Here is a 128,284-nt window from a genome sequence, read left to right on the forward strand (position 1 = left end):
ATACCAACAACCAGAGAAATCATTCGTGTGCTTGCATATTAGTGTACGACAGCGCTTCTTTAAATCAGGTGTGTCCAGCCTAGCCTCCTTGGCTTCCATAAGACAGGGTGGGCTTAATCTAGAACTGGACCCACCCAAGGGCTGAAGGAGGAATGGGAGGGGCAGAGGGGGGCAGGCAAACCTAGCTGAGACCAGGAGGGAAGCCAGAGAGCTGTTGAGCCTAGTGGTCCCCAGTCCTGATGGGACATCAGATTGGGAACCTGCATGTGCACAGATGTATAGAATCCAAACCACCAGGCACTTCACTTCAACCCAGCCAGGTTAGCCTTTGGCACTGGAGAGGTCTAGCCCAAGATTGTCCCATGTTCTGAGAGGCGGGCAGGACCCAAGGACAGGGAATCCAGAACCCAGCACTAGGGACGTCTGTCACAGGGTTGTGGGAGAGAATGAGTGTGCAGAGGAGAGCAAAGCAGGGAGCCTGGTAGATGATGCCTTGGAGGTTACCCCTTGGGCACAGAAGAGCAGAGCACGGATGCCAACCTTGGAAATGGGCAGTTGGCACAAGTTGAAGCTGAGAGCCAAGGGCAAATCTACTTAAATCCCTCCTGGCTTCTGCAAGCCAGGCCAGGACTGAGGCTTTCCAAAGGAGCGAGGCAGGGATGGACCAGATCCACACTCAGACCCAGGTCCCCCTGACTTCTGGTTCAATGGTTCCATTAACTGAAGCCCCCAGGACAAAATACCAGAAAACTCTAGTTCTAATCTGCTAGTCATGTCAGCCTGCCTCAGGTGACCAGAAGGCGTTTGACACCTGGGTCCTTTCTGGGGGCTGCAGAAGCAGGAGAAATGGGCTAGATGTTTGTAGAACATTTACTGGGTATGAGTCTGGTAACAGAGTACAAAACACTCAACTGCGGTGAACTAAATAAACAGATCACTTATAGAAAAGTCAAAAAGCATCTTTTCCCAGTTGGACACATCCAACCACATGAATGCAAATTTCAAAATCTCTAGGTTCTAATGGAATTCTGTTGTAGCAAATATTGACTGAAATTTGTGGACCTCTGTCAGGGTCTTGTCAATGTTTTGGTTCTCTGGAAACTCTGCTGGGCTATAGTGGGAAGATCCAATTGTGGGGAGTCAGGAGGCCTGGTTGGGTTCTGTCCCTGTCTCTGTTACCAACCAGAAGGTGTCCTTCGATGACCCTTTTCAATTCACTGTTGTAGGATGAGAGTGTTGACCTTGAAGATCTCCGGGATTCTTTCTAGTTCTAAAAATGCATGATTTTATAACATAAATGGGGGCAACTGTGGCAAAAACCATCTGATATTAATTTGGGCTTCAATTCATTCTGATGAATGTTTTCAGGCTTGGGAGGTGGCCTGCAGTGCACTTGCCAGAACCAAATTGACCTCTTCCAAACCCCAAGTCTACATGAGGTTCGTGGCCTTGGGGAGCTATTTGGAGTCTCCAGGCTGGGCAGATGGTGCAGAATTTGGTGCCACTGACAATAAAGTTTGGTCTGTATCTGCCTGGACCCTGCCGTAAAGAACACATCAAGTATTTTCTTTCCCTTTTTAACTGGATGGGGCTCAGTGCAAACACAGAGCTGGAAACTCCAAATGAGGACGCAATATTTTAATAGATAGTCTGTCAAGAACATTAAAACGCCTCCAAGGGATACTGCAGACCTGGAACTACACTGGCATCGGCCTGAGTCCAGGCTGTCAGAACAGTCTCTGAAACCTTGCTTTGGAGACACTGGGGAGAAACAGGACAGCTCCCACGTGGGAACTGTCTTGTGGAAAAACTGGTCTCTAACAGCATCTGACCCCACATCAAACATCTGCTGCTCTCCTTTAAAAAAAAAAAAGGGGGGGAATAAAGTGAAAAAATGTTTTAAAAAAAATTTTTATTAGAGTATAGTTGACTTACAATGTCATGTTAGTTTCAGGTGTACAGCAAAGTGAATTAGTTACACGTATACATATACCCACTCTTTTAGATTCTTTTCCTATATAGGTCATTACAGAGTATTGAGTAGAGTTCCCTGTGCTATACAGTAGGTCCTTATTAGTTATCTATTTTATATATAGTAGTGTGTATATGTCAATCCCAAATCTCCCCATTTATCCCTCCCCCAACTTACGCCCTGGTAACCATAAGTTTGTTTTCTACATCTGTAACTATATTTTGTAGATAAGGTCGTTTGTACCCTTATTTTAGATTCCACATATAAGCAATATCATATGATACTTGTCTTTCTCTACGTCACTTAGTATGACAATCTCTAGGTCCATCCATGTTGCTGCAAATGGCATTATTTCATTCTTTTTAATGGCTGAGTAATATTCCATTGTATGTAAGTACCACATCTTCTTCATCCATTCATCTGTTGATGGACATTTAGGCTGATTCCATGTCTTGGCTGTTGCAAATAGTGCTGCTATGAACATTGGGGTGCAAGTATATTTTCTAATTAGAGTTTTCTCCAGATATGTGCCCAGGAGTGGGATTGCCGGATCATATGGCAGTTCTATTTTTAGTTTTTTAAGTAACCTACATACTGTTCTCCATAATGGTTTTACCCACCAACCATTTACATTCCCACCAACAGTGTAGGAGGGTTCCCTTTTCTCCACACCCTCTCCAGCATTTGTTGTTTGTAGATTTTTTTGATGACAGCCATTCTGACTGGTGTGAGGTGATATCTCGTTGTAGTTTTGATTTGCATTTCTCTAATAATTAGCTATGTTTAGCATCTTTTCATGTGCCTCTTGGCCATCTGTATGTCTTCTTTGGAGAAATGTCTATTTAGATCTTCTGCCCGTTTTTTGATTGGGTTGTTTGGGGGTTTTTTTTGACACAGAGCTGTAAAATGTTTTTCCTTGTAAGGGAAGAGCAAAGCAGGCATGACCATGGGTGGCCACCCTTTTGCATGAGCTTTAGACAAACCATCTAGTGTGACTGTAGAGGGAACTTTGCTCAAAGAAAACGCTGTTCACAAAAATTTTAATTCACATAGTAAAGAGTGAAGCGTAAAGGGATTTTTCACTTCTCTAAAGGATTTACTGTAAGTTCATTTGAGTAGGATGGGGTTTCCCAACAGGCTGCTTACAGGTAGAAAGGAAGCCCATCTCCCAGGGTGTGGCAAGCAGAGGTTGTCTGGGATCTGGATGCACAGAGGGGGATTCGGCAGCATCAGATGCTGGGCCAGGCACCAGCCCAGCCTTGGCTGATGGTAACAGGTGACCAGCTCTCTCCAATACTCCCTATGTGAGGCCATCCCCTTACCGTGTCTGCCACGTGTGTATGCATTTCTGACATGGGAGAAGACTTTTTTCCAGTTATAAAAAGGTTATACAGTGCAGAGAATGTCCCAGGACTAAAAGTGGGCTCACTGAAACTCTGGGACACCTCATTAAACATACCTCTTACTTATATGGTAGTAAAGAGTGACCTGGATATTTCAAAACCACAGATAGTCCAAAAATAATTTATATCAGGCACACATGTGATTGTCTTGTATTGTTTCTTGAGTCCTGTTATGAAATCACATATTTTTAGGATGGGAAGATCAGTTAGTTCCTTTACTTAAAAAAAAATGTGGTTAATAAACACATGGCATAAATTTACCTTCTAACAATTTTAAAGTGTACATTACAGTATTGTTAACTATATGCATCTTGTTGTATAACAGATCTCTAGAACTTTTTCATCTTGCAAAATTGAAACTCTGTACCCATTGAATAGTTCCACCTTTCCCGCTTCTCCCTAGCCCCTGGCAACCACCATTCTAATTCCTGTGTCTAAGAGGTTGACGACTTTACATACCTCATATAAATGGAAGCACGCAGTGTTTGTCTTTTGTGACTGGTTTATTTCATTTAGCATAATATCCTCAATGCTCATCCATGTTGTAACATGAGACAGGATTTCCTTCTTTTTTAAGGCTGAATAATAGTCCATTGTATGTATATACCACATTTTGTTTATCCATTTATCTGTTGATGGACATTTAAGTTGCTTCTACCTCCTGGCTATTGTAAGCAGTGTGGCAGTGAACATGGATGTGCAAATATCTCTTCAAAATCCTGTTTTCAATTATTTTGGATAAATACCCAGAAATGGAATTGTTGGATCATATTGTAATTCTATTTTTAATATTTTGAGGAAACGCCATAGTGCTTTCCATAGCACCAATTTACATTCTCACCAGCAGTACACAGGGTTCCCTTTTCTCCACATTCTCACTGACATTTTTTATTTCTTGTATTTTTGATAACAGCCATTCTATCAGATGTGAGGTGATATCTCATTGTGGGTTTGATTTGCATTTCCCTGATGATTAGTGATGTTGGGCATCTTTTCATGTTCCTGTTGGCCATCTGTATGTTTTCTTTGGAAAAATGTTTATTTAGATCCTCTGTCCATTTAAAAAATCAGATTCTTTATTTTTTTGCTACTGAGTTGCACTAGTTCTTTATATATTTGGGGTATTAAACTCTTGTTAGATACATGATTTGCAAATATTTTCTCCCATTCTGTAGGTTGCCTTTTCATTCTATTGATGGTTTTCTTTGTGCAGAAGCTTTTTAGTTTGATGTAGTCCCACTTGTTTACTTTTGCTTTTGTTACCTTTGCTTTTGGTGTCAAATCCAAAAAAAATCCTCGCCAAGACCAATGCTAAAGAGTTTACCACCTATGTTTTCTTCTAGGTGTTTTATGGTTTCAGGTCTTATATTAAAGTCTTTAATCCATTTCAAGTTAATTTTTGTGTATGGTGTAAGATAGTGGTCCAATTTCATCCTTTTACATGTGGCTGTCCAGTTTTCCTAACATTTTTTATTGAAGAGACTGTTCTTTCCCCATTGTGTATTCTTGGGGTTTTTTGTCATAAATATATATATTATATACACACACACACACACACACACACACACACACACACACACATATATATATACACACACACACATATATATTATATTTACTTCTCTCTATTCTGTTCCATTGGTCTATGTGTCTTTTTATGCCAATACCGTGCTGTTTTGATTATTATAGCTTTGTAATATAGTTTGAAATCAGGAAGCATGATATCTCTACCTTCTTTTTTTCTCAAGATTGCTTTGGTTATTTGGGGTCTTTTGTGGTTCCATACAAATTTTGAGGTTGTTTGTTCTATTTCTGTGAAAAATGCCATGGAAATTTTGGTAGGCATTGCATTGAATCTGTAGTATGGATATTTTAACAATATTCTTATCTATGAGCATGGAATATCTTTGTTTATCTGTGTCTTCTTCAGTTTTGTTCATTAATGTCTTATAGCTTCACCTCCTTAGTTAAATTTATTCTTGGGAATTTTATTCTTTTGATGCAGTTGTAAATGGGATTGTTTTCTTAATTTCTCTTTCTGATAGTCCATTATTAGTGTATAGAAATGCAACTGATTTTTTTATATTGATTATAGTTTTGTAAAATCGATTTTTTATCCTGTAACTTTACCAAAATCGATTTTTCATCCTGTAACTTTACTGAATTTGTTTATTCTAACAGTTTTTTGGTGGAGTCTTTAGGGTTTTCTGTATATAACATCAGGTCATCTGAAAATAGAGACAGTTTTACTTCTTCCTTTTCAATTTGGATGCCTTTTATTTCTTTTTCGTGCCTAATTGCTCTGGCTAGGACTTCAATACTATGTTGAATAAAAGGAAAGAATGGGCATCCTTGTCTTGTTCCTGATCTTAGAAGAAAAGCTTTCAGCTTTTTATTGTTTTTTTAAAATATATCTTTATTGGAGTATAATTGCTTCACAGTGCTGTGTTAGTTTCTGTTGTACAACAAAGTGAATCAGCCATATGCATATATATATCTCCATATCCCCTCCCTCTTTATCCTCCCTCCCACCCTCCCTATCCCACCCCTCTAGGTCGTCACAAAGCACCAAGCTGATCTCCCTGTGCTATGCTGCTGCTTCCCACTAGCTATCTATTTTACATTTGGTAGTGTACATATGTCTATGCTACTCTCACTTCACCGCAGCTTCCCCCTACCCCCGGCATATCCTCAAGTCCATTCTGTATGTCTACGTCTTTATTCCTGCCCTGCCACTAGATTCATCAGTACCATTTTTTTTTTTTTTTTTTTAGATTACATATATGTGTGTTAGCATATGGTCAGCTTTTTATTGTTGAGTATGATGTTAGCTGTGGGCTTGTCATATCTGGTCTTTATTATGTTGAGGTATGTTCCCTCTATACCCACTTTTTAAAAGAGTTTTTATTGTAATTTTTTAAAATTAATGTGCAAAGATGGGTCTTTAGTTGGGGAGGGATTCAGAGCAAATTTCTTGATATCATAAAGTTAGATGAATTGTGGTTTTCCCTTGGTGGGTAAGGAAACTGGAGTTTGGGGACCATCAAACATGGAGATAACGGTCCTGGTGGAGAGAAGCCCATGGAGAAAAGGAGCAGGGAGAGATCCCCAGTGATGGGAATTAATATATCAGGGAAGTGATACCTGATGTTGAATTATTACTGATTCCTGTGCTGTTCTCCCACCCATTTGCTCCAAACCCTTGGTAAAGATATATTGCTGTGTCCATGGTTCTGTGGGGGAACAAAGGAGGAGCAGTGGGAGCTGATGTGGGACAGAAAGAGGACAGCGGCAGCAGGGGGAGGCCAGGAGTCAGAACAGGAGTAGGGAAGATGGTGAGAACATGAGCCCCTTGGAGACCCAGGAAGTCTGGAGATGGTGCTGGGTCTCACACTGGGAAGGGAGTTGCATTTTGCTCAGTTATTTAAGAAAAGGGGGGCTCAGGAAGGCTAAAGGGGGACACCAGCCCTGCTCCTAAAACTGGCAACAACCCAAGTTAGGAGGAGAAGGTGCACACACATGCGCACACACAGGAAATATTCCTGATAACTAAGGGAGCAAAAGCTAAGTACCCATTTATTGAATAGAAAAGACAGGAAGTGCTATACGAGTTTAGAATTCAGAGAGATTACTTTGGTTGGGGTCAGTTGTCGTGCTGGTAAATGTTTAACAACTGGCTCTCTGGGAGGAAAAGAAAAGTTTTCTTGTGTTACATTTGCCAGTTTCCATGGTGTAAATACCATACTTCCACCATGGTCAACTTCAAGTCACCAAGATGACTTCATGGAATGTGGAGTTGGGAAGAGACACACAAGGGCATACCATGATAAAGTAGTTCTACCACAAAGGCACAATGAATGTAAATAAATGCGAGCACAGATTACAGTCAAATGTATTATAATAATTCAGAAGTGATGAGTTCTGAACATTTACTACCTTCTTAAGAAATATAATTTATTTCATTGTAAGTTTACGTATATTTAATTTTTAATTATGCCTGTGTTCAATAATCAGCTTGCAAAATTCCTGAAAAAATTACCAACTGGCTCTTTTGAGCTGGTATGAACCAAATTCAGCATAAACTGGCTACAGTGTCAGTGCAGGCATTCTGGAGAAGGTGAGACTTAAGCTGGGCTTTGGAGGATGGATAGGAGTTTGATGGTCATGGCAAAGAGTATTCAAGGCAAGGTAAAAGATGTGGCAAAGGGTGGTCAGTAAAGTAGATGACATGAGAAACAATAATGAGGGTTTCTCCTACTTCTGTATTTTAAGGTTAAGAAAGTACTTTTTTAAAAAAAATTTATTTATTTGGTTGTAGCGGGTCTTAGTTGTGGCAAGCAGACTCCTTAATTGTGGCATGCAAACTCTTAGTTGTGGCATGCATTTGGGATCTAGTTCCCCGACAAGGGATCGAACCCAGGCCCCCTGCACTATGAGTGTGGAGTCTCATCCACTGTGCCACCAGGGAAGTCCCAGAAAGTACTTTTTTAACCAGAAAAAACCCCAGAAGGGATGGAAAGACCAAGTAGGATTAAGTATTCATAATACACATAAAGCATACATGGCACCAAATATTCATGATACACTAAACATACATAAGTACATACATATGAGACAATATTCATGAGGTCTTAAAATGGCCACACATTCTGGTCCCATATGTCCTCTGCCAGATAAAATTCATAGCTGCTCAACAGGCTAACTGAGAAAGTACAGCTGTGGCCCTGAGTGCTTGCCCCTGCATCTCCCCGTGGAGCAAGTGTGCATTATTGGCCCAGGTACCTTCTGTCTATGGGTCCCTTTGCTCAAAACCTCAACTTTGGTCCTCATAATCAGAACATCAGTGAGGAAGCCTGATATGGCTGACAGAGGCTGGATATGTGAATACTGCATAATCCAAGGCTCAGGTAATGTGGTCTTTCATTCCACTCGGACCTACCCCATCCTCCTTCCTCTTGTTTCTTAATTTTTAAATTGCTTTAATAAACTGTATTAATGGCTCAGTCCATTCTGGCTGCTGTAACATAATATGATAGGCTGGGTGGCTTATAGACAACAGAAATTTCTCATAGCTCTGGAGACTGGGAATTCCAAGATAAGAGTGTTGGCAGATTCAGTGTCTGGTGAAGGCCTGATTCATAGATGACTATCTTCTTGGTGTGTCCTCATGTGGTGGAAAGGATGAGGGAGCAACCTGGGGTCTCTTTTATAAGGGCACTAATCCCATTCTTGAGGGCTCCACCCTCATGACCTCATCACCTCCGAAAGGCTCCACTTCCCAATTCCATCACACTTGGGATTAGGGTTCAACATATGAATTTTGGGAGAGACAGAAACATTCAGTCCATAGCAGTTCATTATCTATGGTTGTGTAACAAATTACCCCCAAATTAGTGACTTTAAAGAAATATGTAAGATTTCATAATTTCTGTGAGTTAGGATACAGTCCTCTGCTCAGGGTCTCTCACAGGCTGTAATCAGGTGTTGGCAGGGACTGCAGTCCTTCCAAGGCTAACTGGGGAGGATTTACTTCTAAGCCCGCATAAGTGGTATTGGCAGGATCCTCCAGTTTCTCACAGGCTGGAGAGAGACCCTCCTCACTTTCTTGCCATGTGGGCCTCTCCATAGGGCTGCTTACAACATGAACCTGACTTCCATCACAGGGAGGGAGTGAGAAAGCAAGAGTCTCTTCATAACCTAATCTCAGGATTCACATCCCATCACTTTTGCCAGATTCATTAGAAGTAAGTCATGAGATCCAGTCAGTACTCAAGGGGAGGGGATTACACAAGGATGTGAATACCAGGAGGTGGGAATTCCTGGGGGTCGTCTTAGAAGCTGCCTGCCACCTAACGTTCTGTGACTTCTGGCTTAGCCAGCCTGGTGGTAGATTTGGAGGCTGCTGTTGCGTCGAGGTCATTCCCACACCACAGACCCTACAGTCGTTCCCACTCTAGTCTCACAACAGCCTTGAGTGTAGGTATTATTATTACTGTTATTATTTCCATTTTATAGCAAAAGCATTGAGAGTTAAATGACTTGTTTAACTCCTCAAAATTAGTAAGTGGGGTCAAGCCAGACCTTGAACCCAGGTCTTCTGACTTTTAGGCTATGGCCTTTGCAATTTACTGTATTGTACTCGGTTGAATATGTCCCCCCCAATTCATGTCTACCCAGAACCTCCGATATGACCTTATTTGGAACTAGGGTCTTTGCAGATGTATTTAAGGTGAAGTCATACTGGATTAGAGTGGGCCCTAAATCTAATGACTAGTGTCCTTATAAGAGGACCCTGTGAAGACACACACAGAGGGAAGATAGCCATGTGAAAGTGGAGACAGAAATTGGAGTGATGCTGCTACAATCCAAGGAATGCCAGCAGTGCCAGCAGCTAGGAAGAGGCAAGGTAGGACTCTTTCTTAGAGCCCCCAGAGGGAACACGGCCCTGCCATCACCTTGATTTCAGACTTCTAGCCACCAGAATCATGAGACAATAGATCTGTGTTGTTTTAAGCTCCCCAGTTTGTGGTTATTTGTTACGGCAGCCCTAGAAACAGGACATGTATTATCTCCCTGGAAAGATTCCAGCCAAACTTCCCCCGTGTCTACAGTGTGTTGAAGGGGCTTCTGATAGTGAGTCAAGATGCACACCTATCCTGGTTTAGGCCCCATCTACCAGCCCCCCGGAGGCTCCATCTAGAATTCAGTCTCCAGTTCCCCTCCTGGGGAGGGACATCCTATCTTCTCTAATCCCAGGCCAGAGCTCTAACCCAAGGCTGGAGGAAGAGAAGGGACACAGCGAGTAGATTCATTGCCTGTGATCTCAGATGGTAAACATCACAGGACAGAAGCATGGGTACGTGAGATTTTCTGTCTTCTTCCATGTGACAGACCAAAGATTAGAATCCCTCCTCCCTTCTCCCCCTCACGTTCTTGAACTTGAATGCACTCGGGGCAGTTTGTTCACAGCAGCTCTGTGTATGTGTGTGTAAAGTTTTTGGTCATCTCAGCTTCCTCGTAATTGTGCTGGTTTATAATAAGAAACAGAGGTCAGGGTTCAGAGGGAATAGAGGTCGGTGTGGGGAGTGGCTGTGGGACACATCGTTCTGTGCATTCAAGTTGGCAGGTTCACACAGAGGAGTCAGCAGCGTTGTGCAACAGAGAGGGAGGCTAGAAGGATGTCCTCTAGATTCAGTGCCACGGCAAGGGGCTTGTGTTCCTATTTGCAGAGTCTTTGAACTGCAAGAATTTCAGAGGAGGACAAATAGCTCATCATGTGAATTATGATTAAGATTTAAGGATTATCTTTAAAATAGTGCTTAAAAATGACTGCTACTCTCCAGCTCATCTCCTGGTGAAAGTAGTTGGGCCACTTGTGTCCACCAGCTCCCAGTGACTAGTAATTCACAATCCATGGCCCAAAAGGCTCTCGGGCTGCAAGGGACCTTAGAGTGATCTGCCTACTCATTTGGCAGACAGAGTAGCAAAGGCACAGAAACCCGCTCCTGTCTACTCAGAACCTTCCCTGTCCTACCCCCGAGTCAGATGGGCCAAGGGCTCTGCTCTGTTTCTCTCCCTACTTGCCTCTCTGCTGTCTTCTTCTTAAATTCAATCTCCATTCCTACAGCACCTATAGTTTAAGTTGTGGGCTCCAGTGGGGTGTAACCATCCATCAAGCATCCATTCATCCACCCATCACATAGTTATTGAGCAAACTGCTATGAGTCTTCCACTATGAACCATGGATATGGAGATTATTAGGAAAAGATCCTTGCTCAACGAGCTTATAGTCTAATCAGAGAGAGGAAACTTGTCTGCAAGTAGCTGGACCTCCAACAAGACTCCTTCAGTGGAGTACAGACTAGCTCCCCACCTATCAAACCATTTGAAGAAGTGGAGAAGAAATTGTAACTAGAGGACATGGTCCTCTATTGACCTATATCATTTGAAAAATTTGTGGAATATATATTTGAATTTTTCAAAATAGCTCTGATTTTAAATATTCTTTTCAGTTTATGCGTCCTGACTATTGGTCAGGAAAAGCTGGATGTCAGGCAGTCAAGGGTTTTCTCTACCCAGTCTATCTTCTCTTTCGCGTTCCTTCTCTGACTCGGACAGATTCATTCTTTGGACTTCAATCTTGTTACAGTGTATCTGTCCTTGGAAGGGTAATGCCCTAAGCCATATATCAGGTCCATCGTCATCCATCACCTGAAGCCCTGCTCTGGATGGGCTTTGGATGGGGTACAGCACAGGTGATACAAAGGTGCTTAAGTATGTCCAGGAGCCCTGGGCTACTGGGCTGAATAGGGGATGGAATCTTATAAATATCATGAAAGAGGCACCAACTGAATGCTTAGGGAATACTATCACTGGGACTTGGAACAAGTATTGGGGATGACTGGGAAGAAACTGAGAGAAGATCATGGAAGTGGGAGAGAATCAGAGAGATTCTTTTGGCCATTTCCTCACTTTGCCCAGCGTCAGCTCTGTTGGACAGGAGCTTACCAGATGGGGGCCTGGAGACAAACCATTACAAGGCAGCGTCTTTCAAGTCTCTGTGTTTCAGTTTTATAGATAAAGGGAGCCCTGCTCTCTCTTTCCCCAACAGCTTAGAGAGAAAACAAGTCAACATTGCTTTTTAGGTTAGTGCAAATACCTTTTCTCTATGTGTAGGGACAAATGGTTCCCTGAGAGACAAATATTCACACAATCATGGAAAAATTTAACCAGAAATCAGGGAGCATGCCAGGGACTGGCCACAAGGCATCAGAACTTTATCCAGCCTGGTAGCCCTGACACATGTCCCTGTGCTGTCACAGAGGTCCTCATCCCGCCACAGACTTTGCCTTACTGATGTTTCAACTCCAATTGTCAAGGTAATTTAAAAATAAATATGTTCTATAATGTGCATATCTAAGTGGATGTACAAGTTTAGCATAGATTTCTTATAAACAGACATTTTCCCTCAAGAAAACATACTCTGGACTTCCCTGGTGGCGCAGTGGTTAAGAATCTGCCTGCCAAAGCAGGGGGCACGGATTCGATCCCAGGTCCGGGAAGATCCCACATGCCGCGGAGCAGCTGAGCCCACGTGCCACAACTACTGAGCCCGCGTGCCACAACTATGAAGCCTGCACACCCTAGAACCCGTGCTCCTCAACAAGAGAAGCCACCACAATGAGAAGCCCGCGCACCATAACGAAGAGTAGCCCCTGCTCGCCACAACTAGAGAAAGCCCGCGCACAGCAACGAAGACCCAATGCAGCCAAAAATAAATAAATTAATTTTTAAAAGAAACATATTCTGTTCATCTAAACATATTTGGAGCACCAACTGTTTACCAAACACTAATGGGGCTGAAAAGCCAAGAGTCACTGACGTGAGGCATGGTGTCACAGTCTTCTGGGAAAGAAGCAGGGGTTGTGATTCATGCCTGCTGGGGGTGTTTCCTCTTTAGACCTAAAACTGCTCTATAAGCTACACCATCAACTCAAGGCTCCTGATGGGCTCTCTTAAATGCCACAACAAGGAATCTAAAGTGTTGTACCAATGTTCCTCTCCATTGATATTGTCTGAAACAAAGTTCAGAAAACCTCTCTTTGATCAATGTTTCGACTTCAGTCAAATGACCTGTTGCTTTCTGCAGTGGTGCCTCAAGCACTCGGTGGGCTGTGTTCTCCCATTCAGCAATCTTGTCAGGAAAGACCTCGGAGCAAGGTCCAGAGAAGGTCAGTGACCTCTTCCAGGTTGGATAGCGAGTGAGGATGCCGGGCATGGCCTCCCACATACGCCAAATTTACCAGACGATACGTTTATCTCACCTCTGGCTGGGAAGAACCTTAGAGGTCTATTGTGTATCAAAGCCCTCACTTTCCAGATAAGAAAACTGAGACAACTGAGACCAGAGTGGGCTACTGACTGTCCAAAGCCATGGAAGTATATGTTTTTAGAGAAGGAAATCACCTTTGGTCTTTTATGATCTAGTTTCATCTCTAACCCAAAGGAGAATCACTTTTCACATGCTCTTCACCAGGTGATCACCCAGCCCCTGCCTGAACACCTCTGGTGGGGACGACATGGTTTTTCCTGCCCATTCCATTCACAGATGTGTCTAATTGTTGTCTTGCCCTTCTCTATAATAAGAGGGCATCTGCTTTCCTGCTGCATCCACGGACAGCTGCTTCCAAAGCTACCAGAACAAAACCTGGAGACTTCTGTGTCCCAGGGGAGTTACTCCCCCCATGGATCCCTTTACTTGCTTGATTGCTAAGCTTGCCTTGCCTTAGTTTCCAGTGAGGGTTAGGTCCAGATGGACTTTATTTAGTGTAGCTTAGTATGTTTGTTTATTTTGCTTTTATTTATTTATTTTTATTTTTTTAAACATCTTTATTGGAGTATAATTGCTTTACAATGGTGTGTTAGTTTCTGCTTTGTAACAAAGTGAATCAGCTATACATATACATATATCCCCATATCTCCTCCCTGTTGCATATCCCTACCACCCTCCCTATCCCACCCCTCTAGGTGGTCACGAAGCACCAAGCTGATCTCCCTGTGCTATGTGGCTGCTTCCCACTAGCTATCTATTTTACATTTGGTAGTGTATATATGTCCATACCGCTCTCTCACTTCGTCCCAGCTTCCCCTTCCCCCTCCCTGTGTCCTCAAGTACATTCTCTACATCTGTGTCTTTATTCCTGTCCTGCCCCTAGGTTCTTCAGAACCTTTTTTTTTTTTTAGATTCCATATAGATGTGTTAGCATATGGTATTTGTTTTTCTCGTTCTAACTTACTTCACTCTGTATGACAGACTCTAGGTCCATCCACCTCACTACAAATAACTCAGTTCTTTTTATGGCTGAGTAATATTCCATTGTATATATGTGCCACATCTTCTATATCCATTCATCTATCGATGGACACTTAGGTCGCTTCCATGTCCTGGCTATTGTAAATAGAGCTGCAGTGAATATTGTGGTACATGACTCTTTTTGAAATATGGTTTTCTCAGGATATATGCCCAGTAGTGGGATTGCTGGGTCATATGGTAGTTCTACATGACTCTTTTTGAATTATTGTTTTCTCAGGGTATATGCCCAGTAGTGGGATTGCTGGGTCCTATGGTAGTTCTATTTTTAGTTTTTTAAGGAACCTCCATACTGTTCTCCATAGTGGCTGTGTCAATTTACATTCCCACCAACAGTGCAAGAGGGTTCCCTTTTCTCCACACCCTCTCTAGCATTTATTGTTTCTAAATTTTTTGATGATGGCCATTCTGACCGGTGTGAGGTGATACCACATTGCAGTTTTGATTTGCATTTCTCTAATGATTAGTGATGTTGAGCATTCTTTCATATATTTGTTGGCAATCTGTATATCTTCTTTGGAAAAATGTCTCTTTAGGTCTTCTGCCTATTTTTTGGTTGTTTGTTTTTTTGATATTGAGTTGCATGAGCTGCTTGTAAATTTTGGAAGTTAATCCTTTGTCAGTTTCTTCATTTGCAAATATTTTCTCTCATTCTGAGGGTCATCTTTTCATCTTGTTTATGGTTTCCTTTGCTGTGCAAAAGCTTTTAAGTTTCATTAGGTCCCATTTGTTTATTTTTGTTTTTATTCCCATTTCTCTAGGAGGTGGGTCAAAAACGATCTTGCTGTGATTTATGTTATAGAGTGTTCTGCCTATGTTTTCCTCTAACAGTTTTATAGTGTCTGGCCTTACATTTAGGTCTTTAATCCATTTGGAGTTTATTTTTGTGTATGGTGTTAGGGAGTGTTCTAATTTCATTCTTTTACATGTAGCTATCCAGTTTTCCCAGCATGACTTATTGAAGAGGCTGTCTTTTCTCCATTGTATATTCTTGCCTCCTTTGTCAAAGATAAGGTGACCATATGTGTGTGGGTTTATCTCTGGGCTTTCTAGCCTGTTCCATTGATCTATATTTCTGTTTTTATGCCAGTACCATACTGTCTTGATTACTGCAGTATAGTCTGAAATCCAGGAGCCTGATTCCTTCAGCTCCGTTTTTCTTTCTCAAGATTGCTTTGGCTATTCGGGGTCTTTTGTGTTTCCATACAAATTGTGAAATTTTTTGTTCTAGTTCTGTGAAAAATGCCATTGGTAGTTTGATAGGGATTGCATTGAATCTGTAGATGGCTTTGGGTAGTATCGTCATTTTCACAATGTTGATTCTTCCAATCCAAGAACATGGCATATCTCTCCATCTGTTGGTATCATCTTTAATTTCTTTCATCAGTGTCTTATAGTTTTCTGCATACAGGTCTTTTGTCTCCTTAGGTAGGTTTATTCCTAAGTATTTTATTCTTTTTGTTGCAATGTTAAATGGGAGTGTTTCCTTAATTTCTCTTTCAGATTTTTCATCATTAGTGTATAGGAATGCAAGGGATTTCTGTGCTTTAATTTTGTATCCTGCTACTTTACCAAATTCGTTGATTAGCTCTAGTAGTTTTCTGGTGGCATCTTTAGGATTCTCTATGTGTAGTATCATGTCATCTGCAAACAGTGACAGCATTACTTCTTCTTTTCCGATTAGGATTCTTTTCTTTTTCTTCTCTGATTGCTGTGGCTAACACTTCCAAAACTATGTTGAATAGTAGTGGTGAGAGTGGACAACCTTGTCTTGCTCCTGATCATAGAGGAAATGGTTTCAGTTTTTCACCATTGAGAGCAATGTTGGCTGTGGGTTTGTCATATATGGCCTTTATTATGTTGAAGTAAGTTCCCTCTATGCCTACTTTCTGTAGGGTTTTTATCATAAATGGATGTTGAATTTTGTTGAAAGCTTTTTCTGCATCTATTGAGATGATCATATGGTTTTTCTCCTTCAATTTGTTAATATGGTTTATCACATTGATTTGCGTATATTGAAGAATCCTTGCATTCCTGGAATAAACCCCACTTGACCATGTTGTATGATCCTTTTAATGTGCTGTTGGATTCTGTTTGTCAATATTTTGTTGAGGATTTTTGCATCTATGTTCATCAGTGATATTGGCCTGTAGTTTTCTTTCTTTGTGACATCTTTTTCTGGTTTTGGTATCAGGGTGATGGTGGCCTCGTAGAATGAGTTTGGGAGTGTTCCTCCCTCTGCTATATGTTGGAAGAGTTTGAGAAGGATCGGTGTTAGCTCTTCTCTAAATGTTTGATAGAATTCTCCTGTGAAGCCATCTGGTCCTGGGCTTCTGTTTGTTGGAAGATTTTTAATCACAGTCTCAATTTCAGTGCTTGTGATTGGTCTGTTTATATTTTCTATTTCTTCCTGGTTCAGTCTCAGAAGGTTGTGCTTTTCTAAGAATCTGTCCATTTCTTCCAGGTTGTCCATTTTATTGGCATATAGTTCCTTGTAGTAATCTCTCATGATCCTTTGTATTTTTGCAGTGTCAGTTGTTATTTCTTTTTCATTTCTAATTCTGTTGATTTGAGTCTTCTCCCTTTTTTTCTTGATGAGTCTGGCTAATGGTTTATCAATTTTGTTTTTCTTCTCAAAGAACCAGCTTTTACTTTTATTGATCTTTGCTATCGTTTCCTTCATTTCTTTTTCATTTATTTCTGATCTGATCTTTATGACTTCTTTCCTTCTGCTAACTTTGGGGTTTTTTTGTTCTTCTTTCTCTAATTGCTTTAGGTGTAAGGTTAGGTTGTTTATTTGAGATGTTTCTTGAGGTAGGATTGTATTGCTATAAACTTCCCTCTTAGAACTGTTTTTGCTGCATCCCATAGGTTTGGGGTCATCGTGTTTTCATTGTCATTTGTTTCTAGGTATTTTTTGATTTCCTCTTTGATTTCTTCAGTGATCTCTTGGTTATTAAGTACTGTATTGTTTAGCCTCCATGTGTTTGTATTTTTTACAGATTTTTTTTCTGTAATTGATATCTAGTCTCATAGCATTGTGGTCTGAAAAGATACTTGATATGATTTCAATTTTCTTAAATTTACCAAGGCTTGATTTGTGACCCAAGATATGATCTATCCTGGAGAATGTTCCATGGGCAGTTGAGAAGAAAGTATATTCTGTTGTTTTTGGATGGAATATCCCATAAATATCAATTAAGTCCATCTTGTTTAATGTATCATTTAAAGCTTGTGTTTCCTTATTTGTTTTCATTTTGGATGATCTGTCCATTGGTGAAAGTGGGGTGTTAAAGTCCCCTACTATGATTGTGTTACTGTCAATTTCCCCTTTTTTGGCTGTTAGCATGTACCTTATGTATTGAGGTGCTTCTATGTTGGGTACATAAATATTTACAATTGTTATATCTTCTTCTTGGATTGATCCCTTGATCATTATGTAGTGTCCTTCTTTGTCTCTTGTAATAGTGTTTATTTTAAAGTCTATTTTGTCTGATGTGAGAATTGCTACTCCAACTTTCTTTTGATTTCCATTTGCATGGAATATCTTTTTCCATTCCCTCACTTTCGGTCTGTATGTGTCCCTAGGTCTGAAATGGGTCTCTTGTAGACAGCATGTATACGGGTCTTGTTTTTGTATCCATCCAGTCAGTCTATGTCTTTTGGTTGGAGCATTTAATCCATTTACATTTAAGGTGATTATCAATATGTATGTTCTTATTACCCTTTTCTTGATTGTTTTGGGTTTGTTATTGTAGGTCTTTTCCTTCTCTTGTGTTTCCTACCTAGAGAAGTTCCTTTAGCATTTGTTGTAGAGCTGGTTTGGTGGTGCTGAATTCTCTTAGCTTTTGCTTGTCTGTAAAGGTTTTAATTTCTCCATCAAATCTGAATGAGATCCTTGCTGGGTAGAGTAATCTTGGTTGTAGGTTTTTCCCTTTCATCACTTTAAATATGTCCTGCCACTCCCTTCTGGCTTGCAGTTTCTGCTGAAAGATCAGCTGTTAACCTTGTGGGGATCCCCTTGTATGTTATTTGTTGTTCTTCCCTTGCTGCTTTTAATATTTTTTCTTTGTATTTAATTTTTGATAGTTTGATTAATATGTGTTTTGGTGTGTTTCTCCTTGGATTTATCCTGTATGGGACTCTCTGTGCTTCCTGGACTTGACTATTTCCTTTCCCATATTAGGGAAGTTTTCAACTATATTCTATTTAAATATTTTCTCAGTCCCTTTCTTTTTCTCTTCTTCTTCTGGGACCCCTATAATTTGAATGTTGGTGCATCTAATTTTGTCCCAGAGGTCTCTGAGACTGTCCTCAATTCTTTTCATTCTTTTTCCTTTATTCTGCTCTGCAGTCGTTATTACCACTATTTTATCTTCCAGGTCACTTATCCGTTCTTCTGCTTCAGTTATTCTGCTATTGGTTGCTTCTAGAGAATTTTTAATTTCATTTATTTTGTTGTTCATCATTGTTTGTTTGCTCTTTAGCTCTTCTAGGTCCTTCTTAAACGTTTCTTGTATTTTCTCCATTTTATTTACAAGATTTTGGATCATCTTTCCTATCATTACTCTGAATTCTTTTTCAGGTAGACTGCCTATTTCCTCTTCGTTTGTTTGGTCTGGTGGGTTTTTACCTTGCTCCTTCATCTGCTGTTTCTCTTCTCATTTTGCTTAACTTACTGTGTTTGGGGTCTCCTTTTCACAGGTTGCAGGTGCGTAGTTCCCATTGTTTTTGGTGTCTGCCTCCAGTGGCTAAGGTTGGTTTCAGTGGGTTGTGTAGGCTTCCTGGTAGAGGGGACTAGTGCCTGTGTTCTGGTGGATGAGGCTGGATCTTGTCTTTCTAGTAGGCAGGACCGCATCCGGTGGTGTGTTTTGGGCTGTCTGTGAGCTTATTATGATTTTAGGCAGCCTCTCTGCTAATGGGTGGGGTTGTGTTCCTATCTTGCTAGTTGTTCGGCATAGGGTGTCCAGCACTGTAGCTTGCAAGTCGTTGAGTGGAGCTGGGTTTTAGTGTTGATACAGAGATCTTTGAGAGAGCTTTCGCCGTTTGGTATTACATGGAGCTGGGAGGTCTCTGGTGGACCAATGTCCTGAACTCGGCTCTCCCACCTCAGAGGCACAGGCCTGACACCCGGCCGGAGCACCAAGACCCTGTCTGCCACTTGGCTCTTTTGGGAAGTCTGAGGTCTTCCGCCAGCGTTCAGTAGGTGTTCTGTAGGAGTTGTTCCACATGTAGTTGTATTTCTGATGTATTTGTGGGGAGAAAGGTGATCTCCACATCTTACTCCTCTGCCGTCTTGAAGGTCTCCCCCCTATTTTGCTTTTATATATTAATGATAACCATCACCTTCAGAAAGTCCCACCCACTTTCTCTAATGAGAAAGGCTCTCATTAGAGCCTCAGTTAGTTCACTGCACTGTTTAAAATCAGGCAACAACAACAAAAAGCTTGCGTGTGCCTCCCCTGACACGCCTGCTTAAATATAATTATAGATCTGTCACAAAATGTGCGGGCTTATGACGGGTTGTCGAAGTCTTTCCCAAAGTGGGAGAGGTTGGGGGAAAATTTTTTTTTAAGTTAACTGAAATGGAACAAAGAGGAACAAATCAAGGACCAAATGATTTTATGACAGTTTTGCATAACTACAACGTGGCAAGCTTTGCCTGGATCCATGATAATGCAGAGGATTCCTGGAAGGGAGAAAAATGAAGTTCTGTGCTGTACACTTAATTGGTCTTGACATCTCTCTTCTCTGAAGTTTTTATTCTTTTAACCCAGTGAGGAAGCAGGTGAGGTGAAAGAACCAAAAATGTTCATTTTCATTCATCCAGATGCAAACTGTGAGTAGACCAGAGAGCAGCCACTGAATACACACTCGGGTTTCTTTAAATGATGCCCTGCTCAAATGATTCCTGTTATTAGTTGCATTTCACATCATGATGCCGGAGGGTGATGGGCTCTTAAGGATTTCTTGAAAAAGATTTTAAAATTTCTCTTTAAAGCCATTTGGATTTGCATCACAACAGGAAGGAGAAGAATTCAGATCCTTGTGGGTTCCGTAAGTGGGATCAGCGGAGGGTGTTCTAATTTTCTTCATTTCTTGGGGCCGCCTCTTTGATGTCCTATGGGCAGCAGCCCAGGCCTCCAAATCCTGAATGGATTCCTCTCTGGCCTATGCATCCGGTTGCTTCAAGGGCCAGTGTAGACACAGCCCCACCTTGCACAGCATTTGCAGAAGCAATTTCATGTGGGATGTGTGATTGACCTGGTGCAGTGGCGCCTCTGCGTCTGTTGGGCTTTTCCATGGGCTTCCCTGCACCCTTCCCTCCTTGTTGTCCAAAGCTGAATCTCCCTAGCGCTCTAGTGATTTGGCAATGACTCAACAGAAATAAGATTTCAGAACTCTGCCTGGTTTAGAATGTGCTTTCCACTTTCTCACCACCTCACTTCTCTGACCACGCCTTGCCCTGAATGAGTACATCAGCAGGAAGACTCACTGGTCCTTAAATTGCCCCAGTGGCATATTTCTATTTAGTTCTCCAGTGAACTTCCCCATCCTTCTTCACGCAGCCAGGCTAAAGAAGGCATTTCATTCAGACGTGGCTAGAATGCCCTGCCCCAAAAACAGCATCATGAAAATCAGCTTACTGTTTCCTCCAAATGAGAAAGCAATCCCACCCTTTTAAACTCCCAGGAGCAATTGTAATGAGGATTATGAACAAGCACCACAGATATCAATTTTCAAATGTAAGAACCCTTTCAAGTGCCCTAACCCTAATTGTAGACTACAGCAGTATGATGGCTTTAAAAGCCAGGTTGATGATGCCTCAAATTAAGTTATATTATACCTGCACATGCAAAGGAAAGGGACATCAAAGAAAAAATGGATTTGGATGGCAAACAGAAATAAATGCCGGGCACAGACATTGAAGACATCTGGCTTTTCTGAAGCCTGATGTTTGTTTCTTAGGCGAGGACAGTTAGGGACTTTCGCGAGAGCTGGGTGTGGCTTTGTTACGCCCTCTTACTTTCCTGGGAAGTCTCTGAAGGCTTCTTATTTCCAGGCACCAAGGATGTATCAATTGTCTTAATTGTTACCCTTTAAAGCCTATTCTTGTATTTTAACAAAGGAAAGTAATCTTTCAGGTGAGAAGTCAAGGTTGAGCCAATGAATGCATACAAAGTCAGGATTAGGTTATTATAAAGGAAATGCAGCTTCCTTACTCTCAACCTAGGGGACTAGAAAATTGCTTGGGAGAGGGAGGTCTTTGGGGGAATTGCTCAAGTGGAAGAGTAACAACTGTTTGTAATTAATATGTCATTTGTCTTTTTTATGGGCTTTGAGTTTTTGAATTCTTGTATGTAATTTTAACGCTGCCTCTTAAGATCTTTTTACCCTTTGATTTATCTAAATGTATCAGGTTCTAAAGTGACAACATCTTAACAGAAAGAGTTTGCCCACTATGAAGCAGTATTGGTGGCTGTAGAGTCGCAGGGACCTGGGTTTGAGTCCTGGCAGCACTCTCTGGGTGACATTGGGGGCGTGACTCCTAAGCGCCGTCTCCTCGCTGATAAATGGGGGATAGTAACGCCCTCACTTCCTGTGGTGCTGTGAAGGGTAGGATGACATAATGCACACAGCCACTTATACCAGGGCTGGGCACATGATGCAGAGAACATTAGCTCGTACCCAGGGATTTCCGAGCAAAATGGCACTGAGAGTTTCCGATTCATCAGGCAAACGCCTGCATCTGTAAAGGTCTCTGCTCTCTATCACGCTTCCTAGGACCAAACCAGACAGCAAGAACACCCCGGCTGTGCCCAGGTTTAAGCCCTAAGTAAATAACAGATATAATCTCATGGGGAGCAAGTGCATTTTGTTATGGGTACGGAAATATTTTATCAGTCTTCAGACAAAGTAAACAGTAGATGAAAGGACGTTGTTTTTTTCCAATTTTTCTGACGTGTACAGCGAGAAAATAGCAGTGTGAGCATCTCAGCAGCTTTAGGGGCACCTGGGGTACAGTAAATAAGACCATGATGGTGTTGAGCGCAAAATAAAAGTCCTGGATGGGCCTTTCTAGACGCCTGGGTTCTAAGCCCAGTTCTGCCACTAACAGTGGGGCTGGGATAAGTCACAAGCTCCATGGGTCTGATTCCCCCTGAGAATATGATGGCTCGCCTCGTCGGTCCCCATGGTCCAGTGAACCTCTGAGTCCTCAAATCGGCTGTCACCGGCTGTCATTTCCCACTCGGGGGGTTAATAACAGCGTTTATGACAGCAGCAGACTCATCTAATAAAAGCTACCTTAGAAAAAGGCTCGAGGCAAGATGTGTTTTTCTTCCCAGACATCTGTGTCTAGGGAAAAAGACTCCACTGGCTATGCTCTGGGGTGACACAAGGCAGCCCAGCCACCACCCCTCATCGGGATCCACCTGGGGGATATGAGGTTGATGGGACCTATGGTCAAATGGAGTCTTCTCCATTGGGAGGAGAAACACCTTTAACTGAAGCCTGCGGTGATTATCCAGATGGCCAAAAAAACCTCCCCAGTCTCCATCAGCGTGATGGAAGGTCTTCACAGGGAGTTTTAGAAACTTCCATATTTAGTTCCAAACTGCACATACGAGTCACTCTTTTGCAAACCAGCCAGCTGTCTCTCAGTGGGAGTGCGTGCTACTGTTTCATCCTGACGTGGGTTTACTTGACACTGTCGTGCCTTTGCTCCGTCTGAAAGCAGGGTCCACTCGCCCTAACCGGAGGAACTGGAGAATCAGATGCAGATCTCTGTGGCTCTTATATGAGGAAGCAGCCTTTTGCAGGAAAACGGGCCACCATTGTGGTCGTGTATCTGGTTTAATTGCTCATGATTTGTCAAGGTAGAGCTATCCTTTTAAAGTGTTACATAAGCAGAATGGAAGCAGAATTAACCCAAAGAATGCCTCATTTCCCATAGTTCACTCCCCGAGTAAGCTGTTTACCTTCCATCCGCTCGCCAGCTACTGTGACATCTGTAGTAAGGATGTCACGAGAAGTCCCTCGGTTTTGCTGCCGTGATGGGCTTGCTTCCCACAAAGTGAGTGACACTCTTGCTGTTCTCTTAATTATTTTTATTTTGATTCTTGACAGAAATGACTCCAGTTTAAAGACGGAAGGCCTTATTTAATCGATAGTTTTTTAAAAGCAAAGGCTGGTATTGAGACTCGGGGTTGAATATGTGGTTATGAGGGGCACACCTATATACTGGTGAAGCTAAGTGCAGGATGGTGCTAAAAACAAAAACAAAAACAAACCCCAGAAGCAATGAACTTGTGAGACTATGACAAACTGTCCACGAATCAGTGAATGAATGCCTTCCACCCAGGCCTGGTGCCTGTATATAGAGCACACAGCCTGGGCTTCAGACTCACCAGCCTTTTCAAGGAGAGCAGCTTTATAAAATAGGTTGATACAAGATGGCAACACATTGGCTGGGCTAAGACGAGAGAGGCTCCAAGGCCTGCTTTCCTTTTTTTCCCCTCTCTCCTTTCCTCCTTCTTTTTTCTTTAAACCAGAACTTCCTACTTGTCTTAGTTTCCTGTTGCTGCTGTAACAAATGACCACAAACTTAGTGGCTTAAAACAGCACAGATTTACTCTCTAACAGTTCTGGAGGTGGGAAATCCAAAATGTCTCACTGGGCTGAAATCAAGGTATCAGGACTGCGTTCCTTCTGGACGCTCTGGGAGAGAATCTGTTTCCTTGCCTTTGCCAGCCTCTGGAAGCTGCCCACCTTCCTGGGTGACATATTCAGAGGTTCCAAGGGCCGGGATGTGGTCATCGTCAGGGAGCCCTTATTCTGCCTTCCACGCATGCAGAACCACTGAGTGCTCTGAGCGAGGGTGTGGGGATGGGGTAGGGCAGTGATTCCACACGCCAATGATTCTCAGCACGCTGCTCTAGCTCTTGGAGTCAGCTAGGAGTCCAGAGCTTCTGGAATGGATTCGGACCAAACCTATCATTCTGGATTCTTTCTTGCAAAACCATGCGGCCCGCTGTGCATTTTACCAAAACATGAACTCAGGGCCCGTGACAGAGACAAGTGTATAAAAATATATAAAGAATTATCCAGCATATTTTACAAATCTGAAGGCACCCGGAGACAAAAGGAAAAGATTTTCTGTTGAATTTAGCCCTTATTCTTCACAGGTAGACGAGTCTCTCAGGTAAGAGTTTAGGAAGGGGAACCTTGTCTGCAGCATAAGATACGAAAAATCCCAGAGTGCTTTTGAAGCAAGGATAAAGGGAGTTTTCACCAAGCGAGTGCATTTATTTTGACCCAACCCATACTTACCATTGTCTGCACCTGTTCCTTACCCTACGGTAAATAAAATTAGGATGTTTTTCTTAAGCAAAGACCGTTGCTGAGTTTCCCCTTAGAAAGCAAAGGGCTGCCACTACCACCAAAAGCAAAAGCAACAGATATATTCTAATGCCTTTGGGACAATACACATTTTTAAGGAAAATATTTTCTTTTGGGGACCTAAAATTGTTTTTAAAAGATTCTTTCCCTTCCCGCCCCTCCTCCCCCGACAGAATCACAATCTCCAAAAAAAAAAAAAAAACATTTTAAAAGAGGAGGAGGTAGGTTGGATAAATGTCCATGAAACTTCTGGGCTATTCTCACTTCTTTTTGAGGGCCAGCAGCCTGCTGTGGGTGAGAAGATTATGTTCATTTGTAATAAATTTTGAGGCTAGGAAGAGGCAAGCTAATAGTCCTTTGACAAAGACCAATTTCACGCCCTTGTTTTAATCTTTAATCTGGTCACCATATGTTGTTTCTGAAGGATTAGTTAATTATAAGACCTTATTTTGAGGACGAGCTGGACTAACATTGGCAATATGCCAGAAAAATGAGAAACTAATTGCAGAAATGTCTGCAAACATGCTTAATAATTTATTAATAAAAATTTTAAAACTTAAGCTGGACTGGAAAGAGAATATAGATTTTACTCCAAATTCATGAGCTTTTAACCCACAAGAAACAAATGCCCACAATTCTTTTAGAGAACACAAGGTCCACAGATAATAGTAATGACAGTACCTATGGGGTAGAGACACCTCTAAATCAACTGTATTTCTGAGGTAAAATTTAAACCAGTAAGCAAGCACTACCCAGTTAGAATTCAATATTGCCTGCTTGTTATTTTTTTATACAGTAGTAAATATTTGCATAGAGTTAATTTACATAGTTGCTGTATTGTTTTCCTAAGGCTGCTGTAGCAAAGAATCACAAACTTGGTGGCTTAAAACAATAGAAAATTTTCTCTCCCAGTTCTGGAGGCTGTAAAGTCCAAACTCAGGATGTTGACAGGGCCATGCTTCCTCTGAGTCCAGAGAAGGATCTGTTTCATTCCTCTTTCCCTAGCTTCTGAGGGCTTCTGGCAACCCTTGTCGCTCTTTAGATTGTAGATGCACCATTCCAGCCTCTGCTTCTGCCTCTGTCTTTATGGAGCCTTATCTCTGTGTGTCTCTGGATCTCTGTGTCTTCATATGGTCTTCTCTCTCATGTGTCTGTGTCCAAATTTCCCTCTTTTTATGAGGACACCGGTCACTGGATTAGGACCACCCTAATACATTATGACCTCATCTTAACTGACCACATCAGCAAATATTTCCAAATAAGGTCACATTCTGACCGTTACCATTTCACTGGCTCTGCGTTTCCATCCATATAATGGGAATCACATTTCTTGTTCCTGTCTGGTTTTAGTGTAATGGATGTATTATTAATTGTTCTCCAATAAGATCTATTCTTTGAGTCTTACTCCTGAGATCTAGTAAGATGGGAAGCCAAACTTCCTGTGGAATTATTTTCATGTAACATGAAAATTATTAAGCACGGAATCTTTTTTCATATAAGCTTTTCATACTTGCATTTCCTAGAACATACCTTGGGGAAGATCAGTTTAAGAATTTGCCCTATGTATCCAGTAAAAATAATAAAAGTAGAGACGTTAGGTATGTGGTCTGAATGCTTGTGTCCTTCTCACCACCCCCCACCAGTTCATATGTTGAAATCCTAACCCCCAAGGCAATGGCATTAGGAGGTGGGGCCTTTGAGAGGTGCTTAGGTCATGATGGTGGAGCCCTGGTGAATGGGACTAAGCTCTTATAAAAAAGGCCCCAGAGAGCTAGCTCCTCCCTTCCACCATGTGAGGACACATGAGAGATCGACAGTCTGCAACCCAGGAGAGGGCTTTCACTGGAACCCAACCGTGTTGGCACCCTGATCTTGGACTTCCAGCGTCCAGAACTCTGGGAAATTTATATTGTTTACAAGCTACCCAGTATATGATATTTTGTTATAAACAGACTGAACAGACTAAGAGAGTAAGTAATATTCTTATCTTCAAGTCCTAATCCTTTACACACACACACACACACACACACACACACACACACAAACACTTTGAACCACTGAACGCCACATGAGTTTTTGGCTTCGGGAGACTGTTTGGAGTTTCTACAGGTGCTGCTTAACATTTTCATTAGCTCTTGGATAAAGGCCTTCTTTCTTTGACAACTTTAAAAGATTTATGATGACTTTGGAGATGGCTACAGTTGCCAGTCATAAAAGAAAAAACAATCTCATGAGCACAACACACGGAATGATGGTCCTTGCCTGGAGTACAACCCAAGAGGATGGGGGAGAGGAGATCGCCTTGTGGAATGACAGTGTGCAGAGCTTGGCTGACTCACTTCCCGGTGAAACTGGTTAAAATTATAAGAAAGGAACCATTAAAACCTCTGGAAATGGTTCTAAGGACAAACAATAAATGAAGAAACGTCTATTGAAGAAAAATCTACAAGAATGTGGTGAAGAGTTGAGTCTGTGGTATTTGAAACAAGACTGCATCCTCCCTCATCTCTCCAGCTCAGTGAGGTGAGGACTCCGCTCCAGACTGCTGTAGCCAAGAACACAAGGCTGCCTGACACTCCAGCTCCAAAATGGGGGGGGGGGGGGGGCTTCCTGCTTCCTGTGAAAAGCAGGACTTGAGTGTTTCCAACTCCCAACTTCCTGCTGCTGAGGCTTTAGTCCCAGGCAAGCGTTGTCAGGAGGTGGGTGCTCCCTGCTTCTATCCAGCCCTCGCTCCTGGAATGAAGGCTCTACCTTGGGTAAAGTGCACCAGGAGCACTGGGGCCTCTATTGCCCTTGCCCGGCTCATGAGGTATCGGTAGAGGCAAGCCAAGAGGACCTCAGGCTGCGGCCACCCCAACGTGCACTGAGCACTCAACCCCAAAACAGGAATGTCACTCAGGAAGAAGCTGTTGTGTCATTCCCAGTTCCAGAGCCCTGGCTCAGAGATTTTGCCCCGGGGGAGAGGGAGAGCAGGCTGTAAAACAGTTAGCTCCTAATCTCTTTCCAAAGGAACTGATTTTATTTATAACAGGGTGAAAAAACGCAAGTATAAAGGCACTCTGAAGAACAGCGGAGGTTGTGGTTAAAGGCAATACAGAGGTGATTCATGGATTTAAAGGACAGCCTAGATTGAAAAGATTTGGCTTAGACCGTGGGGTGGCCAGTTTGGAGGAGAGAACTGAGAAATAAGACAGCTGAGGAGGAGCCCTCCTGAGGTCAGAACAAATAACAAATGCTGACTTCAGAAACTGTTCCTTTAAAGGAGCCACAATTTGATTGGACTCATTTGTAGAGCAATTGAGTACACTGTTGAAAACAATAGAGCAATCTGCTGGAAATTAGTGGAGTTTAACAGCTGGGTGTGGTCAGTGACAGAGGGGGAGAAACCCCTCTCGATACCACAGTCACTCCAGGGTTACTGCAGGCACACCCAGAGCTGCAGCTTCCTAAGGAGCAAAATCAGAGGCTTATCAATGTGTGTATGTATTGGGTTGGGGAAGGAGTGGAGAGACTATAGTAAAATAATCCAGCCAGTTACTAAAATTAAACAAGCAAAACAACAATAAGAAGTGGATGTCAGTACCCAGAGTTGCTACAATATGTCATTTAATATGTTCAGTTTCCAACAAAAAAAATTATGAGGTATGCAATGAAACAGGAAAGTATGACCCATACACCAGGAAAAAACAAAACAAAACAGCCAACAGTAACTGCCTGTGACAGCACCAGATGTTGGATTTAACAGAAAAAGATTTCAAAATAGCCACAATGAATATGGTCACAGAACTAAAGGAAAGCATGATTAAAGAAGTAAAGGAAGGTATGTTGCGTTAAATAGAGAATGGAAATGAAGAGATAAAAATTATAAAATAAGAGAAGCAAATGGAAGTTCTTGAGTTAAAAAATATAAATAATTGGAATTAAAAAATCACTAGATCAAGAGAATGAGAAGACAAGTGACATATTGGGAGAAAATATTTGTAAAAGACTTATCTGATAAAGGACTAAAAAGTCAATAATAAGAAAAAGAGCAAACTGATTTAAAAAGGGCAAAAGACCTGAATAGACACGTCTCCAAAGAAAATATACAGATGGCAAATAAGATGCTCATCGTTACATGTAAAAATCAGGGAAAGGTGAATTAAAACAACAATGAAGTATTACTACACACCTATTAGAATGGCCAAAATCTAGAACACCAACAAGACCAAAATCTGATAAAGATGTGGAGCAACAGGAACTCTCATTCATTACTGGTGGGAATACAAAAACGGTACAGCCACGTTGGAGGACAGTTTGGCAGTTTTCTTACAAAACTAAACATACTGTTACCATACAATCCAGCAATTGCACGCCTTGGTATTTACCCAAATGAGTTGAAACCTTATGTCTACACAAAGACTTGCACACAGATGTTTAGAGCAACTTTATTCAGAATTGCCAAAACTTGGAAGCAACCAAGATGTCCTTCAGTTGGTGAATGAGTAAATAAGTTGTGATACATCCAAACAATGGAATATTATTTGGCTCTAAAATAAATGAGGTATCAAGCCATGAAAATGCATGGAGGAATCTTAAATGCATACTATTAAATGAAATAAACCAATCTGAAAAGGCTACATATTGCATGATTCCAACCATGTGACATTCTGGAAAAGGGAAAACCATAGTGAGAGTGAAAAGGTCACCAGTTGCCCAGGGTTAGGTGGGAGGGAAGGATTAACTGTAAGAGCACAGAAGATTTTTAGGACAGGAAACTATTTGGTATGATACTGTGATGGTGGATACATATCATTATACATTTGCCAACCATAGAATGTACAACACCAAGAGTGAACCTTGGTGTATGTTATGGACTTCGGGTGATAATGACGTGTCATTTAGGTTTATCAGTAGGTTTATCAGTTGTAACAAATGTACCCCTCTGGTGCAGGATGTTGATAGTGGGGAGGCTGTTCCTGTGTTGGGTCAGGGCACATATGGGAACTCTGTATTTCCTGCTCAATTTTGCTGTGAACCTAAAACTGCTCTAAAAAATAAAGTCTATTAAAAGTTCACTAAAGAAGCTCAAATGTAGATTTGAACTAGCAGAAAAAAAATTAGTGAACCTGAAGATAAATAAGTAGAAAATATGCCAGCTGAAGAATAGAGAGCAAAAAGAATGAAGAAAAATGAATGCAGCCTCAGAGAAATAGAGGAAACCATCAAGCACGTCTGTATACACACAATAGAAGTATTGGAAGGAGAGGAGAGAGAGAAAGGAGCAGAAAAAAAAAAAAAACAAACTTTCCAAATTTATTGAAAAACAATAACCTACACATCCAGGAAATTCAATGAACTCCAAGTAGGATAAATACATAGAGATTCACAAATAAACATATCATGGTAAAAAATGGTGACAGTCAAAGACAAGAGAAAAATCTTGAAAGCAAGAAAAAAAAACTCTGTCACAAGGGCATCTCCATAAGATTAAGCACTGACTTCTCAGCAGAAACAATGGAGGCCAGAGGTTGGGGAATAACATTTAAAGTCCTCAAAGATAAAAACTGTCAACCAGATGGAGTTACTATAGACCCCACTAGTTGAAGGACATGGTCTACAACAAGACTGATCTTATGTCAGATCAACTGACTACAATCCTGATGGGATTCAATATCAAGCCACAGAACTCAGGACAACACTATAGTTACATGCAAATGAAGACACATGTAGTGTGAGGTCTGGGAGGACCCCAAACACAGAGCTTCAATGCCTTTTCCCAAGGGAATCAGCGTATGTCACCCTTCTGGATCAATGATGTGTTCACCAACCAGGAGCTCTACCATTCATGCCCAGAATTTTTATTAGGTTGTCATTACATAGGCATAATATAGTGAACATTGGACATGTGATTGAACTCTGTCTCCAGCTCTTTCCTTCCCTCTCCTCCCTGGAAGTCAGGAGGTCAGGCTGATATCATGTGACTCAAAGTTCCATCCCTCTAATCACATGGTTGATCTTTCCAGCATGACCAGCCCCCATCCTGAAGCTATTGATACCTAGGGGATCACTGTGAGTCAACTCATTGGCATAAATTTAGTTGTAATCCAAGGGGCTCATAAATAACAAAGATACTTCATCACTCAAGAAATTATAAACGTTTTAGAAGCTCCATGCCAGGAACCGTGGGCAAAGACCAGATAAATATAATATTTATTATACAACAGTCTTGGTGTGTCATTCTTTTTATATGTTGCTAGATTGAGTTTGTTGGTATTTTTTATTGAGGATTTTTACTTCTATATTCATAAGAGATATTGGTTTATAGTTTTCTTGTGATGTCTTTGTCTTGTTTTTGGTATCAGCCTGATATTCCCTGATGAATTGGGAAGTATTCTGCTATTTTTTGGAAGAGTTTTGTGAAGAATTGGTGTCAATTCCTCTTTGAACATTTGGTAGAATTTACCAGTGAAGCCATCTATTGTTGGGATTTTTTTGTGGGAAGTTTTGCAATTAATAATTCAATCTATTTATTTTTATAAGTCTTTTAAGGCTTTCGATTTCTTCTTGAGTCAGTTTCAGTCATTTTTGTCTTTACAGAAATGTGTCCATTTTATCTGTTAAAATATTCATTTTATTCATGCATAATCGTTTTTATTTCTGTAAGTTCAGTAGTAATGTCCCCTCTTTCATTTCTGCTTCTTTGTATCACTGTTCTGGCAATGGTAGTGGGGGTAGTGCCCTACGTTTTTGGAGCGACACTCATGCTTTGTGAGCATGGCACTGAGTGGGGGTGGTAGGCTCTTATCTTCTTGGCTTGCGTCTTGTGCTGTGGAACCTCTGTCGAATGAGTGAGGTGGGGTGAGGTGTTCAGGGCCCCAGTGTTCTTGGCTTGCTGTGCCTGGGATAGAGCCTCTACTGTATGAGTGAGGCTGGGTGAAGGAAGGCAGCCCATGACTCTTGGCTGCACTCACCTGGAATTTAGCAGAGAGGGAGGGATAAGAGGGAGGTGGGCGGGGGGGGGGGGGGAGGGGGATAAGAATGCAGGCAGCCTGCCCTCCTGGGGAACTACTGCAGCCCTTACCTGGGAACTGGAGAGAGGCCACACCCACCCAGAGTGGGGCTTCTGTTATACTGATCTGGGGCAAAGGGAGCAAGGGAATGGGTCATGGCTCTAGTGTCATGGATTCTTGAGGTTTTAGTAGATTTTCTTTTCTTTTTTTTTTTTTTAACATCTTCATTGGAGTATAATTGCTTTACAATGGTGTGTTAGTTTCTGCTTTATAACAAAGTGAATCAGTTATACATATATTCCCATATCTCTTCCCTCTTGCATCTCCCTCCCTCCCCCCCTCCCTATCCCACCCCTCTAGGTGGTCACAAAGCACCGAGCTGATCTCCCTGTGCTATGCGGTTGCTTCCCAGTAGCTATCTATTTTACGTTTGGTAGTGTATATGTGTCCATGCCACTCTCTCACTTTGTCACAGCTTACCCTTCCCCCTCCCCATATCCTCATGGATTCTTGAGGTTTTAGTAGATTTTCTTGAATAAATGTTTCTTCCTTTGCTGTATGCAATTGGGACAATTTACAGAGATAGTTATTTATAGATAATTTTCACCAGTTATGATTCACTGGAGAGAGGGTCCTCAGAACTCCTCATGTGACATTCCAGAAGTATGCCTAATCTCCAGCATTAGTTTGCCTTTCCACAGAATGCGCTTTAAATTTTGGCTTTATAACTTTAGGTGGCTGTGGACAGTTCAGGGAGGTGAAAAACAGGAGACTAAGAAAGACAACATAGGAGGCATATATGTGGGGAATGAATATTGAATTGAAGAAAATGTTAAAATATGATATGATTAACTTTGAAAAGAGAAGGTTAAGGTTATGAAGAGCTTAGTACAAAGTGGAATGCTTATAATGCAGAGCAAGACACATAAGTTAGACACACGTAATCTCTTTGCAAGGTTGTTATATAATAGAACATATTGCCCATAAAGGTTGCAGAATAGCATTTTAAAACAGACTGGATCCTTAACTTTAGATGGTTGATCTCCTGAGTGACTAAAATGCAGCTTCCCCATCACCACATTCATTATGGTAGAATTTGACAGAGGTACTTTATTAACATAAATGATTAAAATAACATCAGTGTTGTACCTTTTACCTACAACACTGAGCCAGAGTGAAACACCCACGAATATTTTAAAGTTTTTAATAGCAAAGTGCAATTAAACCAAATGAGGTTCTGGGCCACGCGGGTGATTATTTTGTTCTTCCTCCAGAAAGCTAAACAAATAAAAGCAGCTGTCTTTCCTACTTGACTTTCCGCAAAAGGCTGAGTTGGGCTTGTTGCTCCCCAGACTGGGGCACAGGGTAAACAGCCTCGTTAGATCCCTGGCAATGCTTGGATTCTTAGGGCATGTCAGCTTCCTGAACATGGGTAAGCTATTGTTTTTCCCTTTCCAGGATGAGGAGATAAACCCTATTTCAAATATTTATCCTCCTTATCTTGCTTACTCTAGCAAGGGACTTGGTTGTGGTGTCATTTCAAATGAAATGCCAAATATAGAACAATTTCAATTTAAAAAGATAGATATTATTTAATGAGATGCCTCTTTTAAAATTAAAATCTCAAAAATATCAGGGGAAATGCATGCTCTCATATGTTGGTAAGATTATAGAACTTGGCCTTTCTTTGGAATCCTCCCACTCTTCCAATGGCAGTTCAGTAATTTCTTCAATAAGAGGAAAAAGTAGCAGATATAGTGATACTATCTGACAGCTTCTCTTAGCAACAGAAAATATACGGAACATATATTTAAATGGTAATTTGCAAAGTTTGGTTAAAATTACTACTTATTAAAATTGTGCTCTAAGATCCTAAAATTTGACTTTGGGGTCAAAAAGGGAAAACTAGTAACTACAGCTGGTGAAATATATACACAAATTATACATATTAAATTATATATGTATGTCATGATTATATACATATAGCTATATAGATTTAGATAGTGATCAATATATATATTAATATATATTGAGTACTATAGAGTCCTAAGGCATAAAAGTGGTTTAAAGTTTATAGAGATGTCTTTACGCTAAACAGCTAAATTCTCTCTGAGCTAAAAGTCAAAGTGCTTTGATGAACAGCAAAAGTACAGTACTCACTAATGTGAAAAAAATTCTCATCTTAGTTTCTCTAAAACCTAGTGATTTAAAAGCTGATTTGAAGCAATCCTGTTTATTTATTTTGAGGGGTTATCCCCCTCTTGGAAAATAACTAGCTGCACTGAGACATCCGTGGATGCTGACAAAGGGTTGTTTCACGTACTGAAAGGCAAACTTCAGACTGCAGGAGTTTGGAAATACATTTGCCTGTCATTTCAGTTATCCAAGTTCCTTGATTATATCTGCGCCTAGACAGTTGACAAGATAAGAACTGAGCACAAAATCTCATCAATGTCGATGTATTCCACGTGTCATGAAAAAAATCACATAATAAAGAGCAATATATTCTTTGGAAAGCTCTGAAGATCAAGGTCACAAATCTGTAAAATAGCACAATTACTGTATGTTGGATAGCCCATGATTTTCTGCAAGCCTTCATTTTAATGGAGTTTAAAAATATCCTAAGTAAGGTTTTATATACATAAAGGATATTTAAAATATTTATTGTTGCATATTCATAAAGCAAAAAAGGGGATGAATATCCAATTTTTTTTTTAACTCAAGATCCTTTTCTTTGTAAGAAGTTTCTTGTCTCGTTAGGAGTTCAAAACCGCAATTGCATTAGGTAGAGATTGGATTTGCACAAAATTATAATAACAAAGTTACATTTGGTTACCTAAAAGTGTTTTAAATAATTTTCTGGGTCCTATTAAAAAAATCTGTGTATCTTTTTTTTTTTTTAATTTAATTAATTTATTTATTTATTTTTGGCTGTGTTGGGTCTTCGTTTCTGTGCGAGGGCTTTCTCTAGTTGTGGCGAGCGGGGGCCACTCTTCATCGCGGTGCGCGGGCCTCTCACTATCGTGGCCTCTCTTGTTGAGGAGCACAGGCTCCAGACGCGCAGGCTCAGCAATTGTGGCTCACGGGCTTAGTTGCTCCGCGGCATGTGGGATCTTCCCAGACCAGGGCTCGAACCCGTGTCCCCTGCATTGGCAGGCAGATTCTCAACCACTGCGCCACCAAGGAAACCCTGTGTATGTTTATGAACGTATCGATATTTGAATTGGTTTATAGTGTGTGTTTCATTCTAAAAAATGTTATAAAGTCCTAAGGCATAAATAACAAATTATTATTATTTTGAAGTAAAACTAACAGATTTTTCCATATATATTCCAAATCACAGAATCTTAGAATGATTCAGAACTTGAGGTCATCTGGTTTCATTTCCCACCCACTGTGATAAATACTTGATCCAACTATCTTACAGCCTCTCTTTGAAGACATTCATGGGCAGAGAACTCAGTGCTCTCCGTGACATGAATGACTCAATGTTTGGAGCAAGGACTAGTTGTTAGTCACTGGGCTAAGTGCTTTTCTAATATTATCAAAAAATAATTCCATGAGGTATTAATATCCAGTTTGACAGATGAGGAAACAATGTCAGAGGCGAAGTAACTTGCTCAAGGCCATTCTGTTATTAAGTGACATTGTCAGGTCAGCTGGCACAAAATTGGTGTTTTAGACATGACACTATGCTGTGTGACAAATTCACTCTCATTTTACATGAATTCTCTTTGCATAATCTAAGATAACCATCACAGGCTTTCCTCCCTCCTACCCCCAAAGAAACATTTTCTTATTCAACACTCTTTCTCATATTACTTCTCATTACCCTCTGGTTACCCTTCCCAGGACACCCACAAAGCTAGCAGTGCAATTGTGGGAAATAGAAGTAATCTTTTTCCCACTTTAATTTGCTCTAAAAAGTTAGAAATATTAATTTGCAAAAGTTCAAACAATACAAAAACATATCAGGTCAATAAATACTAGTCTTTCCCTATCCTCTATATTTAACTCTATATAGTCATTAGGAATTTGTTGTGTCCTTCCAATTAGCTATTTCTTGTTTCTCTCTGTATATGCAGGCAGCCCTTGCTCTGAACAATTCTGATGTGCAGTTTCAGTGACTATAGTTTAACACCAGTTCCCCAACAACACAACTCCAGTTTCAGTTATCACAGTATATTCACTGTAATTACCTATGTACAAACCTCACTGCCAGCTCTTCAGTCCACACATCACTCTGTAATAACAGATGTGTCCCATGACCATGACTAATAATGTCGCTTTCAAAGTCTGTTAGTGACTAGTCACTCTTCATGTTATTTAGTTCATGCACAGATAGCAAATCATGCAGTTGTGTTGCCTTACTGTTTTCTAGTGATAGAGCCATGTGACATTTTACAAAAGTGGAAAATCGAAAGAGGGAATTGGCCTAAAAGACAAGAGGTACAGCAAAGAAATGAAAAGTGAAAACACTGGAAGTGAAATTTGAATGGAACATAAATAGAGTTACAGAGGAAATAGCTGCCCATGGGAATGTTTGATGGACTCTAGGTACACAACCAGAGAAACGGAGTGAACTTATTAACATAAATGAGGAAAGTGGCTGTGATGAAAAGAATGATGATGTCTCAGAGGAAGTGACACTGGCAAAAAAAAAAAAAAAAAGAACTTCACATGAAAGGAACTCTTGGAGAATATAGCACAGTACTGAAAGCACAAAGATTAAAATGTTGGTAGCTCGTCCAGACTTAGAAAGGAGTGTGACAATTTGCCAGGGCAGAGAAAAGGTACTTGCTCTATCTCATAAATTTATGATGGGAAGAAAACAAACAATGTTCAAATACTCTTGATAAGTTTCCTTAACAGAGAAATGAAAACTTTATAACTCTCAATATTTGTAATGTTTTAAATTACAGTGTGCTAAATATTAGCTTTATTTTTAAAAATTTCCCATACATTTATAACTAAGAGTTTTTAATATTTTAATATTTTTAAAGGTCATGGAAAATAATACTTTCTCCCATTGATTATTAAGATTGCTTTGCAGTTTCAGCTTACATGCATGGTCTTTTTTAAAAAAATATTTATTTGGTTGTGTGGGGGTCTTAGTTGCGGCACACGGGCTCCTTGGTTGTGGTATGCAAACTCTTAGTTGTGGCATGCATGTGGGATCTAGTTCCCTGACCAGGGATCGAACCCGGGCCCCCTGCATTGGGAACACAGTCTTATCTGCTGTGCCACCAGGGATGTCCCTGCATGGTCATTTTTATAATCTTGCATTACTGTACAAAGATTGTCAATGTCATTTGTGTGTGCGTGTAAACAAATATGCACCTGTATAGAACTAGTTTTTTTTTTTTTTAACTAGAAGTTGGTACCTTTTGACCCCCTTCACCCATTTCGCCTATCCCTCACTTCCCAGCCACCAATCTGTTCTCTGTATCTATGAGCTCAGTTTTTCGGTTTGTTTGGGTTGTTTGTTCTTAGATGCACATGAAAGTGAGATAATACGGTATATGTCTGTCTGACTTATTTTGCTTATCATAATGTCCTCAGGGTCCATCCATGTTGGTGCAAATGGCAAGATTTCCTTTTTTTATGGCTGAATAATATTTCATTTTATTTGTGTATATACGTGTGTGTATATACACATATGTATATACACGCACATACATGTATCACATCTTCTTTATCCATTCATCCATAAATGGACACAGGTTTTTTCCATATCTTGGCTCTTGTAAATAATGCTGCAATGAACATGGGGGTGTATATATCTTATCAAGTTAGTGTTTTCATTTTCTTCAGATAAATACCGAGAAGTGGAATTACTAGGTCATATGGTAGGTCTATTTTTAATTTTTTTAGGAACCTCCATACTGTTTTACATAATGGCTGCACCAATTTTAATGCATTCCCACTAACAGTGCACAAGGGTTCCCTTTTCTCCACATCCTTACCAACATTGTTTTTTTTTGTGTCTTTTTTGATAATATATATAGTTAAAAAAATAAAATAGGATATTTACATTAATTCTGTTGATGGACATTTAGGTTGTTTCCAGTTTTTCACTATTACAATTGCTGACACACTTTTGTGCACATGTGCAAGTACTTGAACAAATCGATTTCTGTTAAGTACAACTACTGGGTCAAGACATTTATGCATTTATAATTTTGATAGATATTGCCAAACAGCCCTTGAAAAAGATGTATAATTTATATTCCTTTAAACCATTACAAAAGTGCACATTTCCATGTGCCCTCACCAAGACTTCTTAAATTTTGGCAATTTCATGGGCAAAGAGATCTATCAGAAATCCTATTGGGTTTACCTCCACAGTGTGTCAGTTCTATCCACTTCTCCCATACTAATCCAATTCATAATCCACTCTTTATTGCTTGGGCTAATAGCTTCCTAACTGCTTCCTCTCTCCTGGCCCCATTCCTCATAATCCATTTTTCACATAGCAGCCATAGTGATCTTCAAAAACATAAACTAGATCACATGACTCCCTGTTTAACATTCCTTAATGGCTTCTAGCTGAACTTTGAAAACTCAGAATGCAAATCACTCAAAATTTGGCTGCTGCCTACCCTCTGACATTGTCCCCATCCTCCTGACCCCCATCCAGTTGAGCAAGTTTGTGCCAGCCTCATTGCCTGTTGTTTCTTAATGGAATGCAGGTGCACAAAATTGTATTATCCATAACCCTTGGTTTTATCACTCTCAGTAAAAACTCCTGAATCACTTAACACACAAGCTAGGCTGTTGATACAACTCACATCTAATGGTCACCCTCATCTCCCTGCCTCCTCCCACCCAAGCTACCTACCAGTCTTAATCTGGTAGTTATCATTTCCTTGTTTCTCCTTTCTGACAGAATTTTATCTATATGTATTCCTAAAATATTTTCAGTTGTTTAAAATGCTATAGAAAGAGTATCATGACTTATAGGATTTTAAGCAGTAAAATTATCTCACGATATACTTAAAAACAGCACAAAAGAGAGAAACATGGCTTTAGAGGGAAAATATTTAATCTATTTCATGAAAATAATGTACAAAGCTTTAGAAGAGCGGCATTAGGTTTCAGTGTACAGTATAAACAGATTTTTGTTTTCTATAATCACACATATTATACACTTCTTTTGAGTTGGTAACGAAGGCCACTGTGTACTCATTCCAAACCATCTTCTGTTAACACACGCACTTGAAAAAGTCACTGAAAATAGACTTGAAATAAATGTAGAAACAGTGTTGTATAAAAATATATTACTCTATCTACATGAAATGCTTAAAAATGCAGACGAAGTAAATTCTTTTAGAACTTGACCATGTCTAGAAATATCAATATATGACCTTGTAAATTGGATTTTCATTTCTTTTTTTATTTTTGAAGAAAAAATAGAAATAATCAAACCCTTGGAATGACAGAGATGAAGTTAGCACAGCAGACCAACTCTATTCTCAAAAATAAAATCACAAGTTTATACACACAAAAGAAGGCAAGAGTCTGAGTTTTTAAAATTTGACAAATTTATGCAGTGTTACAATTTGAGTGAGTGTGTGTATATATGTATGTGTGTGATATATATGTATCACAAGCAAACTTTGATTTGTCCATAATCCACACATGAAGTAATGACAGCAATTAAAACATTTCTAAACTGGCTCTCGATGTACCCTAACAGTGAACATTTCAAACTTTTAAAAAATATTAACCTATGTATAATATAATTAGAAACATATACCTCCAAGTAGAGAGAAATTAATTCTAAAGTCATGTCGGGTACTGATCTCCTCCTTTGGAAACTGACGTATTAGGAATTTTAGAAGAAAAATTTACCACAGCAAAACCAATCTATTGTATCTGTTATTCTGGAACCATATAGTTCCTCAGTGAAAATTCTATAGAAACTACTATACTATTGTTTTCCAAGAGCGGGAAGCCTAAGGTGTGGAGAGGAAGCGGTCGTGTGTTTTTACAGGTAAATTTGGATGATGAACATCAGGGGCACTCGGGGAAAACACATTCCAACTCCATACAAACACATACTTGTTAGTGTCTGAACGGTGTAATGAACACAACAGGTAGCCATCCTGCACATGCTCAAAGAATGAATATATTTCTGGTGGGATTAAGAATAATGACTACAACATCTAAAAATGGAAGATAGTTCCAAGGCTGAGCCCTTCTTCATTTTCAGAAAGGAACATGTCTATTTTTACCCTTCATTACCATAATTTATCAACTGTTTTGCCCTATATACCTTAACACATACTTTTCATACTTTTCACTAGATAAAGAATCAAAAATACTGTTTAAACTGGTTCTATTCAAATCTGAGGGCTGATTTTTTCCCCCCCCTCTCAGTATTATGAAGTCTCATTTCATTTTATTTCAAATGTAAATATGTAACCAAGTATATTAAAAGCAAAAGGTAATAAATTCTGCTTGTCCATCTAACTCATAAAAAAATCTGACACTTTTGCTTAATTCTGTATTACTGAAAAACACCAGGTCTGCAAGTTGCTGCTTAAAGAGGAAGGAATTTATACCGTGCCCTGACATGTTACAAAAATACTTTTGACTATATGGCTGTTAAGCGCTCCACTGTGCTTGTTTAGTGCTTCTTACTATATGGTTGTTGGTATAGGCCGGGAAGTAGATTGGGAAATACTTGGCGATTCTTTCCTTTTGGTCGTGGGGCTTTCAACAGAACAAAATGTCCTTCGGTCCACTTGAGAGCGACATGCCAGTGAGGAAGAGGGACACGCCAAACAAGGAATAACTATAGCCGGACAAACATTCCACAAGTATCTAGGATTCTCATTTTCCAACTCCAACCTTTGAAAAAAACTAAACCAAATCAGCGCACTAAGAAATGGAGGGGATGCAGTCAGAGAAGCTGACCACGCTGCCTCCCGTTCCGCTTTTCCCAGGCTGTGGTCAGACCGGCAGCCTCGGCCCGAAGCAGCCAGGCTGACCTGCAGTTTAATAATATGTGAAAGGGCCAAGGCCTGCTGGTCACAGAATACACACAGGAGATCAGTCCGGCCTCTAACTCTTAACGCCATGCTTTCTATTACCCTACTGCAAGGAAACGGGGGGAAAGAAAGCAAACTTTTCATTATTCAGGACAAAATCATGACTTGCGGTTAGTGTGAATTCATTAAAAAAAAAAACAAAAAACCATGTGCCACAGAAGGAGGAAGACGAGGAAACCTTGGTGATTAACAGTGAATTCTAAAGTATGACGCTATCATTACCTTTTCAAGTTGATGTACATTTCTTTATGGGTTTCAGAAGTGGAATTTTATAACAATGTTAACAAATTATAATATTTAAATTAGCAAACAATTTAAATGAAAAAATCTGCATTCTTGTATTTGGATGATCATGAATCATAATCAATGGTATGTAGCATTTTACTTCATACCTTTTTAACAGTACCTAAAGCTGGAATCATAGGTTGACCTGCTGAAAACTTTACTGTAATAGAATTGCAAATATTTGAGTCTTGGGGGGGTGGGGTGAGGCCTACATACTTCAGCGCTATTTATGAATCAAGTAGGCAGATGACTTTGCGTTAACAGACTGGCCGAATATTATGTTTCTAGAGCTCACTTTGGTTGTTAAAATGGTATTTTCTTAAATATGAATAAGCTTTTAAGGGTTTGAGAGAGTCCTGTGCTAAGAATTCTGTGAGAAGGTCTTACAATTACCTTCTGAAGACCAATTAAAATAGCGCTGTTGGAACTAGAACTGAAAAGCTATTTAATTCTTTAATACATCCATCTGCCAAGAAAAACTGGATAATATCTGAATTTAAGAAAGAATGGTACATAAAATCTTCTGGGAAAAACAATTATACAGACTATTCCAAACCCTGAAGGATAACTATGTATAATGAAAAGTCCCCAAAGCTAATATAATTAAATGGATTTACTTTACATTTCAAAAACAATCACCACTAGGATTTTTTGGGTTCTTTGTGTTGATTAGTTACTATATATAACTATGAAGATTTATGCTTAAAAAAAAAAAAAATTGAGAGGCAGGCATCACAGCATGGTAGTTGAGTAGACGCACCAAGGCTCGGCCAGTCCTAAATGTGTGATCTCCATTATACTGGTGTAACTGCTTATAACTTCTTTATGTCTCAGTTTCTTCATCAGGGAAATAAGGAAAAATAGTACCTCCCTCATAAGGTGGTTGTGAGGATTAAATTAGTTAATACACAGAAAGCACTTAGAAAAGTGTCAGGCACATAGTAAGCACTGAATAAATTTAGCTATTATTACTTTATTTCAGTATTGCCAAAGGCTTAAGAAAGCATTCACAAAAGTAAGTACTCTTAATCCCAGTCTGTTTTCACTCTACATCTAGGAGTACAGCTAGGAATCAGGAGATCTGTGTTCAAATAAAAGATCCATCACTCACTAGTCACCCTTACTCATTCAACAAAACTGGCTGAGCAACTGCCTGCACCAGGCACCACTCCAGCAACAGCCATTATTCGGGGGGGTGCTGATCTTGAGACACGTTGCCAACATTCTAAAGCTGCTTCCTCATCTGTAAAATGGACATAAGATCTACCTGTCTGATTCATAAGGTTATTCTGAAGCTCAAATGAGGCAAAACACATGAAGGCACTTGGAAGATTTGGGAAAGCACCGTCAGAGTATGTTCCAGGAATGTGGTTTAGGGTATGTCTGGACCCTCTAAGGAAGTTTATTACTCATAGTTCCAGGTCTTAAAAAAAACTTTAAAAAACAAAACTGTAGGTATGTTTCTTTATAACAATGTTTATAAAATAGTAATATGTTTATTATAAAACTTTCTCTTCTTGAATTCCAACTCTATGGAGAGTAGTAAATACCAAACAGTTGATAGAGAAATAGTTTCCTTTAGAAACTGTGGTTGCACAGAAAATGTGAAACCATGTGTTTATAGACATAAGTTATATTATCATTATTATTAACTAAGCCAATAACTAGCAGTTTCATTATTTACTAACTGCTCTACAAACACTATTTCATTGAGTCCTTACAGCAACTCCATAAGGCAGGTATAGCAACCCCAGTTTATAGGGCAGAATCCAAGCGACTGCAAAGTCTGTGCTCATAAACGCTACGCTACATCACACAATAAAAACTCCAGCAGAAAAAGCCATAATCATTTCTGTCTCCACCAAATCACATACTTAAGAGAAGTGGTAGATCAAAGAGCTCTAAACTGTGTTCTGATCTTTGGTAATAAAAGTGACTTTAGAAAAGCTATTATAGAGCAAGTCCTTACTGTTCATTTCATTTTAAATCTTTAAAGCACATTCCCAGTTGGGTTTTTTTTTTTATTTAAATAACCCATTGCTCAATGAAAAAAAAATTACGGAAAAGCAGAAAACAAAAATATTCACAGGACCACCATTCAGAGTCCACCACTGACACAGTCCCTCTGCGTATATTTTTATGCAATTCTTGAGCTATGAAATTTAGTTTTTGATGATTGTTCTTAAACATGATGCCAAATATAATGGCTAGACTGTTTTTAATTGGCAGATATAAACTAATGCTAAATGTTGGGCAAGCAGAAAATTATATTACAGAGGTATGTATTATTAATGTCCTCACAAAATTTCCAACTATGGAAAAACAAGCAGAGAATAACTTATTTCAGTGGTACTAGCTCCAAAGTATATTGGCCATGTGAGAAATTGAGTTGATCTTTGTATCTGCATAAGTATACATACACATACATATATACATACACTCATCTACATATACTAAGCTTTTTTTGGCTGTTTTAAGATTTATAGCTTTCTGCAGGCCTGATAACACTATAGCTAAATATATTATTAGAACAGTTAAGGAGACAATTATTTAGTCATTGAACTTTACCAAAGTTACACTTATGGGTGATTAAACTGTAAAGTTTCCCCTTGTGAAAAGGTTAAATATTTGCTTCAGACAGCATTTCCAAGATAAGCAAAATTTTTTTCAGAGATATCAATCCTGAGTACAAATTCAGAAAAGAAAATTCTACCATTTGTGAAATGATATCATAACGAGTGGCAGAAAAAATGGTGACAAAGCAGCATAATAATTTAGGTCAAAGATCCCAGGTATTATGTCTAAGTGTATGTAATGCCACATTACTGGCACTTTGATTACAGTGACTAACACTAAAATCTTTTTTTAAACTATAACTGAACATAACTTTTGCTTTTCCTCATGCATAAGTTAAAAAATATGCAGAAATCCTTATAGAAAACAGAAGTCAGGAATCACAAAGTTTTTAAAAATAAACTTTCTAGTGCTTCCTCTTATGTAAGAGATTTATGTTAGTCATAAATTCTAGGAACCTATTTATACTGCTTAATATGATTTACAAAAAAATCATACCAATCCATATAAATAATATTTTGAATGTAAAAAACAATGCAGACTAGTGGCTGGCTAAGAATAAGAATGTTCAGTAAAACTGTACTTTGAAAGTCAAGAAGAGCATAAGCTTAATACTAACAGAAAACTCTGTCTAGACGAAGTGAACATTAATATATTCTAAGAAATTTTTGGATTTTAGTGTACATGAAAATACATACTGTGTGTATATTTGTGTATAATACTGAAAAAATAGTTATCAGGCATTCCTGAAATAGCAATTTAAAACTGTATATACTTCTTTCAGAGTGAAATTATTGTCCTTAAATAGGAAAAAATTAAGCCAAACTATCCTGTCCAACTGGAAATGAGAACTATAATAATAAAATGAGATTAAAAAATTACTATGGCCTATTCTCCATAAAAGAGAAAATTAATGTTGTATATCCTTTTATTACAGAACATATTTTTTTTATGGAGAGAAAAGGTTTATGCGGTACGTATATATAATTTTAAACAGAATTCCTTTTAACTTTACATTTATACTACTTCTCTTTAAAAATATCTTTAGCAGGCTACAAATTAAAAAAGTCATGATCTATGCATTTCCTTACTTCAGATTTAGGTAACCTGAATAAAAGAAGTGTATAGTATGTTCAAACCTATAGTTCAAAAAAATATAAAGATGATCATGCTTAAAAAATTACACTTCAAATTGAGCACTGGTTTTGAAGGGAGAAGGCATATTATGCTATATTGTCTATAAATATTTACTGAATAAATGTGATTCACCTGTTTTTAAACATCTTGTAAGCTGATTAAACCACAAACAAACATGTTGAATCAGTTTTAGTAAAAAGAAGCGCAGGGGCTTTTAGAATAGTTATAAAGAGAAATTATGATTAAAAAAAACCTTTCAATATCTTCTGGTGACTGTTTCTTTTAAGGTTAAAAAAAACCCCACCAAAAACAGTGTCATCAAATCACTGTATGTTTCCGCCTTAATATTTTAAAGTAATATATTAAGATATACTATACATATTAATAGCATGAAAGTGCTTCACATTGAAATTTTCACTTTGAAGGCTTGACAGTAATTTTTAAAAACATCACAATAAATGATCATAATTTAAATTCTGAATATGGGAACCAAAAAACCCCCCAAACCCAACAAATCTGCATTTAATGCTTCAACTGAAATGTAAACTTCTAAGACAACATACATACCCATTTACATCAGATTCAGTGTCACAGTTCTTTAAGTGGTATCACAGACAGTAATGTGTCCCAAAGTCCCTTTCTCCTTGAAAGTCATAATATTTCTGTGGATTCATCCGTTATTTGGTAAGACTGTTCAATTCAGAAAAAAGTTAAAGGAGTGAGCCTGTATGTCCTTAGAGACTCTAACTTTTAGAAATATAGAAATACATTTTCTGTATATAGAAATATACAGAATATTTAACATACCATTAATAATGGTATGTTAAAATAGCAAATAATTTATAATAAAATAGACTGAATAAATATATCTCAAATGAGAAAATCGCAGAAGAGAAGAAAGAACATTTTTACCACCTAAGTACTCTTTAAGCTGCTACTGTGATGAAAAGATGTTTTTGGGGGCCTAAAACAGACCTTACACCTTGAATGGCAGGTGTCCTTATAATATGTGGACTGGATCTTAACTTCTGTTTAAAGTTATTGTGAAATTTACACATTCAGAAGTGCTGCTTGAAAAATGTAAAAAGGTTAGTTAAAATATTTGGTATCATTATTGTTATCAGTATTCACTGCAAATTATCTCATGATAATATTCTGTCCTATAATGTAGACTTAAGTCTTGTGCCAAATAGCAGCACAGATTACAGGATCATGGTTCAAATCACGGTCAATGACTTAGCTGGTACACAGTGAGAATGAAGGAATTTGTCTACAATAAATAAATAAGGAGCATAGCTTTATTTTAGTATCAGTTGCGAGAACTCAAGAATGGGTTTCTGGGTACCCAGAGGCAGAAATAAAGCTTCTTTTCATAAATTACACAGTGATGGTGGGGATGGAGAAGAGGAGGCACTGGCATGCTGGCCAGCTTGCTAAAATATATACTTGAGTTCTACTGGAGGTATGTAGTCTTGTTGTGTATCGGTTATTTGTAAAGGCTGACTGAACAAAACTCCCTTCATCATACAGGCACTGCTGTCTGCACTACAGTAATAAAGAAATACGCTGATAGATAGAACGGCTTCAAGTGATAAACAATCCCCAGGAATCTGCAGTGAGATTGTTGGTTGACTGGAAATGCTCTCTATCTCTCCAGATGGTATCTGTCCTTGAAGAAGCCATTCATTGCCTAGAAAATAAAAAGGTAAATTATTAAGACTGTATAAGAAGTCAAGTAGGAAATTGGACAAACCTTACGAACACTAGATTCATTCAACAAATATTTACTGAAAGCCTCTAAGTGCCAGGCATTGTGCTCTGTGTGAAGGATACAAAATAAGATATAAGAAGTTCCTAGTCTAATCATCTTGATGTCAAAATTCTTCCTTTGAACACTGTAAAATAAATTATAAAGTTATTTCTACTGAAATCAAGATGAATATTGCCAATATGGTTATAGATTTAAAATGTGATTATAGAATTTAAAATGAAAACTATTAATAAGTTCTAGAAATAAACATAGGACACTTCAGAAAATAGATCATTTTTACCAGATAAGTGTCTAGAAATATAATATGCAAACTACAAAATAATCTGGGGAATACAAATGTATGTACAACTCTGCAGTGACTTTCAAGTTAAGACAATGATGAATTATTGAATATCCAAAGGTGGTAATAAAAAAAAGCCACTGATTTTTTTAGAAACAAGTAACACTGAATACATTATTCCGATGGACTCAATGTAAAAAACGAATAGATTTCGTCTACCTCATTTTAACACATAAAACTCCTCTGAGACTTAAATACATAGATTATCTATGTAACAAAAGTCTAAAAAACCACTAAAAATCATTGAGTCTTCTAGTATTAAAGTTTTTAAAATGTTTTTATTCACCCAGTGCCTTCTCTCAGAAGGAACATATGCGTCATATTGAGGAAGTGCATACTTAGGCTGACATTCAGCATTAGCTATTAAGAGCCATCATTTGGGAAATGCAGGACCTGCTTTCCTGCCATCTTAAATAGAATACATTGAACGTAATCTAACGACTTAACAATGACTCAGGGCCATCTCTACAAAAACTGGACCATCTACTGAGTAGTGATGAAATTCTATGTCTACTTTTTAGCTTTTCTCTCTTTTGACCTCAGGATGAGTCAACAGACTAGAGCACCTGCCTCTACTGGTCCTCTTCATCTCTCCTTTAGTTCACTGCTTCTAATATTCTGTTGATTGATTGAAAAATTAAATTTGAGATAAATATATCAAATAAGAGTAAGGAGAATGTGAAAGGTTGAGAATCTAGAGAGTTAAGTGCAGAGCTTTTAAACAATTCTTTTAAAATTCTCTGGCCTTTTTGCTTACTTCTGGACTGAGGAATATGTTTGACTTTGTTAGATAGCAGGTTAGTCGGGGAACTTCTTATACGTTAAATGAAAACAGGAAAATATTAAATTACGATATTTTAATGTCCAATTCTAGAAATAAAACATAGTGTTTCTCTAGATAATTTTTAGATACATCACATGTATCTAAAATAGCTAAAAATAGCTAAGAATTTTCTCTTTGGATTACTTCACTTTCCTTTAATACTATCCATGTTTTGTACTCCAATAACTTGATACTAACTAACTTGTGTATTTGACAAAGTAGAGTTAAAATAAACATGTTAATTTACCAGTATCCTATTAAAAAATAATACTGTTTTTAATTTTTCTGTGTGCAATTAAAGAGCAGTTATCTCCACATGATGCAATGCTTTCAGACTAATGGACACAGGCAGAACAGTTAAAGTGGCAGTTGAGGGCTTGCTCTGAACCTACAGAGGACTGCGGAATGAATGGCCAGGGTTTGAGTTCGCTTCTGCCCAAACATCCTCTAGTACTGCACGGCTAGCTTCAAACATCCTCTAGTACTGCACGGCTCAGCCCTCTCCTTTGTGGGGAGTAGATGGGGGTGATTGCCCCACAGGCTCAGTCAGTCACTCCAGAGACAGCAAACTCTAACCCAGCAGTTCCTTCTGGCTAGCCTACCAGGATCTCTCTGTTCTCTTGGTGTGGATACCAAGGGGGCAGTTGCAGGACAGTAGCTGCTGCTCTGAGAAGGTACCAAGGTAAGAAGGCATAAAGCCTGGATCTGGGTAATGTACAAAAGAAAAGTGTGTGAGAGGGCATGAGAGAGGAGGAGTCGGGCAGCAAATTCAAAACTGAGTGAGAACCTTTGAAAGAGCGTGGGAGACTAGGACAGAACAAGATCACTAGAGACAAGAAGAATTTAGTTCTGGACTCCTACTGTTTCACTTTAAAATTGTTGTCTACTCTGTTTGTTAGAGATGTTGGAAAGCACTGCTATAAGACAAGCAGTATACTGATTACTTATAAATTCATGAAATAAGTTGACACTGTGATTCAAACACACACCCAAATCTTTACATAATTTACAGTAACTGAATACTTTCGAGAATAGACTCAAACAGGAAATGTTCTGAGATTAAAAGATCACAAATTAGTGACTGAGGACAAAGGCTCTGCCTGGACTCTAATCATAGTAATTCATCTGTATTTAATTACACATCCTCCTCCAACAATGTTTTTTCTTCTACTTGAATGGCATACTTTTAAGCAATGGCTTTGGCATCCAATTTCTTGTAGCAAGAAAGTTAATGGGGCTCAAATTCTACCTTTGGAATCCCTAGAGAAGAAAACACAGCTTCAGGCTTAATAACTGGTAAGTCAAGTCCTAATGATACTATTGAAATAAAATGAACAACAACTGAAAGCGCTAAAGCATTTGACAGATGCTATCTGGAAAAGCGAAAGATAATAATAAAACAACCAAAGAACTGAATTAGAAAGAGTTTGTGTCAAGTTAATTCAGTTAAAAGCAAGAATATATTTAAAAAAAAAATCAAACTCAAGGGAAAAGTCAATTTAATTCTTTAGAATAGAATCTGTGAGATTTAGTGGTATAGTGGTAATCACAATTAATACTGGATCAGGACCCCAGAGACCTGCTGATTAAACTGCTTAGTCAACACCTACACTTCTGCTCCCTTGTGCCTCATCCTGGCTGGAGACAAACAGCCTCCACGTGGACTAGCCTGACTTTCAGTTCATGACAGCCAGCCTCAAACACAGCCTTCCGGCCGTTCAGTACACACTGTACTCCCCTCATGCAGTCACCACCCTCCCACCCTCCTGACCCTCTTCTTTTTTCAAACCGCCAAAACCTTCTCCCCCACCACCTCTCACTCCCACTCTCAGCTGATGGCCGTGCTTCCCAATAATTAAGAAAACAGAAGCATGCAGAAAAGCGCTTCCACAAGCATCCACTCCACAGTTACCCATCTAGATCTCCGGGTCGCCCACTGGGCCCTCCCTCCTTACCGTGGAAGTGAGGTCCACATCCCTGGCAAAGGCCAGCCTGCCACCTCTCCTATCCTCCTAAAGGATACCCGCAACCATATCCTCATTCCTTTCCTCCACTGATCTTTGCCATCAACCTAACAAACCCGCTGCTCTCTCAACCCCGTTTTCCCCTGCGGGCAACTGCTCTCTTTTCCCTTATCTTTTTAGCTAAACTCCTCAAAGAGCTATCTATATTTGCTTTCTCCAGTTCCTCTCCTTCAATTCTTTTTTAACCTGCTCTAATCAGGCACCTCCTCCATCACTCTGAAACGGCCCTGGTCGAGGACATCAATTAACTATAACATTGAATCAACGATCAATTCTTAGGCCTTATTTCACCTGATCTATCAATCGCACTCAACACAACTGATCACTCTCTCCTTAAAACACCTGCTCCAGGAAACTACCCTCGTGGTTTTGCTTCTACTTGCTTATTCACTCTTCAGTCTTCTGTGTGGGTCCCTACCTCCCTCCTTGATCTCTTTATGCTGCAGTGCTCTAGAACAGGGTCACCAAAGTATAGTCTGTGGACCGGTGCTGGTCCACAAACCATGGTGAGTTAAGTACAGAAACCAAGAGTGAGGTTTGAAAACTTCTGTAACATCCAAATGCGTAACTGGTGGCTTTGAATTTTATATGTCTTTAAAAAACTAATTTCGTTTTTAGGACTAATAACCCTAGAGCTAGTTTGAGGTGGAGTAGCACAATGGAAAAGACACTACACTAAGAACCAGCAGAGCTGGGTTCAAATTCCATCTTTTGACCTAATTCAATATATGCCCTTGAGCAAATCACTTTATCTCTTTGAGCCCATAGTCTCCTCACTTATAAAATAAGAGGCTTAAAACAGATGGTGTCCTTTGGTGCCTTTCAGTCCTAATATTCAAAGGCCTAACATTCTAAGACCACACCAGTCTGCCTCATGTAATGAATCTGCTTAATAGCAAATGGCGGCAATTATGATTAACTTCAGGTGAGTTACACTGTTATTTAATAAAAGAGAGAAAGAATCTCAAAGGCTAAAGAAAACTGCTAAAGTGGTGTTCGATCTGGATCTTTCTGTTTTACAAGGCCTTCCTCAAATCCTGCCCAACTGTAGAGAAAACATATCACAAATGAGAAAAATTACTAGATCAAATGTCAAGAATTTATGAAATATTTGCATTTGCAAGATTATTGTCATACCTTCAGCTGACAGAAACCAGCAACTGGGTGCTCCTTCAGTTAGCTTTGTTCCTGATGGGAGGTCTAATCTTAGCTTGAACTGAAGAGTTTGCCCTGGAGATGCAGCCACTGGGGAAAGTCTAATGCCTGGAGCAGATTTAGGTAGTCTGGGTAAGGTCTTCTGTTTTTCTGCTAGGAATGGGCCGTCCACCGTAGCACTTTCAGATCTGAAGACTGGGAGCTAGAAAACAAGAAAATCTGTTTTTTAAAGCACAAGTACTTTATAGTATTATAGACTGACAGAGCTTATTTTCAGACTTCAGTACAAACATGAGATTCTGTGTCAAGGAAACTTAATTGCCATTCTCTTCTGAATCAGAATGTGTTTACTTAAATTTCCTCATGATTATTTTGTAGGTTCAGAAAAATATTTCATCCTGGCCAAAAAATTGCCAACATTTATGAATGAAACTGAATTAAATTAACTGTCCAATATGTTTATAGATAGCAGGAAATCATCAATTTAAATGTAGTGGATATAATATACGCCCTCTTATAATTTTCATTGCCAACTATAAGATGTCACTCATCTTATATCAGAGATCTATGTCAAGAGAAATGACACTTATGATGGGAATCTGTGTTTTTATTTTAAAACACATCTTGGAAATTCCTAGAATTTTAGAAAAAGAACTCTTGCATTTTTCCAGGCAAATGTGATAATATAAAGGGGTAACTTGTATTAGAGTCCATGTCCATATCTTTAAAATTAGAACTTACTTAAGTTTCTTCCAATCTTATTTTTAAGTCTTGAGAAATGTGGCTCCTAGAGCTTCCTTTAAAGATTATTTGGTAATGGATTCACCATAGGAAACAAAGATTATCCATTAGTCAGAGGATCATTAAAAAAAAAAACACACCCAAGATTAAACAACCCAACCCACATAGTTTGTATGTGTAGTGTGTCAGTATGTCCATACATTTAAAAACAGATCTGAGTCCTTTTTTTTTTTTTTTCCTTTTCTGAAAGTTCATCAAATTCTCTCCAACTGATCAGCTCTGTGCTTTGTGACCACCTAGAGGTGTGGGATAGGGAGGACGGGAGGGAGGGAGATGCAAGAGGGAAGAGATATGGGAACAAATGTATATGTATAACTGATTCACTTTGTTATAAAGTAGAAACTACCACACCATTGTAAAGCAATTATACTCCAATAAAGATGTTAAAAAAAAAAAATTCTCTCCAACTTCTAGAATCTTTCTCAAACACTCTTGGCACAAATGGAATTTTTATTTTAAAAATAACAGGATATCCTTGGAATAGGCACCCACTCACTACTCTACCCACACGTTTCACTTTCACCACTAGAGATGGCCTAACCAAAAGTGCCTCTGTTGTTGCTACGGATCTTAGAATCTTTCTTAAAATGATGCCCTTTAACTTAAAGATTACTTACCACAGAAACTGTTTTTGTTTCTAAATCCATCACTTTAATTTGATGGTTATTGGTGTCTGCCACATATAATAACTGACCATTCTCTCCAATACACAAGCCTCCTGGTTCATTAAAAGTTGAGTTGGTAAAACTGGAACCGATAACATTACTTGCATCTCCAGTTCCCGCTAATGTTGTACAGTTTTTTGTTTTTGGATCCACAACTTTAATCTAAGAAGACAGAACAAAAATTTATATATCTGAAGCTCAAATGCACATTTATAGTATGGAAAATTATCATATTAAGCAAGCCAGAGAATTGCTGATTGACATCAGTATTCTTAATAAATCTCAGAAAAAGAAGAGACATTTCCATATTTTCTTGAAAAGCCAAACATTCAAATTACAGTCTAAGGGGAGATATTTCATTCTGAGAGCTAAACACTATAAAATCCCCAGTTACATCCTGTCTTCTAGAAGCAATCTTTGATAAAATTATTTATGGAATTAAAAAAAATTTTTTAATGTTCTTCTTTTCCCTCACAGTGGGACAGAGTTGAACTGACTTTCTTCTCATGAATATCTAACATTGGCTGAGGATTTGGCTACTTACGTTAAACTTAATGATTCCTCACTGTGTTTCAATTACATTAAATTCAGTCTCTCATCACAAAAATATTAACATTTGGGATCCACTGATTTTATAAAAAGGAAAAATGCACAGTAAAAATGCAGTAGAGACAAAAAAAAATGGAAATGCTGATGAAAATGGAATTATTTGCTAACAGGCGTGGCAACTATGCAAAGGCTCAAAAATGTTCATTTGTTAGTTGACATGTTAATTTCCCTGCTACCTGCCTTCTCCTCATTTACTCAACATGTTACTAAGCAGCTTTAATGGCTTGCAATTCACAATTTTTGGCTACAGTCATTGGGAATTTGTTCAGTCCTCTCCCCCCAGCTCAGAGTACCATCACATCCTCTCTGCAAGAAAGGACCAAGAAAAGAACAGAAAGGCTTATGTACAGTTGTCCAAAACTGTCATTCCTTGCTATATTTTAGTGGCAATTGTAGGAGGCTCACAGATCTTTCAGCATTTTAAATACCACAAGTGAAAAGCAGGGTATTATATAATTCTTTCAAGACTCACCTTGTGATTGTAAGAGTCTGCCACATAAAGTAAATTCCTTTTCTTGTCCCAAGTTACTCCAAGTGGGTGTTGAAGCTTTGCATTGATTCCTACTCCATCAACATCACCAAAAGCAAATAAATTCTTTTATTTTTTTTTAAAAAAAGAAAGAAACAGCATGTATTAAAATTTTTTACAGTGCTTTGTTAAGGTATAAAGTGAAAATTAAGATAGCTGTACATGCTACTTAAAGGGGAAAAAGTCTGATTTCATATAAATAGGGTTGGGCATTTGAATGAAATTAGAAAAAAATGATCGAATTCTAACTTGAATTAATTTGTGGTGCTTAGGAATTTTATTCACAAAAATCACATATCTGGATCAGGAATAGGTCAAGTCTACTAATCTGGTGCTCTTTCCACCCTACTGCTAAATACCTAATCTATATTTTCCCCTTGCTTGGTCATCAATATTTTATCCTTCCTTTTTCCCTGAAACTTTGACATTTACATATAATCAAGTCGAGTCATTTTATTTTCTTAGGTGGTTTTGTTACTTGTATTTCTTCGTACTCACATTTCCTTTGGTTTGACTTCCATTTTAACATGGATAAGCCAAGAACTTTCTCCTTCCTAAATTTTATTAATTCTTCACAATTCAGAAAATCACAAGCTTGTTAAAGCAGGCACACCACGTGAGAGTGCTTTTCATTACCATGGGATCTCTCTCTCCTCCCACAAGGTGCTTCACTGCTCCATCTTTCAGCGAGACGGTTCTCACTGTACTGCTCTCACTATCTGCTACAAACAGGCAGCTCCAGGGATCCTCTGAGGCCAGAGAAAGACCTGAAGGTTGGGCAAAACCTGCTTTGTGAGGATATGAGTTATTTCGATTCTCTTCATTTCCACTTCCAGCAAACCGAAGGCAGGTTCCTTTTTTTAACTCACTAAAAAAGACAAATTCATAGGTGAAGTCAACATTGTTATACTGTGTCCAATTTCATTAAACAAATGAATGTAAATGATGAAATCAATGGTGACAGCATTATATACAAAAAAAAAAAAAAAATCCAGTGATCTTGGCCTAAATTGTGCAAATCACCTTTCACTGTCGTTTCTAATCATTAACGTATTGATCCACTGTGTAGGGACCTACCTTTCTACCTTTTTTTATTTTTGACATACACAAAAGTGAAACCATTCTCAATGGCAAGACAGGAAATCACTGCCAAATTTAGAAATATAAGAATAAAGATCATATCATTGATGGGATAGTTTTTTTTTTTCTTCCTCCAAGTGATCAGAGATAGGTACAGCTAGATCCCACCTTTACTTCCTGACCTCTTCTTAGCTTCATGCAACATTAGGTTCTGAAAGGGAATTAAAAAGATCTAGGTAATCTTTTCTAGCTCTTGATAGTTTAAAGCTTAAATTTTCATTAAAAACGTTTTATTTTCTTGTATATAAGTGGAGACTAGGAAAAAGAATTAAAAGAATAATTAGTGAAAGATAGCCAGGTACTCATTTTAAGAAAATAATATAAGATGATTACACTGCTTTAACTAATCAATTGTACAAATCCATTTCTTATATACACTAGGGAAATTTCCATTTAAAGGACTATCGTAATGATTCCTTTTGTAATGCAGAGAAAGTTTTATACCTTGGTTTCTAAGTTTATGTCAGAGGAACTGTAAGGAAGACATGGTAATGTCCTGGGTTGAGGGAAGGGAAGAAGCTGACTTCAGATGCAAAATAATGAGAGACTATATGTATATCATTTCCTAATAGGGCACAACATGCAAAAGTCTAAAATGACCATCATATCATTTACTGGTTGATATGATCCCAATGCTAACTTAGGTAGGGAGCTGGGAGTGGAGGCAAAGGGATACAAAATGTATAAATACAGCCAATTATTCAAGGAACTTGTAAAGATAACCTACTCAGAGAAATACATGTAATAACGAATATGCCAAACAAATAAAGGAGTTACAACAATTTTAAAAAGGAGTTCCCTTAATTAAAGGTAGAAAGAGTGGGGAGAAACGGTAACTTCTAAAAGCTCAGGAGTTATTACCACTTGAAGATCAGTGACAAATAAAGATAAAGCGTCCTTAAAATTATAACACAGGTCAATGTGATCCAAATGGACACTTTACTATTGCGAACAAGTGACAACTCTACTTATGTGGAAATTTAGTCCACTCTTGACCATCTAGGTCCAAAACAGCCATCGCTTACAAGAGCATATTCTCGTCATCTCTGCTACTCCTTTTTTCCTCATCTTATACGTTATTGGTCCCGTCACTCTTTGGGCGACTATCATCTCTGGCCTGGATAACAGCAATAGTCCCCTCACTGTATCTCTGTCTCTAGTACTGTCACACGCCAAATGCTGCCAGTGTTCTTTCAAAAACACAAATCTTATGTCACTTCCCAGCTTAAAACTTTCTATAAAGGTATGCGGAATAACTTTCAAATCTCTAAAAAAGACTCACAAGGCACTTCATGATCTGGCTGCTACTGACATCACTAGGGTCATTTCTTGCCTGGAGAACCTCTACTCTTCCGAACTCCTTCCTACTCTCTATCAGGTTTTAGTTTAGTACCATCTTCCAGGAAGCCTTCCTTGATACCTCAGATCTTATCTATATCAGGTGTTCCTCTTATTTATGTAAGGGACAACTTCAATTTAAAGGACTACTGCAGTGATTCCTTTTGCACACAGCACCTGTACTTCCCAACTATTTTTTGTTTGTTTGCTGATCTGATTCTTCCTCTGAAAACCCACTGAGGAGACAGTAACCACATCTTCTCATTTTATTCTTAATACAGTAAACATATCATTTCATCCCTACTGCCAAGCATAGTGCCTAGTTTGCTTAATATTTGTTAGATGAATGATTAAATGTTGCAAAACATCATACAAAGCAACACACACATATACACTCTTTAGAATATCTGATATTTTGGATTATCTATATAACTGCCCCTTTCTACTGATAAAAGTAACTGAGGTGACTGGCACTTACTTTCTAGGGTGGTTTGACAGTCTTTATGGTCTATGACTTTCATTCATTTATTTCTTCTGCAGACCCTTACTGAGCTCCTATCGTGTCAGATACTGTGCTAGGTACAGGGGACACAAAAGTGAATGAGAAAGAGTCCTTTCCTTTAAGAGGCAGTCTACTAGGAGAAAACAGTTATGTAAACAAATAAGTGCAACCAAAAACAGAAGGTGAGAGAGAGAGGGGTGAGAGGGAGGGAGAAGGGAGGAAGGGAGAGATGGGAGGGGAGGGCGGGGAAGGGAGGGAAAGAGAAAGCCTGGGGTGTTAGGGAGAATAGGAAAGGCTCTATAGAAAAAATACAAGAAAATCTGTAGAGACACTACTTTTCCATCTTTATATCCCTAACAGCAGCAGCAATGCTACCAACATTTACCGTACATGCCAGGCACTAGGCTGAGCTCTTCACACACATTAATTCTCAAAACAAGCCTATTGAGGTAGATATAAATAAGGAAACTGAGGCTTAGAAAGTTAAAGTGACTCTCCTAAGCTCATGTAGATACTAAGTGGCAAAGCCAGGACTCAGTCTCAGGCCTGACCACAAAACCTGAGCTATTAACTACTCTGCTATGCAGTCTTCAAATATCTGAATGAATGATCAGGGATATTAGAAATATGCGTTAAAATAAAAGATGTTTCCAGTTCTCCTTGTAGATGCTCGGTGGGACCGCTCTTCCCAAGCTCCCCAAAGTTGGGTGTGGTCACGAGCCTTACTTGGGCTGATGAAAGGTGAGTAGAAGTGATGTGTGTCACTTCTGAGGAGAAGTTTTCAGAGCCAGTGAGCAACTCACCACCCTCCGTCTCTCTCTGCCAGGACAGCTGGCAGAGCTCCGGACGGTGGCTGCTGCATCAGCCTGGGGGGCAGGGTACTGGTCCCCCAGCAAACAATCCTCGTCCTAAGCCACCCAGGACCTGGGCCGCTGCTTATGGTAGCGCAGCCCAGCACATCCTGACTAGTACAGTGAGAGCGACGAGGATGGAGACTTCGGGAAGAGCAATTGTGTGAACGCCACGTGTACCCAAAGAGAGATGTTACCACTTACTTTTTCTTTGGTAATCTGCCACAGTCCAACAGGAATGCCCATATCTGATGAGTCCCTGCCATGGCTATCCACAGAATGTCATCTCTTTGGACCTCTGAACCTTTATGAAAATAAACAGTAATTACTATATATATATATATCTGGTTAATATAAACATTCCCAATCTTTCAGAAATTTAAATTAAGGGAAGACAGTAGTATGTTTATAAATCATCTGATGGAAGAAAGTAAAAATATTTGCCATGTTTTAAGTCGTTTTGGAAATTTTTCCATTTTCCTCATGAAAAGTTTACTCCTTTAGACTTATAAATTTACATTCACAGAAATCCGAAGTACTCTTAATAGCAAAGTGTCCCTCTGCATCTCTGGGCACAATGTTTTTAAACATCTGATTTCTTATTTTATGTGACAGAAGAAATGGGTTGACACACACTCTCCAAAGAAACTCTGGCACTCCAGTACCTAAATTACATGCATTAGGAATATAGGAATAGTTCTTTGAACAATTTCTCATGAAAGGACTGTATCTTGTAATAGTTTAAGAAATGTATATTTCTACCCCAGTGTTGGCTTTTAGACTTAGACTCACATCACTGCTGCTCTTTAAAAATCTACTGTTTAATTGTTGTGAACCTTTTTCAAAAAGATATGGTTGACATGTAATAAACCTAAGAGTATAATATATTACAATATAGCTGTTTTCTAAAATTAATAAATAATTTTCTGTTTTTTAAGACTGATATTACAACTTATTACAATGTGACAAGGCTCTGTTTCTTAAATTAATTCTATTTTTAAAATATTAAGCTGTATTCTGAAGCTACTTTTACATGTAGTTGAGACATTTTCACTAAAATAATTTGGTCAGACATATGCTAAAATAAATATCTTGGAATGCTATTTTATTTGTACTTTCTTTAACTTCAAGTAGTTGTGTCCAGAAGGAATTTTTCTTCCTTAACTTGAATTACTTTCAAATGTCTTTTAATTTAACAAAATTAAATTTTGTTAATTTAAATTTTGTTTAACAAAAATAATGTTGATGGTCAATAAACTGTGGTTGCTATGTGCCAAGCACTTTACAGAGATTATCACTTAAATCTTCTCAAAAGGCCCTTCTTACAGGCCCTTTACAAAAGAAACTGAGGCTTAAGACAGGTTAGCTAACTTGCCAGGATCACAGAGCTAGTAAATGAAGGAACTGGAATCTGAACCCAGAAAGTCCAACAAGACTTTAACATGCTGCCTCTTTCACTGTGTTAACTGCTATCATATGAAATCTAAAGGAAAGTAGTTTATTTCCATTTAATTTTTCATAGTCAAATATTTTTAATAAACATAAATTATATTAAAAGTGACAGTGGCATCCATATATTCTGGGGACTCAGTCTCTGCTTAATCACTTTAGAACTAGATCAAAAGCTTTTCATTATTATATTCTTTTATTTTGTTTTGCCCCTGCCATGTGAAGACAAAGGTTGAAAGTGACCGTCTGTAAGCCAGAAGAGAGCTCTCACCAGAAACCAATCATGCTGGCACCTTGACCTTGGACTTATAGCCTCCAGAACTGTGAGAAAATAAAATTCTGCTGTTTAAGCCACCCAGTCTGTGGCATTTTGTTATGGCAGCCCAAACTAAGACATTCCCCCTGAGAATAGAAATGAGACAAGGAGATCTGCTATCAACACTTATTTAGCATCATATGAAGGTCCTAATTCATACAAGAAAAAGAAGCAAAAAGCATAAAGATTGGAAATAAAACTATAATCATTAGAAGATGACATGGCTTTAAAGCCTCTCTACTTTGCCAAAGAAGAGCTGTGTTGGTATATACAGGAGTGAAAGACCAAATCAGGTCTCCATTATCTACTTCTCCAAACAGGCCAGGCTAGTTCAACTACGGTCTACCTATGAGGCCAAAGCTTCATCGTAATATTAGTGTGAGCATCTATTTGGTCTTGGTCTCTGTGTACTTATTTCCTTTAGAAGCTGGAGGTATGAGAAATAGTGTAGAAGCAGAGGCTGTGTCAGGTCGGGATTCAGGAGTTTATGATTCTACATACCAGTTGATGAGGATGATAATGACGACGGGGGGCATGGTGGTGAAAATGAAAACCATTCAGAACATTTCCTGTTTAAGGCACTGACCTAATAATCACTTTATATGGATTATTTCCTTTAACAACATTAGCAAGTCTAATTATTATCATCTCCATTTTATAAAGAAATTGAAATTCAAAGGGGTTAAATAATTTGTTGGTATTCACACAGCTAAACCTGGAAGAATAATCCATTAGTGAGTCCAATTCCAGATTATTAGTGTTCTGATCAGAACGAAGGAACTACAGAAGTGAGCCTGTGCTCTTCTGGCCAATACTCTGCTTGGCCCGTTCTCTTTTCCCTCCCTTCCACCCCTGCCCCATGGACTTAGCTTTGGATTCAATTACCCAAGTGCATTTTAATGTGTGATCAGACATTGAGATCTGATCAAATGTAACCAAGGCTTTATACTCCAGTATTTGTGGCTAGGTCACTCCTTCTGCCCTTCTCTTCTTGTAGCCTCTGGAATAGCCTGTGGCCAAATAATCTCTTTCAAGTATTTTTTCCAGTCCCTTGCCTTTCCATTTTCGGTTTGGTTCAGCTTATCAACATCTCCTTGAGATTTTTATAATGAGAATCTTATAGCAAACAACAATAACAAGACACTTATATAGTACTATCTATGTGCCAGGCACTGTTCTGGGTGCTTTCCATATATTAATTCTCATAATTCTCACAATAAGCATTTGAGGTAGATATTATTAGTATCTCCCATTTAGATGAGGAAACTGAGGCATCAAGAGGCTAAGTAACTTGTCCAAAGTCACACAACTACTAAGATGTGAAACTAATTAGAACCCAAGTGGTCTGGCCCCAGAGTCCAGTCTCATCACTTCCTTGCTAAACTGCCACTCAAGAAGTTTTTACCCTGCCTAACCATTTCACTGAGGGCTGAAGAGTTTGTTCATGCAAATAAAATGGGAGTTAAAAAAAATGGGGGGGGGGTGTAGTCTGGCATTTATAATGTCTATCAAACTAATAAGAATCATGTTTATACTGTTCATCCTGGATTTTTAAATCTAAAGTATATAGTTGTGGGACTTCTCTGGTGGTGCAGTGGTTAAGAATCCTCCTGCCAATGCAGGGGACATGGGTTCGATCCCTAGTCTGGGAAGATCCCACATGCCATGGAGCAACTAAGCCTGTGCACCACAACTACTGAGCCTGCGCTCTAGAACCCGCGTGCCACAACTACGGAAGCCTGTGTGCCTAGAGCCTGTGCTCTGCAACAAGAGAAGCCACCACAATGAGAAGCCCGCACACCACAACAAAGAGTAGCCCCCGCTCGCCGCAACTAGAGAAAGCCTGCACACAGCAACGAAGACCCAACGCAACCAAAAATAAATAAGTAAAATAAAATAAAATAAAAAATAAAATTTCCATCCTGTTGGGAAGAAGTCTCTTGACTTTCCCCTCAGCTTTAAAAAAAAAAAGTATATAGTTGTATCACCAAGTATGGGTATATTAGTTCCTTCTAACAAGAATGTGGCAATCATGAACATTTCAACTGTAAATTAAGAGTGCACTTGGGACTTCCCTCGTGGCGCAGTGGTTAAGAATCCGCCTGCCAATGTAGGGGACATGGGTTCGATCCCAGGTTCAGGAAGATCCCACATGCTGTGGAGCAACTAAGCCCGTGAGCCACAACTAATGAAGCCCATGTGCCTAGAGCCCGCTCTCTGCAACAAGAGAGGCCACCACAATGAGAAGCCCCTGTACTGCAACAAAGAGTAGCCCCCACTCGCCGCAACTAGAGAAAGCCTGCATGCAGCAATGAGGACCCAATGCAGCCAAAAATAAATAAATAAAATAAATTTATTAAAAAAAAAAAGTGTCCTTAGAATCATTGACTTACAGCAGTCACAAATTAAAAATTAAAAAAGGACAATGCCAATAGCTAAAAAGGTTTTGGGAGTTAAGTATTTTTAAAGGCAAAATCCCTCATAATTATCAATTATCAAGAAAGATTAGTGAAATAGTTTCAGAAAACAGGAACAAAATCAGCAAATGAAATATGAATATAAAAATTACCTGCAGTCCAGCTTTTAAAAATTCTGTGTTATTTTAAGCAACTATGACCAAAATAGATCCCACTGACTGGAACCCTCTTAATGGCATCTGTGAAATCATCCATTAGTGTAAATGGTTTTTTCTGCACAGCTTCTAAATCTCCCCTGTAAAGCAAAGCCTTAATCCACCAGGAAAAAGTAACAAAGTCTGCCACTGCCAGGGCACAGGAGAAGACTAATTATAACTGGAGAAGGGGGAGAGGAAAAAAAAAAAAATCTGTCTACCTCTGGGGGAGGGGCAAGGAAATGTCTTTGGCCAAAGACCCCAGACACCAAGTAGAGATTTCCCACTGCTGGGAGAGAAGCAGGAAACGCTTCAAAACCACTCACAGATATAAGACAGAGTTTAGCTGCCAGAGAGAGAAGGAACAGAATCACTGAAAAAGCTCTAAGCTCTCCACCTCGTTTCATGGAGGCCCAGGTACACAGTGCCTCCCTAAGACTGAGGCTCACGAGAACAACAGAGAACTCTCCCTTAGCCCCAGTGCAACCTAGTACAGAAAGACAGCAGCAGTCTATGCCTCGGGGATCTGTGCTGGCTGACTGAAAGCTGACGGTGGAGTATTAACACTAAGAAAAAGTCTCTAGCATCTAGCCCCCCAGGCTTAGGCAACAGCCCACTGCTAGAGGACTGTGAAAGCTATGGTGATTTGACAGAACTCACAGCAATAATAAAATCCAGATCCAGGCCAGCTTCTGACTAAATTGACTCGACCTCCCATATTAATGACAAATACTATTGATCTTAGCCTCTATAGTTCCACGCATGACTGGAATTTAACAAAAAATGAGAAGATGCACATAAATGTAAGCAAAACAAAATTAAAAAACAAACAAAAAACCATTTTCAAGAGACAAAGCAATCAACAGAAACAGACTCAGAGATGACCTGAAATTTAGATCTATGACATAGACTTTGAAATCACTATGCTTACTATGGTAAAGAATCTAGAGAAAAAGATGGCCAACATACCTAAATAGATGGGGAATTTGAGCAGATAGATGAAATCTCTAAGAAATAATGAAATGGAAATACTATTAGAAAAAGAACAATATCAGAAATGAAAAATTCCTTCAACAAGCTCATCAGTTGACTAGACACAGCTGAGGAAACAATCAATGACCCTAAAGATAAATCAACAGAAATTATGCACACTGAAACACAAAGAGAAAAAAGGGTGAAAATTTAAAAAGACCCAAAACCATAATATGTAAAAGTTGTTGAATATAATATTAGAATCTAACATATGAGTAACTGAAATCCCAGAAAGAAGAGAAAGGAGCAGAAAAACTATTTGAGAAGATAATGGTTGAGAATTTTTCCAGATAACGAAGGACATCAAGAATCCTAAGCAGGATAACTCCTAGACATATCAATCAAACTGCTGAAAACCAAAGAGAAAATCTTGAAGGCAGCCAAAGGAAAAAACACATTTTTTATACTAAGGAACTAGGAAAAGAATTAAATCAGACTGCTTGTTTATACTATGTAAGCTATAACACAGTGGAATGACATCTTTAAAATATCAAAGAAAAAAAAAAGCCAATCCAGACTTATTTATGGAGTAAAAATAGCTTTCAAAAATGAATGCTACTTTTTCAGACCCTCCCCCTCCAAAGAAAGGGCCAAGAGAAATCACTGTTAGCAGACATGTGCTACAAGAAATGTTAAAGTTAGTTCTTCACCCAAAAGCAAAATTATTCCAGCCAGACACGGATTTTTAAGAAAACACCAACTTTGGGAAACAGTTTGGCAGTTTCTTATAAAATTACACATACACTTATCATATGATCTAGCAATTTCATTCCTAAGCATTATGCCCAAGAGAAAATATATGTCCACATAAAAACCTGTACACAAACGTTTATAGAGGCTTTAATCACAATTGCCATAAACCAGAGGCAGCTGAAATGCTTACCAACTGGTGAATTAATAAATTGTGGTACAGCTGTACAATGGAATACTACTCAACAATAAAAAAGAACTACTGATACATGCAAGAACATGGATGAATCGCAAAAGATTATGGTAACTGAAAGAAACCAGACATACAAAACTATACTGAGGAACAAGAAATCATTGTTGCCAGTGGATGGAGTGGGTAGAGTGGGTGGTAGAGGGGGAGGGAGGGAGATTGAACAGAGTCATGAGAGAACTTTTTGGGGTGATGGAAATATTCTATATCTTGATTGTAGCAATGGTTATAAAGAGTCTTCATAATAGAACTTACACCTATTAAGGGTAAATGTTACTTTCTGTAAATTATTACCTCATCATTTGGACTGAAAAAAAACCTTATAAACACCAAGTCAGTGTGATAATAGTTATTCAGATATAAAAATACTACAACTGTTTTTATTTTGTTAAAATAAAAACACACTAGTCACATTATATAAAATTTATTCCTCAAAAAAATTTTGTATCACCTGATAAGAGGATAAATGTATTTTATTTAGAGCATATTAATGGAAGTCAGAGAAGCATATTATCTAAGCTGTAGATTACCAGACAAGCATACTAAATAGTTGGACTTCAATCATTAAAGGTCAAATAAGTACAACTAAATTTCTATCTAGGGAAATGCTGATTAAAGGGCCAAGGAAGGTTAATGGGATTTGGGCACACTATCCTTTCTGTAAATGATTTAAATCAGGTGAAGTCTGAAGTGCTTAGAGACTATCAGGGGTTCTGACCTTTACGATAAAAAAAATTCTCAGGTTATTGTCTGGCATGAGTGGAGACAGCACAGACTTGATATGCATTGTAGAAACATGGCAATGTTTCTGGTGAAAAAATGAACTTATTGGAGTTATTTTAAATTATTTTTAGTGCATTATAAAGTTTTGACCATAGTTAGAGTGATATTCAAAAATGGACAAAGATGAAAATAACTTTTGTAAAGTGATTTTTTGTAAAAATCAATTTATGTGAATTATTTCCATGCTTTTATCACTGTAATGGCATAATTAGGTTAAATATTCAGGTACTATTTAAAATACAAACACACACACATTTACATATTACATATATATTTAAAATAATCAGAGGTATTTCAAGTCCCTTTCCCTAATCTCTTTTTGAAGTACGCTGTTCATTATCTGAGTCTCTTGGTGGGGTATATATTCAACGGTATATTGTCTGTTATTTTTCACTCTCTTTATCTGATCTATTTTCTTTCCTTTTAAGGTTTAATTTTTACTTAAATATGCATATGAATGGATAACTGTTCTACATAAAGTTTAAATAATAACTAAACATCCATGTGCACAACACCAACTCAAGAAAAGGGAAGATTGTTTGAAAACTTCTGCATCCCTCTGTGAGCATATCCTCCTCCTCTTCCCAGAAGGAACTACCAGTCTAAAAATTTGTTTTTCATTATCTTCTTTGATTTATAAATTTTACCATGTCTGAATGGATCTCTCAATGTATAGTTAGTCTTGCTTGCTACTGAACATTCTATAAAAGGTGCTTTTTCCACTCAACAGATTTCCTGATACTTCTCCATGCTGTCAGGTGTAGCTGTGGTCCATTGTTTGCACTGCAGAACAGCTTAATATATGAAGATACCACAATACCTTATCTATTTTTCATGTTTTCCTTCTGATAATTCCATCCTTTCTCATATTCCTAACTATGGCAGAATTTCAGAAATATTCTATATAATTCTTAAAGTATTAAAGAATTTAAGTGCTTACAAGAACAATTTTTCTTAACCACAGTCCCCTTCAAGTTGCATTTAATCCCACATCTGCTTAAACCAGTTGTACAATTACATAATTTAAATATATTCAAACCAATTCAATATGAATGAATTGGAAGGAAGTTTTTCCTCTGAAAACAAAGTTAATACTTTGGAAAGACAATAAAGGCAAGTAGCAAAATCAAATTATTAGTGAATAAGATGTGGAAAGACAATTGGAAAGAACAGGTTTTAAAAATTTCAGCCCTGTTTTCTTTGCAGGTGTTTTAAAAACTCATCACAGTTTAAGGAAACCAAAACAATACACTGTGATTGGTATAAGACTGTCAGAAAAGACACACTTAAACATCAAAAGACTGGTTTAAAAATGTACATTTTATAAATGTACATTTATAGTTCTTAACGCATTTTTAGTTTTATGACTAACAGATTCTTTTTTCCACATGGATCAATTATCATACCCAATCAGTTCAGTAAATTATGCTACTGGATTTATGTACTTCTACTTTTATTTCACAAAGTATTCAGGTAGTTACAAGGAAATAAACCCTAGTAAGATAAATAAATTTAAAATAAGAAAATTGAAGCAATAGGTAAATAGAGTAGAAAGGAAAGATGCAGCCAAGTAATATTAAAAAATGAATGTCATGTTTCCATTACACTTTGCTATAGACAAATCTGTCTCCAAGTTTCCTAGGAATCAATATAACAATGCAAACATAATCAGTTATGATATTCAAATTATCCAGGAGCTTAAAAACAAACTTGATACTTAGAAAAAAACATAATTATCTATAACACAGAAAAATTCTCTGGTAGATAATCAGAGGTTATTTATAAGACAATAACTGAAATTAGCAGCAAACCCTTATAGTAAAAACAGTTCAGAAGTCCCATAGGACTGTTTTTGATGAAATATATAATATGAAACATATACACATATAAATGAATGTAAGATATGTTGATGTGTTAATATATTTTTAAATGAATGACATGATATCAAAATATAGTTTAGTAAAAACAATTGTAAGGAGAGCAATTATTCTATGATCCAATTTCCCCATACTCTGACAATATGCATTAATCCAGGATTAGACTTCAGAGTGATTTAAAGCAGTGGCTCTTAAAATGTTTTGGGGTAACACACCACTTTGAAACTCTGATGAGAATCTGACCAATTCCCCCAAACCTCAAATAGAATTTCTGGGAAATTTAAGTACTTCGCAAAATCTAACCATGAATGCCTTGGGTATATAACTCAAGGTTAAAAACTTTTGTAGTCATTGTGATTATAGGTCCTTCATACAGTATTTGAAAACCATTTTCTCTTAGCATTTTGAAAGGTGTTGAGCTTATTTAAGTGCATTCAAGATTACTCCTCTTGCCAAATACCTGGAGTGAAGCTAATTTAAACTGTAAGTTAAATGTGGAACCATATGCTTTTAATGATCTATTGAGCTAAGGTAGGATTCACTTCCTTTTCTAAAAGCTGAGCTTAATAAAGACACAAGCCTCAGCACATCACTCCAGTTGGAAGCTGAGGGAGTACTTGTCAACAGAGCCAATATTTTCCTTGGAAAGCAATTTGGGTACACTCTCAATACGAGATAAACTACCAGAAATTCCATGCCATAAAGTATGACTGAAAAATTTTTAGCCTATAAAAATATGTAAGTACTCTATTAAATAAATCCAACTTAGTAAAGCATCCGGTAAAGTACACCCTGTTTTTAAGCAATGTAAATTCTGAAATATGTAACAGATTGAATTACTGGTCTCAAGTCTTTATTCCTCTGTGGTAATAATACAACCACACCCTTGCCATTGCCTCATTGTAGGCAAAGTGCATTATCCCTGCCCCATAACTTTGAGCTTAGCTATGTGACTTGCTTTAATGACAGTAGGTAAGCAGATATGACATGAGCAAAGGCTTTACATGTGTGTAACTGGGCTTACTCTCCTGTGCTCCTGCCTTTTGCCAAAAGAATATACCTCAGTCAGCTACTGGCTCAAGGAAAAGGAGAAACAAATGGAGCAGATCTGGACCCAAAAAACAGTCTGGAACCCAGCCCAGGCTCAGCCTTGATCAACTGAACCGCAACCCTGTATGTAAGTGAGAAATAAAGGTTTAGGTTTATATGAGTTTGGGGATGATTTCTTATGAAGCTTTACTGTGGCAATTACTGACAGTAAATACAGGCTGTAAGATGTAAAATATAAATATCAATAACTGAATTGCTATATGGACTATTAACTATAAATCACTGGGGGCTTACATATTAAGAGAATTGTTTTTTCCTTGAGGGAAGGTAATAACATACCGAAATAACAGTTCTCATCCACTTTGACTATTTTACTAACAGATATATTTCAGACTGTTTTTCCATCTATAAGATTATGTTCAAATAGCTCAGGTGTGTACCAAAAGCAGGGAGGCAAGACCAGTTAAGTCCTGATGGGGATGAGTATTTTTAACCCTGAAATTATTTAGAATTGCTGGCGCATGGTGATAAAAAGAAGATCGAGGTGTAGTTGGTTTTCTTATTGTTTTTAAACTCTCTACATATAATATGTCCCCTTACTGATTGCTCTTGAGACACACTGCTCCCTCTACCTTCTCAACCCCTCCCCACTGTGAGCCACTAACACAACTCTTCATTGTCAGGGCACCAAATTCCAAAAATGGAATTTTCAAAACTAACTTACACAAAATACCTAAGTTACATATATTAAGTGCAGGTAGTACCAGAAGTTCATTCAGTTACTTTATAAATATTAAAAGGTTTATAAAAAGTTAATCACAGGGCTTCCCTGGTGGCACAGTGGTTGAGAATCTGCCTGCCAATGCAGGGAACACGGGTTCGAGCCCTGGTCTGGGAAGATCCCACATGCTGCGGAGCAACTGGGCCCGTGAACCACAACTACTGAGCCTGCGCGTCTGGAGACTGTGCTCCGCAACAAGAGAGGCCGCGATAGTGAGAGGCCCGCGCACCGCAATGAAGAGTGGTCCCCGATTGCCGCAACTAGAGAAAGCCCTCGCACAGAAACGAAGACCCAACACAGCCAAAAATAAATTAAAAAAGAAAAAAAAAAGTTAATCACAATGAAAAAATTAAGGTCTTTGAATTATAACCAAATTGGCATCATAAAAAAATTATCTCAAATGTAAAATCATCCAACTAAGATGGTGCTTAAGTCACTCTATAAATATATTAAAATCATACAAACCATGTAGCTCCAAGTTCCATTTTCAATATATTCTACTAAATTTCTTTCTTCGTTACTCTGGTTTTAAACATGTAGATAACCATGTCAGCAACGCTGAGGGCCAGTGAAAAATAAGAGTACTAGCGCTCCTGAATTATCTTTTAGTCAAGTAATATATAGGTAATAAAGATTGTAAAAATAAGGCAAATCTCATTTTCAATTATCTGAGTAATTCAGTAGGATAAAGTTTTTACTTTCTAAATTAAGTTTTATTTTTTAATTTTATCTTTTTCTTCCAGTTTTATTTATATAATTGACATATATAGCACTGTATAAGTTTAAGATGTACAACATAATGATTTGACTTACATACATCATGAAATAATTACATTAAGTTTAGTGAATATCCATCACCTCATATAGATTAAGAAAGAAAAGAAAAAACAATTTTTTTCCTTGTGATGAGAACTCTTAGGATTTACTCATCTTAACTTTCATACACACATACAGCATTGTTAGTTATATTAATCATGTTGTACATTATAGCCCTACTTAAGTATCTCATAACTGGAATTTTGTACCTTTTGACCACCTTCATCCAAATCCCCCACCCCTGCCTCTGGTGACCACAAATCTGATCTCTTTCTCTATACGTTTGTTTGTTTTTTGAAGTATAATCGACTACAACTCTATGATAGCTCCTGGTACACAATGTAGTGATTTGATATTTCTATACATTGCCTAGTTACCAAAGATATTGTATTATTATTGACTATATTCCTCATGTTGTACATTGCATCCCTGTGACTCATTTCTTTTGTAACTGGAAATTTGTACCTCAATTTTCCTCACTTATTTCACTCATCCCCACCATCCCCTTCCCTGTTTGTTGTCTGTATCTATGACTCTGTTTCTGTTTTGTTATGTTTGCTCATTTGTTTTTAGATTCCACATATAGGTGAAATTATACAGTATTTGTCTTTCTCACCCTCTAGGTCCATTCATGTTGTCACAAATGGCAAGATTTCATTCTTTTTTATTCCATTGTATATAGGTAAAGTTTTTTTTTAACTACTCAAAAGAAGCTATAATAATTAAATAAAAATTTTATTGATAATCTAAAAAAAAAACCCGCTGTCATTTCTTGATTTTTCACATGACAGTAAATAAAAAGGACATTGTTAAACAGTATAGTGCGTGAATAATCTTTTGAAATTCTGAAACTATAATCCTTCCAATTTCAGAATATTCAGAACTATCTTAATTGGAAGCTGCAACTAAGATGAAACTCTTTAACATTAGAGAAATACATACCCTATCTTGTGTATAAAATATAATATGTATGTAATGTTACATGTTATATATAATGATATATTTACTCTATCTTCTATATATTACTGCTGGCTTTGTTTTTATGCAATTAACAAATCCCAAGTCATTGGTATAAAATCATAAAATAACTAGTAAAAGAATTAATCCAAATGAATGTTCCCATAATATCTTAAAAATCTTACTTTTACTTATATTTAATATCAAAAGTTTACATACCTGACCTTCCAAAAACTACATCCCAAGGAGAACTAATGGGCTGTTCTTCTCCTTTAGCTCCACCTTCTTTATCTGTACCTTGAATTCCAATGCCAGCTACAGTGCTCACCATCTCAGCTTCTAGGTCAATCTATAGACATTAATACAGGTTTTATGCAATGCATCTATTTCCAGTAGAACATACAGAAAACATGTACTTTATTTACAGTATGTGTGAACTTATTATATGTTAATTAATAAAACTGAGTGGTTTTTAGTGTGTAAAAAAAAAATGTGCAACATAAATACTTAAAAAAAAAAAGCTTTAAAAACAGGCTAATCAAGTACATGGTGACCTTGTTATTGAAATGCATAAAACTCAGTCCTTTTCATTTCTCCATCCGTCCATTGCCCCACTTTCCTCTTACTCCCCTCCCTCATCATGCCTCTACCAGAACTGCTGTTGATCTCATCTCAACTATAAAATACTTTAAAAGCAGGTGAAATTTGAAAATTTAAAGCAGAATCAAGGGAAACACTTGCTTCTTAAAATTAAATGTATGTATTTCAATTATGCTTGGCTAGTAATTGACACATATGGAGCTTAATATGTGGTAAGAACTAATCCAAGTATCATCCATCCATCCATCCATCCATCTTAATAACCCTATGACTGTGATTTTGATTACTTTAGAGGAAACTGAGGCACAGATCATTAAGATCCCAAGATCCCACAGCTAGTAAGTCAAGGATCTTGGATTTGAACCAGTTCTAGCTCTACTACGTTATATTGCCTCTGCTTCATAAACCAAAAAATCAATGCATTCTACTGAAAAAAGAGGCTCTGGTTTCATCTCCTGAGACACTTTCAACATTTTATCATGAAAAATTTCAAACACAGAGAAAGCTGAAAGAATACTGCACCAAATATCCATATATCAACAGTTCACTGACTTGCTTTATCACATATCTCATCCAGCTATCAATCCTTCAATTCATTTATATTTTTTGATGCATTTCAAAGTAAATCATGAACATTAGTACACTGTCCCTAAATATTTCAGTAGGCTTGTCATTAACTAGAATTCCATATTTTTTCAGATCTCCTTTTTCCTTTTTTGAGGCAAAACTTACAACGAAATGCACAAATCTTAAGTGTATCACCTGATAAATTCTCAAAAATGCATAAACCTGTGTGGCCCCAACTTATATAAAGATACAGAATGTTACCTTCACTCCAGAAAGTTCCCTCATACCTCTTTCCAGTCCTTCTTGACCCCAGTGGCAAACAGTGTTAATTTTTTTTTTTCCATCACAGATTAGTTGTAACTCTTCTAGGATCTCAGATAAATGGAATCATACAGTAATGAACTCTTTTGTGTGAAGCTTCTTTCATTTAACATGTTTGAGATTTATTCATGTTCCTTTTTATTGCTGAGCAGTATTCCATATAAGGAATACATCACAGTTCATTTATTTATTTTCTTACTGACAGACAGCTGGGCTAATTTCCAGTTTGGGGGCCTTCAAATAGAGTTGCTATTAATATTCTTGTGTAAGCCTCTTTGTGGACATGCTTTCACTTCTCTTGGGTACACACAGAGGGCTGTAGCTGCTATGTTATAGGGCAAGTATATGATTAGTTTGATTTAAAAAACTCCCAAAAGGTTTTCTCCAGTGCTCTATCATTTTCTATTCCCACCAATGATGTATGAGAGAGTTCAAACTGCTCCACATCCTTGCCAACCTATGCTATTGTCAGTCTTTTTAATTTTAACCATTATACTGGCTATACAGTGGTATTTCATTGTGGTTTGAACGTACATTTCCTTCTCAGCTCATGATGTTGATCACTTTTCTATGTACTTGTGGTCATTCTTATATCTTTTTGAAAAATATTCAAATCTTTGGCTCATTTTTCATTGGTTTGCCTTCTCATTTTTCAGTTGTAGAAGCCTTTATATTTCATGGATACTAATCCCCTTCATAGATGTGTTTTTGTGAATTTTTGTGACTATTTTCTGACAGCCTGTGGCTTTTCACTTTAACAGTGAAGTTTAATAGAAGTTTTATATTTAGATAAATTTGAATTTATAGTTTTTTTCTTTTATGATTTTTGTTTCTGTGTCCTGTCTTTGAGAAACCTTTGCCTACATGCAAGTCACAAGGATATTCTCAAGTTTTCTTGTAAAAGCTTCATAGTTTTAGCATTTACATTTAGGTCTGTGATGCATCTTGAATTGATGTTTGTATATGGTGTGTGAAGTAGGGGTCATGTTTATTTTTTCCCCATGTTGGTATTTAGTTGTTCAAGCACATGTGCAGAAATGACTTTCCTTTCTCCCCTGATTGATTTGATGCTTTTTAGAAAATCAAGTAACATGTAAACACTGATGTGTATAAAATTGATGACTGATAAGAACCTGCAGTACAAAACAAACAAACAAAAAAAACAACTAATACTAAACTTTCTTTGGGTTATTTGTATGGAATGTATATAATTATATAATGTAATTTGTATTTGTATATATGTTAATATAAATGTTTCAGACATTACATGAAATTTCTAAAAATCTTATATGTTCTGGTATAATGTTATAAGTCATAATTCTAGTTATTACTTTAAAATGTATATCTCAGAAATAACTAAATTTCCTTGTCAATTGTATTATTATGAACTTTCATCAAATCTTTAACTGTGGTCATTTTTAAGTCTTTTGTCATTTACAGACAGTTCTGGGTGTACTCTGATGCTTTCGCAAAAATGTTCCTATAAAAGGGTTTCATCTTCAAGGAATTCATGCAAAAGACTCTGACAAGTATAGGTTTCTGGTAACTGACTATACTGCTGAACTGAATGAATAAGCATTTTCAGAACTCTAATGGAAAACTGATGAATTCATAAAAGTGCTAACAAAAGATCAAGATAAAAAAAATTAATTACATGGGACTGAGTGAACTGATGAGGATGATTATAATTTTTGTGACTTTCTCTTTGAATAAAAAAAAAATCCCACAAGGACTCAGAGGCAAAAAATATACAAATCAATTTTCACTGCAAAGTAAAGGAGCTGTTACAGTGGAGGATTACTGGACTGAATGTCAATATTATGACATAGTATGAGTGTGTTTCGTGTTTGGTAATTGCAATCTGTTGCTTTTGTTGTGGTCATCCATTTACAATGCTTGGTGTCAGTTTATTTATCTCTTGTAAAAATAAAATACAGTGTGTGTGTGTGTGGAAAAAAAAAGGTGAAAAGACAACTCACAGAATGTGGGAAAGTACTGAAAATCATATATCTGATAAGGAATTTGCATCCAGAATATATAAAGAACTCTTACAACTCAATAATAAAAAACACAAAACACCCAATAAAAAATTGTCAAAGAATCTGAATAGACACTTCTCAAAAGAAGATAAACAAATGGTCCATATACGTAGGAAAAGATGCTCAACATCATTCCTCATTAGAGAAATGCATATTCCAAACCACAATGATAGGCCACTTCACACCTAGTAGAATGCCTAGAAGTTTAAAAACGGAAAATGAAAAAAAAAAAAGAAAGAAAATGGAAAATGATAAGTAATGGTGAAGATATGGAGAAATTGGAACCCACATATATTGCAGATAGAAATGTAAAATGATGCAACCACTGTGGTTTAGCACATTCTCAAAAAGTTAAACACAAAATATAAAACATACGAATCAACACTTCCAGTATTTACACACCTACCCAAGAGAAATAAAAATGTATGTCCACACAATACTTATATGTGAATTATTTATAAATAGCCAAAAATTGGAAAACACCTTAAATGTCCACCAACTGGTAAAAGGATAACATGTGGTTTATACATGCAATAGAATGCTATCCAGCAATACAAAGGAATTAATTACTGACATGTTACATCATCAATGAACCTCAAAAACATTACACAGAATGAAAGAAGCCAGACACATAAGACCATATATTGTATGATTCTGTGTATATGAAATGTTCAAAGAGGCAAATTTACAGAGACAAAAAGTAGATTAGGGCTGGGGGTGGGAACGGGGATTAACTGTAATTTGGCATGAGGGTTCTTCCTAGGAGGATGAAAATGTTCTAAAAATGATTTATGGTGATGGTTACACAACTTGTTAAATTTACTAAAAATTCCTGAATTATATTCATGAAATGGGTGACCTTTGTACTATGTAAAATATATCACAATAAAGTTGTTAAAAACACACACACACAAAATACTACATGGTTTACAAGGTCACAGATAAATAAGAAGATGTGAATTAAACATATCAGAAAGGCTGCCTATAGGAGTACTTATGTACAGGGAATGGCAGGGGAAATGGGAATGGAGATGAAGAGGAATTTACAAATTAATAAATAAGTTAATCTAACAAGAGACAGGTTGGGATGAAACAATGATGTTCATGAGCTGTGAATGTAGGAGTATGATCAACCCTCTGCAAAGGAGATCTTAAACAAATGTAAAATACAATAAATATTTTATACTTTTAAAACAAAAGGAAGAAATCATAATTCTCTCATTTCCATTTTTGCAGACACTAAACTAAGTCATAAAAATGACTTCGAGTAACCTATATTTGTTATAATGATTATGCTACTTAAAAAGTATTTGAAATGCAGTCAATACTCCAAAACCCACTAAGTCCTAAAGCAAGAGAAATAACATAAAATCAAAAAAGGACAAGTACTCCCTGTATGTTGTGGGCTACGTATCTTACTACTTCAATATCCTGTTAGATATCTATGACACTATGGTGAATTTTAGAAGCATAGAACCCCCAAAAGATAATGATAAAGAAATACTGACCTCTAAGGAGTTAGTAACATAAAAGCACTTTTCCCAGAGTATACAACATTAAGCTATTAGTCCTATGAAAAGTTCTGCCTAAAAAGGGCTCCTTGGTGAAATAAGTTTAGAAATACCACACACACATCCCCCCACTAGTGTATTCACAATATATTAGCATATTAAAATATATTAGCAAGACTTTCAAAAAATAAGTCTGCTTTAATTTATAAATCTACAAAATCCTTTTTTCATGTAACATCATTTCATATTAAGAGGAATTTACACTTTAGAAAATGCTTCATTCTACAGATGTTATTTGCTCATAAATTCATTCAACAAATATCTAATAAACACCTACTGTGGGCCAGGCACTGTTATAGGTGCTTAGGATTTCAGTAGTAAAGAAAACAAATGTCATACCCCCATGGAGATTTACATTACAGTGGTTATTATTAAATGTTCTACATATGTTTTTTCCTATTATATATATATTAGTTGATAATTTTGTAATATAAATGGTCAAAAATATCGAGAGAGAGAAATAGCGAGAAAAGCAAGGAAGTACCTAAATGTACTTAGGTACAATATGTAGTACATATATGTTCAGACAGAATGGGTTAGATGAACTTACTTATTTTCCAAATAGAAATAACAACTTAAAGACCAACAGGTTACAGTCAGAATACTCATCAATAAGAAATGTTTAAAATAACTAGATAATACTATGCAGTCATAGTCATATGACTAACATGGAAAAAAACAGTTAAAAAAAGAATGTAGAAATTATGTATGTACATTATGATTCCATTTGTTTAAAAAAGAAGATTCTCTAGAGACAGTCCTTTCAATATAAAATTATTTGTACATGAGTAGAAAATTTCTGAAGACACAAATTTTAACAATGGTTGGTTATCCCTGGAGAGCCTGAATAGATAATTAGGAGACCTTTTTTACCTTTATGTATTAATTCATTTTTTTAAAAACAAGATCATATATTACTTTTATAATGAGATAAAAGAAATTTTAAGACTAATTGACAGATAAGTATTCCCAGACAAAGTATAAGAGCTGAAGGGATGCAGGAGTGGTATGGTTTTTTTTTTTTCTAAGTTTGAGAAAATTTAACTGAAAAAGGACAAAGCATCACTTTATAAATAGTAGTTAGGAAAATACCTCAAAATGAGGAGCTTTTGGGTGATTAGGTACATGACTTTAAAATAAAGGATTAAAAAAACGATTTGATGGGTTTGTCTAAGAATAAAGTTAAAGCAAGTAACCTCAGAAAAAAGCTGAATGAGGATGATCTGAAGTATCTAAGCAACACCCTCTCACTTCAAATATTTATGTAGCAAGTAAATATAAGTTTTTCTGATGAGAAGGATTAAAACTTAATTTAAAATGGAAAATTACCTTTCTTATAAGGTGGTTTTCTGTATCTGCCACATATATGATATTATCCATTATGGCTACACCTTGTGGTGAGTTAAAAGTTGACTCTGAAAACATTCCATCTTTTCTTCCAGGGTTGGGTCCTACAAGACAAGATAGCCGTAAGACAAAATTTTTCCACTTAGAGTTATCTCAAAGTAACACCGAAAAAATAAAATTTGTATTTAAAGCTGGGATTTTAATATAAATAACTTGATACTTCTACCTAAAAACTAAACTGTATCCCAAGATACCTATTTTTCTCAAGAGTAAATTTTGCTAATGACAGGGCTTACTAGATAATGGTTACTAGTACACTTTAGTAGTATATATCAGAAGAAATTACTTCAAAAAGCATCTGAATTACCTATTATCTAGACTAGAAAGAATTAAAAAATAACTTAAATCTTTTACAATCTAGATGAATGATTTTTAACAATTTTGGAAGATAAACTCCTTTGATTATAACTGAAAATTACAAACCCTTTCCTTACAAAAATACACACGCCCATAAAATGTCACAGGAATTTCAAGGGGTTCCTAAATCATGAGGATCATTCAAGCATTTCTTAATAGCCCATGAATCCCAAGTTAACAGACTTCGTTTAAACACTAGCTCTTCCTAGCTGATTATCTGGGCAAGTTCTGTGTGTCTCAGTTTCTCTTTTGTAAAATGGAATTAATAATATACCTAACTCATAGCACTCTGAGGACCAAATAGTACAGGTAAAGTGCTTAGAAAAATGCCAGGCATATTTTTGTTTGCTCTTATTACTATTATTAATAATACTATTTATTATTGTTGGTGATGAGAGTTCCCTGGGGAAAAAAAAGGGAGAGTACTGTGATCACTTCAGATTGGAAAATACTGTATACTATAACCTCCTCTCATATATTCATGAGATACATTAGGCAGAGTAAAAGATCTGAGTACAGTGACACCACCACCACCAAAAATCTTTTAAAGCACATCTGACCAGTATTTCCTGAGTGTATCTGACCACAGAATTCTTTTTTAAAAATTGTAGAATAACTATAAGTTTATCACAAGATGACAATATTCCTAGAAACACGTTTGGAAAAGGTAGCTTGCTGCTGGTTCCTCTGTTTAACAAAGGAGAATATCCATCTAAACTATTTAGAAAATTTTAGAATCTATTAAAAACTTTTAACCATTTAAATGTAACTTGCTATAACAGATGCTTTTTGAGTAACAACTGTCAGAACTTCCTGTTATTAACCAAAATACCAAGTTGCCCAAGCAAAATAAACAACACAGAACACACACAAACTCTAACAGAAACAACAAACAAGAAACAAATGAATTCAAGAGCTAAGGGAATGATACCTTGGCATACTAAGAATAGCCCCAGGGCTTAGGAAACAATCAGTTTATTTTTCAGTTTATTTATTAGTTTATCTGCATCAGGAATGTTGATATCCCTACTTTATGTACTAACACTGCATGTGTGACTAAAGTAGGATTGCAAAGAGATGAATTACTTTTCTCTTTGACTAATTATGTTGTCAGATGTCAGTTCAGCCTGGTGAGCAGGATTAATAATGTACTTAACAGATTTTATTAATTATATGTCAATAAGAGCCCTTTTTAGATCAAGACCAGGGAGATATGGAAGAAAATGATCTATGCCTGTATGATACTTTTATTTCACTACAACCAAATGGAATGGATTCAGAAGTATGCTTAAGTTCTTATGGAAGGAGAGAAAAGTATAATAATATACAAATCCTACGTTATTTCATAATCTAAGACTCAACTTCCTAGGGTATTGTTGTGGTCTTAAAAAACATATGGCTAGGGACTTCCTTGGTGGCGCAGTGGTTAAGAATCCGCCTGCCAATGCAGGGGACATGGGTTCGAGCCCTGGTCCGGGAAGCTCCCACATGCCGCAGAGCAACTAAGCCCGTGCGCCACAACTACTGAGCCTGTGCTCTAGAGCCCACGAGCCACAACTACTCAGCCTGCGTGCCACAACTACTGAAGCCCGCTTGCCTAGAGCCTGTGCTCCGCAACAAGAGAAGCCACCACAATGAGAAGGCCGTGCACCGCAACGAAGAGTAGCCCCCACTCGCTGCAACTAGAGAAAGCCCGCACGCAGCAACAAAGACCCAACGCAGCCATAAACAAACAAACAAATAAATATATATATATACATATATATGGCTATATTTTGATGGAAAGTGAAATACTTCCATTTAAAATGCCCAACATCTAAAATGTATATAATACTTTCATAAGATACAATAGTGTGGCAGTTTTTTGAAAAAACAAGATGGGATATATGAATATACTTGAAAATTACACAAAAGATTTCCTCCTTTTGATCTTAATGGAGTTTTTTGGGTAGTTTTGTTTGTTTTTGAGGGAGTGAGAAGAGATTAATTCAGACACAATTAACAAAATAATTTCTGATGAAGTTAAAATCAGTCTATATTGCCCTTCTACAATTAGTTCTTATTTATAAATTTCAATTTTAATACATTTCCTTGAACTATTTTTTTACATGTATAATGTAAAATACATTATATAACATAATTAGCAAACTTTACCTCCAATGCTGTACTGAATTTGTCCATTCCTCCAGACGACCAAAATTCTATGATGTCCAGTGTCTGCTATTACCAATCTATTAGAAACATGGTCTACTGTTACTTTGCCAGGAAACAGCAATGGTGAAGGTGGCAAAGAATCTTTATAGAGTTTTATTCCAATTTTATTATCTCTGATCTGTCCCCTGTCTTTGTAATATTTTAAAGCTATTGAAGTATATAAAAGTAATTTCTCTCTATGTCCTTCTCCAATCAAAGAAAACAACATGTTTCCACGGGGTCCAAGTATGATCAGAGTTGGCCAGCAGGAAACTTCTAGTTCTTGCCAAAGGCTGGCATCTGCATCATTAACCACAGGGTGGGTGATGTTGTATCGAAGAATAGCACTCTTAACGTTATCCAGGACTTTTTCATTTGGAAACTTAGCCGAGTGAACACCAACAATCAGAAGACCATCTAAACGGGAAAAATTATATGTTGAACATTATGAACTATTAAAGTTTGAATATCACCATCCACATATTAGGTTTTGGGCCATAAATAAGTATAAACAGTCAGAGATTTAAAAAAGAGGAAACACAGAACTAAATTAGTATCTTCAACTGCATTTACACTCATGAATAAAAAATTAACATTTAAATATAAATTCAAACACATATGATCAAAACCATGCAGCTATTTTAAGTTTAAAACCCTGTGTCCTTTATCTAGATAAAGCTTTAAAATAATATTCTCTATTTTCTTAGAAGATGTTGAAATTTTATAACTTTTTTCCACCTGTTTTAAGCACCTTTGAAATTCACAGTGACTATGATTGCTTTTTGTTGGTATTTATTATCACATTACCCTCTTAAATTTTTCTGACCTAATTCTATTATAGATTAACATAATGAATATGAACAAGATGTTTCCATAAGGTCTTTGATTTATTTAAAATTCCTATTGTATAGTTCTTAGAACAAACCTTGTTGTAGACAGCAGACCTGCTGAAAACTAAAAACTAAAAACAACATATTTCTTCTACCTAATCAATACAGTATATCAAGAAAATAATATAGAAAGAAAAAGTATGAAGTGTTAGGCTGGATTCAGAGAAAAACTCAGCATTGATTACCAAGTAACATGTTATCTCGGGCATGTTACTTAATCTCTCTGTGAATCAGTTTTCTTATTTGTAAAATGGGAAAATAATAGGAATTGCCTCATAGGTCAGTTTTGAGGATTTAAAAAGATAATCTGTATAAGGCATTTAGCATAGTACCTAGTCTACTGTAAAACTTCAACAAATGTTCATTATTATTATTTTTTAAAGTTATAAGTACAAAGATAACCAATAAAATAAAATAAAACCAATAAAAGAGAAATACAACATTTTCTATATATCAAAAGAAATCAGTAAAGTAAAATAGCAAAAAAGCACACCATGTTGAGAAACAGCAAGTAAAACCTAATACACAAAATAACACAATAACTATACATAATAATACTTATAAATAAATGTGAATGGGTTTAACTCATCTACTAAAAAGATTTGGATCAGAAAAGCTAAAAATAAAGATATGCACAAACATACGTGGGCAGAGAGCCTCCCATCAAGCCTCTTAGATAGCCTCAACCACCAGAGGGCAGACAGCAGAAGCAAGAAAACTACAATCCTGCAGCCTGTGGACCAAAAACCACAGTTACAGAAAGACAGACAAGATGAAAAGGCAGAGGGCTATATACCAGACGAAGGAACAAGAAAAAACCCCAGAAAAACAACTAAATGAAGTGGAGATAGGCAACCTTCCAGAAAAAGAATTCAGAATAATAATAGTGAAGATGATCCAGGATCTCGGAATAAGAATGGAGGCAAAGATTGAGAAGATGCAAGAAATGATTAACAAAGACCTAGAAGAATTAAAGAACAAACAAACAGAGATGAACAATACAATAACTGAAATGAAAACTACACTAGAAGGAATCAATAGCAGAATAACTGAGGCAGAAGAACGGATAAGTGGCCTGGAAGACAGAATGGTGGAATTCACTGCTGCGGAACAGACTAAGGAAAAAAGAATGAAAAGAAATTAAGACAGCCTAAGAGACTTCTTGGACAACATTAAACGCAACAACATTCGCATTATAGGCGTCCCAGATGGAGAAGAGAGAGAGAAAGGACCAGAGAAAGTATTTGAAGAGATTATAGTCGAAAACTTCCCTAACATGGGAAAGGAAATAGCCACGCAAGTCCAGGAAGTGCAGAGAGTCCCATACAGGATAAACCCAAGGAGAAACACGCCGAGACACATAGTAATCAAAGTGGCAAAAATTAAAGACAAAGAAAAATTATTGAAAGCAGCAAGGGAAAAATGACAAATAACATACAAGGGAACTCCCATAAGGTTAACAGCTGATTTCTCAGCAGAAACTCTACAAGCCAGAAGGGAGTGGCATGATATACTTAAAGTGATGAAAGGGAAGAACCTACAACCAAGATTACTCTACCCGGCAAGGATCTCATTTAGATTTGATGGAGAAATCAAAAGCTTTACAGACAAGCAAAAGCTAAGAGAATTCAGCACCACCAAACCAGCTCTACAACAAATGCTAAAGGAACTTCTCTAAGTGGGAAACACAAGAGAAGAAAAGGACCTACAAAAACAAACCCAAAACAATTGAGAAAATGGTCATAGGAACATACATATCGATTATTACCTTAAACGTGAATGGATTAAATGCTCCAACCAAAAGACACAGGCTTGCTGAATGGATACAAAAACAAGACCCGTATATATGCTGTCTACAAGAGACCCACTTTAGACCTAGGGACACATACAGACTGAAAGTGAGGGGATGGAAAAAGACATCCCATGCAAATGGAAATCAAAAGAAAGCTGGAGTAGCTATACTCATATCAGAAAAAATAGACTTTAAAATAAAGAATGTTACAAGAGACAAGGAAGGACACTACATAATGATCAAAGGATCAATCCAAGAAGAAGATATAACAATTATAAATATATATGCACCCAACATAGGAGCACCTCAATACATAAGGCAACTGCTAACAGCTATAAAAGAGGAAATTGACAGTAACACAATAATAGTGGGGGACTTTAACACCTCACTTACACCAATGGACAGATCATCCAAAACGAAAATAAATAAGGAAACAGAAGCTTTAAATGACACAATAGACCAGATAGATTTAATTGATATTTATAAGACATTCCATCCAAAAACAGATTACACATTCTTCTCAGGTGCGCACGGAACATTCTCCAGGATAGATCACATCTTGGGCCACAAATCAAGCCTCAGTAAATTTAAGAAAACTGAAATCATATCAAGCATCTTTTCTGACCACAACGCTATGAGATTAGAAATGAATTACAGGGAAAAAAACGTAAAAAAGACAAACACATGGAGGCTAAACAATACGTTACTAAATAACCAAGAGATCACTGAAGAAATCAAAAAGGAAATCAAAAAATACCTAGAGACAAATGACAATGAAAACACAACGACCCGAAACCTACGGGATGCAGCAAAAGCAGTTCTAAGAGGGAAGTTTATAGCTATACAAGCCTACCTAAAGAAACAAGAAAAATCTCAAGTAAACAATCTAACCTTACACCTAAAGAAACTAGAGAAAGAAGAACAAACAAAACCCAAAGTTAGCAGAAGGAAAGAAATCATAAAGATCCGAGCGGAAATAAATGAAATAGAAACAAAGAAAACAATAGCAAACATCAACAAAACTAAAAGCTGGTTCTTTGAGAAGATAAACAAAATTGATAAGCCATTAGCCAGACTCATCAAGAAAAAGAGGGAGAGGACTCAAATCATTAAAATCAGAAATGAAAAAGGAGAAGTTACAACAGACACCGCAGAAATACAAGGCATCCTAAGAGACTACTACAAGCAACTTTATGCCAATAAAATGGACAACCTGGAGGAAATGGACAAATTCTTAGAAAGGTACAACCTTCTAAGACTGAACCAGGAAGAAACAGAAAATATGAACAGACCAATCACAAGTAATGAAATTGAAACTGTGATTTAAAATCTTCCAACAAACAAAAGTCCAGGACCAGATGGCTTCACAGGTGAATTCTATCAAACATTTAGAGAAGAGCTAACACCCATCCTTCTCAAACTCTTCCAAAAAACTGCAGAGGAAGGAACACTCCCAAACTCATTCTATGAGGCCACCATCACCCTGATACCAAAACCAGACAAAGATACTACAAAAAAAGAAAATTACAGACCAATATCAGTGATGAATATAGATGCAAAATTCCTCAACAAAATACTAGCAAACAGAATCCAACAACACATTAAAAGGATCATACACCATGATCAAGTGGGATTTATCCCAGGGATGCAAGGATCCTTCAATATACGCAAATCAATCAATGTGATACACCACATTAACAAATTGAAGAATAAAAACCATATGATCATCTCAACAGATGCAGAAAAAGCTTTTGACAAAATTCAACACCCATTTATGATAAAAACTCTCCAGAAAGTGGGCATAGAGGGAACCTACCTCAACACAATAAAGGCCTTATATGACAAACCCACAGCAAACATCATTTTCAATGGTGAAAAACTGAAAGCATTTCCTCTAAGATCAGGAACGAGACAAGGATGTCCACTCTCACCGCTATTATTCAACATAGTTCTGGAAGTCCTAGCCACGGCAATCAGAGAAGAAAAAGAAATAAAAGGAATACAAATTGGAAAAGAAGAAGTAAAACTGTCACTGTTTGCAGGTGACATGATACTATACATAGAGAATCCTAAAACTGCCACCAGAAAACTGCTAGAGCTAATTAATGAATATGGTAAAGTTGCAGGATACAAAATTAATGCACAGAAATCTCTTGCATTCCTATACACTAATGATGAAAAATCTGAAAGAGAAATTAAGGAAACACTCCCACTTACCACTGCAACAAAAAGAATAAAATACCTAGGAATAAACCTACCTAGGGAGACAAAAGACCTGTATGCAGAAAACTATAAGACACTGATGAAAGAAATTAAAGATGATACCAACAGATGGAGAGATATACCATGTTCTTGGATTGGAAGAATCAACATTGTGAAAATGACTATACTACCCAAAGCAGTCTACAGATTCAATGCAATCCCTATCAAACTACCAATGACATTTTTTATGGAGCTAGAACAAATCATCTTAAAATTTGTATGGAGGCACAAAAGACCCCGAATAGCCAAAGCAGTCTTGAGGGAAAAAAATGGAGCTGGAGGAATCAGACTCCCTGACTTCAGACTATACTACAAAGCTACAGTAATCAAGACAATATGGTACTGGCACAAAAACAGAAACATAGATCAATGGAACAAATTAGAAAGTCCAGAGATAAACCCACGCACCTATGGTCAAGTAATCTATGACAAAGGAGGCAAAGATATACAATGGAGAAAAGACAGTCTCTTCAATAAGTGGTGCTGGGAAAACTGGACAGCTACATGTAAAAGAATGAAATTAGAATACTCCCTAACACCATACACAAAAATAAACTCAAAATGGATTAGAGACCTAAATGTAAGACTGGACACTATAAAACTCTTAGAGGAAAACATAGGAAGAACACTCTTTGACATAAATCACAGCAAGATCTTTTTTGATCCACCTCCTAGAGTAATGGAAATAAAAACAAAAATAAACAAATGGGACCTAATGAAACTTCAAAGCTTTTGCACAGCAAAGGAAACCATAAACAAGACGAAAAGACAACCCTCAGAATGGGAGAAAATATTTGCAAACCAATCAACGGACAAAGGATTAATCTCCAAAATATATAAACAGCTCATTCAGCTCAATATTAAAGAAACAAACACGCCAATCCAAAAATGGGCAGAAGACCTAAATAGACATTTCTCCAAAGAAGACATACAGACGGCCACGAAGCACATGAAAAGATGCTCAACATCACTAATTATTAGAGAAATGCAAATCAAAACTACAATGAGGTATCACCTCACACCAGTTAGAATGGCCATCATCAGAAAATCTACAAACAACAAATGCTGGAGAGGGTGTGGAGAAAAGGGAACCCTCTTGCACTGTTGGTGGGAATGTAAATTGATACAGCCACTATGGAGAACAATATGGAGGTTCCTTAAAAAACTAAAAATAGAATTACCATATGACCCAGCAATCCCACTACTGGGCATTTACCCAGAGAAAACCATAATTCAAAAAGACACATGCACCCGAATGTTCATTGCAGCACTATTTACAATACCCAGGTCATGGAAGCAACCTAAATGCCCATCAACAGATGAATGGATAAAGAAGAGGTGGTACATATATACAATGGAATATTACTCAGCCATAAAAAGGAACGAAATTGAGTCAGTTGTTGGACGTGGATGGATCTAGAGACTGTCATACAGAGTGAAGTAAGTCAGAAAGAGAAAAACAAATATCGTATATTAACGCATGTATGTGGAACCTAGAAAAATGGTACAGATGAGCCGGTTTGCAGGGCAGAAGTTGAGACACAGATGCAGAGAACGGACATATGGACACCAAGGGAGGAAAACTGCGGTGAGCTGGGGATGGTGGTGTGCTGAATTGGGCGATTGGGATTGACATGTATACACTGATGTGTATAAAATTGATGCCTAATAAGAACATGCAGTATAAAAAAACAAACAAAACAACTAAAAAAAAAAAAAAAAAAAGAACATGCAGTATAAAAAAAAATAAACAAACAAAACAACTAAAAAAAAAAAAAAAGATACGTGGGCAAATGAAAGCGACAGGAACACAAAGGTGTGATCCTGGTAGGTAGGATCTACCCGACAAGGTAGATTTCAAGCCCCAAAGCATTAAACAGCACAAAGGAAGAAACGTTTTAATGTGAAAATCATTCACAACGAAGATAAAACAATTAGGAATATCCATGTACCAAGCAATAAAGGAAGCAACTTATTGCTTCTATTTAAAAAGTTTTCTATTTCTGTTCCAGTGGTTATTTCCTATTAATACTTTTTAATCATATTATAAAAGTGTTAATCCCCATTTTTTATAACCTTTTACTATCTGGCCTATCATTTTTAAATGGCATCCTTTACCACTTATTACCTATACAATAATCAATAGTCTTCTGTTTCCCCTCTCTTCCTTCCATCTTTCTTTAGTTGCATTCTTTCTAATTTTCTCAGAATATATGATTTTATATTATTCTTCTACTCTTGGGTGATGGATTTATTGATTTAGCTAAGTTGGAATTGTTTTCCAGTATTCTATTCCCTGCCTAGCTCTGGGTTATCCTGGACCACAAGATATTATGTGAGAGAACTGGAAGGTGTTAAAGGCAGCAGCAGCCATATCCTCTCTTGTTGGAAGACTGGTGCAGGGCACCAGGTGCTACTGCAGTTTACACACTCTGTAGCTCATCTACTGGCTCACCTCAGTGGTTGTGGGGTAGCAGCTGGGCCCTGGCAGCTGCACCAGCTCCTGCCAGATCTCCTCCCTCAGCTTTTGCAACTCCTGGGCCAGGCAAGTTTTTAGCTCCTGATGAAGGGAACAAACTTATTTTTCTGGTCACCTCATTATTTAAATTGGAAGCTTACACAGGTTCCAGTTCATGCGTGCAGACTGTAGTTTACCCTTGATCTCCCCTACTTCTTATCCATCTTTCCTTTTCAACTGCCTGAACTTCTGACTCCAAATTGAGGCATTAGACACAGAAGCAACAGCTACATACATGTAGACTAGTTAACCAGCTCCCACAATTACATAAGGTCAAGTGCCTTTAACAAATCCTTATTATTTCTCCTTACTCCTAGTGGCCCTTCTCCTCTGATCAAACTCTGACTGATTCACCAAAATGCCTCATCCTCGTTGGTCACAGCTCTACAAATACATGTATGAAGTCTTCATTCATCCGTTTGGTGTTTCCTTAGTCACACCTGGTTAGAATCTCCCTCAAGTAGATTCACCAAAAAGGGCACATGGGCACAGTATTCTCTGAGTTCTTGGACATTCAAAACTGTCTTTCTAGGACTTCCCTGGTGGCACAATGGTTAAGAATCTGCCTACCAATGCAGGGGACATGGGTTCGAGCCATGGTCCGGGAGGATCCCACATGCCACAAAGCAACTAAGCCCGTGTGCCACAACTACTGAGCCTGCGCTCTACAGCCAGCGAGCCACAACTACTGAGCCCATGTGCCACAACTACTGAAGCCTGAGCGCCTACAGCCCGTGCTCCGCAACAAAGAGTAGCCCCCGCTCGTGGCAACTAGAGAAAGCCCGCTCGCAGCAACGAAGACCCAACGCAGCCATAAATAAATAAATAAATTTATAAAAATAAATAAAAACTTTCTATAACCCTGATTGATTCTTGAAAGGCAGCTGCTTAGATATAAAATCCTTGGTTTGTACTTCCTTAAGATTCTTAGAAATGTTGCTTCACTGTTACCTTGCTTTGTATGTTATTTGTGAAAAGTCTGTCCAGTTTAATTTACATGTCTTTCAAAGTCATCTTTTCCTAGAGGCCCTGAGGACTTTTTTTTTTAAACATCTTTAAAGTGTAATAGTTTTACTAGCATACTTCTTAGGCTGTTCTGGGTATTTTCCCTGGTATCTAGTAGGCCCTTTCAATATGTAGATTTAAGGTTCCTTTTATTTCTGGAATGTCTTCTTAGATTCTAATTTTAGATATTAGTTCTGGTCAGTTGTTTCAATTTTCTTCTTCAGTCTCCAAAGTAGTCTTATGTTGGATCTCTTCTCCCAGTCTTCCAATTCAATCATTTACTCTCTAACCCTTTCTACTTTTTTTTTTTTTTAAGCTCGTTTTCAGTCTCTAAGTCTGTTTTTATATCCCTGCTTTAGCTCAGTGCCCCTTATAACATTTTATATGAATTTATTATCCCTTGGACACCCTGTAATTTAGTCTTCATCTCTAATATTATTCGGACTTTTTTCTTCTATTTCTTTTCTGGTTCAATCAACACTCATTTCTTCCTTTGTTTTGGGGTGGGGCGTGTCCATTTGTTTTTAGTTTTTACATTTCTGATTCAAGCTTTTTCATTATTCCCAAATACTTTTAGAGGATATGTCATTCAATATGGAGGACTGTGTTATAGTTTCTGTCAACTTTTTGATTAAGTGAGAATTTTCATCAGCATTTCAACTTTGAATCACATTTTCAGCTTTTTACAGTTTTATATGGATGTGGTCTGCTTTTTAATAATCCTAATCATTTTTTGGACAGAGCTCCTAGTTTGAGAGTGCCCTCTTCTGACAGTCCCCCTTTTCTGTGCAGTCTCTTTTCAGATAGCGCCGCTGGAAGAAGGAGTTGATGTGTATATTCTTTTGTTTCTGCAGCATCCTTAACTTTTCCCTCTTATCTTCTTCGTTCCCTTCAGTAGACTGTCTCCAAGGGAAACTACACACACCTCTACATATCTGATTCTCTTCCAGAAGCAATGCTTCTCTGAGGCTTCTGTTCCCAGTCCCACTCTTTCAAGAGCAAGTACTATGTTCTAGTATATCCAAACCTGTGTTCAGTATTTTGCAGTTAGTGTTGGAGTTTCTCTTTCTGCAGGTAAGGGGATTACTCTGTTTGTGCTTTGCCTAAGTCCTCTGAACCACTTTATTTTTTTCATGGAGTCTTTTAAGCCTCCCCCATTTCTGTTCTCAGCACCTGCTGGCTAGTAGCAGCAGGATCTTTAATGGAATTAAGTTTATTTCACAACTTACAGGTAATTTGAAGCCCATGATATTCTCTGTCTCCTAGTATTGCTGAACGTAGGATCAAGTGTGGTTCTATTTACTCTCCCTGTTGTTTTTATGTTTGGGGAGCGGGGGAAACGGACATGGGGAGATTCAAAATTAGGGAGCCACCATTCCCTCCAAACCCAGAAGTAGCAGAGATAGGTTTTTGTTTTTAACATCAGGTTTATTGAGATATAATTTAAAGTAATTTTGTACTTTGATAATTTGTTAATTGAGTAAATAAATATCACTGAGTCCTAAAACCAGCCTCTAACTTAATGGAGAAGAACTAGAAGTTTTCCAGTAAGATAAGGAACAAGGCAGAGATGTCCACTGTTTCCACTACTATTTAACAGTGAGTAGGAAGGGTGGTAGTAGACAACAAAATCAGACAAGAGAAATCAGTTACAAGCGTAAGAACTGGAAATTTTCTTTGCAGATAATATGATAGTATGTTAGGGAAACTCCAGAGAATCAATTACAAAACTAACCCAAATAATAAAAGATTCAGGAAGTTGTGGAATATAAAATTAACACACAGAAATCAATAGACTTTATATACTTACATAATACCCAGTTTTGGAGGATATAATGGTAAACAAAACCCCATTTACAATAAATAGCCATAAACATATGAAAAGACTTGTTCAACTCCACTCTAAAATGCAATTTAAAACTACACCGAGATACCATTTCTCATGTACTAAACCAGTAAAAATGTAAAAATATGTCAACACATTTTACTGGCGCGGCAACAGGGAAAGAGACACCATACACTGTTAGTAAGAATGCAAACTGAGGGAATTCCCTGGCAGTCCAGTGGTTAGGACTCCACGCTTCCACTGCAGGGGGCCCAGGTTTGATCCCTGGTCAGGGAACTAAGATCCCGAAAGCTGCGTGGTGCGGCCAAAAGAAAAAAAAAAAGAATGCAAACTGGTACAGTCCTCCTGGTACGGAACACGGCAGTATCTAACAAAATTGTATATACATTTAACTTTGACCCAGCAATCCCACTTCTAGGAATTTACCCTTAAGATATACTACCAGCAGTACAAAAATGTATCCGCAAGATTATTCAGTGTTTGTAACTGTTAAATATTAGAAACAAAGTAAGGGCCAATACATAGGATAGGAGAGTGGCTGAATAAATTATGGTACACACATACACACACACAAAGTACTATGCAGCTACTAAAAATAACCAGGAAGTTCTTTATAAACTGATATGGAGTGACTATCAGGAAAACTTTCACATGATAAAAGTGAAGTGCACAAAAATGTCAATAGTTATGTCAGTTTTTATGTTAAAAAAAAGAAGAACTTTAAAAAAAGAAAAAGAATGGGACAGAAAGAATGAGAAGGTAGGAATAGGCAGAAGAGATGGGTGGATGGATCTATACTTTCTGTATAGTTCTGACTTCCAGACCATGTTATAATTTTGCATACTCGAAAACAGAATCAACAGAAATGGAGAAAGGGGGCCTAAAAATACAAACAGAAACAAATGAATCTAGCTATATTTCCAATGAATAACATAACCTCATGGGGGGTGAGAGGGACTAGTTTAAGTAATTTTTAAATTAGTTGAGAGAGACTGGAAGCAGAGACACCCCACTAGCAACAAGCACGTCTAGTGCCCAGATCTTGGTTTCTCAAAACCATTCCGAACGTTCAATACTAAAAGGAATGAGAGCTCCTTGGAGAAGTGGCTGATTCAGAGATGGGGCTGGGAAAGTACACGATGAACCCGGAAATATTTTGTTGTGACAAGTAAAGAAGTGCTCAGAGAATGATAAGGACATGTCAGAAGGACACAGGTGATAGCTTGAAGGGGATCCCATTAGTCAAATATGGAAAATTTGAAAATCAAAACAAATGATTGATGATTTATAATAACAGATTAAAAAAGAAACCATGAGTTGAGTCCAAATACATTTTATATATATAATATATATACACAATATATATCTTATTACTTCAAAAAATGTATTTTTTTCCTTTGGTCAATATATCCCAACACTTCTTTGAAAAAGTGATGACTGAGGTGAGATCTAAATGATGAGAAGATGTTAACTGTGTGAAGAGAGCAAGTGAGGAGATTTCAGGGAGAGAAAACAACACATTGAAAAGTGGGACAAGACAGAGACTGAAGAAGGTAAGTGACTAAACACAGAGAACAAAGGGGAACATGGGACAAAACAAGAATAAGCATACAGATAGGGTCAGTCTTGTAAGTCATAATAAGGATTGAGATCTTTTTCTTAAAAGCAATGGAAGTCAGATGGAGAATGAAGTGCAAGTCTCAAAGATACTTCAAACTAAACTCATGAACTTCCCCTCCAAATGTCCTTTCTACAGCGTTTCCTGTCACCAAATGGCACCACCGTCTTTCCAATTATACAAGCCAGAAACCTACCTAGGATATCTCTGTAATAACCAACCAGCCCTCTCTCATCACCCATAGTTAATCCATGACGGAGTCCTATTGATCTTATCATCTATAACGGGCTAAGCTATTATCTTATCTCACAGGGAGCACAATAGCCTTGTCACCGATCCATTTCTTGTCCACTAATTAGCTGCCCACCCAGGAGATGAACTGATCTTTAAAAAACACAAATCTGATCACATCACCCTCTGGCAGAAAATCCTTCCTAGGCTTTCCCAATGGAAAACCACATGCAAAAACCACATCTCACCTCTCCAGCATCTTTTTCCACTCTTCTTCCCCTCCCTCAGGGTACTGTAGCAACCAGGACTTTCTTCAGTTCGTCCAGAATATCATTATTCCTCTTGCTTTAAAGCCTTGACACATAGTGTCTCTCTGCCTGGAACGTTCTCACCTAGTAAAGTCATACCTGTTTTTTAGATCTCAGCTCAATTTTTACTCTTAAAAAAGCTTTCTTTAATTCTTCCAGATTAGAGTAAACCTCACTATTTGTTTTCATAGCAGTCTGTAATTTTCCTTCTTAGCACTAATCAGAAATTATAAAAATATTTGTGTGGTTATTTGATTGTAAGTTTTCCCCTTGTTAGACTGTAATTCCTATTAATTATTTAGGGACCATACACTGTTTTATCATTTACCAGCATAGTGCCTCATACATAATAGGAAATGAATGGACAGGACATAAATACTGAAGAAACATATTTGTACGATATATAAACCACATCATATTGTCTAAATAGAATATCTATATTGATCTACATACAAGGACAACTGCCAAATAGCTATGCATCTCCTTTTTTCAGTGTCAACAACCTTAAAGTATACAGAAATTTTTCTTAAAATATTTTGCTTGTTCTGTTAATCATACACAATAAAAAATAGGATGTAAAAGATTCTTCCCTTTATGGATCTTTTGCCAACACATGGATCAAAACTACTACCTTTAAAAATAAAACATGGAAAGAAGAAAAAGAAGAAAGAGAGACGAGAGGGAGAGGAAAAAGAAAGGGAAAGAGAAAAGGTGACACCAAATAAAAAGAATAACTGCTTCTAAAATATTAGTAATAAAATAACTTTTTAAAATCATTTAAGAAACTTCAGGGAATTCCCTGGCAGTCCAGGGGTTAGGACTCCGTGTTTCCACTGCAGGGGGCATGGGTTCGATCCCTGGTCAGGGAACTAACTACAAAGGTCTTATTTTTCAGAAACGTATAGACATATAGATACAATTATGCACAGTAGTATATAACAAATTTATATATAGTATATATAGCAGACAGTATAGTTTAATCACAGGCAGTATAATAACTTAGTTCAATGCAAAAACTAAAAATATTTAAGGAGTTTTAGATGTTACAAAACCTGTAAGTTGAGGCATTTTGAGATCTAAAAGACGAGCATGACTTCACTAGGCAAGAAAGGATGAAGGCAGGTCACGGAGGCTAGAACACCCCGAGGGAAGGGAAGAAGGATGTGGAGAGATGGAAACATGAAGTAAAAAAATCAAAATCACCCGAACACTAAATAAAAGCAGAGACCAGAAGCAAATATGAATTTTTTTTAAATTTCAAAAACTGACATTTCCCTGTGTCTACATTAAACACTCTGAAAGTTTGCCATATATCAGCCAATATTTTCGTCATACTTTAACTATTTAAGAACAAAGAATAATCAGTATATGGGGTGCTGCAAAAAGGAAGTGTGAAGTGTGTACAAAAAAAAGTTAACATAGCAGGCCCCACTACTATTCTTTCAAAGATCTGCTTACAGGCTGGTCCTTGCCTGTATTTCGGAAGCATTGCCATCATTCCCAGAACTGATGAGAGTAGCTCACAAGGTCTAAAGTGCTGGGTGTTGTCTCTAGTGAGCTTCCCTGGTTGGCAACATCCAAACTCACTATAACAGCTCCTTGCTGGGGGAATTAAGCACCTCTTACGCGACTCCACCGAGAGGACTCGGCTTGCTCCTGGTCTCCCCTGGATTCAGCCCCATGCGTTTTTTTCCCTTGGCTGATTCTGCTTTGTGTCCTTTTGTTGTAATAAATTATAGCCATGAGTACAGCTACATGCTGAATCCTGTGAGTCCTCCTAAAGAATTATTGACCTGGGGGTGGTTTTGGGAACCCTGACACAGAGTAAAATTGTATATTGACTCATTAAATGGTTTAGTTTCCCTATAAATTAGAAATACATTCTTCTAATTTTTAATAAAGTGAAAAATAGCATATACCACATAACAAGAATACCAGCGTTTATTCAGCAGTGTTATGGCATTTAGGTTTTTAAAGTCTGATTTAATTATATATTAACACTCACCTAGCAAACACATTTTAAAATATGCCAAGTTTTCCTACTAGATGTTTTCTTATAAAACAAGTGCTTTTCCTTAGATGATAGCCATTGTGCTAAATTTGGGTATTATATATCATTAATGTATCCAGCATAAACAGGTAAAAGAAATTAGAAACCCTCAAGGAGAAACCAGAACCATTCATTACTATTAAGTATCTTTTTACTTTTGCTTTAGATCTTTGGCATTTATAATTTCTTTTATGCTATTGTGAAAGTGATACTGGTCACCATTACAAACCTGACTTTAAAAGCTGTTTACAGAGGAAGGAGACTGAGTATTAAAGTGGGTTTCTTTCAGAGTGTTTTTGAATTAAAATGCACTTCCTCACTCAGCTGAGCATTTCCAGCTTACTGATAAAATGAACTGAATATTTCATGCAATAAAAACAGGCTGCTGAATGTCTCTTCAAGAACATAAATAGCATTGCTGAAGATAAATTCAGAAACATATCAGACAGTAATAAAATAAGACACAGCATCATGATAAATTAGGAGATTGGAATTAACATACGCATACTACTATACATAAAGTAGATAACTAACAAGGACCTACTGTATAGCACAGGGAACTCTACTCAATATTCTGTAATAACCTATATGAGAAAAAAATCTGAAAAAGAATGGATATATACATATATATAACTCATTCACTTTACTGTACACCTGAAACTAGCATAACATTGTAAATCAACTATACTCCAATAAAAATTAAAAAAAAAAAAAGACAGCAGCAAGAAAGCAAATTTAGTGACAGCCTACTGAACTTTCATATGATAATCTCTAGGTATGCCTGTTTTTGTGAATATGAACTGAACTTATCTTCTAAGCGATACAAAAATCTTCTATTTCTAAGTTACCAGCATCTTCATACAGCAGAATAATGAAGTAGTGTTTCTTTGAAATTACAATGTTGAAACCACTTACAAAGTATTTTACTTTTCAGAAGTGTATTTATATATTAAAAAGTTATTATTTTTTGTCACAACATGTTATAAAAATATTTTCAGTAAACTGGTAAAGAGATTGTTAAGGATCCATTCTAAGACGCCAGTGAATTTGCTTCAGGTATGGGGTTAACCAATTAAGTTAAACAGTCCATTAGGGGTGATCTTAAGTAGGAAATGGTTAACTTTAGGATTTTTAACCCAGTCTGTAAGTGCCATTCTGAAACACAAATCGTACTGTCATCCTCCTCTTAAACAAGTAAATCAAAAACAACCTTAAACATCTTTGTACTTTCAATGGATGAAAAAGTCCATTAACTTGACTATTAAGAACGTTATACGGGGCTTCCCTGGTGGCGCAGTGGTTGAGAGTCTGCCTGCTGATGCAGGGGACACGGGTTCGAGCCCTGGTCCGGGAGGATCCCATATGCCGCAGAGCAACTAAGCCCGTGCACCACAACTACTGAGCCTGCGCGTCTGGAGCCTGTGCTCCACAACAAGAGGCCGTGACAGTGAGAGGCCCGCGCACCGCGATGAAGAGTGGCCCCCGCTCGCCGCAACTAGAGAAAGCCCTCGCACACAAATGAAGACCCAACACAGCCAAAAATAAATTAAAAAATTAATTAATTAATTAAAAAAAAAAAAGAACATTATACAAAGCCCTTCATAACGCTGTCTGAACCTTATCTACCTTCCTCTCCTTTAACTTTTCCCAGGGGCCCCTACAATCTTGCGACACTAAACTATTTACCACTCTCCAAACCTACTCTTCTGTGCTTCCCTCCTTGTTTACCTGTCACTTCCTCAGCCAGGAGTGTCCCTCCTGCCCCATTTTCATTTTCAGCTGCACTCTTGCTCATTTTTCAAGTTCCAGCTTAATTGTCTCCTTCTCTTGAGAAATATTTTCCAAAGCTTCTAGGCAAAGCAAGTTACTCCTTTCCCCATGTTCCATAATGCTTTAATTCAACTTTGTTACATATTTCCCCAGCAGTTAGAGTACCCTGCACATAATACATACTCAATAAATGTATTTATTACATGGACTTGAACAAGACACACAAGTATCCAAAACCTAGGAGATAATGAAATACTCATGTTTCTTAAATATAGATGAATTTTTGAAAACATGGTTTAGCTATTGGGAATATTTGAGTTCTTGGTAACTCTCATCAATAGGCAATTCCAATATACAGCCTGTTACAATTTAAAAGCATCTGAAGTTTCACTTGCACTGAAGATTTTACCCAACACTCCTTTTTTTTAAACTAAGTTTCAAGAAATCCTTCATTTTTGTACATGTATACTCTATTCTCATCTTTACTCTCACAAGATCAGTGACCCCCCTCTTCTTTTTAGTCACTGCAAAGAGGACAGCTTCAATTAATTTAAGCCTAATTAAATGGAACCTTTAATTAGTTTCATTTATCCCATATGCTCTTTTTAGAAAGAAGTAAACAAGAAAAAAAAATCTGAAAAAATGCCAAAGTTCTAAAGAAAATATTAAGTATAATCTCTTACATTTTCAGAATTTGTAATACCATAAAAAAGGATTTCCTAGTGTGCTTTGGAAAACATTAACCTTTATAAATAATTTTTAAATAAAGCAGGGTCAAAGAAAAAGTATCTGTTATAATATTTTGCCTTCTAAAGTATTAGTACAGGTAGTAGTTTATGTCACTGGAAATTAAAGGAAGTGTAATCATATTTCCTAATAAGAACTTTAAACCTTTTTATCGCAACAAGAAGAATATAAAATTAGTCACACATTTCATTTTTTCTTTTTTTCATAGAACAAATTTAGGTAAGTCCAGATATACAAAATGACCTTTTTAAAATACTTGATCATGAAAAAAGTAAACTATGTCCTATCTTTAAAGAAAAACCATAGACTAAATGCTGGTTCTTTAGGAAGGCAAACCATTATCACTAAGCTTAATTCTTCATGAAAAGGTACATGGAGTCCTTAATTCATAGATTAGAAATTACTTTAGAATCATTGAAGTCTTGCCAAATGTTTCATTCTCCTATGAGCAAAATGAGTCAGCTACTCTTTCAGTGACTATGCCAGGACAGACTGTTAGAAACCAACTAAAGGGTAGATACCTTTATCAGAGTATGTGTGTTCTAATGCATGAAGATCAGGCAAAAGGTGAATACAGTTTATGCAGCAGTAGGTGAAGAAATCAAGGACGACCACTTTTCCACATAGATCCTTGTAGACAGAAATAGATTCTTCTGTGTTCAGCCATTCTAATCCTGAAATTTACACAAAATAAAAAATGATTAAAGGAAATGATAATTTACTTAAAATTTTCTATTAAAATGTGAACAATTATTATTTCTAAGGAAGGGATTGGCAGGGCAGGAAGGGAGTGAGGAGGTAGGAGATGGGAAAGCTACTATTATGAGACAGTCTGCAAATATAGTAAGAAAAAGCTACTAAATTCTTTCAGAAAGGGTATATTAGTCTGTGTGTGAAAGGAAGTAAGATTAACACATTTAGGTAAAAATAAGAGGAAATATCAAATATTAAAAGGACTTAAGTACATGATTAGGTACAAATGGGCTACTGAGAATGAAGGTCAACCTTAATAATAAACTAAATATCAAGAAACTGTGTTAAAATATAAGGATAAACATACAAAATACCTAAGCCAATTTCATAAGAGAAAGAGCTGAAATGCTCTGGATTTGAGTGAGACCTTAAATACAAAATATTTTAAAAGCAAAGTTAAGCAAAACACACTGCTATTATTACAGATTTCATGGAAGCAACATTAATATTGAAGAAGAGCATGTTCCCTTCCCTCCAAAGAAAAGAAAAACAGAATCTCATTAATCTGTGCTTTTGTAAATTAGAATTTATAATTACTTGACCATGATTTACAATTTTAACTACACACTATGAAGAAAAATTTTGTTAAACAAAAGTAGATTAAAAGTACAGCATCTCTGTTTAACCAATTTAAGAAAACAAAGATAATGAGTTTGTTGCTTATAAGTCAATAAATGCAGCTACTAAAAGTATTAATTATAACTTGAAGCAGGTATTTGGAAATATTTTATAGAAACTGAAAGCCAAAGCTGGGTGGAACAAATGAATAACAGCTAACAACTAATAACAGCAACTGAAGTTACTCAATTAAAACAAAATTCTTAAAAAAAAAAAAAAATCTGCAAATCAAACTAATACTTCTGCCAATTAGTCACACCTAGTGAGGTTTAGGGTACAGTGAGGTCTTAACTATCCATTTTGATAAAGTTTTAATTGTATGCCAGATCAAGTGACCCTATAAAACTTCAAACTAATTATGTATATTTCAAATCCTAATATTAAAATATTTATGAATTTGTCTCAAATTTATTTTCTGTAAATAGTCAAGTGACTTAGATTGGGGAGGCAGGGAAAGTATAATTACATGTCAGTTTTTGTGCTAGGTGCTTACCAGACTTAATAATTCACTTTATAATAACAATAACAATGAATATAACTTTAAAAGCTGCTAACAATAACATTTACTGAGCTCTCCTATGAAGTAAGAACTTTAGATATATTATATAGTCTGCATAATAAACCTGAAAGGTAAATAATTGCTTCCATTTTATAAGTGAGGAAAGTAAGGCTTGGCAAAGTCAACTAACTTGCTCAAAATCATGCAACTGACAAATGGAATACTTGGGATTTAATTCCAGGTCTGTCTGAATCCATCCATTATACCACACTGCTTCCCATAAAACATGTTTCTTTGAAGAAATTAACAAAGCACAGTGTTTTTGAGTTATGTTTATGACTTCCTGAATACAGTAACTGATAAAGAAACCAAGAAAAAACTCACATCTAGTATTCTGTTCTCAATAATCAGGTCCAGCAGAAAATTTGACTGTGTCAAATATGAAGCCTGAATATTTTGTTGTATTACGTATGAGTCACAAAGATCAAATCTCATAGTAATAAAATACACTCATCGTAGATACAAACAAGAAAATAAAAACACTGGCCCAAATCCTAGCTGCTGGCATGCCCCTTTTACGACAGGGTACGATATATAACTAACTTCTTAGAGACTTTAAAAAAAAATACACATTCATGTATATAAACTTTTAAAGTTTCTTTGATGGGATAAGAACTAATGCACCCAATTCTTTTGATAGAATGCCACAATAATTCAAGTCCAGTATAGGATTAATAACAGATAAAATAAGCACGTATGAAGGCGAGAGCAAAAGTCTTCGAAAGACACGAGGCTGTCGTCAGAGGCAAGGTTCCAATAGACCTCCCATGAGGTACTGAACCCTGCCACATCCAACCAATTAACTATACATGTGGTTTCAGTGTCATGCCAGGAGACAGGCCAACACCACCAGGCAAAACAATGCCAGTCCCAACCAAAGAAGGTAAAGTTCGGTTTCGTTTATCATAGCAAGATGAGCTTCACAAATAGCACTGCTGGGAATATCAGTTCCCTCGTGCTCCAAACATTCACAGAGCCAGGATTCAAACCTGGAGACAGGCCATAATTGATTCAGATTTTTTAAATTACAAGGTTCACGACTTTGAACGGAAGAGTGTGGCACAGTTAAGAAACCGGCCGATGCAGTGGGGGGGAAGAGGGGGGTGTCTGTATAATCCAACTCTAGCCGTTCTCAGTTGTGAGGCCCTCGGCAGATGACTTAACCTCCCTGCCTCCGGGCCTCAGTTTCCCAACTATAAAATAGGGCTAAGAAGAGCACCTCACATGGTTTGCAGAGAGGATTAAATAAGATAATACGCTTGTGTTTAGGGCTGTGTGTGGCCCATAAGAAGTGATCAATAAATGGAAGCTAGGATGATGCACAAAGATGATGACGATGCTGGGCAACCAGCCTGAAAGGGCATGGACACTGGAATCACTGCCAACAGGGGCCACCAAACAGTCAGGGAAAGTCTATTGAGTTAACACACGGCCCGGGCAGAGAGCGAGGAAACAGAGACGAAAATGCTTGTGCCCGCCCTGCACAAACCCCCGGTCCGCCGCCGCCGCCGCCGCCGCCGCCTGGGGACAGAGACTCGGTTGGGCGAAGCGCCTCTGCCCGGCGCGGCGGCAGAACCACGCCTCGCCCACCGCTTCAGGGGAGGGCGCCGTCCCCAAGGAAGGGGAGGTTCCGGGAGGGGTCCCCACCCCGAAGCCAGCCCCTCACCTTCCGGAAACTCGGGCACTGACAAGTCCTGCTCCCAGCCGTCCACCTTCTGCAGATACTGGTAGACCAGGCTGTCCTTCTCCTCCTGGGTGACGGCGTCGAGCAGAGCGTACTCCAGCGAGGTCTGAGCCGGGAGCAGGCTCGAGAGGCTGCAGCTCCGGGCTCCGGGCGCCGCCATGTTCTCTCCGGACGGTCCAGAGGCGGCCGCAGAGCCCGCGGGACGGTCTCGTTTGGAGGGAGAGGGACTTACGGTCCTTTGGTTTCAAAACCGCACATTCGCCTCACTCTCCACCAGCCCCACGCCACGCTCACAGCACTTTTTTCAAATGCTAAAGTACAAATTGACGCAATTCCCAGGCACGTAATTAAACTACCGTCCCAACCTACCCCGCCCCTTCTAAATCTTCTCGCCGCAGCTGAGCCTGGACATTCAGAGCGCCAGATTCAACATGGAAAAGGCTTCTGGGCCAGCGTTCGAGAAGCTCCAAGAGAACAATTCCCCACCCTTCACTTTGGAAATGAGCAGGTTTTAGAACTAAAACAAACCAAAATAAATCCGTAGGATTTAAAAGGGCCCTAACTTTTTTTCTTTTTAAAGTCTCACGTTTAGGCCAGGATCAGCCGATTCGACACAGCATTGGGAAAGCGAAGCTGTTCCCGCCACGGCACGAAAGGTAAAGGAGTAGGCTTTTTAAAGTTGGGAGTGACTAGCCAATGGCCTTGGCTTATACGCAAACGCAGCATTTTGTTACCCCGCAGTGATGGAAGTGCAGGTGCGAATAGATTGTCAGCCAAGCAGGGGGAGGGGGCACGATGGGAGCGGACGCAGCTGCAGCTACTCCCGAGGGGCGAGGGTGGCAGGTGGGCGGCCGCGGGGATCCCTGAGGGCCCGGCCTCTGTCTTCAGAAGTGGAGAGCACTGATGGCTTTTGTGGAGCGAACTGTGCTGGCAGCTCCCTCGCTCTCTTCCCTGGAGGGGGTGAGGGCCCACTCCGCTGGCCTTGCAGCCTCTAATGCCCAAAGAGGGGGTCGAGCCGGTGGGAGGCATCAGGCAGATGAAGCTTGGTTTTGAGGCTGCTGGAGAGAGAGCTGATCGCCTTCAGGCAGACCACCTCTGCGGTCTGGAGTTAGGAGTGTGGGTGGCCTCAGTGCAAGCACAACTTCACGTACTTGAATTTTGTTTGTTCATTGTGCAGTGTTTGTTCATTGCCGCTGGAGGAAGATACTGGATTGACCCAGGAAACTGAAGTTGTCGAATATCCACCAGTCACGGATAAGGGCGCGTGTTTTTTATTTTTTTACCAATCACACACATTTGATTATGGTGTGACTAGTGTTACTAGCAAACTAGTAGCCATTAAGTGTTTGGAACACCTGCTGAGCCAGTTGCCCAGGGACTGTGGTTGGATTTGTGAATTATTTGGACAATTGTCCAGTTGAAAGAGAACTGACAGGAGCTTTATAACAATTTTACGAAGCTCCTTCTAAGATTAAACTGTTAAACCTATACTTCCCATTGGGGTTTAGTGTTCAAAGTATTACTGATACTACTTTTTATGAGTCAAGTCCTGGAAAAAGCCAAGATACCTGAATGAAATACACACAATTTAAAACTCAGATGTTAATTTTATTGTGCTGTAAATGAAACAGCAAGTGTTCTCAGGTATAAGGTTTGTAGTTTGCCAATATATTCATTATCAGAGCTTTAGATTCCCATCAAGTTGGTGGGTTTTTTGTTACCTTTTTTTTCCTGAGCAAAATAATTCCATTTAAAAATTTTGTAACAAGACATAGACCCTCATTTACTTAAGATTAGTGCTTCTTTAATGATCAAAATCATTTTGCCATGTTAGAGGATGCTTTTCTGGAACAAGACATCTGGGAATACAAATCCAAAAGAAAACCCAAATCAGTACATGCAAATAATTGCTCTGAGAATATTCCAAAATCTGTTGAAAAAGCAACAGATGGACAATACCAGTCAAAACGAAACAGAAATAAAAAAAGAAATGTAGAAGGTAAAAAGAAGGTTAAGGCCCCCGAAACGTACCTTGGAGAAACAGACAGTCAGACTTCTGTCGTTTCCAGTCAGAACTCTAGTTGTGGAGATGGTGTTCAGCAGTGCCAAGACAGGGAGGCCACTCCAGGAAAGCACTGTAGGACTCACAAAAACAAACACGTGTCTCCGAAGATACGACCAGTTTATGATGGGTACTGTCCAAACTGCCAGGTACCTTTTTCCTCCTTGCTAGGTCAAACACCTCGATGGCATGTTTTTGAGTGTTTGGATTCCATACCAGTCTCCGAAACAGGTAAGATTCCAAAAAAGATAGTGGACTCTAAATAGTCAAAAAGACCTGCATTAGGCCAGACATATCAGTCCGGTGAAACAAGCCAGGTAAGCCGTAAACCAAAAGTGAGATGAGATACTCAAAGTATAAATGACTTAACTGTAGAAGGAAACAAGGTAATGCATTGTTATGCTTCTTGTGAAGGGTAAAAAGATAACAGTCAATAGTATAATTGTAAAGAATGTTGCCAACTTGAAAACAGTTTAAATGCATTTTACTGTTTCATAAGAGTCCCTAAAAATCTGTGATTTTTCATAAATGTTAATTGAGCACATATTATGCTAGATATTTTCACCTGCATAAGGTAGGTGGTATTGACATCTGATAGATGAGGGTTCTTAAAAGCTAAACAGCTTGCCCATTTTATCATCTTTTATGAAACAGACTTTTAGAGAATCATGAATGTAGTCCAGCCTTCTAAGTACGGCTGTGTTGGGGTCATCATGCTAATAGACAGAAAGAAGAACTAGGAAGGAGTGTTTGGTTATTAAGATTCTAATAAATAAAATTGTGCCAAATGAGAACTGAAGTAATACTATGTTTCTGTTATCATTTAAACTATATAATAAATATCGTGTTTAATATGTAGAAAATCCTACTTGTAGTATATGGAGAATGAGTTGTTATTGATGATTTGATTATTTAAAAGTTATATATACCAGACATAAATTTTTAAATCTCAAAGAATCAAAATTCAGTAAAATAAAAATAATATTCAGTATGGCTTTCGTGTTAACTATGATTCAGAAGACGTTTTATTATCAACTTCTAGTTCTCATTTTAAAGTACTGCATGAAGATGCAAAATAACTTAAAAAATATTGGCACTAGCCTTATACAGCAGAGAAGACCTCCTCAAATGCTAGTAATTTGTTTTTCAGTGGCTTGAAAGTCAGAAATGGCAGTTGGAATCCCATGGTGAGCTCTCAGGGTGAAATGTCTTATAGATGAAACCACCTCAAAGAGTTTTTCTCTTGGTTTTTTCACTGATTAAACTCCTTTGAATGGATAATCTCAGGTGGATTCTTCTTGAATTGAATTTTATTCTATAACATATACTTTTATGAGGTGGTTTTAAGTTAATTTTTAAGCAATGAAGTCTCCAGTTTAATGTGACATCTTTTTTTGGGGGGGGGATCATTTTTTGACAGGCCTGGAAATGAACATACAAGGGGCGGGGTATGCCAAGATTCTTTACAGACTGTTTCTCAGTCATAATGGTATGACAGGGAATAGTTTCCAGATTATTAAAGCCTTATTAACCAGTTTATCAAATTGAATTTCAAATCTTAGAACAGAACCTAAAATGTTTAGGGTATGAACAGCTCTAATTAAGATTGCTATTACTGTTTCATATACAGTGTGAATATTAAATAATGGAACCTAATTTGGTACTGCAACTGTCATACGTATGCGTTGCCTGATAAGATAAAAATTGAGATAGAACTTTAGTCTGTGAGAGACATACCAGCCTTCTCTACTCTTTACTGCTTGAGCAATAGTGACGTAGTGAAACTGATGGGATCAATTTGTAGCACCTGTTTAAGAAATAACTAGTGCAAGCATGACGTGCATTTTGGAGGAGCTCATATTTGTGAAAGTTTTTAGTGGGGAGAAATAGGTGTTAGTCTTAAATTTTTGGAGGGGAAAAGAGTATTTGAAAAGAAATTTAAAAGAATATATTGATTTAAAAATAATAACTAGCACCTTGCAAAACCATACTGGATTACTGTTATTGTGTGCTAATTTTTTCTTTGTATAAAGATAGCTATTGTCCTAAAGCCTCAAAGTTGGACTGATGACTTTCCACTTACATGTTAATTTATAGTGCTAATACTGTCAAAGCTTAGTCTGTGCTTTGATCCGGTAATACTTTTTTCTTTATTAAAATTTTCAGAGTGTCCTGATGCTCTTCAGTGTTCCTCAACAATTCCTTCTCATTACAAGAGATACACTCATCTCCTGCTAGCTCAAAGCAGGGCTAGTAATTGTCCTTTCAGTGATCCATCCCATGAGTCAGGTGGGAGTTTCAGTGAGACTAATTCAGGCTTTCTTTGTAGCCTTAAGGAAAGATGGTCTCCATATCAGAAACAAACAGATAACTTAAAAAAAAATGTTTCAACTGATCCCTTGTTAGTGACACAATGTCTAAGAAAATCTCAGTCTCCAACTGAAACTGATAAAAAGGTTTCCTCTTCAACAAATATCCAAACTTCCCAACAAGTCCCACAATTTACAGAACTTGTTAATGATGACAAACTGGTAGGATTTGGTTTGCCTCTTGCTGAAGAATTAGACAGTCAAAACAGCCCAGAACACATAAATTTGACATTGCCAGAAAATGACTTTAGCAACTGTGAAATCTCCTATTCTCCACTTCAAAGTGATGAAGAAACTTATGATACAGGTGAAAAGCTGGATGATTCACAACAGGAACTATTCTTTACGGAAAGCTCTAAAGATGGCAGCCTAGAAGAAGATGGAAATAGCTCCACTTTGTCTAAAAAACTCCATGACCCTTTACTGAAGGACCAGGAGGAGAGCTGCCCCGAAATGGATAGCTTCTTAACTCAGGAGAAATACGATGAAGAACTGTATAAATGCAACACTCTAAATGATTCATCTCAACTTACTTTCCAAAGTAAGAGTATTATTTTACGTGATGGTCCAGCATATACTGATGATGATTTTATATTGTTTCCACCTGCATTAGCAGAGAGGTTTACTTCTCCTAGTTACCAAGCCACTAAAGCAAAACCTGATGAGCCAGAATTTCACTCATCTCAATCAAATAAAGAGAAACAGGTAATTGAAGAATCAGCTGTTTACAATCAAATTTCTCTTCCGTTACTTAAGAGTAAAATGTCAAAACCTTTTGAAAGCCAGCGAGGAGGGTGTCATTCTTTCCAACCAATCCAAAGTAAAACTAGAGAATTATCAAGTAAGAATTTCAATGCTAAGCACAATACAAACTCAGCATGTTTCTGTAGAAAGGCATTAGATGGTATGCTAGACAGTAAAGTTACAGCTTTAAATACAGCGATATTTTCTAGTACACCTACTGCTGCTAAGTCTTTGAAAATATTGCCATCTGGCCCTAAGTGTAATGCATCACAACCTTCTACTAAGGTAATGAAGCAAATGGATATAGGTGTGTATTTTGGACTACCACCCAAAAGAAAAGAAGAGAAATTGCTGGTGGAAAGTGCATTAGAAGGGATGAACTTAAATACAGTTGTAAGTCCTAATGAAAAGAGGTCCCGGCAGTGCAAGAGGAAAAGAGAAAAATCTTTAAGTGATTTAGAATTAGAGGCAAATAATTTAAGTGAGAGTCAGCCCTCTGTGGAACTTTCTCGTAAGAGGTCACAGCATCAAAGAAAGAGACTTAAAAAGTCAGATTCACTGCAGGAAGGAGTACATCAGAAGAGTTCAGGTCACCGTAACAAGACAGAACCTGGAACAGTCAAGTTAAGGAAAGACAGAGTCTTCATAAAATCAGCTCATGGCAGGCTGCAGAGAGGGAACATGAAAAGCCCAGAGTCATCGAATGCAGGAGAATTAAGGAAAAGGACATGTCCATTCTATAAGAAAATACCTGGTAAGTTGAAATATCAAGGCTTACTATATCTACGAAGACGCAACTTTTTTGAATTACATGTTCATTGCCCGTGTTATGTGTGTGTGAAACAATTTTTTTGTGTGTGTTTACTTTTTACACCTCATCGGCCTGTAACAGATTTTTTTTTCCTATTTAATCTTTTTTACTCCATTCAATTCAGCAAACTTTTATTAAACATATTCTATATATAAGGTACTATACTATTTAGATAGATATTACAGATCTGACAAAGATTCATATAGATCAGCTTAATACAGAAGGAGGAAAGGCTCTCTGTAAGTAACCATAATAACAGTCTCTAAGCACTTAAGAAAAATGCAAGTACTAAATAGCTTCAAAGAAGGAAAATGTCACAGGTTATACAGGTCATAATAAATGCTAAACATTTTTAAACCATATCATAACTTAGTTTCTCAGTCTTTTCATGTTCTTATAATTTCTCATGTCTTCATAGATGAGTTAGTAGAAAAATGTGTAGTAAAATGAATTTTATTATTGAAGAAAACAGGTACCCTTCTTCTGAAAAGAATATAAAACTGCCCAAATATACTTGGTTTCAGAAAGATTTTTTAATATGTTTTTTTGATATTCTAAATCTATTCAATATAATTTGTTCAAAATATTTATGTAAAGAAAAGCATTTATGTACATCATAGTACCAGTTCTGTTTTTAATAATTATTTTGATTAATTTTCTGTATTTTAAGTGAGCCCAGAATTAGTGGGCCATGTGTGGATAGGCCTCCGTAGAACTGTGGAGGTATGTTTATTTACCTGCATATCACAGTCAGCGCACTTGTTTTTTCTCATGAACAAATTTCAGAACAGCTCAATCTTTTGTTTTTTTCATTATTGCTCCTCTAGGGAGGCTTTTTAGGCTTTTTGTTTGTTTGTTTGTTTCCCTTCCTCCTCCCCACCTCCCACAATGAAATTCAAATACTACAGATACCCTGTTTATCTGTTATTGTACTGTGGCCCTTTGGAGGGCCATTAGATTATTTGGGTCATTAACCATTTTTGCCCCTTAGAAGCATACCAATATCACCCCCATTGAGAATTCATGTTTTAAAAGAAAGTTAGCATTCTCCTTTTGCTGTTTTGCAGAAGTAAAGGATTTTAGGTGCCCAGTAAGTATTGTGAAAACATTCAGCAAAACAAAAAAGTAACTCATTTGTAGCTTAGTATTTTTAATTTTTTTTTGTACAGTTATTCATTAAAAAGCCTATACTGGGATATTTAATGGAAGCTTATTATAAGACTCATTTTCGTCTCTAGTATCACCTTTTGCTGAATTTATGTGGTGTAGATTTTTAAATTAAAATTAAATTTTAAAATGTAAAGTTAAGTTGGAAATGAGATGTAAAGGTGTCAGAGGGTTTGCTATATAAGCAAATTAGGTTGCTTTTACTTTGTTAGCTATTGCTCAAGCAGCTGTGTTGGTGTTTTCATTGTAGGAACTGGCTTTACAGTCGATGCCTTTCAGTATGGATTGGTTGAAGGTTGCACGGCCTATTTTCTCACACATTTTCATTCTGATCATTATGCTGGATTGTCTAAAAACTTCACGTTTCCTGTTTATTGTAGTGAGGTAAGTTTTAGTATTCTAAATCCTGAATTTGTAGAATGCAGTGAATTTCTAACCAGCCTGGTTAAAAAAAAGGTAATTAAGATTGTAAGATCTATCCTTCTTCTAGAAAATATACGAAAAAACACTCCACATTGAGATTCTAAAATTAAATGAGTTATTGTCAATAGTTACAATAGATTTTTTAAATTATGCTTTATTATGTGGAAACAATAAATATTGATACCTCATGATGTACTGAAACACGTAAGTTTCATTCAGTAAATATTTACTGAGTGCCTAAAAAGATACTCAAGGCAAAATACCTAACTTCAAGGAGCTTTCAGGCTACACATTCACAAATAGTAACGCAGTGGGATCTGTATTGTAAAAGAAAAGTGAACAGAATGCCTAAAAGGAGGGAGAAGCGGGGCTTTACTGTGTCCTAGGCTAAGGTTAGAAAAAGTTTCACGGTGAAAGAGATACCTTGAACTAATTATTAAAAGGTGAGCATTTTAATGTGTACTACTAAGGACTTTGGCTAGAATTTGATTTTATCCTCAAGCATTCTTGAATTATCTTCTTTTTATTAATGAAGCAGCTGAGGCTTGGAGAGGTTAAGTGGCATGCCCCAAGTCACAGAGCTAGTAATGGCAGAGTCAGAATTTGAACGCAGGTCTGTCTCATTTCAGAACAAGGCAGAGGAAAGAGGAGAGAGCCTTCCGGGTAGAGAAGAGTTTGTGTAAAGGCACAGACACCTAAGAAGTATGCCCATTCCAGGAACTTCAGATAATTCACAATCACTAAAGACAAGATAGGAAATAACAGGAGATAAATCCACAGAAATGGGTAGGGGGCAGATCATGAAGGGTTTTGTATGACATGATGGAGATAATGGACTTTTTACAGATGAGGGAGAATCAGTGACACTGTTTAAGCAGAGTTGTGACACAGTCATTTTAGAAAGTTCTTCCGGGCATTCTGGAGGGTTTACATGAATATAAGTGGGAGAACCAGCAGATTATTAAGATGTTTGGGTTCTAAACTAGATATGAAATAAAAGACATATTTAATGTTGTAATGTATCAGCAATAAGCACATCCTGTTTTGCAGATAACTGGCAATTTGTTGAAGAGCAAACTTCACGTGCAAGAACAATATATCCATCCATTGCCAACAGACACTGAATGTATAGTGAATGGTGTCAAGGTTGTTTTGCTAGATGCCAATCAGTAAGTATTAAAGTTACCTTAGTAATACCCTATTTTTAAATATTCAAAAGGAAAACACATTGCATGGCTATTTAAGAACTTTTTATTAGAACTATTATGCTTGATATTTCATAAATGTCTTATTTAAGTAAGATAAGAAACACTTAAGTAAAATGTGTTTCTCCTTTTGAAAAATAATATACCCAATTACAGGATCAAAGATTAAATGTAGAGAGATTCTCTAAGTGTTCTCTAACCCATTTTTTAATGCAGTTTAAATTACTATGCTTTACATGAGACTCCATCTTATTTTTTTTTTAAATCTTTTAACATATTGCTGCTGTGCTTTAAGAGATAACCTTTTGCCATTTTCTTTAATATCACTTATATAAATTAACAGCTGGTACTCCATTCAGATTCTAGAGGGTTTTTTTTTTTTTTTTTCCTTTAAGAAATCCTTTAGGTTTTTGATACTAAAGTCTTGGAAGATTTTTTTCTTGGAAATTGTTTTTCTTTTTCCCTCATTTTTTTTAATGTAAAGTACTGCCAGGATTCACATTGCCAAAATGTAACTGTCAGTCAGCTATGCATCTTTATAATTTCCATAGAATGTTAGCCTTATGTACCTTAGAGATCGTAGATGCCTAGAGAATTAAATTTAAGACTAAACCTAGGTTTCCTAAAATCCAGGCCTGTTATTTTTTTCAGGTTGCCTATAAGTTTTTGTCTGCTAACTTTGCTGCTGTTTATTTTTTTAATCACCAGTTATGATAACTCAGGTTCTGATTTTTTTTTTTTTGGTCAACTTTATTGAGGTACAATTTACATAAATAAAATGGACCCACTTTAAATCTTTGCTGAATTTTGACAAAAGTAAACACCCATGTAATTCCCACCACAATAAAATGTGGAAAATATTCCCCACCACAGAAGTTTTCCTTGTGCTCCTTCCCAGTCAATCCCCAGCCCCGACTCTGACCCAGGAAACCATTGATTTGTTTTCTATGACTATGGATTAGATTTGTCTTTACTAGGGATTCATCTAAATGAAATCATATACTATCTTCTGTTTTGTATCTGGCTTCTGTCACTCCTCATGTTTTTGAGATTCATTCATGCTGTTGTGTGTTCCTTTTAATTACTGAGTACTATCTATTGTATGGACACAATACAATTATTTTTTCCATTCGCTTCTTGTTGGACAACCGATTTTTGTTTATTGATCTTGTATCCTGAGACCTTGCTAAGCTTGCTCATTAGTTGTTGTAGGTTTTTTGTAGATTCTTGAAAATTTTCTACATATGTCATCCACAAATAAAGATGCTTTCATTTTACTTCTTTCTTTCCATTTAGAATGATATTTTTTCTCTTATTTATTGTACGGGATTATGCTTTCAATACAGTGTTGAATAGGAGTGATGTGAGCAGACATATTGCCATGTTCTTGATCTTAAGGGGAACGCTTTCAGTCTTTCTCCGTTAAGCATGATGTTAGCAATAGGTTTTTCATAGATGCCTTTTATCAGGTTGAGAAAAATCCCTTCTATTCCTATTCTGCTGGGAGTTTGTAATCATGAATGGGTGTTGAATTTTGTCAAATGTTTCTTTGGCATCTAATGAGGTGATAATACAACTTTTGTCCTCTATAATGTTAATGTGGTAAATGACAAAGATGGACTTAAACCAGCCTTGCATTACTGAGATAAACCCCACTTGGTCTTCATGTATTACCCTTTTTCAAAATATATAGCTGGATTTGATATGCTAATATTTTGTTAAGGAATTTTGTGTCTGTTTTAAAAAGTATATTGGTCTATAGGGTTTTTTTTAACTACACTTTTGTCTTATTTTGATATCAGAGTAATACTGGTCTCATGAAATATTCCTTCCTCTATTTTCTAAAAGGTGTCATGTAGTAATTATTTTTATTTCTTCCCTGTTTGGTGGAAAATCTCTAGTGAAGTCATCGGGGCCTGAATTTTGGGGTCAGGGAGATAAGGGGAAGTTTTTAATTACAATTGTAATTATTACCTGTGTTTTCCTAGAATTTAAAATGAAAATTCTCTGTGTTTCGGCAGTAATTTCCAAACCCCATTGTGTCAGGGGTCCCCAAGACCACCTTGAGGCTCAGTGGTTCACCAGAAGGACTCACAGGACACAGAAAAGCTGTTTTATTTGTGGTTACAGCTTATCACAGTGAATGGGTACAGATTAAAATCAGCAAAGGGAAAAAGGCAAATGGAGGCAAATCCAGGAGAAACCAGGTGCAAGTTTCGAGGTGTCCTCTTCTAGTGGAGTGGCACAGATGTGCTTAATTCTCCCAGCAACAGTGTGTAACAACACGTAGGAGGTGTGGCCAACCAGGGAAGCTCAGCTGAGCCTTGGTATCCAGGTTTTTTATTGAGGGTCAATCATGTACATATGCCACACCCATGCTGATTGACCTGGGCTACTCAGACGCCAGTCCCCTAGAGCAAAGACAGATATTCACCATAGATCACACTGTTAACATAAACTAACTTATCAAACTAGTAACACATGGCCCAATGTGTCAGGCATACAAAACACTCTTAGCAGGCAGCATATTTCAAGGACTCAAAACTTATCTCCCAGGGGCCAGCCAATGACTATTCCTAAGGACAGGCCTTTCTTGGGGACCTGTGGAGTTTGCACAACACTGGCCTGCTGAATTAACCCTTTCCTGCACACCATTTTTTGTGTGTGTGTGACATAAATTTCCTTAAGTTAAAATGCTACATACCTTTGTAGTACAATGCTATGTCATTGTGGTCAGCTAATAAAGTATATTAACTTGTTGATGTTGAAATGAACACTCTTTCTTTAGATGCTTTGCCTGTGTTAAGAATATTCCTTTGAAATGTTTGTGTTCAGCTGTCCAGGTGCTGTCATGATCCTTTTTTATCTTCCTAACGGTTATGTCATACTACACACTGGAGACTTCAGAGCAGATCCCACCATGGAACGTTCTCTTCTTGCAGGCCAGAAAGTCCACACACTTTACTTAGATACAACGTAAGAGAAACTTTGTTTGTGTACTTCTCTTTTCCACCAACAGCATTTGCCCTGCATGTTATGAATAATTTGAACTTTTGCTTAGTTAATCAAAATGATGGCTTATTGTCAATTATCATTTTAAGTATTTATCAGGTGGATGCTCTTTGAAAAAATATATACTTAAGAACAAATTTTGGATTGCATGGCTTAACTGACTCCAGCTCAATTTTTATGTAATATCCTTTTGAAAATATGGTTTATGTAAAAATCTTGTTACTGAAACAAGGATGAAAAATTTGGGAGCAAACTTTAGGAAAACGCCTTTTAAAGTTATCCTTTCAAAGTGTCTGTGTAACTATTAAGCATGATTGTGAAGAAAAAAACAGAGAATGAGATTCTGTCTGAATATTCAAACTTACTTTGTTCCTTTCTCCAAAAGGTAATCTATAAGTGGCAACCTTGAATTCCTAAGTGCTATAAACATAATGGTATAAACTATTATCTTCTTTTATATATTAAAATACCTCATCAGTTGGTCAGAAATTATGTTAACCATTTCAACCTGTTTCAAGAAGAAGTGAGTTTGGATGGCGTATCTTAGTAAGAGATGGTCTTTCCACAACTGGTTTTCTAATACTATAGTTAATTCTTCCATTCACCTAAATACTAGGTGAACTAAGAAAATAATTATTTTTAAACTTTTTTTTGTTACTTTATTCTATTCTACATACAATTCTGATTTCTTTGTGAATATAGGGGATATGACTAAGTCTTTTCTTAATAATAAGAATTATGGCTGACCAGCAAAAACAATTTTGAAAATTGGAAAAATATTTCTTTGATGTGTGTACTTTATGAGATTTTTAGTGAAAAAGTGCTTAATTTTCATCTCAAATATCTATAACTAGTAGTCTTAGTGTTAATTTTTCATTGGGTGTTATTGTATTGAAGTAGACCCAACTGGATCTGCTGTAGTCCCATAATACTATATATATTTCTATATCTCCTAAAAGAAAATAACAACCAGATGAATATTAACTGTTTGATTTAATGCTACTTCATTAAATTCATGTTCAGTTTCATTATCTTAAAAATATATATATTTTTACTAAATCAGAATTCTTTAGTCCAAAAAGATAATCCCTATAAATCGTATTTCCTTTGATAGGGATTAGGGTTAAAAAAAAAGAAGATATTAAGGCTTATAATTCATAGCTAAAATAGCTACCTAGAAATATTCTTGAAGGAAAAAAAATGCAATTTCTTTATTTGAGGGTTATAAAAGAAATATAATTAAAAAGGTATATTGAAATGTATAGTTCCATCATAAATAATCAACAGCTGGTAACAAATATTTTAACCACAGGCACTGGTGAGATAACTGCGGTGGTGTTAATGTACTATACTGCTGTTGTAGGTAATTTTGCTAAAGCTTGTTTTCTAAAGTAGCATCCAACTTAATGCTATGACTTTCTTCTTGTTCTTTTAATAAGTACCATATTTCCATATCACAGATATTGCAGCCCAGAATACTCTTTTCCGTCTCAGCAAGAGGTTATCCAGTTTGCCGTCAACACTGCCTTTGAGACTCTAACTCTAAACCCACGTGCTCTTGTTGTCTGTGGCACTTATTCTATTGGAAAAGAGAAAGTCTTCCTAGGTGGGTGGTAGCTGTAGCTAATTTACTGTATTATAAAGATCAGATTCTTTTTGCATAAAGCCCGTTCAGGCTCTCTTCTTTCACTTGATATTTATTTCCTGAAACAGTTCAATATTACCTTTGAAGTTGAAAGAAAAATTTGATAGAGTTTGATTCATTTAAAGTTTGAAAGGCTTAACTTAATGGAAACATTTGATAAGTATGTTTACAGTAGCCTTTATATCTACAAAATGTTTATAGAGCAAAAGTCCATGCTACATTAGTATTTTAGTAAACTTTGAAAGATGACTAGTGCATAGTTCTTTCACTGCATTCTTTGATGATAACCATCAATTAATTATTGAGACCAGTTTTAGTTTTTGTTCCTAAATGATTTTTGGATATGTAACTGCAGTTTGTCTACGTAGTATTGTACCATTTTGCAAAGTACTTCCATTTCTTCTTAACTGTGGTCCCATAATGTCAAACATTAAGATGTGAAATGATGGGGCTTCCCTGGTGGCGCAGTGGTTGAGAATCCGCCTGCCAATGCAGGGGACACGGGTTCGAGCCCTGGTCTGGGAAGATCCCACATGCCACGGAGCAACTGGGCCCGTGAGCCACAATTACTGAGCCTGCGCGTCTGGAGCCTGTGCTCCGCAACAAGAGAGGCCGCGATGGTGAGAGGCCCGCGCAACGCGATGAAGAGTGGTCCCCACTTGCCACAACTAGAGAAAGCCCTCACACAGAAACTAAGACCCAACACAGTCATAAATAAATAAATAAATAAATAAAAGAACGTGAATTTCTAAAAAAAAAAAAAAAACTAAGACCTGGCGCAGCTAGAATAAATAAATACATAAGTAAATATTAAAAAAAAAAAAAAAAAGATGTGAAATGATAAAGCTAAGGTTTTAACTCCTCCAAATTTTGTTTTTTCCCTCCCTCTAACTCTTTCCATACATCTTATGCAATTTTTAAATACTAGGTCTTTAAAAATAAATTCTTGGCTTTCTCACAATTTATTCAACATAGTTAACTGACAAACCTGTTCAGCCTTTTTGAGATATTATGGCAAAAGTGTGAATGTTTTGAATTTCTTTTAATTTGGTAAATTCTTATTTTTTTTTTTTTTTTTAATTTTTATTTATTTATTTATGGCTGTGTTGGGTGTTCGTTTCTGTGTGAGGGCTTTCTCTAGTTGCGGCAAGTGGGGGCCACTCTTCATCGCGGTGCGCAGGCCTCTCACTATCGTGGCCTCTCCCATTGCGGAGCACAGGCTCCAGACGCGCAGGCTCAGCAATTGTGGCTCACGGGCTTAGTCGCTCCGCGGCATATGGGATCTTCCCAGACCAGTGCTCGAACCCGTGTCCCCTGCATTGGCAGGCAGACTCTCAACCACTGCGCCACCAGGGAAGCCCGGTAAATTCTTATTTTAAAGTTAAGCTGTAATTTTATTTTTTTTCATAAGCTGTAATTTTACTATTTTTAAACTTTTCCTTTGCCTGTAGCCATTGCTGATGTTTTAGGTTCAAAAGTGGGCATGTCCAAAGAAAAATATAACACATTACAGTGCTTCAATATACCAGAAATTAATTCCCTCATCACTACAGACATGTGCAATTCACTGGTTCACCTTCTCCCAATGATGCAAATTAATTTTAAGGTAAGCATTCAAGAGATATGTCTTCTTAGGATGAACTAGAAAAGGCAATCTGATGACTGTAAACTAGAATCCCATTTTACTTGCATTTAACTTAGAGGAATTCAGTTACAGTGGAGTCAAAGTAAACTTTGCCCTATAAAATCTTTTAAGTGGAATTTTAAATGTTTTAAGTTTTTGTGTGTGTGCAGCTGTATAGAGTAATTCATATGCCCACCAGGAGTTTAGGAACTAGAGAACTGTCATAAAGGAAGAAACAAAAATAGAAAAGTGTGCAGCTCTCTGGTCATTCAAACATTTTGAGATTGTTGTCCATTCTTCCTGGATGAGTAGGGAAATGAGTGGAGAATTCTAGGGAGTTCTTACTTTTCTTCAGGTCTATTCATAGACCATATATCAATTGATATATGTTGAAAATATACTTGTGAGGATTAAATGAAATAGTAGAAGTGAAAGAGAAAGTTCTAGTGCTAGTTCTGAGATATAAATTAAGATACATATGACATGACCTCCCTGTGATTTATGGGGGCTCATTTGTCAGATTTATTCAGATACTAAGATTCATTCCATTTACTAATGTTTTGACACCTTGCAATGGAATACATCAGACCTATGTATTAAAAGTAATTCAGAACATAATGTACACCAAAAAATGTGTTTTTAATTTTGCTATAATGTTTATGAAATAACTTTTATGGAGCTTTTTGAAATAGCTTAGGTGTTGATTACTGTATCTGTCTTATAAATAATAACACATTGTGTAAAGAAAATTAGTATTTTAGTTCTATCCCTTGAGTAAGAAAATTCTCACTGGTGTAACTACTCTTTTCATGAGATTATGGTAAAAATTTTATGGCCTATTTTCATGAGTATGTAATTCATAAAAATGTCAAGGATAATCAAGTCATAGTGTTGTCCTTTGGTGTTTAAGCCAGCTTTGCAAACATATATTAAATTTGAGAGGCATCCAGTTTGCATGGAGGCTAATGAGGATGTTGGTTAATTATAAAATGAACACTGATATCCTGCGGAGGGTATAGCATATTTTTATAATTTTTATAAAGATTACTTCATGCAATACAGTCTTATTTCCTGCTAACTTAGTTTCATTTGGACAAATTATCCATTTAGGGGGACAACAGGGGTGGGGAAGTCAGAATATTATGGAAATGAAGGGACTAGACCTTTTCAAGAATAGTGTTTAAAAGAGCCATATGCTGTGGAGAGGTCATGTAAGGAAAAAATGACCTGCACAAGAACTGTTTCAGTGAAGTGATGTTGGAGAAAGCCAGTGACAGCAGAGGGCTAAGGAATGAATGAGAAGGTATACAAATGGTCAAGAAGCACATAAAAAGAGGATCAACACTGTTAGCCATCAGGGAACTGCAAATCAAAACCACAGTGAGATACCACTTTACACTCACAAGGATAGCTATAGTAAGAAAGATAGACAGTGCCAATTGTTGGTGAGGATATGGAGAAACTGGAACCCTCATGCGTTGCTAATGAGATTGTTAAGTAGTGCAGCTGCTTTAGAAAGCAGTTTGCTAATTTCTTTCAAAGTTAAACATGCAGTGACTATATGACCAGCAATTCCAGTCCTAGGTATGTGCCTAGGAGAATTGAAAACATATGTCCACTTCTACACAAATGTTCACAGCAGTGTTATTCATAATAGCAAAAAATTGGAAACAGCTCAGATGTCCATCAAATGATGGATGGATAAGCAAAATGTGATATATACATAAAATACACATATTCTTCAGCTGTAAAAAGGAATGAATTACTGCTACATGCTACTATATGAAATGAGCATTGAGAACATGCCAAGTGAAAGAAGCCAGACACAAAAGGCCGCATATTGTGTGATTCCATTTATATGAAATATCCAGAATAGGTAAATCTGAGGAAGTAAGTAGATTAGTGGTTTCCAGGGCTTGAGGGAGAGGGAATGGGGAGTGACTGCTAATGAGTACAGTGTTTTATGGAGGGCTGATGAGATGTTCTAGAATTAGATAGTGATGATGGTCATACAACCAACAACCACTGAACTGTATGCTTTAAAAAAACCCCAAAAAACTGGCAGTTACCTGCTTTGAAGACAAAAAACAAAAAAGGGATATCTGAAATCATTGCCTGTATTATTTCCACTATTTGTCATAGGTTGTTGGTATTGTTCAGTAGCCCTTCGCCTTCCTCCATGAAAGTGACCAGATATTGATGACATTTTTTACGATTTCATATCTTCAGAACACAGATGGAGTAGAAGCTGACAGTTACCATAAGACTATATTTTAGTTGGTACTTAAAGCCAATTTTTTTTACCACCCAAAAATAGTTTTATTGTATCAGAGCTAATGACTTTTTTGTGAAAATGTAAACCTGATACAATTGTCAGGGTTTCTAATGCAGGCTTGAAAGACTTAGAAACCCTATAAATAAAACCATTCGTGCTACCTAGTTCAACATCCCAAGTTCATATATGTTAAGTATGTAGTTTACTATCACCTCTGATTTAAACCTGATTCATGGGATGTGGTAAAACATTATAACAGTAATGTTATAGATGATTATTTGCATACTGAAAAAATAACTTTAGGGACATCTACTGAATGCATTTTAATCACAAACTGGTTACCAGTAAACAGAGAGACAAGTCATAGATCAGGGACTTTATGTTGACTAAATCATAATAAAATTCCTCATGATAGTAGTTCTGCAGTTGTGGTTAATGAAAGACTAGTGGCTGTCGGCAGTCTTCTCTGTGTGTTTGGCTTATATGATAATATCCTGTTTTTGTCTGTGGCACAGATTAATGATGTTTTCATGGTAACTCTAATTTGTCTCATGAAAAGCATGAAATTACTTCTGATTGGGTTCTCCCGAGTGTTTTTACAGAGACAAATAGGAATGGATAAGTTTGATGACCTGCATTGATAGCTGGACTCTCAGTTTATGATATTACGTGTATAATTGCTCCAAACCTGTTTCCTATTATTTCCTTTTCTTTGTGAGGACAGGAAGAGAGAGGGATTAGTAATTAAGCAAATAGTATTAAAATAGATCCTAGACTAAGTAAGACAAAAATCTGAAAATTTGCAGGGCCAGGGATATGGTAATGAAAACTTAGTTATATAGCTATAACTTAAACTTTTTTGGGGGGGCAGTAGTTGGTAAGAAATATGACTGTTTAATGGTAGGTATACAAATTAATAAAAGATCATTATTTGATGCAAAAGAGAAATCAAAGAGTTATTATTAATTCATCAAGTGAAATCTTAATGTCTGATGAACTCAATAAACTGTTCAACCTTTAAATAGTAATCAAAAAGAAAGATTAAAAAAAAAATGATGTGTTTGTCTTCTACCAAATTGGTGTACTTTTTTTTTTTTTTTTTTTTTTATTTATTTATTTATTTATTTATGACTGTGTTGAGTCTTCGTTTCTGTGCGAGGGCTTTCTCCAGTTGCGGCAAGCGGGGACCACTCTTCATCGCGGTGCGCGGGCCTCTCACCATCGCGGCCTCTCCCGTTGTGGAGCACAGTCTCCAGACGCGCAGGCTCAGCAATTGTGGCTCACGGGCCCAGCTGCTCCGCGGCATGTGGGATCTTCCCAGACCAGGGCTCGAACCCGTGTCCGCTGCATTGGCAGGCAGACTCTCAACCACTGCGCCACCAGGGAAGCCCTTTTTTTTTTTTTTTTTTTTTTTTTTTTTTTTTTAATTGGTGTACTTTTAAAAAAGGTAATATTCCTATGCTGAGATTCAGAGAAATTGGCACTCTTCATCCACTTGGATAATAATGGAAAAGAGGGTAAATCCTCAACTATTTCCATTTCTAGAAATTTATACTAAAAAATGAGTCCTTTCTGAAGAGATCAATCTGTAAGTTCCTAGGTGCTGATGGTATAATGAATGATGAGAGTCTTAAAAAGTTAGGAAAGGGCAGATGGTTTCCATTAAAAAAAAAAAAAAAAAAAGACTCAGAAGGTGGTGTTTATTGATGTCTTCCCCTTAAGCTGTAAGCTTCCAAAAGGTGAAGGCTGTGTCTCACTGACCACTCTGACATCAGCACCTGGTGTTAATACTGGAACAGATATTTATTGAATGAATGGGTGAGTGAATTTGTCTTTATGATTTCTTCAGAACTTCCTACCAGCATCTTTTAAAAATTCAGTAGAGTATGTATGGTTAAAGAAGAAAAAGAAGACTTCTGGAAATCCAAGATGACACTATATACAGTTTAGGTTTTTTATTATTTTAAATAAAATTAAAATTTTATTATAAATTTACACTAAGCCTTTGACACTCTGGGTTGAATCTTTAGCCCAAAAAGTATTAGAGTTTTTTTGTATCCCTCATGCCATTATTATCTTTATCTGGATTTCTCTTAACTTTCAAAGGTTGAACCTTTGTCATTGATTTTCTGAGAATCTTACCTAATGTCCTCACTAATGATGACCTCACTAATGACGACCTCAAGATTTATTAGCATATTACTTCTGATCATAGCACCGTGAAAAGTTTTGAAATTATTCTAGTTCATGCATAAAGGGTGAAAAGGAGTAAACACTTGAAAAAGGAACTACTAGATACTATGCATCTTAAAATGTATGTCTGAGTTGAGTATAATGCCATTATAATTTCCATCTTTTTATCCATCTGTCAGTCCTCTACTGGTGTATATGTATGAGGATATATTTGGATTGATGTTTACCAGTGTTAATATCAGTATCTCTCATAAGGATAGTATTAGATGCTAGTATCTCTAATATCCTAATAATTGTAGGATTTGGAGAGGTGTTTGTTTTGTTTGTTTTTGGTAGCCATCTGAATTGTAATTCTAAAACACATGATTACTTATCTTTAAAGTTGCCTCATCTTATTTTTCTCAGAATGTACTTAAACTTGTTTAACTTTAGATAAGTAAAGGGGAAAAGATTTTTTTTTAGGTGATTTTATTTTTGGGGGGAGCATAGCACTAGGTTTTCCAAGTTAATGTTCACCAAGAGAAAACTCCGTGACTGTGCCAATGTAACATTTTAATCATTCTGTTTTATTCCATATAACCCATCTTCTCTGACCATTAAATAAATATCCTGTTTTTATTTAACAGGGTTTACAGAATCATTTGAAGAAGTATGGTGGGAAATATGATCAGATTTTGGCTTTTCGACCTACAGGATGGACGCATTCTAACAAGTTAACTAGTATGGCGGATATTATTCCCCAGACCAAAGGAAACATTTCAATATATGGTATAATTATTCAATTTTTTTACTCTTAATGTTTGTAATTACCTTACATTTTTTTAAAAGCAGTAAAATTAAGATCCAAGGAAAAAGAGACACCAAAGAATCTTTAATAATTTAACAGGTTCAAATCATTCCTCATGCTGTACACCTGTATCTTTAGTATGTTGTAAACGCATATAAAGGAGTATTACTTCAGTAAATAGACATAGACTAATACAGATCAGTCCATATGTGTGATCAGTGACATGTAGGGGAGATTGTAGAACTACTTGAAAGGAGGGGTGGGTAGTGCCATTTTGTCCTGGAAGTTTAAATGACGCTGCGACACCAAGAGCAGGAAGACAGTCGATTAGATGTGATGACAGCAAGAGATACAGACTTGACTTTAATTTTTTCATCTTTGAAGGACGTTTACCATTGTCCTCAGAGATTGGCTTATTACAATAATGGCTGATGGAAACATTTTTGGATCCTAGTTTACTCAAAACAGGACCCTTTCTCCCTCTTTCTCTGTGGTATTTGATCTTCAGTAAAGAAGATAAAGAGATTTTTAGTACTTAATTTTTTTTTTTCCTTTTTATGTGTACAAAGCTTGGGGATGGAATCTGCTTACTTGCCGTGGAAATCAAGAGTCTTCTGCTTGTTACTCTTTAAATTTTACTCATATTTCTTCCAGAATTTTCCAGAAATCAATAGCTGGGCAAAGTGCTTAAAGGGAAGAATTGTTTAAAAAGAAAAACCTACTTATAAATAAGAATCTATAGAAATGCATATTATTAAGTGTCTACATAGCAAAGTAATAGAATTTTTTAATGTTGAAAAGTTTTTGTATCATTTTAATATTTATTATTTGTAAAAGATACTAGCAGATTTTGTTATCAGAAAAAAAGCACCAAGGAATTTTTGGCAAAAATACTCTGGATTGCTTTCCTTTTCTCTTTTATTTTATTTTGGGCTTGTGCAGTTTTCTTTATTAGTTTGATTTTTTAGTAGGCACTGTCTTTTGTGTTGCAGGGATTCCCTATAGTGAACACAGCAGCTACCCAGAGATGAAACGTTTTGTTCAATGGCTGAAGCCGCAGAAAATCATACCTACCGTGAATGTTGGCACCTTGAGATCCAGGCGCACAATGGAGAAATATTTTAAAGAGTGGAAGTTGGAAGCTGGATATTGATGTTACCTCAAAGGACTCAGAAGTAGTTAAGTAACTTGGGCCTAGCTTGTTAGTAGTTAAATCTTCAGTGATATGATATTTCACTTTATGTGAAAAACCTCATGAAGGTCACTCATACAGCTTATTTTCTCGTTTACATTTGAATAACATGTTCACAATGCAGGGCCTCTCAGCATCGTCAATGATAATTGAGACTGGTCTGCCTAGTACCCTTGTTTCTTGCCCCTCCCTGTGGGGCTGTTGTATTCTGCATCCAACAGTAGGAGCATAAACATAGGCAGGTTTGGGGACCAAAGGATTCATGATAATAAACTAGATTGAAAGCATTATATGTAAGTAATTACGTATCTTTAAAATTATTTAATATAGGGCATATTTTTATGAGATAAAGCTTTTCTATGATATGCATACTTAAATAAAAAATTGATCTTAAATTTGCCATCGTGTCGTTTGGTTTTTAGGATTTATAGCTGACATTTATGCAATCTTATAAAATTTCAGTGACAGTAATTCAACATTTGACTCTGAAAAAGATGACTCAAAGAGACTAAACAATTACCCAGTAAATGACGGAGAAAAGTTTGCGTGAATAATGTTTATCTGAATTGTTTACTCAAGACATCAGATAACTAAAAGTTTAGATTGCAATTTTTTTTTTAAAGTGAGATTATACAATTTATTTATGAGTCTTGATCTCTCCAACAGAGATTAAGTAACTGATCCAAAATGAAAATTTGGGGCAATACATGTTAAAAATGTTTTTATGGGGTTTAAATAAGAAAATGGCTAGCATAATGAAAGTATGCATGTGTATATATGTGTATTCTTCCATTGCCTCTAATGAAATTAATTTAGGGATTCCTTAATGTTTTAATGGAAAATTATTTTCTGTGATGATTTCAGTCACCAGAAGAATAGTACTCTCCATGAACTTTAATTTCATAAACTTGGATTTTACTTTGTTATGGCGGTGTTAGTAGGGAATCATGTTTAGGGAAGGAAAAGCGTTTGGGGCCCAGTAGTAATAAATCCAGTGTAACTATGTTCTGAGTTGATTTCAATTACATATTTAAAATATTTTGACTTCTTTGGGCTTGGTGTTTTAAACTTTTTATAAATCATTAATTAAGAGTTATAACTAGAAAAATTGCATGTAATCTACAAATATAGGTATTTTTAACATAGGGGAGATGACCAAGTCATTTAAGGTCTTTTTTTTTGAGTAATAGTTTTTTCCTAGAATTGTCATTTTTCATTGGTAAAAAGATTTTTCATGATTTTGAATGTTTTACTTTGGAAATTCAGGCATGTTATTTAAAAGCAGCCTCAGCCATCTTATTTTCGAACACAAAAACATCTTTCTACACAATTAGCACCATTATGGCAGCTTGGAATGATTTGTTTTGCTATTATTATTGCAGAATATGCAAAACCTCATTTAGGGACCATCCCAAATATGGGATTTATTTTACTAATAAGTCACAACAACCGAACTTTTCAAGGCTCTGTTGAGAACTGTATGTGAAATTCTTAGTTCCAATAACCTAACACTTTGGTAGGTAAAAATTTTCAATTTTAAAGCAAAACAAAAGAAGAAAAAAATCTACCATCAACCCAAAATAAATGGATGGCAGCTCTTGAACATCCTTACCATGTGTAGAGAAGAAGAAATAGAATTAAGCCAACAAGGGGGAAAATGCTTTACTATACATTACATGTATTTGGAACTTTTCAGAAAACTCCTTTACACTCTTATCTAAACATTGAATTACCAGAATGCACCGACACTTGACAGGATGTTTTCAAGTTCTCATGACTTTGATTTAATAGGAAAACCTTTTCCACTTGATGTCAATGCCTTTTATTTCTAAGTTATTTATCATTTACCCTGAATTTATTAATGTACCTAAATATGAAACTGGTTTTCAGAAAAACTAAATTATTGCTTTCTTCAGTTATTGAGTTATATTCTTGTGAACCAAATGCATTTAGAATTTCCTTATTTGGTCCTGAATAACCATCTATACTAGACTAGGGAACTCCAAGTACTAATACCCAAAATTATCTGTCTTGAAAGACTATTGATATTGCCGTGTAACTTTTCTGGTTGTTTTATTGCTGTTCATTCAGTTCATTTGGTATTGATCTTAGAAAAATTCCAAATAAGAAGTTATCTGAAATCAGCAAAATCATAAGCTAATGGTTATAGATAATAGAATGGTTTAGGTATGAGAATTACTTCTAATCTGAATAGTTGGAAGCTTTTAACTTGGTAATCATTTTGTATGCTAATTATATTTCATCTTTCCCTTAGTATCTACCCCTTCTCCAGAAAGTAGCCATACTCTCTTTGCTTAGGAACTCAATCCCCCATGATTTCACTGTTCTATTTTTGGTAAACCAGAAATAATTTATAAAACACTTGTTATGGAGTGGACCAATTATACAACGCCAAGTATAACACAAAATTATTCTTTTCTTAAACAATCATAGCTGGGCCAGAACTAGGGTGAGGCAGGAGAGATGCCTAGAATGTAAAATTTAAAGAGGCAAAAGGTAAAAATCCTTTTTAAGGCTGACCCTGCACTTGCATGACCCTGAGAGTGAGTGTCTCCTTAAACGCTACTGTAGGAAATCTCTCATGCCTCAACTTAGTTCCAGGTCCTGATTCGTAGCACCTAATTATGTTTTTTTGCTATTTTGGTAAATCCAAAGTGGTTTTCTAAATAGAATATCATTATAGCTTTGTTTTTAATATACATTGAAACATAAATATTGTAATCTGAATTTAGGAGAGTACATTTTCAAGAATTTCCAGATTCATCGATATAGAGCTAATTATACCAGCACCAAAACCCAGATTCCTTTGAGATCCTTCCCCTGGGGTATTGTAAACACTTTCAGGGCAGGGCTCATATCTTACTCATCTTATGATCTAGTACCTTTTTCGGTATGTGGTCTGGTTCAGAGACAGTTCTAACAGATGGTAAATGCTTGAATGAATCTTGAATAAACAGTGAAAAATCCATCTATGTTCTAAGAATCTGACTTCCAAAATTCTTTTACATGTTTTCCTCAGGTGAAAATAGTGTGATTCCAGAAGAACCACTAAAAATAAAAATATATTGAAACTACTCAGTTGATTGTTTGGGTATATTAAAATGTCCATTACTTCAGTGTAGGAACAATTTAGAGAATAAAGTTTTTTTTTTTTGTCAAGATCTATCACTTTAGTTTAATTGTCACTAAAATCAGTCACTGAGTATTTGAATCCTCTCTCTTAGAACTTATTCTATTTGTTGAGTTACTGCTATGTGCCCCACACTATTCTTGGTGTTGTGTGGAAATTAAGAATAATTCAGTCTAACAAGGATTTATTGAGTGATTATTCTGTATAAGGTGAACGGGGTACAAACATGTTCTTTGTTCAGGGATTCACACAGAAATAAAATAGTCTCAAATGTCAGAAAAGTAGTATTAGGAGAGAAAGACATGTCCCTAGGCACCGTGACAAGTGGTATAATACCAAGCACTTCAAAGGGAGAAATTAATTCTGATAAGGAAGAGTCCATAGAGAAGATGCCTTTTTACACAGTCCTTAAAAGATTAACAGACCTTTCATAGACTGGAGAGAAATCTAAGAGACAGCCGAGTCCTGGAGGTGTGACAGTATAAGTTGTGCAAGAGGAGCTTTGAGCAATTGGTGTGTTGGCATGTGAAGCTCAGACTAGAAAGAATAGGTTGAGGAAGATGGCATACAATTCTGATAACCCTACTAAGGAGTTTAGAGGTTATTCTGAAGAATATTGAGAGTTTTTGGAGATTTGGGGGCAGTCAACATATACCTATGTGTTGGAAATGAAGTAAAAGTGAGATAGATATTGATATATACACACACACTTATACCTATATGAATATACACAGCTTGACAGGAGAACTGGGCTAAGCCTTGAACCTTGAGAAACACGATAATTATGGAATATCTGAGGTGTTGACATTTAACACAAAATCCTTGCCTTTGAGGAGCTTAACATTTCCATAGGGGGCTGGAAAAAAAGCTAATATATGTAAAATAGTTAAGAGATAAATTAGTGTGGTTTTAGATCTTGAGAAAGGAAAGTTTGGGGTAGGTTGGAGTTGTATGAACTAGTTGATGAAATAGGATACACGTGAAACTAATTAAGAAACAAAACAGCATGTAAACAATTCATGAGTGATCAATTGAACTGGTCTTTAAGAAGTTCATTTAATTTAAATCAAACTTGGTTCATATAAGTGCTGCTCTTCTGTTTGGGACTACATTTTGTGGTTTAAATCCCTATAAAGCTATTGTAGATTACATAGGGATTTAAAACACCTAAGAACACTATTTGTTTGTCCTAAATATGACAGACTTTTTTTCAATGAAAGAGGAAATTTCGTAAAGTCAAATTACATTACCTGTATAAGCCCTTCTGCTATTTCAAAACGGAAAGCAAGGAGCTTAAGATCATAAAGCAATGCTCAAAGCAATGCTTTAATACACTATTAGATAATGTTATTAAACTGTTTTTTTTTAAGTTTGTTTGAAAGAACTGTTGTGGACTTCCTGCTGAGGCTCTGAGCTCTGATTAGGTATCACGTGGGATAAGCAGATAAAATTGTAAATGAACTAAAAGCAACAGTGTCTGGAAGGGGAATAAAGGCCAAATACCCTTGTTTTGCTAAATCAGTCAGTTTTTTTAATTAGTGTCTTTTATCCATGGAAAGAGTGCTAAACTCTGTTTTGTTATGTTTTGGTTTTCTTTTTTTTTTTTTAAATAGCTTTATTGAGTTATAATTCACATACCACCACATCACTTACCCATTTAAAGTGTACAATTCAGTGGGTTTTGGTATACTTACAGAGCTGTGCAACCATCGCCACAATCAGTTTTAGATTATTGTTATCACCCCCAAAGAAATCCTATGCTCATTAGTAGTTACTCCCCAGGCATCTCCTCTCCTCCCCACCACCCAACTGACTACCATCCACCCCCCCCCCACCCCCCACCCCCGTCCTGGGCAACAACAAATCTTCCTGTCTCTATAGATTTACCTATTCTGGATATTTCATATAAATGGAATATAGTACATGGTCTTTTGTTATTGGCTTTTTTGACAATGTTTTCAAGGTTCATCCATACTGTAGCATGTATCAATGTAAGTATTCCATTCCTTTTTATGGCTAAATTATATTCCAGTGTTTGAAAATACCACATTTTGTCCATTCATCAGCTAGTGGATATGTGGATTATCCACTTTTTGGCTCTTGTGAATAATACTGCTGTTAACATTTGTACAAATTTTTGTGTGAACATATATATTCATTTCTCTTGGGTATGTACCTAGAAATGGAATTGCTGGGTCATATGGCAACTCTGTTTAAACTTTTTGAGGAACTCCAAATTGTTTTACAAAGTGCTTCACCATTTTACATTTTCACCAGCAATATATGAGGATTCCAACCTATCCACATCCTCACCAACACTTGTTATTATCTGCCTTTTTGATTACAACCATCCTGGTGGATATGAAGTGGTATCTGGTTGTGGTTTTTATTTGCATTTCCCTAATGACTAATGATGTCAAGCATCTTTTCACTAACTCTGTCTTGAAAGATTGCACTGTACAGAAAGCTCAATTAAATGATTGTTCTAAAATGTATTATTTAAGCCTAAGCAAAATAGTCAGTTTTTATAGATTGTGGCCTTGATTTGCTAGAAGATGATGATTAATAATGACAGGTGTATAATTTTGGTCCGATGAGAATTATTTGAATTATCAATAATAACAAGATAAATTTAAATGCATAACAGCATTGCAGATATCATGAAGTGGTTATATGCAATGCAGGTAACACAGATTTAGTGCCTCAGATTGCAGAAAGGAAGCAAAATGATCTTCATAATTATAAGTTGGAAAGGAAGACTTGAGATAGGAAGTTTTAAAATATTATGGTTGATAACAGCAGCTGACCTTGAATAAGCAGTGCAATTTAAAAAAATGGTCAACAATGTTGATGTGAATATATAAATGTAAATCTTTATCGAGTTTTTAAACTTTAAAATTGCAGCATGAACAACTGACACTGCGGAAATACAAAGGATCATGAGAGATTACTACAAGCAACTATATGCCAATAAAATGGACAACCTGGAAGAAATGGACAAATTCTTAGAAAAGCATAACCTTCTGAGACTGAACCAGGAAGAAATAGAAAATATAAACAGACCAATCACAAGCACTGAAATCGAGACTGTGATTAAAAATCTTCCAACAAACAAAAGCCCAGGACCAGATGGCTTCACAGGCGAATTCTGTCAAACATTTAGAGAAGAGCTAACACTTATCCTTCTCAAACTCTTGCAAAATATAGCAGAGGGAGGAACACTCCCAAACTCATTCTATGAGGCCACCATCACCCTGATACGAAAACCAGACAAAGATGTCACAAACAAAGAAAACTACAGGCCAATATCACTGATGAACATAGATGCAAAAATCCTCAACAAAATACTAGCAAACAGAATCCAACAGCACATTAAAAGGATCATACACCATGATCAAGTGGGGTTTACCCCAGGAATGCAAGGATTCTTCAATATATGCAAATCAATCAGTGTGATACACCATATTAACAAATTGAAGGAGAAAAACCATATGATCATCTCAATAGATGCAGAAAAAGCTTTTGACAAAATGCAACATCCATTTATGATAAAAACCCTACAGAAAGTAAGCATAAAGAGAACTTACCTCAACATAATAAAGGCCATATATGACAAACCCACAGCCAACATTGCTCTCAATGGTGAAAAACTGAAAGCATTTCCTCTAAGATCAGGAACAAGACAAGGTTGTCCACTCTCACCAATACTATTCAACATAGTTTTGGAAGTTTTAGCCACAGCAATCAGAGAATAAAAAGAAAAGGAATCCAAATCAGAAAAGAAGTAAAGCTGTCACCGTTTGCAGATGACATGATACTATACATAGAGAATCCTAAAGATGCTACCAGAAAACTAGTAGAGTTAATCAAGGAATTTGGTAAAGTAGCAGGATACAAAATTAAAGCACAGAAATCTCTTGCATTCCTATACACTAATGATGAAAAATCTGAAAGAGAAATTAAGGAAACACTCCCATTTACCATTGCAACAAAAAATAAAATACCTAGGAGTAAACCTACCTAAGGAGACAAAAGACCTGTATGCAGAAAACTGTAAGACACTGATGA

General features: G+C 37.1%; 2 protein-coding genes across 5 annotated transcripts; one reads left to right on the plus strand and one right to left on the minus strand.

Annotated features, from left to right (window-relative positions):
- Positions 1 to 45,970: 45,970 nt before the first annotated feature.
- On the minus strand, positions 45,971 to 99,944 carry NHLRC2 (NHL repeat containing 2). Of its 2 annotated transcripts, none has more exons than XM_059899948.1 (11): positions 99,539 to 99,944; positions 96,464 to 96,616; positions 78,867 to 79,322; positions 76,278 to 76,399; positions 70,070 to 70,199; positions 57,443 to 57,542; positions 54,044 to 54,275; positions 53,351 to 53,473; positions 52,222 to 52,431; positions 50,786 to 51,005; positions 45,971 to 46,380 (listed from the first exon to the last, which is right to left on the minus strand). In XM_059899948.1, exons 1-11 carry the CDS (start codon positions 99,714 to 99,716, stop codon positions 46,124 to 46,126), a joined length of 2,181 nt encoding a protein of 726 aa, XP_059755931.1. In that variant the 5' UTR covers positions 99,717 to 99,944; the 3' UTR covers positions 45,971 to 46,123. The 2 variants fall into 2 exon arrangements, with proteins under 2 accessions (XP_059755931.1, XP_059755932.1); XM_059899949.1 differs by lacking the exon at positions 45,971 to 46,380 and adding an exon at positions 51,545 to 51,600 and having other exon boundaries at positions 50,916 to 51,005.
- On the plus strand, positions 99,684 to 121,463 carry DCLRE1A (DNA cross-link repair 1A). 3 transcript variants are annotated; one of them, XM_059899945.1, is made up of 11 exons: positions 99,684 to 100,064; positions 100,137 to 100,212; positions 100,734 to 101,849; positions 103,785 to 105,485; positions 106,960 to 107,093; positions 108,183 to 108,301; positions 111,173 to 111,313; positions 112,810 to 112,955; positions 114,446 to 114,600; positions 119,713 to 119,854; positions 120,866 to 121,463. In XM_059899945.1, exons 3-11 carry the CDS (start codon positions 101,384 to 101,386, stop codon positions 121,024 to 121,026), a joined length of 3,165 nt encoding a protein of 1,054 aa, XP_059755928.1. In that variant the 5' UTR covers positions 99,684 to 100,064; positions 100,137 to 100,212; positions 100,734 to 101,383; the 3' UTR covers positions 121,027 to 121,463. The 3 variants fall into 3 exon arrangements, with proteins under 3 accessions (XP_059755928.1, XP_059755927.1, XP_059755929.1); XM_059899944.1 differs by having other exon boundaries at positions 99,684 to 100,212; XM_059899946.1 differs by lacking the exons at positions 99,684 to 100,064; positions 100,137 to 100,212 and adding an exon at positions 100,285 to 100,311.
- Positions 121,464 to 128,284: the final 6,821 nt, after the last annotated feature.

The sequence above is a fragment of the Balaenoptera ricei genome, chromosome 16 (assembly GCF_028023285.1).
Source record: "Balaenoptera ricei isolate mBalRic1 chromosome 16, mBalRic1.hap2, whole genome shotgun sequence".
Classification (NCBI taxonomy): domain Eukaryota; kingdom Metazoa; phylum Chordata; class Mammalia; order Artiodactyla; family Balaenopteridae; genus Balaenoptera; species Balaenoptera ricei.

Excerpts from the sequence above, each read along its gene's own strand:
- NHLRC2 (XM_059899948.1), bottom strand. The coding sequence starts at position 99,716 with ATGGCGGCGCCCGGAGCCCGGAGCTGCAGCCTCTCGAGCCTGCTCCCG. Across the intron at positions 70,200-76,277 it reads AAAACCACCTTATAAGAAAG|ATTGACCTAGAAGCTGAGAT; the intron begins GTAATTTTCCAT and ends TAATGTCTATAG. Across the intron at positions 54,276-57,442 it reads GGCAGATTACCAAAGAAAAA|TGAGTTAAAAAAAGGAACCT; the intron begins GTAAGTGGTAAC and ends TGTCTTTTTTAG.
- DCLRE1A (XM_059899944.1), top strand. The coding sequence starts at position 101,384 with ATGTTAGAGGATGCTTTTCTGGAACAAGACATCTGGGAATACAAATCC. Across the intron at positions 101,850-103,784 it reads CATACCAGTCTCCGAAACAG|AGTGTCCTGATGCTCTTCAG; the intron begins GTAAGATTCCAA and ends TAAAATTTTCAG. Across the intron at positions 108,302-111,172 it reads GTTTTGCTAGATGCCAATCA|CTGTCCAGGTGCTGTCATGA; the intron begins GTAAGTATTAAA and ends GTTTGTGTTCAG.